The sequence below is a fragment of the Squalius cephalus genome, assembly GCF_949319135.1.
Source record: "Squalius cephalus genome assembly, chromosome: 17".
Classification (NCBI taxonomy): domain Eukaryota; kingdom Metazoa; phylum Chordata; class Actinopteri; order Cypriniformes; family Leuciscidae; genus Squalius; species Squalius cephalus.
In genome coordinates this window covers 36815944-36936770 of record NC_137138.1, presented here as the reverse complement: position 1 = coordinate 36936770, position 120827 = coordinate 36815944, and the positions used below count along the sequence as shown (strand labels likewise).

General features: G+C 43.2%; 2 protein-coding genes across 4 annotated transcripts; one reads left to right on the top strand and one right to left on the bottom strand.

Annotated features, from left to right (window-relative positions):
- Positions 1 to 29857: 29857 nt before the first annotated feature.
- Positions 29858 to 93842, bottom strand: acsl6 (acyl-CoA synthetase long chain family member 6). 2 transcript variants are annotated; one of them, XM_079846767.1, is made up of 22 exons: positions 93639 to 93800; positions 85286 to 85378; positions 84124 to 84344; positions 76330 to 76444; positions 59970 to 60034; positions 59784 to 59885; positions 57702 to 57801; positions 57066 to 57244; positions 55293 to 55325; positions 53846 to 53897; positions 52304 to 52377; positions 52134 to 52211; positions 51348 to 51482; positions 48680 to 48814; positions 48508 to 48603; positions 47124 to 47196; positions 45001 to 45089; positions 33836 to 33952; positions 32452 to 32595; positions 32270 to 32371; positions 32084 to 32155; positions 29858 to 31270 (listed from the first exon to the last, which is right to left on the bottom strand). In XM_079846767.1, the coding sequence occupies exons 3-22, from the start codon at positions 84325 to 84327 to the stop codon at positions 31130 to 31132; spliced, it is 2106 nt and encodes a 701-aa protein (XP_079702893.1). In that variant the 5' UTR covers positions 84328 to 84344; positions 85286 to 85378; positions 93639 to 93800; the 3' UTR covers positions 29858 to 31129. The 2 variants fall into 2 exon arrangements, with proteins under 2 accessions (XP_079702893.1, XP_079702892.1); XM_079846766.1 differs by lacking the exon at positions 85286 to 85378 and having other exon boundaries at positions 93639 to 93842.
- Positions 93843 to 114795: 20953 nt separating this feature from the next.
- On the top strand, positions 114796 to 118138 carry irf1b (interferon regulatory factor 1b). Of its 2 annotated transcripts, none has more exons than XM_079847532.1 (9): positions 114796 to 114955; positions 115472 to 115563; positions 115672 to 115771; positions 116091 to 116302; positions 116391 to 116469; positions 117267 to 117431; positions 117546 to 117574; positions 117703 to 117832; positions 117918 to 118138. In XM_079847532.1, exons 2-9 carry the CDS (start codon positions 115477 to 115479, stop codon positions 118031 to 118033), a joined length of 918 nt encoding a protein of 305 aa, XP_079703658.1. In that variant the 5' UTR covers positions 114796 to 114955; positions 115472 to 115476; the 3' UTR covers positions 118034 to 118138. The 2 variants fall into 2 exon arrangements, with proteins under 2 accessions (XP_079703658.1, XP_079703657.1); XM_079847531.1 differs by having other exon boundaries at positions 114798 to 114955; positions 117270 to 117431.
- The last annotated feature ends 2689 nt before the right edge of the window (positions 118139 to 120827 follow it).

Below are 120827 nucleotides of genomic sequence, written 5' to 3'. Positions count from 1 at the left end.
CATAAATGGACACTTAGCGGCCTATCCTACCCTATTCTACCCCATAAGTCACTGCGCGCCGTTGACGACAGCATTTATTTATTTATTTTTAAAGGCGGCCATGACTAGAGTTCGGTGGTGGACAGCAAATTCACATTTAAATGTAAGTATTATGTTTTCATTTACTCTAATAGCTAGCGAAACCAGAGTTAAAGTTTCTTATAAACTTCATCTTAACTCCTTCATTTATCAGGTAGTTTTAGGCAAAACGTGGTAATAACGTTATTAGCTTAACGACCTATATGTAATATTTGCACTAGTCTACCTCACTTGTGTATTATAAGAAATATCACCCAATAAAGCCCAAAACAATAAGAAAAGCAGTAGATAAGGCAATGGGGTTTCACTTGTATGTGTTTTTGTAGTGCTGTCATGCAAGCTATGTGGTTTTAACCAAATTTGAGTATACAGAAATATTAAGTATTTTGTTTGCATGTCTTGATGTGTCATATTTTGCAGTGTTAACAATGCACTTAAGATTGCCCCCCTGTGATAAGTACCCTTTTCTGCTTTTTTTAGAACAATTCAGGAAAAAATGGGTCTGGGGAAGGTAACTCCCATACAGGCATATATATATATATTTAAGAAAATTAATACACACATCTTTGCTGAAATGTATTGTGCTGTTTTATTTTTTTCAAGAGGAAAAAAAAAAGAAAAAGAAAAAGAGCAGCGTGGACAAATACAGAATTACAATATCCTCATGTGAGCGTTTAAGGATACATGATAGACTTATATTCAATGCCAAGAAAGTTCAAAGGAATTTTCCATAACTTCTGAAATGATTTAGATTTACCTTTTAACATACATCCAATCTTTTCCACAAGTATAGATTCTTTAATCAGAATTATCCAGTCCTTAATAAGGGGTGGGTCAAATCCAACCCATTTATTCATAATTGTTTTCCGCCCCAACATCAGTAAAGTTCTAAAGACATCCGAATGTTCCAGAAAGGAGGGGGGCAATACACCCAGCAAACACATGAGTGGGGAGGCTGTAACCTTCTGTTTACATATTATAGATAGTTTATCACAAATACCATTCCAGAAATTAACAGCCAATGAACATTCCCAGAGACAATGAAAGAATGTTCCAATATTGTTGTTGCATTTAGGACATTGGGGAGATACAGTTTTATTTATTTTGCTATATTTATTTTGAGATATATAAACTCTATGTACTATATTAAATTGCATCTCTTTAAATCTGTGGCAGACAGAGACATTCAATGGTAGTTTGACAATATCTTCCCAGACATTTTCATCAATGTCAAATTTCAAGTTCTTACTCCATGCCCTCTGCAACAAAATCAGGTCGTCTGCTTTGTGATGGCTTATCATAGAGTAAAATTTGGATATGAAGTGTTTAACTTCAGTATCCTTAAGAAAAAATCTATCTAAAAAGAAATCAGAGCTATTCAGGGTAAGACTAGTATGCCTGGTCCGGATGAAATGTCTTATCTGCAAGTATTTAAAGAAGTCCTTTTTGGGGATATTATGCTTTAAATGTAACTCATCAAATGACATAAAAACACCCTTATGGAATAGATCATATATCCTGTATATTCCCAAATGAATCCAGTTACCAAATTGAGAGCCCATATCAGTATGGTGAAAATTTGTGTTACCAGTCATTGTGGATAGGATAGGCAAGCTCTGATTATACTTGAGAGACCTTCTAATCTGTGACCATGTTTTGACAACTCTGATAATGAGAGGGTTTTCTTTTACCTTGTCAGGGATTTGGGTTTTCTGGTCTAATAAATTAATCAGAGAAACTGGAGGAGGATTATCATTTTTATAAGGTTTATCCTTCCTGAGAAGGAGACTGGTAGTTTTGACCATCTTGCGAAGTCTTCCTTAATACGGAGTATTGATGTTTTGATATTAGCGTCATACAGTTGTGAAAGTTTGCGTGTAATACGGATACCTAAATATGTAATACCTTTAGGAGACCATTTAAATGGCTTAACGAAATTGGGCTCGGATATATTTTGTGGTCCTAATGGCATAATCTCTGACTTGTGAAAATTACCTTTATATCCAGAAATGACTCCGAAATTGCTTAATACAGTCAGTTAATTCAGGTAATGATGTTTGGGGGTTGGTTATAGTTAACAAAATATCATCTGCATAGAGCAGTATCTTTTGTTCTCTGTTACCAATACTAACACAGTGAATGTTTTGATTATTTCTAATATAAATTGCCAAGGGTTCTATCGCCATAGCGAATAATAAAGGGGACAAGGGGCAACCCTGACGTGTTCCCCTATGAAGTACGAATGAGTCAGAGAGGATGCCATTAGTTAATACGGCAGCTTTTGGTGACGTATAGAGTAATCTGACCCATTTTATAAAGTTTTCACCAATTCCAAATCTGGTCATAACATCGAACATATACCTCCACTCCACCCTATCGAATGCCTTTTCGGCGTCCATCGCTAGTAAGATTCCAGGTATGGAGTTTTGGTCAAGGTGGCATATTATATTAAATAATCTTCTAGTGTTACAATAGGAGTGGCGGCCTTTTATAAACCCTGTTTGATTTGGGTCTATAATGTCCAAATTACATGCTCAAGACGTTTAGCCAAGATTTTAGCCAGAACTTTTAAATCTACATTTAACAAACTTATAGGCCTGTAAGAGCTGCATTCCTCTGGATCCTTTCCCTTTTTGTGTATTACAGTAATATTAGCTACATTCATATAATTAGGAAGTTTAGATGCATGAAACGAGGTATTGATAGCCTTCAGGAGGTAGGGACTTAATTTATCATTTATAACCTTAAAAAATTCCACTGGGTACCCGTCAGGTCCTGGAGATTTCCCTGATTGTAAAGAGTTTATTGCACTTTTAATTTCTAAAAGGGAAATGGGGGCTTCTAAGAGTTCTTGTTGTTTATTGTTTATTTTAGGAATGCAAAGATCTTTGAAAAAAGAATTTTCCGATGTAGTTTGTGTATCTATATCTGAGCTATATAGTTTTTCGTAATATAGTCTAAACATCCCATTTATTTTTTTGTTTTCTGTTATTCTGCATCCCGAGGGATCTTTAATTGCTGGGATATATCCTTTGATGGACAACTTTTTAACTATCCTAGTGAGTAGGCGGTTAGGTTTATTACCCATTTAAAAAAATCTTTGTCTCGCAAATAATATATCTCTATCTGCCTTCCTAGTCAGGAATTGGTTTAATTGAGCTCTCAGAGATTTTAAGTTCAACAAGAAGTTGCGCTGATTTAGAGAAGTGAAACTGTTTTTCTATTGTGATAATTCTCTTTTCCAGTTTCATTTGCTCAGATAATGCGATAATGCATAATCCCTTTTCTTTTTACTGGTGTAGGCAATTATCATTCCTCTAAGAAAAGCCTTGTAAGCTTCCCATATTGTTCTAGGATCCGCTCCATCTGTATCATTACATTGAAAATATACATCTGTCTGTTCTTTTAAATAATCAACTAATTTCTCATCAAGGAGATGGAAGGGATTGAGTTTCCATATCCAGGATTGATAATTGGGTCGAGGTGGTAACATAGTAACAGTTACAGGTGCATGGTCTGATAGCGTCATCGGGCCTGTGTTTGATTTATATATAATCTTATAATCTGATTTGAGAAGAATATGTGATCAATGCGTGAAGCAGTTTTATGTGGGTAGGAATAAAATGTATAAGCCTTAACAGTAGGGTTTAAAAATCTCCATATCAATCAGTCCAAGCTCCTGACATGAGGTTTTAACAATATTAGCGATTTTAGGGGCTGTCAACTGCTGGTGATTTATCCATATCTGGGTTAAGATAACAGTTAAAGTCACCCCCAAGGATTACATTGTTACAGTCTAGATTCGCTATTTTATTATAAACCCGAGCAAAGTACTCTTCATCATATATATTTGGGGCATATATATTTACTATCACAACCTCCTCTCCATACAATAGGCCCTTTATTATGACCATTCTACCTTCTTTATCAGAGTAGCTTGTTTGTAGTTGAAATGGTAAATTTTTGTGGATCAGAATTATTACACCACGCTTTTTGGAGGAGAAAGATGAATAATAAAGTTGTCCAACCCAGTCTCTGCCAAATTTTTGGTGTTCCAGATCATTTAAATGGGTTTCTTGTAGTAGAGCAATATTAATTTTGTCTCTTTTCAAAATATTTAGGATCTTTTTCCGTTTGACAACATTATTGACACCCTTTACATTCCAAGTACGTATCCTTATGCTTGAATTATAGGTACTACTCATTTACACTGCAAAGAGGAAATAAAAAGCATAGCAATAACTGAGTAAGAGGGTAAACCACAGCTGCTTGAAACAAACATAAAACAAAAATAAAAATAAAAAAACACTAAAAACATTTAGTGCATTAAAACAGAACTATATAGCGTGTTTTTAGCCCCAAACTCGAACGGGGGATGTAACACTGTGAGAAAACAAAAAATATAGCATTTTGGAACCTCTCACATTCGTTGGCTGATCCTGTTAAGGGTAACGTTAGCCAGGAAAACACAAGGCAGAGAGGTAACAGCGTGGGAGTCTTATTATACTCATAATTTTGTGACACTAAGATGTTTTCTCTGCGTATCATAGATTAAAGTTATTCGTGTCAACTTTGCTCCAAGCCAAACAAGCTAATGTTTGTCACAGTTGTCCTATGCAGACAAAATGCAATAGTACTTTTCATATACATATAATAGTACGTTATGTACGTCATAAGCAGTGCTTGAAGTGGGGGAAAAAAGGTGCCGGTACTCTCTTGCATTGGCAAATCATGACATTTGAGATTTCTACAGTGAAAAACAAAACTTGGAGATATTGCTGGTACAACAACAATTTATTGTTATTTATTAACAACATAAATGTATTTAAACAAGTCGTGTGTGTGCGTGCCTGTGTGTGAAAATGGAACTACTCCAAGTCTGCAAGTCCAAAAATACATTTATGGTGATTTTATTTAATTAAATGCATTTATAGTGAGATTATTATATTTTCATGTCATATTCTGTGTTAATTTTGACCACGCATGCAGCACAGCGAAAATAGACTCGGTGCAGAAACGATCTCTGCGCACCGCTCCTGGACCGCATCCGCATGCAGTGTGAAAGCTCTAACCTGTTAATATGGGTTCGAAAAAAAAAACCGCACAGCATTCGCACGGCAAACGGAGTATATGTGAAATGGGCGTAACACTGACGCTTTTTCTGTCAGTGGTAGAGTACCGGCTACATGCAGGAAGTAGCCGTACGCAAGAAAAAGTGCAGGTACGCTTTGGAGTAAAATGCAGAAGTGCCGGTACTGTGTACCGGTGAGTACCGCCCCACTTCGAGCACTGGTCATAAGTACCTGAGGGGGATATTATATTTGCAGAGTCGATTCCAAGAAGGTGTTCACCTCCGCGGTCGTAGACAGGTATGTGTCTTTACCAGCTGCGTTGAACACTCTTATAGTGGCAGGGTAGATGAAGGCATATTTGAATCCTGCTTCCCGCAGTCGCCTCCGAGCATCTGCCGACTCCACTCTCTTCTTTTGCACGCCAGCCGAGAAATCTTGAAAAAACAACACTTTCTTCCCCTCAATATTTAGGTCGCCCAAACGTCTCGCTGCTTCTAGAATCATTCTTTTGTCTTTGTAATTGTGTAGTCGCACGATCACAGGTCTCGCTCTCGGATGTTCGCCCTCGTTTCTCAATGGTCCAGTGCGATGCGCTCTTTCCAATTTGATCCGTCCGTCTTTGGCACTCATTTTTAGTGTAGTCGGGATCCATGATTCAAAGAAAGCTATCGGGTCGCTCCCCTCAGTGCCTTCCTTGAGACCAACGATTCTAATATTCTGCCGCCGGCTTCTGTTTTCAAGGTCCTCTACACGTTCGAGTGTTTTTTGCAAGGATGACTCTATAGATGCAAAGCGCGTTGAGCTATTAGCTTGGTTATCCTCGAGGTCAGAAATTCTCTGCTCGGCCTCCACGACTCTCTTGATCATGTTGTCCAATTTGCCTGATATTTCAGAAATTGGATCACATATCGCCTGCAGCTTGTTTTCAAGAACCATCGACACTTTTTCGACAATACAATTCACTGCATCTCCCGATATCGTGGTCTCACTAGAGGCAACTTGAACTGGGCCTGAGTTTTCGCCATTTTGCTCAGCGACCGTGCTCTTATTTTGGCATGTGTTTCTTCTAGCTTGTTTGTTTGTCGAATCTGATTGCGACCAAAAAGTGTCAAGGGACATCCTGATCATTTAATCATCAATTCTATAAACTTTTGAAACGAGTGGGACAACTATTTAAAACAAAAATTCAGCTACACGGCGAGGAGCTCGGTCGAACACGTCTTGCTGCTCTCAAAGCATCACGTGACCCCCCATGTATTGTGCTGTTGTTCTTAATAAGCCATGGTTAATTTGCTCTGCCTTTAGGATTGCAAGTGTCCTGGGACAGGAGAGGGTGTGAGTGGGAAACCCACTGCTGAAACTTGGCCCTGGTTTGTCCTCATGGATGAGGTGTTGGGACAGAGGCATTGCACCAACTAGGGCTGCACGATTCTTGCTAAAATGTGAATCACGATTTTTCTCCATGGGAATTGAGATCACGATTCTCTTACACGATTCTCATTTTTTCAACCAAAATTTATTGCACTCAAGTACAAAAAAAAAAAAAAAAAAAAAAAAAAAAGGACATTCAGTATAATAAAGTGCAGGAGTAACAAAAATTGTCTCTTTTCTTTATTTTAGCCCCCTTAAAGTGAATAATTTTAAAGCTTTATGTTGTTGAACATAAGAGAACATTAACATATACAATAATAGCCTGAATAAAAATAACTAAATAGAACCTGTGCTTTTTGCTCCAATTGGCACAGAATGTACACAGTACTTACATCTACTGTGTTTACGGGAATACTCGACTTGGCATTTTGAAATATTTCTGTGTTTATTTGGCCGTTTAGACGCGCAACCGGAGACAAAGACTGCTTGTCCGTGTTGCGCTCGGAGCGCGCACAGCTTCCTGTCTGTATAATTCAGTTCTCTTTCGCGACTTATCGCGCTTTTTATATTTATTTTCGATATAAAGCACATTCTGCTCTTTTCTTTCTCTTTCATTCATGATTTGTTATTAATAACTTTAAACAGAATCATCAACTGAAATCTGCGCGGATTATCCAAAATACGACACATTTATAGGACATAAAATTGTCCCTGCGCAAAAGTGTAAGTAAAAGGACAGCAAAGCACCCGTTTCAGTAAAAGGATATATTAAAGTTTATATAGCAACCCGTTCTCATACCCAAGGCGTCACTTTCAACCATGCTTCAATATCTGACGCTCAAAGCACCCTTTAGCGTCCATATGAGACGCATAACCCTACCACAGACCTAAACCTACCCAACCGAAGCGTCACATATTGACGCTAAAGGGTGCTTTGAGCGTCAGATATTGAAGCATGGTTGAAAGTGACAAAAAGTGACGCCTTAGGTATGAGAATGTGTTGTATATAGCCTACTTTTACATTTTCGCTGCTGTTCTAAAAGGGTTTTCGCCATTACCTTAAACAAGCTGCAGCTGCTTGAATCCAGTGCAGGAGCTGTAACTATTAGATTACCACAGAAATGTAAGCGGTTAGTTGATTGCTGTGGTGACTCGTGACCAGGGCTTGACATTAACTTTTTTGCTCACTAGCCAATATGGCTAGTGGTTTTCCAAAGTTACTAGCCACACAGTATTTTTACTAGCCACATTTTTGTTGTTGTGAAATTACCTGATAAAAGTTGACTATGTGCTAAAATTTACTTGAACTAGATTTACAACCCTTTTAAATGTAAAACCACTGTACACACCCAAATCAAGACTACATAAATAAATAACAATACAAGTCATTATCATTAGCAAGGTTGTGTGTAAAGCTACGTTTTTTAAATAAAACATTGTATTATGTATTATATGTCGCCACATAGCTCCACCGGCATACAACATAACTCCAGCAGGGCAGCTAGCTGTCTCTTATTCGCTTCTGTGTTGTCAGTCAATAGCGCGTAAGCGCAAGGCAACACTGTGTGCATGTAATACTCATTAGGGCTGTCAAAATTGCTCAAAAATGACGTTCGAATATTCCCTCTAAAAAAAACACATAGCCTATATTCAAACTATTCGAACATCTGGTTGCGCATTTCCGTCAATAACAGGACAAATTAATACAAAGAGACATAACTACTTGTATAGGTAGTTTATTTAAGTTTAAACATATTTGACAACGTATTACCTACACAAAAACAAGTAAATCAACTAACGCTCAAGACCGCAGACCTCTCGCTCGCTCGCACTCGCAGCACTCTTTCTCTCTCTCGCCCTCACCCTCAATGCTGCGTTCACACCAAACGCGAATAGAGCGTCTGGCGCGAGTGATTTCAATAGCCGCTTTCCGACCGGAGGAACCTTTTCACAGTTCCTAGAACTATTGGCTAAAGTACCCGGATGTCGGCGTGTTCGCACCGCAGGAACTAGGAACGATTTTAGTTCTAGGAACTCCATTTGGAGGAACTAATTTAGGTCCTACTTCAGAGTAGGGTCTAAACCAGCTCTATAGGAACTACCCGTGACGTTACCCAGATAGCACACGTCTATTTGATGTGATGTTTACATCTGGAAGACGTATTTTTAAGAGTGTTTGCTCATCTGCAATACGTCTATAGGACGTTTCCTGTCAGATGTCAAATAGACGTTTAGAAGATGTCAGTTTAACATACATTCTAAATCATTACATCTTAAAGACATCTTCTAAACGTCTATTTGACATCTGACAGGAAACGTCCTATAGACGTATTGCAGATGAGCAAACACTCTTAAAAATACGTCTTCCAGATGTAAACATCACATCAAATAGATGTGTGCTATCTGGGTAGTGTACGCTGATTGACCGAACGCACGCGGAACACCAGCACCCGTCATTTTTAAAACAGCTAGAATGTAAACACACAGATTATAGCCTATATATTTACTCCATAAACTAACTATACAAACATGGAAAACAGTGATAGATGGGCCTCTAAACCTTTATGCTGAAGAGAAAATCCAACGCAACTTTGAGGGGACCAAGCCAAACATGATTATGTTTATCTGCCCTGAGCTAGCAACACTGGACATCAACCACGCGGCATAGGCTAATAACCTTTTTTTCATATACTGTCTACTTTCTATAACAGTTCTATCTAATAACATATTAAACAGTACTGCTAGACAGATCGCTAACTAATAAACACAGAGAATGCGAGCATTGTTTGCTCTGGCGTTCTCAGCGCCGCCAAAATAAAGGTCCGTCGCTTCGTCAAAATAAAAGTCAGCGTGCTTGCGTCACTCCCTTACCCCTCCTACCAGTTCCTATGGCCACTTGGCCAGTGCGAACGCAAACAGCAAAACTGAGTTTGGGGGAGAGAAGTTCTTAGAACTGTTTAGAAGTGGACAGTTCCTAGAACTAAGTTCCTGTAACTACTTGGTCGGAAAGCGGCTATTGTTAAGTCAATGTAAAGAGAAAGACGCGTTTACGCGCGTCTGGAGGTCTTGCGGCGCGAATGAGGCGTCACGCTCTCTGCGCATAACGGTTTAAATGAACAACATCAATAAGCAAATGTTGAGTGCTGATCAAGAGTTTTGTGCAAGCAATTTAAGGTCGCGACTCTTATAGCCTATAGCAGGCTTCATTCAGTGATTGAAACAAATATTATTAACATTAATTGAAGTTTTATAGTATACCGACATTGAATGCTCCGAGTGAGCTGTGCTGTGGTAAACATGGAACTTTTCCTTGACATGAAACGGTAAATAATCAAACCAGTGGAAGTCTGCAGTGCATAAAACTGCTGTATTTAACCTACCTTACTCATGCAATATCTATTCAGTCAGTACAGTAGCCTACACTTTAGTAATGTTTCTGTTTAACGTTAACGCTTCTTCCTGTTACCTGTCCCTGATCCCTCAGGCAGCGCGCCCACTAGCAAAGCAGACAGCCGCGCCTCTGCTACCGCGGGCGTTTTTCCACATTCGAATATTCATTTTCACCTTCGAAATTCTGTTTTTTAAAACTATTCGAATATATATTCGAATTTAGAATATTCTTTGACAGCCCTATTACTCATGGGAGTTGTAATGTTGTAGTGTCACACTTATTTCAGATGCCTTTTGAAAAGACTACAATTATTCAACCCGCCAAAGTGGCTAGTTGGAGTGACTATGTTACCCGCCACGAGCAAAATCCACCCGCATTTGGCGGGTTGGCGGGTGTTAATGTCAAGCCCTGCTCGTGACACTCGCGAACAGCAGTGAACACGCACTTTTTCAAGGGAATTGTAATTGGCTGCTTTTTCTGCAGAGATCTGAATGCAGGGAAATACACGGAAGTGAATCGCCATCATTAAGAAATGAGATCGCATTTATGTTGGAATCGAGATCGTGATTTTTTTTCGATTAATCGTGCAGCCCTAGCACCAACCCCCCTGTCCTCATCGCCTCAATCCCTGAGGACACACCAGGGCCAAGTTAAGTAATGGGTGCCCACGGTGAGGAGGAGGAGCCAGGGGCGGCAGCACCAGCACCAGCACTAGCACCCGCACCAGCAGCAGCACCAGCACTAGCACCACCAGTAGCAGCACCAGCACTTGCACCTGCACCAGCAGCAGGAGCACCAGCAGCACCAGTAGCAGCACCAGCACTAGCACCACCAGTAGCAGCACCAGCACTAGCACCACCAGTAGCAGCACCAGCACTTGCACCTGCACCAGCAGCAGGAGCACCAGCAGCACCAGTAGCAGCACCACCACTAGCACCACCAGTAGCAGCACCAGCACTTGCACCTGCACCAGCAGCAGGAGCACCAGCAGCAGGAGCACCAGCAGCACCAGTAGCAGCACCAGCAAGAGCACCAGCACCACCAGTAGCAGCACCAGCACTTGCACCTGCACCAGCAGCAGGAGCACCAGCAGCAGGAGCACCAGCAGCACCAGTAGCAGCACCAGCACTAGCACCACCAGTAGCAGCACCAGCACTAGCACCCGCACCAGCACAACCAGCAGCAGCAGCACTAGCACCCGCACCAGCAGCACCAGCACTAGCACCACCAGTAGCAGCACCAGCACTAGCACCCGCACCAGCAGGAGCACCAGCACCACCACCAGCAGCAGCACTACTACCCGCACCAGTAGCAGCAGCAGCACTAGCACCCACACCAGCACCAGCAAGAGCACCAGCACCACCAGTAGCAGCACCAGCACCACCAGTAGCAGCACCAGCACTAGCACCCACACCAGCACCACCAGTAGCAGCACCAGCACCAGCACTAGCACCCGCACCAGCAGGAGCACCCACACCAGCACCAGCAGGAGCACCAGCACCACCAGTAGCAGCACCAGCAGGAGCACCCACACCACCAGTAGCAGCACCAGCACTAGCACCCACACCAGTAGCAGCACCAGAACCACCAGTAGCAGCAGGAGCACCACCACCAGCACGAAGGCGGCGAGACAGAACGAGTTTTTGGACTTGATCAGAGAAGACATGCAACTAGAGAGGGAGGCAGAGGCGGGGAGAGCACAGGAAAGAAGGGAGAGGATGGACAGGCTGTTTTCTCTTCTTGAGAGAATGATTGAAAAATATATATACACTATACAGTATATTCTACATATTCTTGTTTAACTTTTTTTCACTTTTATTTTTTAAAAGAAAAATTATGTACATTATTTTTATGCAACTTTAAATGTGTAAATAAAAGAGAATGAACCGTTCTGGACATTGTTTATTTTTGTAATGATAGACATAATTTGTACATGAAACAAATTCTTCTATACCTTTTTTTTTTTCAAATAAAATTGGTAAATGAAAATCATTTGTTCTATAGGCTACATTAAAGCACTTTTTCCAACTATTTACAACATACGTTAAACATATCAAAATCAACATAAACATTTAAATTTACAGTAAATAAAATAAGAAAAAAAAAAAGATGTAGACTTGTATTGAGCTGAGCAGGGAGACCCTGGTGAGCCGCTGGACTGGGATGGGCTGCCCCTGGTAAGGCCTCCTGCTGGTGGGACATCATCTGGGATGGTCTCCAGAGTGTTTAAGTGCATATTTCCACTATCCACTAAGTTGTCTACCAACAGGTTTGCAGGGCTGACTCAATCGATGGCTTTATGAAAAAAAGTACTTTTAATAACTACTGCATTGGGGAAAAACTACTGAAACCTTAGTTAAGCAAAATTATCTTGCAAACTCTAATGTACTTAAAGTATCAAGAGTAAAACTAAAGGTATGTATTAGGCAGGGGGAAAAACTCTTTGTCAGGGTTTTTATGATGGTTTTGCATTTATATTAGGCTAGTACAAATGTGAAGTCACCTACTGAAGTAGTTATGCAGTAGTACTGCGTAGGCTATGTTGCATTTTACTTCTGTATATTTTCAAGGTTGTTACATTATATACTTTTGTGTAGTTTAATGTAAAATCATATTGTGATGTGAGGGAAAAAAATACTTCAGTAGGTTACTTCACATTTGTACGTGAATACTTAACGAAGTATGTAGTTCTGAAAATTAAAGTAACAAAATGTAGGCTTATTGTCACAATATTGACAAATTGTTGCTAACTACAGCGTCCCATATCAAAGGGCGCATCTGACGCGCTCAGACCGGTGTAGCCTACGGAGGATTGTTCTTGTCGCCTGGCAACCGTGACAGCTGCCGATGAGAGCGGGAGAAATACCTGACTTTTTTAATATTCAATTGGGTGGGGGAGGGGCCAAGATGGCGTCGTGACAAGACGGTTTTGCAGTAGCTCTTAAAAACTTTTGCTCAAATCCCGGTTTTACTTTTAAAATGGTCATGTTCAGAAATAATTTTGAATAGCCGCACTTTAACAGTCTTTTTTTCTTTGTAAATGTTTTTATAAATCTTTGCAGACGCACTTTTTTCTCCAAGCTATAGCTAGTTATCGACGTGCTCGCACGTGCTTTTGCTACAGCTACTGCACTGACTTGAGAATATGGAAGAGAAAGAAGAAACTCGTCTCGCTATGCACAGTTATGTAAGGAGCAGAGCCGGACAGTAACGGAGTACATTTACTTGAGTACAGTACTTAAGTACAATTTTGAGGGATCTGTACTTTACTCGAGTATCATTTTTGGGGAGTACTCATGACTTTACTCAAGTACATTTGAGAGGCAAATATTGTACTCTTTACTCCGCTACATTTCTATCCATAACCGTGAGTACCCGTTACTTCTTCTAAAAAAATAATAAATAAAAAAAAACAGGAAAAAAGAAAAAGCGAGCGACAGTGCGCGAGAGAGACCGAGTGTGTCTGCGCGCGCGACCGGCTCTCTCTCTCTCTGCTCGTTCTTTCAGTTAAACATGCACCCTGTCACAACACAAGCGCAGCAGTTCATACTTTACTCACCGATCAAATAAGACTTTGGCGGGACAAAAATTCACTTTGGCGGGCGCTAAAACAAGTTCAATGCAGGAAAATTCATGCGTGAATTTAACCGAGTAGTACATGACCATGCACTCGCACAAATGCGACCACATACAATTTGAACTCGCACATTCTCAATAAAATGGTCGCATATTTGGTCGCAGTCTGGAACCCTGTGATTTGATTGATGAAAAAAAGAGAAACTCACATGTACACACAATTGTTAGCTGAATTTTCTTTTCTGATATTACACATTAATGTAAGCTGAGCATTTGCGTTGATGTTCTTGAGTATGCGGTGTGTGTTTAACACAGTCGGGTTCAAAAGGGGTGCAAAAAATCCATTAAAACTCTAGCAGAGGTTTGTCAGAGCTTTGCCATTGTGCTATTGCCTTGTGGGCAAGTGAAAATGTTAAATAAAGCAGCATGGTAAAAAGATGAAAATGACTTGATTTTACTTTCAATTTCTTTACATTCTCCAAGGTATACTATTAACATTAACATTTTTCATAACTCCATGTAGGGCGTTTCTGTACATAAATGTAAGCACTATGGCAGTAGTAATGCAATATTTAGAAAATTTACTCTTGTACTCTTGGTACTCAAGTACTTTTAAAAACAAGTACTTCAGTACTTTTACTTAAGTAGACATCTGACTGTAGTACTTTTACTTGTACTTGAGTAAAATTTAGCAAGGGGTATCTGTACTTTTACTCAAGTAATGAAGCTGTGTACTCTGTCCGCCTCTGGTAAGGAGAACTCTAAGCACTGATATGGAGACAGTTGCTGGACAGTCTGACGGTTTCGTGCCTTTACCCGATACACCTGAACCCAATCCTGCCAAAAAAAGCAAACCGAGTTCTGATAGTCCAGTGGTGAGTGATACTATGCTAATGAGATTCATGCAGAGAATGGAGGCCATGCACGAAGAAACTTTGCGCCGAATTCAAGGAGTTGAAAAGACGGTGATTGAGAACTCGAACTCTATTAAACAGATAATCAGCTCTCTCGAATTCCACGGTGAACAGGTGAAGTGTTTAAATGAAAAATCTGACGAGATGCAAAGGAAAATCGGAAAACTGGAGAAAGAAAACGTCGAACTTCGTGATAGGTGTAACGATTTGGATGCTTACAAGAGAAGGTGGAATCTGCGTGTCGCTGGTATTCCGGAGAAATCAGGAGAGAACGTGAAGCAGATGATCATCGACCTCTTTAGCCAGGTTTCCCCAAGCATCGCGGCTGATTTGCACCTCGGAATTGACATCGCTCATCGACTGGGCCCTCGTTCTGCTGCGGAAAAGTCCTCCCGTCGCATAATTGTCCTTTTCTCATCGCGTTCCCAGCGGGACACAGTTTGGAAAGACGCCAAAACCTCCGACTTGCTCAGGGAGAAGAAGATTAAGGTCTTCGAGGATCTCTCGCAGAAAGATAAGGATGCAAGGACTCTTCTGTGGCCGACAGTAGAGAAGGCGAGGGGGGAAGGGAAGAGGGCTGGCTTTCACGGTCCCTTCGCTTTCATCGAGGGTAAAAGACTGTCTGATTTAGCCAACAAACCTACTTAGTAGTAACGTTTATTCATATGCAACCGTTTCTTTCAATGATTAACGTGCGATCTGGTTAGGATCAGTTGTTGTTTGTTTTTTTTGTTTTTTTTTTTGAAGGGGAATGGATGCTTTTTTCTTATGGTTTTAAGCAATAGATTACTTTATATCAATAGCTACAATCTCCCTTATACACAGATAAATATTATTTTATTGAAGGCTTTTTATTTTTTTTATTTTTTATTTTTTTTATTTTTTTATTTTTTATGCTTTGAAATGGTTACTACTTGAAAACAGAAATTTATATTTAATCTTTTTTTTTTTTTTTTTTTCTGAACTTAAATATGAATACTTAAGTACCGGGTGTGCAATTTTTTTTCTTGTGGTTGTTTGCACTTTTTGAGGAAAGTTAGTTGAACAAGTGGTTCATTCAGTTACTTAGCTTGATTTATTTTCTCTTTCATATTGTTCGTTTGTTATGTCATTGTCACTAGTATCTTTTAACGCCAGAGGGCTCAGGGATAGTGTCAAAAGGAAAGCTCTTTTTTTGTTTGCTAAAAAACACAAGTCAGATTTTTGTTTTCTTCAGGAGTGTCATTCTACTAAAGATGATTACAAATGGTGGAAATCTCAGTGGGGTAGTGATATTTGGAGTTCACATGGCACTGAACGCTCTGCTGGAGTAAGCATTTTGAGAAATACGTTTAATGGGGATATATTAGGTTCGGATTCAGATAGTTTGGGCCACTTTCATTTATTAGTGATTTCACTTAACCAACAAACAATAATTCTGGGAAATATATATGGGTACAATACTTCTCAGGATAATAAATGTTTCTATGATAAGTTAGATAAGAAACTCACACATTGGTCGAATAAATTCCCTAATTCTTTTTTCATACTAGGAGGGGACTTTAATGTATCTTTAAATAATTATTTGGATAGATATCCGCCAAAGGGAACTGCGTGTCTTAGCCCTGCATTGTTAGGATAATAAATAAGTTTGAATTGGTGGACATTTGGAGAGAAAGATACCCTAACAATGTGGAGTTTACCTGGGCTAACAAAAGTGGATCTAGTCAATCTCGAATTGATTATTGGCTCATATCAAAATGTATGTCCAATTTTGATTTAAATGTTGGCATTCAATATACCCCTTTGACCGACCATAAAACTATCTTTATTAATACCCCTTTAACGGCAGATTATGCACCAGGCCATAGCAAAGCCTCTTTGTGGAAACTGAACAGTTCACTCTTAGAATTACCAGATGTAAATGATAAAATTAAAGAATTAATTGCTCAATATTGGAAAGCAGCCACAATTCAAAATTCTTTTTGTACCAACTGGGAGCTTCTAAAATTTGAAATTGGAGTTTACTTAAGAAACATTGGAGCAGTCTTAGCTAAAAAGAGAAGAGTTCTTGAGGACAGCCTGATCATGAAATTATCTCAAACCCGTAACTTTAGTTGTCTGTCTTTGGAGGAGAAATCTGAACTTGCAGCTCTGCAAACTAAATTAGATGATTTATATTTATCGAAGGCTAGGGGTGCTTATATAAGATCCAGGAAAAGATGGCTTGAAGAAGGTGAACTCAATTCGGCATATTTCTTTAAGCTTGAAAAACGAAATTTTACCCTTTCAACAATTGAGAAATTATGTGTTGATGGCAAAATTATAAAAGATCCAAGGGATATAGCCAATTTCAGTGCCAATTTTTATAAAAATCTGTATAGTTCAAAATGTACAGAGCAGATGTCGAATTTGTTTCTGGACTCAGTTAATAATGTTAAAGCTATTTCCAAAATGATAGAATGTGTTGTGATGGAATTTTAACTCATGAGGAAGTACAAAGTGCAATCAAGAGCTTGAAAAACAATAAATCCCCAGGATGTGATGGACTCACAGCTGAGCTGTACAAATTATTTGCTAATGAACTTTCTCCTTTTTTAACAAATGTTTTTAAAGAGAGTATTGATAAAGAAGCTCTACCTCCTACGTTAACGCAGGGTATCATCACACTAATTCCTAAACCAAAGAAAGATCTTACCAATTTGGACAATTGGCGGCCCATCACACTCCTTAACAACGATTATAAAAATGTTGCCATAATATTTGCTAAAAGAATTAAAGATTGTTTGGATAGCGTTATAGATGAGACTCAGTCTGGATTTATGAGAGACCGACACATAATGAATAACATTAGATTAGTTTTAGACTTATTTGATTATAAAAACTTGGTGGAACATAATAGTTTTATTCTTTTCCTGGATTTTTATAAAGCTTTCGACTCAGTAGAGCATCATTTTATTTTTAAGTCGGTACAAAAGTTCGGATTTGGTGAGTATTTTTGTAAGGCTGTAAGAACCCTTTATTATAATTGTAATAGTTCAATCAAATTAAAATACGGTACTTCTCCTAGATTTTACTTGTCACGTGGTATTAGACAAGGATGTCCAATATCCCCTTATCTGTTTTTACTAGTTTCCCAGATATTTGCATCTTATGTTTCTAATAGTGGTCTTCGTGGTATCTCCATTGCTGACAAACAGATACTCATCAGTCAGTTGGCTGATGATACCACTCTTTTTTTGCATGATGCTAGTCAAGTTCCGTTAGCACTAGAATATATCCAGCAATTCTCCAAAGCTTCAGGCTTAGTCTTGAACCTTTCGAAATGTGAACTCATGTCCATCAAAGAGTGTAATTTGTCATAAATTTGTAATATTCAAATTAGAGATCAGGTATCATATTTAGGTGTTATTATAACAAAAAATGAACTAGAAAGATGCTCTGTAAATTTTAATCCACTAATTGAGAGTACACAGAAAAAACTTTATATATGGCTCCAGCGAGATCTGTCGTTAAAGGGAAGAATTTTACTAGCCAAAGCTGAGGGCTTGTCACGCTTAACATATGCTGCTCTTTCTTTGAGTGTTGACACCGCCATTCTTAAAAAAATTGATACCATGCTCCTCAACTTTGTTTGGAAGAATAAATCTCATTTTGTCAGAAAATCTGTACTTATGAACACTATTGAGAAGGGGGGGTTAAACTTTCTAGACTTTACTACTTTAAACCAGACCTTTAAAATAAACTGGATAAAAAACTTTATCAATAAGCCTGCATCTATCTGGAATTTGATCCCTAATGTTATTTTTTCCAAACTAGGGGGTTTAAAATTCTTATTAACCTGTAATTATAGCATAATGAAAATCCCTGTCAAATTATCCCTTTTTCATAGGCAAATGTTATTAGCTTGGTCCCTCATCTTTAAACACAATTTTACTCCTCACTCTTATATAATTTGGAATAATAAGGACCTACTGTATAAACATAAATCTCTTTTCTTTGATAATTGGGTTAGTAATGGAATTATTTTTGTATCTCAACTTTTCAATCAATATGGTTCAATTTGCAATTATTCTGAGTTCTTGGTAAAGCATGGAATTCCTGTTACTCCAAAAGAGTTTGCAATCGTGGCTGATGCAGTGCCACAAGGAGTTATCATGCTTTATAAAGGATTTTCTTTTTCATCTCTTTGTCGCTCAGTGGATCTGTGTAAGACATTTGTTGGTAAACAATGCCTTTCTTCTAAATCCAAAAACAATAAGAAAATTCGAGTCTTGTTTCAGGAGGAGTTGGTTTCTGTGCCATATGTAATTTCTTATTGGAATGGTTTTGTAAGTGATATTCCATGGAAAAAAGTTTGGACATTACCTCACAAATACCTGATAACTAACAAAATGAGAGAAATTACCTTTAAATTGATTCATAGGTTTTACCCAGATAAGTGCTCTCTCAAAAGACTTAAGAATGACATTGATACCCTCTGTTCTTTCTGTTCAGAGAAACCTGAGACTACTTTACATTTATTTTGGAACTGCTCTTTCACAGTGACATTTTGGTGTGACATTTGTGATTTTATCAAATGTTATGTGAATCCTAACTTTGAATTAACATATAGAAATGTAATTTTTGGTTTTCATGAATGTGAAAAGAAAAGTGATAATTATTTTATAAACCTTATTTTTCTGTTAGCTAAATATCACATTCACAAATGTAAATTTTCTAAATGTAATCCTCTTTTTTTGAGATTTAAACATGAAATGAAAATTTACTTAGAGTCTATTGAGTTCTCTAAAAACTTAAAAGCTATAAGAACAGTGGCTGTGTTTAAGGACTTGGCACTTAATCTGGACTGAAAGACTGAAGGAACTTAATCTGGACTGAGGGTCTCTGGAGTATGGTTGTAATGTAATGACAATGGCTGTTGTTAATGTTTTTGTGGTTTTTTTTTGGGGGGGGGGGGGGTTTCCTCTTTTTCCTGTTATCTTCTACAAGCATTTAATAAAAAAAAAAAAAAAATATATATATATATATATATATATATATATATATATATATATATATATATATTCAATTGGGTTTTATATTCAAACAGGGCTAAACCGAAAATACATGACCTGGCAGCTCCGGGGCTGAAACATCTTCATGTCCTCCAGTAAAATATAAAACATAAAAATTACAATAGCCAATTCTGGCTCCATAGCGGTTTACTCAGTTATATCAAATGAATTATCAGGATGGCAGCAGTCCTCTTGCACCGGTGCTTGGCGCCAGGAGAAACTTCATTCAGCATTGCTCACTAGTGACACCTAGCTACTGTGCAAAGAATTAGCAGACAAATTAATTAATCTTGAACCAATGACCTGCGCAGATATTTGTCCATTACCTGGGTATAAAATAAAATATGTATCTTTCTCTGTCTGACTGTACTTGTGCAGAGACAACTGTCACACACACACACACACAGTTAATTAATTATTCATAAATTGTTTGAATAGTGACAGTATGAATAACAAAAGTGAGACTGTGCAGTGCTTATGGTGGAGGGAGTGTAATAAAGCAAACTGCAACAGATTAGTCTGGGGTGGGAAAAGTTAAGAACTGTTTCTGGGTTTGTTTGTGCAGTGAACTGTTACTAGTTTTAGTGCAGTGTGGTGCTTATGGGACTGGGGATATAGATGAGAAAACTGCAACACTGCAGTTTGGGGTGGGTGACGGAAGGATTACAATTGATTTTTACTGAGAAACAGAATTTTTTGAAGTGTGTTGGAGGTTAGACGATTCCTCTTCTTGGACAAAACCTCTCCAGCCTTGGAAAAGAAGGAACAGAGGATGCAGGGGAACATAAAAATGCCAGTGCCAGCTGGTATAAATGAGGATACTGATGCTTCTGTTGAGCCCAATATACTAGTGAATCCTCAGATCTTGTGAGATTCACTTCTGATAAATACTGTTCCACTTCTACAGTAGCATCTGCTGTTGCACTTGAGCTCTGTCCATCCACTCAGTTTGTGCCATCTAATGCTAGCGTCCCAAATTGGCCTATCCCAGTAATAATAAGTGATAGGAGAAATCGATTACATCCAGCCTACGGGGTAAATTTGGCAAATCTTCAGAGTAACTAAACAAACTCAGATTTCTAAAGCAGATCATATCACCATAGTGAAATTTGCTCTTTTAAATATCAGATCTTTACTTAATAAGTCCTTTTTAATCAATCTCATTTGTGCATATAACCTTGATTTCTTAATTCTAAGTGAAACTTGGTTAGACCTAGCAAATAATGTGTCTACCCTTATTGAATCAGCCCCTCCTAATTATAATTTTCTAAGTGCCATTCGTTCTAACAAAAAAGGAGGTGGAATAGCCACAATTTTTAATTCATCTTTTGAATGCAAACAGTTATCTTTTGGCGAGTTTGTTTCTTTTGAGTATTTAAGTGGAATTATTAAGGGTTCTCCTCAAATTCTATTACTGATCATCTACAGACCACCAAAGCATTCCCCTAGAGTTTTTCTTGATGAACTAGGTGAACTATTTTCTTTTATTTGTTTAGAGTTTGACTGTGTTTTAATATCTGGGGATTTCAATTTGCACGTTGACAATCCAGATAACAACTATGTCAGTGAACTACTTTCACTGCTTAACACATTTAACCTAACTCAACATGTACAGGGAAAAACACATTCCCTTGGTCACACACTTGACCTGGTGATTACAAGGGGGATTGATATTTCTGTGACTGTAAAGGATTTAGCATTATCTGATCATTCCTGCATTTTCTTTGATGTTTCCATGTCTCCTCATAAGTCTAACACCTCTGTGATGATAGAAAAAAGAATTATTAATGATCACACCAATGCTCTCTTTGAACAAGTTTTTCATTCTAAATTTTTGAGCCACACATCAAAATCAGTAGATGATTTGATGGATCATTTTAATTCACAAATGATAGATATTATGGATGATATAGCACCATTAAAACTCAAGAAAGTTAATAAAAAACAGAAAGCCCCATGGAAGCTTAATTTAACAGTTAAGCTCTTGAAGAGAGAATGTAGGAAGACAGAAAGACAGTGGCGTAAAACCAAACTCCCAGTACACTATGATATTTACAAGGAAAAGCTTAAAAACTTCAACACTGAAACTGGTAAAGCAAGACAGTTGTTCTTTTCTAACATTATCAACCAAAATCGAAATAACGCTCGTGTTCTTTTCTCGACAGTGGAAAAACTGACAACCCCCCCTCAAAAACTACCACTTGAATTCATCTCGACCATAAAGTGTAATGAGTTTGCGTTCTTTTTCAAATCCAAAATTGATCAAATTAGATTGAATATAATACATCAAAAGCATACTACTATGCAATCAGAACAAACAACTACAGGAACATTAAACAGGATGGCTAATTTCAGTTTGATCGATACTGAAACACTTAATAAAACAGTACAAAGCCTCACCTCTTCCACTACCCACCACCTTTTCAAAATCTGTTTTTCATATTCTAGCACCAGAATTGCTTAACATTATAAATTCATCTTTACAAATGGGTACATTTCCTAAATCCCTAAAGACTGCGGTTATAAAACCACTTCTCAAAAAGAATAACTTAGATACATCCATATTAAGCAACTATAGGCCCATTTCAAACCTACCGTTCATTGGCAAAATTATTGAAAAAAATGTTTTTAATCAACTTACATCTTTTTTAAAACTCAACAACTGCCTAGACGATTTTCAGTCAGGTTTCCAGACTCACCATAGTACAGAAACAGCTCTTGCTAAAGTCACAAGTGACATCCGACTAAATACAGATGCAGGCAAGGCATCCATCTTAGTATTATTGGATCTCAGTGCGGCTTTCGATACGGTTGACCTTTACATATTGCTTCATCGACTGGAACATTGGGTTGGCTTCACCGGTGTTGTGATCAGCTGGCTAAAATCGTATCTTAGTGACAGGAGTTTTATTGTTAAAATTGGAAATTGTTCCTCAACACTAACATCTTTGACCTGTGGAGTTCCCCAGGGCTCAATTTTGGGTCCACTGTTATTCAATCTTTATATGCTACCACTTGGTAAAATCATAAAGAAAAATTCAATCTCTTACCATAGTTATGCTGATAATACACAAATTTATTTACCTCTAATGCCTAATGACTATACCCCCATTGAAACTCTCTGTCAGTGCATTGAAGAAATAGATACTTGGATGTCACAGAACTTTCTCCAACTTAATAAAAATAAAACTGAGGTTATCGTTTTTGGAAGAAATGAGGAAAGATGTAAAATCTCTACCCTGCTAGAAACAAAGGGTTTAGTATCAAAGGAAGTGGTAAGAAGCCTTGGTGTCCTAATAGATAATAATCTAAATTTTAATAATCACATAAAAACAATCACAAAAGTGTATTTTCATCTTAAAAATATTAATAAGCTTAAAAGATTCATGTCTAAGGAGGATCTTGAAAAGATCATACATGCTTTTATTTCTAGTAGGATTGATTATTGTAATGAGCTTTTAACAGGACTCCCTAAAAATAATTTAAAACCGCTTCAAATGGTACAGAACAGTGCAGCCAGAATCCTTACTAAAACCAAAAGAATAGATCATATTACTCCAATCTTAAAGTCCTTACACACTGTAAACCCAGATTTTGTTTCTAATTAAACTTACGAGTAATCATTACTTATTCTTTTATGTTTAGTAAAAACCTGCTATCATTACTAAACAACATTAGTTGTTTGTACTATTTAGCTGAAAGATTCATTGCACTAATCATGTTAAGCTAAGATAACTCGCTATGTTAAGCTTCTGTAAGGGAGGGGCGTGGCCTATTTAAACAGGTGACAGTGTGCAGAGTGCGCCATTTAAAGTTTGAACCGAAGAGTCGGACATTACCAGCTTAACTTATTACTAAACAGACTGACTTTATTTCTGTCAGACGTCTACAAAAGATTTTGTTGAGAATCAACAGAGGTTTAGATGTTGATTATTTATTGTTTCATTTGTAGTCACCATGATGGTGAAAGGTGTTGGCTTTAGTTGGGCTCTTGCCTTTGACATTTAAACAATATATTTCTCTGGCTGCTTTAACTGTGATTTTGAAAGGCACAATAGTTATAGCAAAAAGCCAAGAGTAAACTGATCAATTGATTATAACTGCCTATTGATGCTGTTATCAATAGAGATTATAAGTCACTAAAGTCAGTAGCACTTGACTTTTCCTGTTATTATCCAGCAGAAAATCCAACGGAATTGTATATGAATCTCAACAATGGTGACACTTGCAATGCATGCTGGGTACCCAATAGTAAACCTATTATCCTAAACCATGTAAATACAACATAACATGTTTAGTTTCAGCTTGTGTAAAAGGTTAGGGTTATATGTTAATACAACTCAACATGTTTAGTTTCTGCTTGTGTAAAAACTAAAGTGGTATAAGGCAACGGGTTTCCTCGCGAATTGCGAGTAAAGTCAACTAATTCGGGTTAAGAGTGCACTAGCTACCAATTAGATATAGGATTAATTTTAAGGCACTCTTATTAGTTTTTAAAAGGGGTTGGGACCTAAATATCTTTGTGATATGTTTCAACAGTATACTCAACCAAGACCCCTTAGATCACAACATAAAAAGCTTCTACTAAAACCTATTGTCAAAACAAAACAAGAGGAATCTGCTTTTAACTATTTTGGCGTTCATCTCTGGAACCAGCTTCCAGAAAACATTAAAAACGCTCCAACTATCACAATTTTTAAAACTAGATTAAATACCAAACTTTTTTCAGATGCTTTTTACAGTTAATGTGTGAATAAATAAATAAATTTATTTATTTTGTTGGTGTCTTATATATTGTAAAATTGTATGTAGTTTCATAGTTATTTTTATTTTTACATTTTTGTGTGAAGCGCATTGCTGCTGTGTATGAAATGCGCTATACAAATAAATGTGCCTTGCCTTGAGCTCTTCTACTGTGATCAACCATTCTATCCAGCAGATCCCAAATGTCACCTAATAATAGAGGTACAAAGAAAGAAAAACTCAGTTAAAGGGGCACCAGGCAACTCTTGAGTGTTTTTTCTCTACGAGCTCCCCCTAGTGTCTGGTAGTAAATGCTTTCATACACTCTGTCGTAAAAACGAACTGTTGTCACCCCACCCCCCTCGCCACGAGCAACCCAGCTGATCAGCTGTCAACCCAGCTGAGCAGAGGAACCGGCTATTTCAAAGCCAGTTATGTCTACCGAGGCAAGTAAAGCAATATTTTCTTTCCAACTGATGGCGATTTTTTTTTTTTTTATTGTGTTGTCATGCATAGTAGTATTTTTACCGGGAACGAACGATATGAACGAGGCGAACTACTGATTTCGTGTTTGTTTGTTTGTTTTTGGGAGAGTGGGCATGAGCATAAAATATATATATATCGGAGGCTAATATTTGTCTAAAGTTATATTAGCAAGGTCTATAAGTTCATCTGGTAGAATGATGGTTTACCTTTGCTTGTCTAAGAAAACATCCGAACGTTTTTTCTAGCTCGATCATGATATGTGCAACATGTTTATTGCCTATTATCAGACGCGTTGACTTAGTGACATAAAATAAAAGTGTAAGTTACACAAATAAAACCGACAGAGGAACGGCCACACAACTACAGAAATCAAACGTGTTTGCTAATGACAATGCCTAACATCAAAGTTATAGTATCTAGCGTAACGTTACTAGTAAGCCCGTAACAGACAGCGATCATAATAAAAAAACTTTATGGACAATAGCAAACATCCTGAGGTCGCAATTACTTGAAATTTAAATATTAAACAGTTTATTCCAAAGATACTTACAAGTGCAACAGCAATAAGGCCAGGTCAGCATCCGTTTTGCAGGCTTCTGTTTCTCTCAGTTCTCACCATTCTGAAAAAGCCGGTCCAATATTTACTCGAGTCTGACTTCTTGCTCGGTCAGTCTCCCGTTTCCTCTTTCGTTGGTCCTCCGACAAAGATTTCCTAGCTTTCTGCTTCTTTTTACAGGCTCAGCCATAACTAAATCTATCGTTGCCCTTTGCTTAGCTAGCTGGTGCTTGAATGGGGGCGTGTAATTACGTGTGCAGTGCCGTCAAGCAATTCGTTACATCGCGAGACCTGATATCACGCGATACTTCCTGACACCGACCCGCGTCCCAAAGTTGCAAGTGAGTTTTTTCCGCTCTCGGGCACCAGGGGGGTGCGAAACCACCACCATTCAACCCGAAATAAGTAATATAACCATTCCACTGACTCCGAAGCTGTTCAGTTAAGGTTAAAAAGTTACCTAGAGCCCCTTTAACAAAGGTTCTCAGTACTAATCACTAATGTGAAAATTCACACAACAAAGAAATATACTACTTACTGTTGTTTGTAGATTGACCTGCTTCTGAAGAGGCTGGCAGCTGAGCTGGGGGTGTATTGGTGGAAGCAGAATGGAGACCAGAATTTCTGATTACAGTAGCACATTCAGATTTTAATCTTGATACCGCTTCTTGCAGTTTCCCTTGATTTAAGAATCCCAGTTTTTTTTTTTTTAATCTGGGATCCAATAATGTGAGTACACTTATTGATTCTAAATGTACTGCGTGTTCCCTGACCCTCCGGACCAGGGTGTCACCAAGCTGCCTTGTTAAATTGGACTTGATGCCTTCTAACTTACTCGTAACAGCATGATTAAGCATCTTCATCAAAGGTATCACTTTGGAGGCAGACATTTTTCTCCAGAAAGCTCTACTGAAGCCTGGCAGAAAGGGGCAAAAACATGTAAAGCATTTTGGACTGCCTCATACTCCAGGGCTGAAGGAGGGGTGAAGTCGGTCTTTAGAGAGGTCAGGGCTGTAGGAGGGGGGAAGTCGGTCTTTAGAGAGGTCAGGGCTGTAGGAGGGGTGAAGTCGGTCTTTAGACAGGTCAGGGCTGTAGGAGGGGTGAAGTCGGTCTTTAGAGAGGTCAGGGCTCTAGGAGGGGTGAAGTCGGTCTTTAGCGAGGTCAGGGCTGTAGGAGGGGTGAAGTTGGTCTTTAGCGAGGTCAGGGCTGTAGGAGGGGTGAAGTTGGTCTTTAGAGGGGTCAGGGCTCTAGGAGGGGGGGGAAGTCGGTCTTTAGAGAGGTCAGGGCTCTAGGAGGGGTGAAGTCGGTCTTTAGCGAGGTCAGGGCTGTAGGAGGGGTGAAGTTGGTCTTTAGAGGGGTCAGGGCTCTAGGAGGGGGGGGAAGTCGGTCTTTAGAGAGGTCAGGGCTCTAGGAGGGGTGAAGTCGGTCTTTAGCGAGGTCAGGGCTGTAGGAGGGGTGAAGTTGGTCTTTAGAGGGGTCAGGGCTCTAGGAGGGGTGAAGTCGGTCTTTAGAGCGGTCAGGGCTGAAGGAGGGGTGAAGTCAGTCTTTAGAGAGGTCAGGGCAGTAGGAGGGGTGAAGTCGGTCTTTAGAGAGGTCAGGGCTGAAGGAGGGGTGAATTTGGTCTTTAGAGATTTCAGAGCTGTAGTAGGGGTGAAGTCAGTCTTTAGAGAGGTCAGGACAGTAGGAGGGGTGAAGTTGGTCTTTAGAGAGGTCAGGGCAGTAGGAGGGGTGAAGTCGGTCTTTAGAGGGGTCAGGGCTGTAGGAGGGGTGAAGTCTGTCTTTAGAGAGGTCAGGGCAGTAGGAGGGGTGAATTTGGTCTTTAGAGATTTCAGAGCTGTAGTAGGGGTGAAGTCAGTCTTTAGAGAGGTCAGGACAGTAGGAGGGGTGAAGTTGGTCTTTAGAGAGGTCAGGGCAGTAGGAGGGGTGAAGTCGGTCTTTAGAGGGGTCAGGGCTGTAGGAGGGGTGAAGTCTGTCTTTAGAGAGGTCAGGGCAGTAGGAGGGGTGAAGTCTGTCTTTAGAGAGGTCAGGGCAGTAGGAGGGGTGAAGTCGGTCTTTAGAGAGGTCAGGGCTGAAGGAGGGGTGAAGTCTGTCTTTAGAGAGGTCAGGGCAGTAGGAGTGGTGAAGTCGATCTTTAGAGAGGTCAGGGCTGAAGGAGGGGTGAAGTCTGTCTTTAGAGAGGTCAGGGCAGTAGGAGGGGTGAAGTTGATCTTTAGAGAGGTCAGGGCTGAAGGAGGGGTGAAGTCGGTCTTTAGAGAGGTCAGGGCTGAAGGAGGGGTGAAGTCGGTCTTTAGAGAGGTCAGGGCTCTAGGAGGGGTGAAGTCGGTCTTTAGAGAGGTCAGGGCTCTAGGAGGGGTGAAGTCGGTCTTTAGCGAGGTCAGGGCTGTAGGAGGGGTGAAGTCGGTCTTTAGAGAGGTCAGGGCTCTAGGCGGGGGGAAGTCGGTCTTTAGAGAGGTCAGGGCTGTAGGAGGGGTGAAGTCGGTCTTTAGAGGGGTCAGGGCTCTAGGAGGGGGGAAGTCGGTCTTTAGAGAGGTCAGGGCAGTAGGAGGGGTAAAGTCAGTCTTTAGAGAGGTCAGGGCTGTAGGAGGGGTGAAGTCGGTCTTTAGAGGGGTCAGGGCTCTAGGAGGGGGGAAGTCGGTCTTTAGAGCGGACAGGACTCTAGGAGGGGTGAAGTCGATCTTTAGAGAGGTCAGGGCAGTAGGAGGGGTGAAGTCGATCTTTAGAGAGGTCAGGGCTCTAGGAGGGGTGAAGTCGGTCTTTAGAGCGGACAGGACTCTAGGAGGGGTGAAGTCGGTCTTTATAGAGGTCATGGCAGTAGGAGGGGTGAAGTCGGTCTTTAGAGAGGTCAGGGCTGAAGGAGGGGTGAAGTCGGTCTTTAGAGAGGTCAGGACAGTAGGAGGGGTGAAGTCAGTCTTTATAGAGGTCATGGCAGTAGGAGGGGTGAAGTCGGTCTTTAGAGAGGTCAGGGCTGAAGGAGGGGTGAAGTCGGTCTTTAGAGAGGTCAGGACAGTAGGAGGGGTGAAGTCAGTCTTTATAGAGGTCATGGCAGTAGGAGGGGTGAAGTCGGTCTTTAGAGAGGTCAGGGCTGTAGGAGGGGTGAAGTCGGTCTTTAGAGAGGTCAGGGCTGAAGGAGGGGTGAATTTGGTCTTTAGAGATTTCAGAGCTGTAGTAGGGGTGAAGTCAGTCTTTAGAGAGGTCAGGACAGTAGGAGGGGTGAAGTTGGTCTTTAGAGAGGTCAGGGCAGTAGGAGGGGTGAAGTCGGTCTTTAGAGAGGTCAGGGCAGTAGGAGGGGTGAAGTCTGTCTTTAGAGAGGTCAGGGCAGTAGGAGGGGTGAAGTCTGTCTTTAGAGAGGTCAGGGCAGTAGGAGGGGTGAAGTTGGCCAAAGCGGTTACGTGTTCTCTTCCCTTTTGGATTGCTTTCTTTATTTTATTTAGTTGAAGTATTAAGCTGCATAGATCTCTCTTTCATTGCCATAACAAAATACCGAATGTAAAAAAGAGAAGAAAGTGGATTATAGAGCTAAAGCCCGTCACAGATCCTCGGATCCTCCCTCATTAGGGAAGGATGCTCCAGATCTAGGACCCGAGCCCGAGGGGATGTGACATAAATTAGGGGCTCAACCCGTTTCAATCCACAAAAATAGATTACATTCATTTCTTACCAGTGGTGTCCAGTGGTACAAGTGTGTCTCTATTATCAGTGTTGAAAACAGTTGTGATGCAACCTAATTTTGTGGAAACTATTAATTTTTTAACAACAACAAATCTTACTGACACCAAACAATTGAAAAGATCTATAGATGTCTGTAACTATCAAGTATTCCTGAAGATCTTAATCTTATTTGGTGTTGGGACCAAAACACAAATCAGCCCAAAAGCGATCTAAGAAATCTGCTCATGATATAACACAGACTCACAATAGTGCTGTTGTTCTGAGTATCAGCACAACTGTGAAATATTGATTAAAATCATGCTTTATACAGCCGTTCTCCTTCACACAAACAATCGCCAAATAATGCTTAATGTTATGATTCCAACCTGTGTTCCCGTCTTGTGTGTTCCTGGACGTTTATGTTATTTCCTGTCTTGCTCTACGTTTTGCAGTTCTTTAGGTTTAATGTTGATTAGTCTCCCCAGCTGTTTCTTATTAGCCATACCCCCTTGTTATCTTGTTAAGCTTGTCTGCCTGTGTATATACAGGCCTTTGTTTCACTTGTTCTCTGTCAGTCGTTGAATGGACATTCCCTGGTTTAGTGTGTTCCCTCCTGTTCTGTGTTTTCATCAGTTACGTTAATGACTTTAATAAATCTAATCCTACACGTGGATCCTCTGCCCAGTCTGCTTCTTTGCCTGTCTAAAATGTTACACTTAACACATACAGTAAGACTGTACTATTATGCCATTAACCTTAAAAGGATCCTTCTGTCACCAGCTAACCCTTACAGTGGTAAAACATGGCCAAATATCAGGGAAAACAAACCTCAAAGCTGTTGTGGCCTCCACAAACAACCCAAGAAATTCTGTCGGACTAAATCAATCCATCATCGAAATCTACCATAAGTATACCAATACTTTAAGTCAAATTGCTCTGATTTAAATGAGGAGGGTTCACAAACTTTAAAGACCACCACAACCAATAGAATTACAAAGAATTCTTCTTTATTTTTACATTTTTTGCACACACTCATCATCACTATGTTTGTGTATATGCAGAGATGTACATGCGCATAAAAGACTTTATTATCGGGAAAAATGCAGGTGAACTGTTTAAAAAGAAAAAAAAGGAAGTCTTCCATTCTCCAAATTTGAACATAATATAAAACGTGTAAGGCTCACATGTTCAGATTGTTAAATGTCTAATAGCTGTTTGACTGAAAGACTTTGAATGCTTTAGAAAGACAGTGGTCGTCGTTCTTCAGTCTGACCACTGAAATCAGCAGGAATGTGGACTTATCAGCTTGATTTTTGTCAGAAATACAGAGCTTAGTGGCGTCCAAATGGAGCAACCTTTAGAATAACCTCTGATAGTAATAAATAAATGAATAACCGAATAACCCTGATCATTAAATTAGCTAATAACATTCTAACAAACAGACAAAAAACACAATATAGGCCAGACTGAAAGGTGGAATGTGAAATGCATTACCAACCAACCTAACCCAAAGCTAAAGTAACCTGAATAAATTAATATCTCTGCAGATTCATATTTTTCACCCCATCCCCATTCCAGTCCCCTTGTGAAATACAAAGATAAAGTTCTGATATCATTCAAGAGCAGATTCAAATCTTATTGGTTTCTCTACACTTCAAACCATTGCTTAAATAGTTTCACATCTAGTTTTCTTCAAAATGTACGCTACTATTGAAATACTTTGGGATGGAAAAGAACTGAAAAGCGAGTCGATCCATCAGGTCAGCGCGGTATTGCATGGCATGCTCACTTTGATCAAGCGAGCCTCTCTTGTAGGCCTTTCCTACATAGACAAGCATCATACGGTGAGTGCATGTAAAATGTCTTCTGATGCCGTAAAGGACCTGGGAATGTCAGTCATGGAACGCCAGAACACAGCATGCATGGCTTTTAGCTGGGAATGTGCCACTGGAGTTCCCTTTGGACCCACAAACGAAACATGAATGGAGGTGAACTTTGGGTTAGTTGCTCTCCTCGGAGTCAAGCATGCATGCTAGCTGGATCTGCTTCTGCTTTCTGAGGAGGACTCCATCTGGACGCAGCTCGCCACCAACGGCCCAAGGGGAATTACTCGTTTAATGCGAGTAAGCTCATGCGTGGTCTTGACGCCCATGGCTCATTCGGAGCATTTAGTGCCTGCTAGTTTTGAGCGAGGAAGAACAAATAGTGAAGGAATGCCAATGTCGATAAAACGTCCTCATCTTCTGGTGACGGAACAATTACATGGAGATGTTGCTGTACAGTTGTTCGATTTCCATCTTGAAATACTCCTTTAACTCGGGTCTCTTGGCTTTTAAAGTGGGGGTCAGCAATCCGTTTTGTATGGAGAACATTTCTTTGTGAATGTGGATGTCTTTAACCTAAGAGGAGTCAAACAGAGGATCGTGAACTATTAAGGTTGTGTGTTTCACTTGCACGGTCACTCTATATGCAGGTATGTCATGGTTGTGACCATTTTAAATGTGAAGCATGAAGCACAAATGTTCTGTGCAACTTCTGGCCTGTAATAACTACTGCACTGGCTCAGCGAGGGACTGCCGGTTTGTCCCGTTCTTCATATGTGGATTACTGAGCACTCCAGATCCTGTATGGATCCGCTCTTGGGAGCAGGTTTAGTTCACCTAAACTATTCGATTTTTACCAGCTGAAAGAAACTGAAAGTCTGTCACACCAGTTATTGAAAATGAAAATAAAAAGACTTTTAATATAATAATAATAATAATAATAATAATGATTTTAACTCGTTTACACTTTTAAACAAGGTCATTAAATTGATGTTATTCTGCCAGCCAATCACAGCATTGCTGGTCATAGTCTAGAGTCTTTATAGATTTGCTCTTTCAAATGAACACAGTAATCTCAGACAACTGTGTTTGAAGAAGCACGATGAGCTAGTGATCAGGATGAGAAGATCTGGCACACGTCACGCAATCTCAAGTGTGTTAAACGAGCAATGAAGAACGGGCCCTTGATTAAAAACTCCCATTAGTCCATCTGGTGCAGAAATGACACGCTTCACCTTTAAATGAGACTAAATATAAAATGCTTTCTAGTTAATTGAACCTAGTCCTAAAACACATGTGACCACTTGAGCAACTAATGTTCATACTAAAGAGTGTTTAAGAAACTACTACTGTAGTTGTTAGCTACAGCATGCCAGTTTGCAGACGTACCTGTTCGAATGAATGGAGGCCACTAGCTTTTCCCAAACGCACCATGTCATCCAGAATGGCTTTCTTCAGGTCCTTTAGATAGACAAAACAGACAATGGTCAGCAACTTGGTGAATCCCAGACAGCCGACACTATGTTGCTAACCCTAACCCAATGCATAAGAGATCAGGGTTCAGGTGAGCCTTACTTTATTTTCACACAGCTCGTCAAAGCATCCTTCAAATCCTTTCTTCTGAGCCCATGAGGGAAAGACCTCGGGATCCGGGACGATGATTCCTACCAGACACGACTGCACACACAATCAGTCAGCGTTAGCATCCGCAGCACAGCTAACTCTCGAGACATTCAGGGTAATGCTGAGCGACTGACCTGCAGGCTGTCTCCGTGCACGTAGAGCTGAGACACGGGTTCACTGCGGATGTAGATGTTTTCTATTTTCTCTGGGGAAATATATTCTCCTTGCGCTAACTTAAAGATGTGCTTCTTCCTGTCGATGATCTTCAGGGTGCCGTTCTGAAGGACAGACAAATGGAAGGAGCTGTTGTTATTATCTGTCTGTCAGAGCAGCTCAACGGCCCAACGGACACTAGATTTGACCCACATTTAACAGCAGTAAAGAAGAGCAGGGTTGGCTATGCAGAGTTAATGCCTTGATTCAGCACTCTGTATCATTAAAATAAGCCTATTCAATGCTGGCGTTCAAGAGACTATAGACTAAACACGTAATACGCATGTGCACGCTGTCAGCATTTTCACAGATTTGCGTTTTTCAAACTTTTTCAAGGCTTGCACCTTGGAACCTATTTCAAGGTTTGCGTTCTCGAGCACCAAACACTGTTGTCATGCAAATGAGCGGCTGGAGCGCATTAAGGGTTTTCTGTTAGAACGGTGGCCGCTAAGTTAATAACTAATGATCTTTGCAACGGAAGTGAATCAATCAAACTAACTTTAGCTGGACAATAACTTTATTCTAGAGCTGCTGTAAAGCCTAAACAATCTCTGTTACTTTAATCTCCTATTATCACTGTAAAGCTGCTTTGAAACAATCTATATTGTTAAAAGTGCCATATAAATGAAGGTGACTTGACTTGACAAGAGAAATGCTGAGGAAATGAATGAGTCTCAAGTCAAGCAGTATCTAGACTGATAAACAACAAAATGCAAACATCTAAATGAACTGGTTCACATCACTGAGCCAACCTGTATACATTCATTTAAAGGGTTAAATCAGGTAGAAGTAGCTCTTTAACTCTTTCCCTGCCATTGACAGAATCTGTGTTTTCAGTGTTATACTGTAGGGGGCGCTGTTACACATACTGAATCTCCTGATCAAAACATTGCTGACACTCGTGTTGTAGTCTTTGAAAAAAAAAAAGTAATTTACTCAGCTTTTTGTTCAAAATGTTGCTTATTTATAAAACCCACATTCAAGTGCTGATAAAAAAGAATGCATGAAGCTAGAATAAAATGTTTGTTTGCTTGTTCAAAAGCAGAGGCTCTGTTCTTTCTTTTGATATATTGCATGTTCAGATATTCATACAACAACATATTCGGGGGGCCATGAAAGCTTTAAGGTCAAGGTCAAGGTAAACTTTATTATCCACAAGTAGGAAATTCATGTGGTCATTTATAAAAATGATTAAAAAAACGCTGGCGGGGAAAGAGTTAAAGTCACGATGGGACAGCAGGACAGTCTTGTTCATCATGGTCTCTTGTATTCAAAGAAGAACAAAACGCGTTCAGGCCGACATACCGGCAGCCATTTCCCGATGTCTCCAGTGTGAAGCCATCCGTCTGAGTCCAGCGTCTCCGCAGTCCTCACAGGATCCTTCAGATAACCCTTGAAGACATTTGGGCCTTTCACACAAACCTGGAGCAAAAACAAAGAGAAGAATGATGGATGATGCTTAAATAATGGCATAATCTGTATTTGGTGAGAGAGAGCTTTGTGCTCTTAAAGGAGAACTCCGGTCAATTTTAACATTGAGCTAATTCTTTTGTAAATTTGGAGTGCTGTCAGTACAGAGAACAATGACAAAAATCAGTGTTGCCTACACCGAGTTATCCTCTTTTTAAAATGTGCACCCTGTTGACTTCAATGGGGCAGGTTTTAAACCTGCTTTTAGCCTCTTAACATCTTTGATGTGTCATTACAAGTGCCCAGCCAATGTGAGTGATTCCTTCAGAGATAACACGGTGAATCTGACTGCAGTAGATGTGAAAGATATGAATAAAAATGATAATAATTCAGCCATCTCACATACCTGTATTTACATCCTGTTTTCGGTCGAAGTCCACAGTAGTCGATTGTCGAGTTCGCGCAGTTAGTTAGTTACCTATGATCACGCGCGTGAACTCGACAATCGACTACTGTGGACTTCAACTGAAAACAGGAAATAAATACAGGTATGTGCGCTGGCTGAATAAACATCATTTTTATTCATATCTTTCACATCTACTGCAGTCAGACTCACCCGTGTTCACTCTGAAGGAATCACTCACAATGGCTGGGCCCACCCAAAACTTTAAAAAAAAAAAAAAAAAATTTTTTTTACTATATTCTAATATTGTCAATAATTATAAAAAGATCGCCAATAAGCTCATAATTTGTGCTAAAATAGTGTTTAGTTTTAAAAACCATTTTAAAAAGCTGGTTATATTTTGATGTTTCTGCGCAAGTTCAGCAGACAGTGAGGTTCGGGTTTGTTCCGATCAGAGCTCGTGAGTGGAGAGCGCATTTCTGAATATTCCGCTCCGCTCGATCGTTCATTCCGCAGGGTCACTCGCTCAACACAGATGTCCTGTTGCCTGGTTCGAAAATATGTGGAATAAGGGCTGCTTCCGACTAAAAGTTTTTTTTCTAGTCGACTAGGCTAGTTGTTCATTTAAGTCATTCGTGGACAAACCGCCCCTTTATATTAATTTAATTACTTATATAGCCTACAGGATAATGAGCGTTTACGTAATATAGCCGCACTCAAGCGCACGACCGCACGCATAAAGCTTGCCACAAAGAACCGGTAAACGTAATGATTATGAATGCGTCTAAATACGCTGTGAATGTGAATGTGCATTATACGCTGAGTTTCGGTTCATTTATGAGACGAACTCGCCGGCGCCTCCATGTCGTGATTATCTATTGTCTGATATTTACTTCTTATTTATTAAATCCAGGCAATTGGTTCATGAAACATTGATTAAAATGACGATATAATTAATACAAAACGAAATTCAATTTAAAGAAAGGCAGCTGTTCTGTTTGAGGTCTCTGTGAAAGTTTTAAAGCAGTCTTTTAGTGCCGCTTTCAGAGCGCTCACGTCCGTAACCGAGAACTGACACGTTATTTTTTCCCTCATAAATGCGAACACGAAAAATAAAATAAAATGAATATTATAATGTTTTTTTGTTGGGTCAGACAATGATTACCAAATTTCTCTCTCATATTGCTCCTGTCACGATCCACACACAGGAAACAAGGGAGAAGATAAAATTGCAGCAAGTATTTATTAGGGAAATCCGTATCAGTGGTCAAGTCCAGACATGGGTCAAAATCCGATAAGGCAATCCAAAACAAGACACAAACAGGAACAGGCAGGAAACAGAACACAGAAGTGGCGTGATAAATACAAGGACTCCGTGACACATACTAAAACAGACAGGGTTATATACACAGGGAAATGACAATGCTAATGGGGAATTGGCTTAGTGCAATGATTAGTGACAAGGGACAGCTGAGTGCAATGAAGAAACAAGGATCGTGGGGAATGTAGTTCAGAATGTGACAGACACCGTGGGGAAGGAGGACATCTAGTGGTGACCCAGGGAACTCAAACCAGACACTGTGACATAACCCCCCCTCTACGGAGCGGCTACCAGACGCTCCAAGACATGACAGACCAAACAAGAGTCCAGGCGGGAGGTGGACTGGTGGAGGATCAGGGGGGGCCAGGTCCATGGAGGGAAACGGGGACAGGGAGTGACAGTTCATCTGGCGGCCAGGGCGGAGACGACAGTCCATCGGACGGCCAGGGCGGAGACTCTCCCTCGGGCGACCAGGGCGGAGACTCTCCCTCGGGCGACCAGGGCGGAGACTTTCCCTTGGGCGGCCAGGGCGGAGACCCTCCCTCGGGCGGCCAGGGCGGAGACGACCCCTCGGGCGGCCACGGCGAAGACGACCCCTCGGGCGGCCACGGCGGAGACCACCCCTCGGGCGGCCAGGGAGGAGACGACCCTTCAGGCGACCATGGCACAGGAACAGACGCCGGCTCAGGAACAGACACCGGCTCAGGAACTGGAACAGACACCACCGGCTCAGGAACAGACACCACCGGCTCAGGAACTGGCACCACCGCCAGGAACAGACACCCCCGGCTCAGCGGCGGCCATCTTGTCTGAAGACACAGGTTCGGCGGCGGTCATCTTCTCCGAAGACACAGGCTCGGCAGACATGACTTGAACAGGCTCGGCGGTGGCCATCTTGTCCGAAGACACAGGCTCGGCGGCGGCCATCTTGTCTGAAGACACAGGCTCAGGAACAGTCTCTGGCTGGGCGGAACACAAGTGCTTCCTCCAAGCGTGCAGAACCGCCAATGCGTAAAACCCAACGACAGCTCTCCTGGCTGTGGCAGGACTAATGGTAGGCTGCTCCAGGACGACCTCCGGGACGACAGCGGATTGCTCGGGCACTGCCTCCGGGACAACAGCGTGCGGCACGGGCACGGCCTCTGGGATGATAGTGGGCTGCACAGGCACGACCTCTGGGGTAAGATCAGTCTCCGGACTGGCAGACTTGCGTCTCCTACCCCCTCTCCGTCTATGACGGCGAGACGGTGGCTCCGACCCGTCCCTCACCAGCCCAGAGTCGAAGGGAGGCCATGGTGGAGAGTGGTGTTGGATTCCCTCTCGACCAACCACTCCTCTGCGACCTCCCCGGGTCCCACGAAAAATGACCAGACGGGTTCCCTCAAAACACTCTCTCCTCTCCCGCTCGGTGGCTGGGGCAGAGAAGTTGGCGAACATACCGCTGGATCTTTGTGTGTGACGGAGTCCTTCTGTCACGATCCACACACAGGAAACAAGGGAGAAGATCCAATTGCAGCAAGTATTTATTAGGGAAATCCGTATCAGTGGTCAAGTCCAGTCATGGGTCAAAATCCGATAAGGCAATCCAAAACAAGACACAAACAGGAACAGGCAGGAAACAGAACACAGAAGTGGCGTGATAAATACAAGGACTCCGTGACACATACTAAAACAGACAGGGTTATATACACAGGGAAATGACAATGCTAATGGGGAATTGGCTGAGTGCAATGATTAGTGACAAGGGACAGCTGAGTGCAATGAAGAAACAAGGATCGTGGGGAATGTAGTTCAGAATGTGACAGACACCGTGGGGAAGGAGGACATCTAGTGGTGACCCAGGGAACTCAAACCAGACACTGTGACAGTAAACGTAGTAAAGACAGTAAAATATTACGTAAACGCTCATTATCCTGTAGGCTATATAAGTAATTAAATTAATATAAAGGGGCGGTTTGTCCACGAATGACTTAAATGAACAACTAGCCTAGTCGACTAGAAAAAAAACTTTTAGTCGGAAGCAGCCCTTATTCCACATATTTTCGAACCAGGCAACAGGACATCTGGGTTGAGCGAGTGACCCTGCGGAATGAACGATCGAGCGGAGTGGAATATTCAGAAATGTGACAGACACCGTGGGGAAGGAGGACATCTAGTGGTGACCCAGGGAACTCAAACCAGACACTGTGACATAACCCCCCCTCTACGGAGCGGCTACCAGACGCTCCAAGACATGACAGACCAAACAAGAGTCCAGGCGGGAGGTGGACTGGTGGAGGATCAGGGGGAGGGATGGGGGGCCAGGTCCATGGAGGGAAACGGGGACAGGGAGTGACAGTTCATCTGGCGGCCAGGGCGGAGACGACAGTCCATCGGACGGCCAGGGCGGAGACTCTCCCTCGGGCGACAAGGGCGGAGACTTTCCCTCGGGCGGCCAGGGCGGAGACCCTCCCTCGGGCGGCCAGGGCGGAGACGACCCCTCGGGCGGCCAGGGCGGAGACGACCCCTCGGGCGGCCACGGCGGAGACCACCCCTCGGGCGGCCAGGGTGGAGACGACCCCTCGGGCGGCCACGGCGGAGACGACCCCTCGGGCGGCCACAGCGGAGACGACCCCTCGGGCGGCCACGGCGGAGACCACCCCTCGGGCGGCCAGGGAGGAGACGACCCTTCAGGCGACCATGGCACAGGAACAGACGCCGGCTCAGGAAGAGACACCGGCTCAGGAACTGGAACAGACACCGGCTCAGGAACTGGAACAGACACCGGCTCAGGAACTGGAACCACCGGCTCAGGAACTGGAACAGACACCACCGGCTCAGGAACAGACACCACCGGCTCAGGAACTGGCACCACCGGCTCAGGAACTGGCACCACCGGCTCAGGAACTGGAACAGACACCACCGGCTCAGGAACAGACACCACCGGCTCAGGAACAGACACCACCGGCTCAGCGGCGGCCATCTTGTCTGAAGACACAGATTCGGCGGCGGTCATCTTCTCCGAAGACACAGGCTCGGCAGACATGACTTGAACAGGCTCGGCGGTGGCCATCTTGTCCGAAGACACAGGCTCGGCAGACGTGACGTGAACAGTCTCGGCGGCGGCCATCTTGTCTGAAGACACAGGCTCAGGAACAGTCTCTGGCTGGGCGGAACTCAAGTGCTTCCTCCAAGCGTGCAGAACCGCCAATGCGTAAAACCCAAAGACAGCTCTCCTGGCCGTGGCAGGACTAATGGTAGGCTGCTCCAGGACGACCTCCGGGACGACAGCGGACTGCTCGGGCACTGCCTCCGGGACAACAGCGTGCTGCACGGGCACGGCCTCTGGGATGATAGTGGGCTGCACAGGCACGACCTCTGGGGTGAGATCAGTCTCCGGACTGGCAGACTTGCGTCTCCTACCCCCTCTCCGTCTATGACGGCGAGACGGTGGCTCCGACCCGTCCCTCACCAGCCCAGAGTCGAAGGGAGGCCATGGTGGAGAGTGGTGTTGGATTCCCTCTCGACCAACCACTCCTCTGCGACCTCCCCGGGTCCCACGAAAAATGACCAGACGGGTTCCCTCAAAACACTCTCTCCTCTCCCGCTCGGTGGCTGGGGCAGAGAAGTTGGCGAACATACCGCTGGATCTTTGTGTGTGACGGAGTCCTTCTGTCACGATCCACACACAGGAAACAAGGGAGAAGATCCAATTGCAGCAAGTATTTATTAGGGAAATCCGTATCAGTGGTCAAGTCCAGGCATGGGTCAAAATCCGATAAGGCAATCCAAAACAAGACACAAACAGGAACAGGCAGGAAACAGAACACAGAAGTGGCGTGATAAATACAAGGACTCCGTGACACATACTAAAACAGACAGGGTTATATACACAGGGAAATGACAATGCTAATGGGGAATTGGCTGAGTGCAATGATTAGTGACAAGGGACAGCTGAGTGCAATGAAGAAACAAGGATCGTGGGGAATGTAGTTCAGAATGTGACAGACACCGTGGGGAAGGAGAACATCTAGTGGTGACCCAGGGAACTCAAACCAGACACTGTGACAGCTCCTCATAACCACTGAAAACGGTCAAAAAAATCGAACCAAAAGTCAAATTAATATGGACGGAAGTTAAAAGTGGTGGGTACAAAATGACGAAATCTGGTGGGTACGCGTACCCACCGTCCCCACCGAAATCGACGCCTATGCTAGTACAATATCTTTGATTTACAGATTTATTACAGAAACTTGTCAGAAGCAATCACAAAACATGTTGACCTGTTGGCGAATAAAATTTTAAATTGTCAATTTAAAAAAAGCAGAAACGTGTATAAAACCCGCTTCAATAGTTAACAATATCTGAACTGTGCTCTTTTGCATACTTCTAATTTTCTCATGCAATTTGTCTTGTATTTCTGCAATAGATTAATTGATCTGGCCATATATGTGACCAGACTAACGTAATTTCTCTGTCATTTCTGTCTTTTTATCTCTTTAAAATATTGCTACTTTTAGAAAAAATGACATAAATATGAATCAAATTATTATGAACAAACAATGAAACTGTGTCAAAATTCGACAACACAAATATCAAAAGGCGATATAACGCACATCTGTCAATCAGATACCTCTTATCTGGTCATTTTTATTTTATTTTAGAAGTCATAACTGTTGATCACCCTTTATATGGATTTTGTGAATATGAATATTTAAAAGATTGACAAACTGACCTCAAGCCAACCCCGGACATTCTGAGACTAACGTGGAAAAATCTTTATGCTTAATATTTATTAATAATGTAATGGCAATCAGATGCGCCCAAAATATAAATGCAACGCGTTGTGCTGCAACATTACCTCACAAGAAATATCTGCACAAGAACAATCACACAAGAAATATCTGCACGAATTAAGAATCTGGGTAAGTCGCATTATTTAAGCCTTTCATTATGTTAAGATGATTTTGTGTATAAAATAAAATAAAAATACTGCTGGGTTTTTACAGGCAGAGTCACGTGTATTATGCTCACACTAAATTCTCTGTTGCGCTTAGTATAAATGCACATTGCCACGCACAATCATTTTAATAGTTGTACAAAAAAGTTATGCGCTGGCAAGAACGTCACTTTGCTGTTTTAATAAAAGCAATGTTAAATATTCCGCATGCACTCATATCCTGGAAACCACAGCAATGACAAAGCATATAAAATAAATTCGTAAACGTTGTCCAATACCCCTTCTTGTCTTAAGACAACTTTGATGAACCTTTTAGATTTACAAAGATTTTCAAATGTCTGTATTATACAGTAGGCCTACTGTAAATATTTGTGTCTATTACTATTTATAATTTATATTTTATTGTGGATGTTTTCTCACAATCATGACGTAATGTGAAGTAAAATAAAAAATCTAATGTAAAGTAATAATCTATAAACATATTATACAATCTTAAAAAACTTTGAGTGTTTTAAGAGAAATCTTGTAAGGCGTGTGTTGTTTTTTATGCACCACCTGGTGGATATTCTGTGAAGCGAAACACATTGAGGGAATTTGTAAGTAGCGCCTTTATAAGCACTTGCAGAATTCTGCAAGACTCTGCGAGACGAATTGCCGAATGCCGCGGGAGAAAACGTGCGTTTTTAAAGGCCACATCTGTAACTTCCTTTTACAGTATAACATATGACTTCCTGTTACGGCATAATGTATGACTTCCTGTTACGGTATAACTTATGACTTCCTGTTACGGTATAACTTATGACTTCCTGTTACGGTATAACTTATGATTTCCTGTTACGGTATAACTTATGACTTCCTGTTACGGTATAACTTATGACTTCCTGTTACAGCATACCGTATGAGTTCCTGTTACGGTATAACATATGACTTCCTGTTACGGTATAACATATGACTTCCTGTTACGGCATAATGTATGACTTCGTGTTACGGTATAACATATAACTTCCTGTTACAGTATAACTTATGACTTCCTGTTACGGCATAACGTATGACTTCCTGTTACGGTAAAACGTATGACTTCCTGTTACGGTATAACGTATGACTTCCTGTTACACACATTGAGGGAATTTGTGAGTAGCGCCCCCCGAAAGCACTTGCAGAATTCTGCGAGACTCTGCGAGACAAATATGACTTCCTTTTACAGTATAACGTATGACTTCCTGTTACGGCATAATGTATGACTTCGTGTTACGGTATAACATATAACTTCCTGTTACAGTATAACTTATGACTTCCTGTTACGGCATAACGTATGACTTCCTGTTACGGTATAACGTATGACTTCCTGTTACGGTATAACGTATGACTTCCTGTTACACACATTGAGGGAATTTGTAAGTAGCGCCCCCCGAAAGCACTTGCAGAATTCTGCGAGACTCTGCGAGACAAATATGACTTCCTTTTACAGTATAACGTATGACTTCCTGTTACGGCATAATGTATGACTTCCTGTTACGGTATAACATATGACTTCCTGTTACGGTATAACATATGACTTCCTGTTACGGTATAACGTATGACTTCCTGTTACACACATTGAGGGAATTTGTAAGTAGCGCCCCCCGAAAGCACTTGCAGAATTCTGCGAGACTCTGCGAGACAAATATGACTTCCTTTTACAGTATAACGTATGACTTCCTGTTACGGCATAATGTATGACTTCCTGTTACGGTATAACATATGACTTCCTGTTACGGTATAACATATGACTTCCTGTTACGGTATAACATATGACTTCCTGTTACGGTATAACATATGACTTCCTGTTACGGTATAACTTATGACTTCCTGTTACGGTATAACATATGACTTCCTGTTACGGTATAACATATGACTTCCTGTTACGGTATAACATATGACTTCCTGTTACGGTATAACATATGACTTCCTGTTACGGCATAACGTATGACTTCCTGTTACGGTATAACATATGACTTCCTGTTACGGTATAACATATGACTTCCTGTTACGGTATAACGTATGACTTCCTGTTACACACATTGAGGGAATTTGTAAGTAGCGCCCCCCGAAAGCACTTGCAGAATTCTGTGAGACTCTGCGAGACGAATATGACTTCCTTTTACAGTATAACGTATGACTTCCTGTTACGGTATAACGTATGACTTCCTGTTACGGCATAACGTATGACTTCCTGTTACGGTATAACATATGACTTCCTGTTACGGTATAACGTATGACTTCCTGTTACACACATTGAGGGAATTTGTAAGTAGCGCCCCCCGAAAGCACTTGCAGAATTCTGTGAGACTCTGCGAGACGAATATGACTTCCTTTTACAGTATAACGTATGACTTCCTGTTACGGTATAACGTATGACTTCCTGTTACGGTATAACATATGACTTCCTGTTACAGTATAACGTATGACTTCCTGTTACGGCATAACGTATGACTTCCTGTTACGGTATAACATATGACTTCCTGTTACGGTATAACATATGACTTCCTGTTACGGTATAACGTATGACTTCCTGTTACGGCATAACATATGACTTCCTGTTACGGTATAACATATGACTTCCTGTTACGGTATAACGTATGACTTCCTGTTACGGTATAACGTATGACTTCCTGTTACGGTATAACGTATGACTTCCTGTTACGGTATAACGTATGACTTCCTGTTACGGCATAACGTATGACTTCCTGTTACGGTATAACATATGACTTCCTGTTACGGTATAACGTATGACTTCCTGTTACGGTATAACGTATGACTTCCTGTTACGGTATAACGTATGACTTCCTGTTACGGTATAACGTATGACTTCCTGTTACGGTATAACGTATGACTTCCTGTTACGGTATAACGTATGACTTCCTGTTACGGTATAACGTATGACTTCCTGTTACGGCATAACGTATGACTTCCTGTTACGGTATAACATATGACTTCCTGTTACGGTATAACATATGACTTCCTGTTATGGCATAATGTATGACTTCGTGTTACGGTATAACATATAACTTCCTGTTACGGTATAACTTATGACTTCCTGTTACGGCATAACGTATGACTTCCTTTTACAGTATAACTTATGACTTCCTGTTACGGTATAACTTATGACTTCCTGTTACAGCATACCATATGAGTTCCTGTTACAGTATAACGTATGACTTCCTGTTACGGCATACCGTATGACTTCCTGTTACGGCATAACGTATGACTTCCTGTTACGGTATAACGTATGACTTCCTGTTACGGTATAACATATGACTTCCTGTTACGGTATAACGTATGACTTCCTGTTACGGTATAACATATGACTTCCTGTTACGGCATAACATATGACTTCCTGTTACGGTATAATGTATGACTTCCTGTTACGGTATAACATATGACTTCCTGTTACGGTATAACATATGACTTCCTGTTACAGTATAACGTATGACTTCCTGTTACGGTATAACATATGACTTCCTGTTACGGTATAACGTATGACTTCCTGTTACGGTATAACATATGACTTCCTGTTACAGTATAACTTATGACTTCCTGTTACGGCATAATGTATGACTTCCTTTTACAGTATAACTTATGACTTCCTGTTACGGTATAACTTATGACTTCCTGTTACAGCATACCATATGAGTTCCTGTTACAGTATAACGTATGACTTCCTGTTACGGCATACCGTATGACTTCCTGTTACGGCATAACGTATGACTTCCTGTTACGGTATAACGTATGACTTCCTGTTACGGTATAACATATGACTTCCTGTTACGGTATAACGTATGACTTCCTGTTACGGTATAACATATGACTTCCTGTTACGGCATAACATATGACTTCCTGTTACGGTATAACATATGACTTCCTGTTACGGTATAATGTATGACTTCCTGTTACGGTATAACATATGACTTCCTGTTACGGTATAACGTATGACTTCCTGTTACAGTCTCTCCAGCCATGTGCTTCGTCAACAGCACTATTCCAGAACACCATGGAATACAAATCTTTTATTTATTAAAAAAGAATGTGAAGTAGCATTGCTTTTGCAAGATATTTACATGCATTCGAATTTTTTTGTGACATTTATACTTGGATATTTTGACAGTTAGTTAAAAGTAATAACCCCAGGAAAACAATATTTACAGTTCAGAAATGCATACTATTTGAAAGACATGATTGCACAGAGGTCTACTCAAGGCGTCAGGAACATTTGAACACCACATGATAGATCTGAACACTAAGAGTCCTACATTTGTCCAGACCAGGTAGATTTCTGTGTGAAGCAGCTTTTTAAAGACTTGTCTTTGCCAGTGTGTGTTAAACTAAGCGTAGGCCACACAGACAGTGTTATAACAAACCTCGCCCTCTCCTTTAGCAGCGAAGTAGTTCTTCTCAGCCACATCCACCAGTTTAATGAGGTTACAGGGCAGCGGAGCTCCTACATGACCTGCAGAAAGACAAGACTAATGAATAACTTCATCATGTCATCACATACAGGTCTGTGTGGATGATTCAACAGATAATGACTGATTAGAGGAGATAATGACTGAGAAACACAGAAGACTCAAAGTGTAATGCAAAAACAAGCCACTGGAGGGAGAGCTTGCCACGCAGTTTCACAGTGGATGTAGAAACATGATATATTTCTCACTGCTACACAGTATTCACCCTGACTGAATCATCTTGATCATTAAATGGCTAGTCTTCAGTAACTGGGGAGTAACTGGTGGCTCAGTCCAGTGTAAAGGAACGGTTTTCATTCATACACAGAAACACAGGATTTCACTGCGTTCCAAAGGTCAAGTTCTGTGAGCTCTTCCCTGCGGATCCGTGTCACGTGAAGATGTGTGACCAATGGAAGATCAATTTTATCATGCCGTGACCTCGGTAAAGCCTAGTAGATTTTATATTTTTACATTTTGTATGTATTATATGTTACATATAAAAAATATGCCGCAGAGTGTGATGTCACACTATGACCATCTGTAGAAAGAGACATTACATCTAGTGAAGGACAACAGCTGTCAGTAATGCTGAATCACAAGCATGCGTGTCCTTATGGTTTTAATCATGGTCTAAAGAGCTATTCCAAGTGAACCGTTGCACTAGAATCAGTCAGCAACCGACTCTGTCAACATCTCCGGGAGACAACAGCAAATATAATGTCTGTATTACCGGTTGCTTCAATAGCAAAAGAGAAAAGTCCATGATAGCATTTCCATGACTTTCCAAAAGAGGTGGAAAATATTGAGAGATTGATGATGTTGGTCAGAAGAGAGAAAGATGTGTTAGATTGTGTTAGAAACACAACTTGTTTTATAATTTACTGCCAAGGTAATATAAGACAAAGTATAGCGTTACAAATGAAAGTATGATAAACTTTACTAGAGCTACGATGTTGACAACTGTGAAATGAGTCCCAGTCTGTGAGAAGGTCCATTAATCATCATGTGTCAAAAGAATGTTTTTCTGTTTTGTGTCTTTCTAATAATCACACCACACTGAAGAAATGACTTAAATACTCAAATTCATCACATCCAAATGTATTAGTTTTCTCAAATTATATTTATGGTTTGATTCAAGCCTTACATTTTGATTTACTGTTAATAATAAATAAGTTTATATGTACAGTACTGTGCAAAAGTCTTAGGCATGTTAATATCAAAACATGTGGTTTTAAGTCAGTTATTTATATCTTTTGCTGTAGTGTGTCAGTAGGAAATATCAGTTTACATTTCCAAACATTCTTTTTGCCATTAATTGTAATAATCCAGTGAGATTTGTGTATGCATAAGGAGTCTGATCTGCCGGTCTGATCTGATCTCACCATCATCGAGTCCGTCTGTGATTACATGAAGAAACTGAGACAGACTAAATCCAGAAGAACTGCGGGAACGTCTCCGAGACGCTTGAAGAACCCTTCCTGCAAAGCTTCCTGAGAATCTATGCGCACGTGTACCTGGACAACAGCCGTTTTAAACGCAAAGGGTCGTTACACCAAATATTGATTTGAATTAGTTAATAGAAGTTAAATCATAAATAAATTCAATTTGTGATTTTATTTTTGAAAGCATTTTCACTTTACAGCATTTTAACACGAGTGGCAGTGCTTTCCACTGTAGCTTTGCAGGAAGGTTTCTTCAAGCGTCTCGGAGACGTTCCCGCAGTTCTTCTGGATTATTACAATTAATGGCAAAAAGAATGTTGGAAATGTAAACTGATATTTCCTACTGACACACTACAGCAAAAGATATAAATAACTGACTTAAAACCATTTGGGGGGGGGGGGTGATATTTACATGCCTAAGACACAGTACTGTATTTTGTTAGTAAATGTTTAGTTTAGACTGTAATGGTTATTGAGATGTCTTTTTAAACAAACTTGTTTGCTTTAAGACAAACTGAACTGTTTACAGGGTGATTCTGGATGAGGCCAGTATAAAGGCATGTGCTGGAGGTCATAAGCGAGCGAGAGTCTCACCGGATGTCCAGTCTCCAGGCGTGGTGAAGGTGCATCCAGCGGTGCACTCCGTCTGTCCGTACGCCTCGTACACCTGCAGACACACAGCTGAGATGAGCTCAGACACACAGGAGATCTACAGACACACAGCTGAGATGAGCTCAGACACACAGGAGATCTACAGACACACAGCTGAGATGAGCTCAGACACACAGGAGATCTACAGACACACAGGAGATCTACAGACACACAGCTGAGATGAGCTCAGACACACAGATCTACAGACACACAGCTGAGATGAGCTCAGACACACAGGAGATCTACAGACACACAGCTGAGATGAGCTCAGACACACAGGAGATCTACAGACACACAGGAGATCTACAGACACACAGCTGAGATGAGCTCAGACACACAGGAGATCTACACACACACAGCTGAGATGAGCTCAGACACAGGAGATCTACAGACACACAGGAGATCTACAGACACACAGCTGAGATGAGCTCAGACACACAGGAGATCTACACACACACAGCTGAGATGAGCTCAGACACACAGGAGATCTACAGACACACAGCTGAGATGAGCTCAGACACACAGGAGATCTACAGACACACAGGAGATCTACAGACACACAGCTGAGATGAGCTCAGACACACAGGAGATCTACACACACACAGCTGAGATGAGCTCAGACACACAGGAGATCTACAGACACACAGCTGAGATGAGCTCAGACACACAGGAGATCTACAGACACACAGCTGAGATGAGCTCAGACACACAGGAGATCTACAGACACACAGGAGATCTACAGACACACAGCTGAGATGAGCTCAGACACACAGGAGATCTACACACACACAGCTGAGATGAGCTCAGACACACAGGAGATCTACAGACACACAGCTGAGATGAGCTCAGACACACAGGAGATCTACAGACACACAGCTGAGATGAGCTCAGACACACAGGAGATCTACAGACACACAGGAGATCTACACACACACAGCTGAGATGAGCTCAGACACACAGGAGATCTACAGACACACAGGAGATCTACACACACACAGCTGAGATGAGCTCAGACACACAGGAGATCTACACACACACAGCTGAGATGAGCTCAGAAACACAGAAGATCTACAGACACACAGCTGAGATGAGCTCAGACACACAGGAGATCTACAGACACACAGCTGAGATGAGCTCAGACACACAGGAGATCTACAGACACACAGCTGAGATGAGCTCAGACACACAGGAGATCTACAGACACACAGGAGATCTACACACACACAGCTGAGATGAGCTCAGACACACAGGAGATCTACAGACACACAGCTGAGATGAGCTCAGACACACAGGAGCGCTACGCTACAGACGCCCGCTTTCGCCTCACCTGACAGCCCAGCACCGCTCTCAGGAAGCTCAGGACGGACGGGGAAGCCGGAGCCGCTCCAGTGATGATCATCCTCAGCCTGCCGCCCAGACTGGCCTGTAAGGAGACACAGCACGCAGTCAAACAGCAGCGCGGCTTCGGCCTCGCGTCTCACCGGCTCTGCGTCACGCACCTGGATCTTGTGGAAGAAGATCTTGTCCCAGACGCTGTCGCAGCGGATGACGCCGCGGCTGACCTCTGAACCTTTTCTCTTGGCCGCGAAGTTCAGCAGCCAGCGCTTGACGGAGTTGTTGGCCTGACTGAAGATCTGAACGACAGCAGACACGCTTCGACAGTTACATGGGGAATACATGTGGCTGAAGAATGTTTTTATATTTCATTAAATGATTACAGCAGAATTGAATTCTGTTCATCACTGTGAAGCTGTTTTGAAACAATCTGCATTGTGTAAAGCACTGTATAAATAAAGCTGAGTTGACTTGATTACTGCATAAAATATCATAGTCCTCACATGTAAACTCATGTTCGAACATGAGTTATGCTTCCCGTGATCTTAAAAAGACCTCTACTTTAGTCTAACTTGTATTTTAAAAACGAATAGTGTTTCAGGAGTTCACACGTACATGAAATCAGATGTAGTATTTTAAGCGTATTTGGCATGCTGTCCGGGGGAGGGCTCCGAGCTCGGAATTTGGCCCGAACCCAGAGTACTCCCCCTTTTTACTGGGATAGAAACCAGCCGAGAGTGAGGGGATGGGGTGGTGGAGGGACGCTGTGAAACTTGACATGAGAAAAGGCTTTATTTATACCGGCTTCCTTGTGCTGATTGGTTGATTATCTGAACATGCTCCTCCAGAACTTTGTAACATAAAACTTCATTTAGATAAAGAGAGTCTGTCATCAGAATGATTTTGTTTAATTCGGGGGGGATGGCTCCGGTGCAAAATCGACCTGAAGTGGTGGGTTTTCTTTTAAAAACAGTTTTCAGTCGGAGGACATTTTACAAATCTCACAAAATGAGGAGGAGGAAGAGGCTGCAAGTACTAAATATAGCTGCAAACAGCAAATAACGGGGTTCAAGCATTTAAGACCTTCATGCCAACTATGCTGTTGGGCTCTAGGCCGAACCGAAATGTAGGCCTGAAACCATAAAATATCCATGATGGAGAATACGCAAATGATATAAATCTATAGTACGAGTGCACCCTAATTCTTTGGGGAAAAAATGGTTTTAAACATTTGTTTATCAGCCAATGCTGGATGATGATAAAGATTAGATTAAAAAGATGTATTGTCCCTCTTGTGGACAACAGTAGTATATAAGGCTTCATCTTCAGTTGAAATGTTTGATAGAATGTACTGTGAGCCCTTTGAGCATCAGAAATCCTTGAAACCTGGCACATTTCTTCAAAATCAGTTGTTCTCCATATCTACACAGTTTTGTGAAGTTTCTACTTTGTGCACACAATATGTAGACATGTTATTCACAATGGGCCATACCAGAAATATATTAAAAATTGTACCTGCTAAACGGTTTCATCGATCGAAGTCCTTTTGACAACTTTTTGCCATGAGGGTCCCTAGATGATGCATGTGAAGTTTCGAGCAAATCGGACAAACGGCCTATGAGGAGTTCGAAAAAGTAGAGTTTTCAAATAATCTAAAATATTTAACAAATTATTTGATTGACAGCAGTGATTCTTGAGGCAAAGTTGTCCAGAATGAGGAGATCTAACTAGATCTAAAAAACTTTTTTACAGACCACTTTTTTACAGACCACTTTTTTACAGACCACTTTTCTACAGACCACTAGGGCCATGAGTTGAACATGCCCACCGAGTTTTGTTCCGATCAACCTTCGGTAACCTTGTCTAATAGGTGCTCAACCTTCACTGGATAAAGGCGGCCATGTTTTTCGAGATTCGCCAATGTCCTCATAGAAAGGGTTAGTATATTTGCGATGTACTTCGCACTCGACTGTATCGCACAACCACACTCAGTTCTGGAGAAGAGGGGGAATAATGACAGTGGGGGGGGTTTGTGTGACGTCCACCTGTGAATGCAGACACGATGGCTGGATTGCGTTAACATTACAGTGAGATCCGATCACAATGCGTCCTTGACTCCCTCCGAACCTGGACACACTGATCGGATAACATCCCCATCAGAAGCGCGTTTACACTGGTCTTGTCAACGTGTATGTGGACAACATCGGGCACAGGTCGCATGTTAATGCCAAGTGTAAACACAGCCTAAGAAAACACGGCTCTGACTGAAAACAAGAGTCCATGTGGTGTGAGAGTCTGACACTCACACGAGTGTGTTCCCAAACACCAGCATCCAAACGCAAGAGAACATGATAGCGTAACTGTGTTTCGTCTGACGCTCGAGACAAACTCAATTATGATGGAGCGAAAGAAAGCCAGATTGCAGAAACTAGTTTATTACTGATATTTTGTGCCAGGAAGTGATGATTTTGTTCTCTTGAACACATGGGATGGAAATGCTGCTTTATTCAAAAAAGTTTCATGCCATATTTCAATTTTGCAAGTTAAATTCCCAACTTTGAATGGAAGCGTCACTACTGTGTCTTCAGCAAGAGCTGGACTGACCCTGAGGGACGGAGAGGCTTCATGACCTGCGCTGTTTGCTGTTAATTAAAAAAGAATCTAATCGAAATCAACTGGTTTTAATCAAGTCAAAAATATTATTTAACATCACTTAAATCAGGTAGAAACAGTTCTTTCCACAATGCAGATGATTATAGTGTGCTATATGCATTATAGTGAAGAACGGATAGGCCATCTCTGTGAATGTGTCTGATCGGTGCGACGGCTCACCTTGTCATACATGCGGTTCAGGAGACGCGGCACCACGGGAAATATCGTGGGTCTGAGAGCCTTCATGTCGTCAGGAAGAAGACGGATATCGCCTTGGAAAAAGCCAATCCTCCCGCCATGGCAGATCACCACGGACTGGAATGAAGGGAACATGAGACAATACACTTAGAACAAAACCTGAACTGAACTGAGCTGAATAAAGACTCTTACAGATGAAATTAAACTGGTCTCATAATTAATGAATTTTGCAACATTAACACTGTTAAAGTTCCTGTTAATGAAGCTGTAGGAATGAAGCCTTCATGCACTGGTTGTGTTGGTCTGGTGTTGTGTTGATTTCATCTAACTGTAGCGTTCACCAGAACAGAAACACGACTCAATACTTCTGTGTGAAACACGACAACCTCCACACACTTCAGACCTATCTTTAGCTCCCTACACGGCTGTCACACTCCACAGAAGAGCAGAGAGAAAACAGCAGTGGTTTTAGATCATTCCAGCTGTGTTAAAGCAGTGAGGAAATCAACTCTGCGGCTCTTTTAAGAGATTGAGATCAGTGGGTCACTTTAGGCCATGGCCATGAAGCGCCTGGGAAAGAGGAAGTGCACACTCGTCCAGTGTGTGTGTGTGTAGGTGTGGTTGCATGTCCTTGTCAGTGCTCACGGTCGGCCCACTGCCAGACTGTAACCTGATCCAGCAGAAGAGCTGAGGACGTGTGTGTGTCTCATTGGATGAGCAGTGTTGAGCTCCTGCAGAGTAAAGAGCATCTTCTCACGCGGGTCTCACCTCAATCAACCTCTCGAACATGTGAGCAAGAGGCAGGAAGGAAATGAGAACGTCGTCTTGATTCGGAAAGATGACTTTCTGCAGACAGACACACAGAGAGGCTGCGGTTAGTCAGATCGCTGTCTGCCGACACACTCCAGCAGTCGCTCGTGTGTACAGAAATCACTCACATCTGTCACTTTCAGAAAGCCAGCAAAGTCTGCGACGACGTTGCCGTGGGTCAGCATCACTCCCTTCGGATCTCCTGCAACACACACACACACACACTTTATAAACAGGAGAATAACCGTAATGTTGTGAAGTTAAGATAATAGTGTCAGTACTGAGCTCAGTGTTGTCTTTTCGACAGTGATGATCGCCTGCTGATTTTCATTTTTGTAGTTTTATTATAGCAGTAAGGCTGTAATGCTTTATAGTATCATTCAGATATTATAATAGCCTTTTGTTTTTATTTTAATTTCAGTTAAAGTGTTTGGTCACACTGCAGGTGTCTTTATGAGCTTATGGGTTAGATCAACACCATCTCAGCCATTCAGAACCAGCTTACGTTTTGTTTATTGGTGGCTAATTCGTTCGATCTGTTCGATGGGTTTAAAGGGAGGTCCTTCATCATGAGTTTCTTTTAAAAATCATATTTTTTGTTCAATTCAAATCGTAGGAATTGATTGGAATTCCCCAGCTGGTACAATAGTAGCGTTCCCGTGAGGTCGGGTTGGGTGGATATGGGTAAGTCAGGACAGTTTTAGTTTTAGTCATTTTAAACTAAATGAAAATTAGAAATGTTTCCTTGCCAACTAGCTGAAAGACTAAGTTTAAGGTTTTTTATAGTTTAGTTTAGTTTAGTTTAGTTTAGTTTAGGTCAGTTTTGGTCATGTTAGGTTTGTTTAGTTTAGTTTAGTTTAGTTTAGTTTAGTTTAGTTTAGTTTAGTTTAGTTTAGTTTAGTTTAGGTCAGTTTTGGTCATGTTAGGTTTGTTTTGTTTAGTTTAGTTTAGTTTAGTTTAGTTTAGTTTAGTTTAGTTTAGTTTAGTTTAGTTTAGTTTAGGTCAGTTTTGGTCATGTTAGGTTTGTTTAGTTTAGTTTAGTTTAGTTTAGTTTAGTTTAGTTTAGTTTAGTTTAGTTTAGTTTAGTTTAGTTTAGGTCAGTTTTGGTCATGTTAGGTTTGTTTAGTTTAGTTTAGTTTAGTTTAGTTTAGTTTAGGTCAGTTTTGGTCATGTTAGGTTTGTTTAGTTTAGTTTAGTTTAGTTTAGTTTAGTTTAGTTTAGTTTAGTTTAGTTTAGGTCAGTTTAGGTTAGGGTTAGGTTATGTTAGGTCAGGTCAGGTTAGGTTAGGGTTTAGGGTTAGGGTTAGGTCAGGTTAGGGTTAACCTGTGGCAGAAGAGAATGTGGATCTGCGTTGACTCACCTGTGGTTCCACTGGGTTAGGGTTTAGGTTTAGGGTTAGGGTTTGGTTTGGTTTGGTTAGGTCAGGTTAGGGTTAGGGTTAGCGTCAGGTTAGGTTAGGTTAGGTTAGGGTTAACCTGTGGCAGAAGAGAATGTGGATCTGCGTTGACTCACCTGTGGTTCCACTGGGTTAGGGTTTAGGTTTAGGTTTAGGGTTAGGGTTTGGTTTGGTTTGGTTTGGTTAGGTCAGGTTAGGGTTAGGGTTAGCGTCAGGTTAGGTTAGGTTAGGGTTAACCTGTGGCAGAAGAGAATGTGGATCTGCGCTGACTCACCTGTGGTTCCACTGGTGAAGCAGACGATGGACAGGTCATCTGGTGCCGGCGGCTACGAGAACACAGTAAACTGTTACTGGACACATCTAGCTAGTGCTCAACAAGATCAATGTCAATGAAGTGCACAGATCAAAATACTGAAGCGCTAATGAGAGTCAGACACACAAGCAACTTTACACTGGCATTCATGCATTATGCATTTAACATTTTTAAGTGTAGTACCACTCCTGACCTCAAGGGGCAGACTATCTCAGACTATCCCAGAGACTACAGAGACTTTAGGAGAGTTAGCACTCATCTACCACATGACCTCAGAGGCCTTCCTGTCTGATCAATCTAGCAATAAATCAAATGAAAGGAAAACGAAATGAGGAAAAATATGTGAACAGTGGACAGATGATGTTGGGCGGCAGGTGTCACCTGACTCATGTATATTACATGACAATAAAAACATCAATAGAAGTGACATCAAAAAGAAATCTTTTCATATATTACATTTGTAGGATGTTTGTAAAACAAATCTTATAACAAATCTATTGGTTAAAGTTGTCATAATCTGTTCCAGTTTGGACTATTAGGCTGTTTTCAGACTGCAGCAAATCAGATTTCTTCTCAAATCAGATCTTTTCTGGCAGACTGTCCGCAAATAAGATTTGTGTGTCCAGACATAACTAACTTATGTGCATGGGTAGCTTTGGTAAGAACGCAGGAGTACACACGTATGTGACGAGACTTTCAGAATGGACGCAGGACAAACAGAGCTGCACCAACCCGCTCTTCAGACAGGCGCCCTGTCGAGTCCAGTTTTGCCATTATCGTTGTGTGTCGCATTAAGAGTGAGACAAGAGACAATTTGAAATCCAATTTGATCAGCCAGAGCGCCCGGACTGAGATGCATCTGTAAAAATCTGATTGGAATCGCATTTCAAATCACCTCCTAATGTGATTTGTATCGAATTTCATGTGTTTTTTTTTTTGTTTTTTTTGTCCTCCAGACTTTCAAAAACCCAACTGGATTTTTCTGGCTGTCTGAACGTGCCTTAATGTATACTCCTTATTTTCATGTGATTCCTTTCCGTTTCAGCAGTTGGTTGTCATGGAGACTAATTATGTTGCGCACCTGTTTCTTGTTGAGTTGTGTATTTAAGTCTCTGATCAGTGTTGTCTGTAAAGATTTTGTGGTTCTTCCTCTCTGGATTATCCTGCTTTTTTTATTATGTTTAATAAAGTGTTAAAGCTACAGTAATTTTTTCATCAACCTACACTGTAAAAAGTGCTAACCTGCAATTGTTACCATTAAGAGCTATGTCTACCTGATTTAATTGATGGTATAAAGTAATGTATTCAGGTTGATTCTGTTTTTGACTTTAGTTGTACCATGTTTCAGTGAAGAGTGATCAGTTTATTCATCCAAACACTGGTGGAGAAGTGATAGTTCCTCACTCACCACTGGTTTCCTGTAGTGATCTCGACCCATAGCCTGGAAACAACAAGAAGATTTTAACCAACATCATTCTGTGCTCTTCTTCAAGCAACAGCATCAATACAGTTTGCCCACATTGTTCATGTTATTCATCTCCACACACTGACAGGAAACAGGCGTTTAGTGAACATAGGTCGGTCACGGCTGGTTTGAATGCGGTTGTTTGTAGCAAATGTAAAGAGTCTGTACTGCAAGTTGAAGCCTGTCTCGATGAAACCGCATTCTGGAATGCTTTCTTCCTCTGACAGATTGTCCTGATATACTACCAAGGAAGTCTGCAGTGCTGAAAACAACCCTCAAATATGAATCATGGCCACGTCCCTCTGTTGAACTCAATGATTCCTTATGGGACAACCAACAGACAATGTTGGAGGAAGTTACTGTTAAAAGTAATGCATTACAATATTGCGTTACTCCCTAAAAAGGAACTAATAATGTTCCTTACTTAATAATGTTAATAATTACTTAATTATGTTACTTACTTTCTAGGAAAAGTAATTGAGTTACTTTTTCTCACCTGGGATGGGCTTGCTTTTTAAAATAACAACAAATAATTTTTTTGTCAAATGTAAAGGCCCTTTCACAGCAGAAGTGGAGTGTATAAGCTTCAGGCTGAATGAAGCGCAGATTCACTCCTGTACAGTAGAGGGCGCCGCTCAAACAAACCTTTCAGCTGCTGCAGTTCTGGACCACAGAAGAAGAACGTTCAACACTCTTACTTCAGCAATAAAAACAGATGGAAATGAAGCACAAATGGGACATTTATCTCAAGTGATTTTTGCTTAAACATGTGGTTGAATTGGATCATTGGATGTCAGCAGCAAAGACATTAAATACATAAAGTATATTTGTGTTACTTAACATATTTAATAATTGCAGGTTTGCGGTCTGAGTTTTGATATTTGGTTTGATATTCTGAGTTTGCATTTCACTGTTTTCATTCATTTTGAGGAATACAGAACGCACACAACATCTGCACTTACTACCCCCAACACTGCCAGGAGATATATTTCTTACCAGTAACTAAAGGAAATATGATGAAGCTGAATGAGGACTCAACCTTCAAAATGACTGCCATAAAACAATCACAACAGTGGTCAGTGAGAGTTGCAGCCATTTCTTGACATGCGTCTGGCTTCTCTATGGCGCGTTCATGAAGGACCGTTCAGTCGTTCATGTACGACTGCATCAGTCCTCATTTACTCCCATCATATGGGAAAAAGCAGACAGGATATTCTTCATATATTCAGAAACTAACAATCCCTTTGCCAATAAATCAGTCTAAACCAGTGGTTCTCAATCCTTTTGACTACGATTGTGAAAAACAATATTTTGAAGAAATGTTTGTTACTTCTGCTATTATGACAAAGCTGCTAAATTATTTTTATTATTATTTATAGAAACTAGGAGTGGCAATATATTACAATAATTAAATTAAATAATGATAATGGTCTTCATGTTTTACATTACCATTGAATTTACATGACTTTTCTAGTTGTAATTATTTTAACTCATAAATAGCCATTCTACACAAAAATATTATATATGTTTGTAAATGTTATTTACACTTTTAAAATGCCCTCGTCCAGCATATCCGGTTTGTCCAAGAGAAGCTGGTTCTGAAATATTAATGGTAGTTAAATGCTAATTAAATCAGAAATATGATTGTGATGGTGACTGTGGTTGAGAAGCTCTGGTTTAAACTGAATGGTAAAAGCGTGATGAAGTCCTTCTCACCTCCACATCTTTCAGGGCCTGGATGTGAACGCCACACTTCTGTCCTTCTTCCACCAGCTGAGCTTCAAACGCATCCATGAGGATGATCATCTTCAGACCGGGCGTCTCTCTTCTCTGGACATTTCCCAGAAGCACTGTGGCTTTCTCTGGTTTATCACAGATTACTGTGGCGATTTCAGCTGGAAAACAAAAACTTCACAGTTAAAGACGGAAAGAGCCCTTTTAAAAATAAAGGTTCTTCATTGGCATTGAACCTTTTGTCACGGGCGGTTGCTGGCAGACAGATGAGGAAGACGTAATATCCAATACGAAGGTTTATTAACAACAGATCCAACAGAAAGGCAAACGGATAGCAACACACACTAAACATAGACAACACCGGACACTGAACTCAAACAGAACTGAACATATATACAGGTGTTAATGATGGCGACTGATGAGTGCGCAGCTGAATGTAATGTCTGTGACAACAAATGAGTGACGAACATAACGAGTCCAAACTAACGTGAATGTGACACCTTTAACCTCTTTCCATCGCACAAAAGGTTCTTTATGCTGGAAAATGGTTCTTTAGGTTATTACAATGAGTGACAGTGATGGTTCTTCGCTGAGAAGAGTGTGTGTGAATGCGCTGACCTGTGTTGATGATGTAGCGGATTGCGTCGGGTCCGAGTGTGTCGTAAAGCGGCACCACCACCATAGAGTACGAGTAGCACGCCAGCTCAGAGATGATCCACTGAAAGACAAGAAGAAGCGCTTCATGAGTCTCCTGCTATTAAAGAAGTAGTTCACTTTAAAATGAAAATTAGCCCATGATTTACTCACCCTCAAGTCATCCTAGGTGTATATGACATTCTTCTTTCAGACAAATACATTCAGAGTTATATTAATAAATGTCCTGGCTCCTCCAAGCTTTATAATGGCAGTGGATTGCAACCAACAGAATGAAGCTCAGAAAAGTGAATCTATCCATGATAAAAGTGCATCTGTCCATGATAAAAGTGCATCTGTCCATGATAAAAGTGCATCTATTCATCATAAAAGTGCATCTATCATCATAAAAGTGCATCTGTCCATGATAAAAGTGCATCTGTCCATGATAAAAGTGCATCTGTCCATGCATAAAAGTGCATCTATTCATCATAAAAGTGCATCTATTCATCATAAAAGTGCATCTATCATCATAAAAGTGCATCTGTCCATCATAAAAGTGCATCTGTCCATGATAAAAGTGCATCTATCCATCATAAAAGTGCATCTATCCATGATAAAAGTGCATCTATTCATCATAAAAGTGCATCTATTCATCATAAAAGTGCATCTATCCATCATAAAAGTGCATCTATTCATCATAAAAGTGCATCTATCCATGATCAAAGTGCATCTATTCATCATAAAAGTGCATCTATCCATCATAAAAGTGCATCTATCCATCATAAAAGTGCATCTGTCCATCATAAAAGTGCATCTGTCCATCATAAAAGTGCATCTGTCCATCATAAAAGTGCATCTATCAATCATAAAAGTGCATCTGTCCATCATAAAAGTGCATCTATCCATGATCAAAGTGCATCTATTCATCATAAAAGTGCATCTGTCCATCATAAAAGTGCATCTGTCCATCATAAAAGTGCATCTGTCCATCATAAAAGTGCATCTGTCCATCATAAAAGTGCATCTGTCCATCATAAAAGTGCATCTATCAATCATAAAAGTGCATCTATCCATCATAAAAGTGCCTCTGTCCATCATAAAAGTGCCTCTGTCCATCATAAAAGTGCATCTGTCCATCATAAAAGTGCATCTATCAATCATAAAAGTGCCTCTGTCCATCATAAAAGTGCCTCTGTCCATCATAAAAGTGCATCTATCCATCATAAAAGTGCATCTGTCCATCATAAAAGTGCATCTGTCCATCATAAAAGTGCATCTGTCCATCATAAAAGTGCATCTATCAATCATAAAAGTGCATCTGTCCATCATAAAAGTGCATCTATCAATCATAAAAGTGCATCTCCAAATGGCTCCGGGGGGTTAATAAAGGCCTTCTGAAGCAAAACGAGTTTGTGTAAGAAAAATATTCATATTTAAAACTTTATAACGTAAAATGCTAGCTTCCGGCCTAACGGCCATTCACAGTCTACTGACGGCTAAAGTGCACCTTACGACATCAGAAGTAGCGCAGTGCATCATGGCGTAGCGTAAATATCAGCAGCGCGTCGCATTACTCGTATAAGTTGTGCTTTACACTTAAATCAGATCCGTATGTTTCTTTGGCCAGAAGCTAGTTATTGTACTTTATGAAGTTTTAAATATGAATATTTTTCTTACACATGGATGGATGGATGCACTTTTATTATGGATAGATCCACATTATCATGGATACATGCACTTTTATGATGGATAGATGCACTTTTATGATGGATAGATGCACTTTTATGATGGATAGATGCACTTTTATCATGGATAGATGCACTTTTATCATGGATAGATGCACTTTTATCATGGATAGATGCACTTTTCTGAGCTTCATTCTGTTGGTTGCAATCCACTGCCATTATAAAGCTTGGAAGAGCCAGGTCATTTATTAATATAACTCTGATTGTATTCGTCTGAAAGAAGAATGTCATATACACCTAGGATGACTTGAGGGAGAGTAAATCATGGGCTAATTTTCATTTTAAAGTGAACTGCTCTTTTAGGAGGATGGTGTTTTACCTCAGGCCTGTTCTGTGCGAACACCCCGATGAACTGAGCCGTATTGGGCTGACATCCCTGAGACAACAGACCCGAGCCCAAGTCTTCTGCCCTGCGGAACACCTGCGGGACACACACACACACACACACAGCTCAGACCGCGTCGGACCAGCGCTTACACACACCACACAACACTCCTTCACTCACCTCTTTATAGGACAGCCATTTGTAGGGTTGATTGGGGAGTCTGGAGCCTAGAAACGGTCCGTCACCTGCTCAGAACATCAGAAGTGAGAGAGACGTCAGATCCGATCATCTCAAACACAACATCAGCTAACCATGATCCATACCTCTAAAGCATTATTCATCTTAGTTCATGTTAATCTCAACATTTACTAATACTTGATCAAAAGTTGCATCTGTTTATATTGTTTAATGGACCTGAGCAAACATGAAGTAACAATAAACAGGTGTATTTTTATTAACTAACGCTAACAAAGCTTAAGAAATACTGTAAAAAATGCTTGTTGTTAATTAATGCATTAACTATAATAAAGTGTTTCCCATACGACCCTTTATTCTCTGTTCAACAGTGGTTTCTATGTAAATATACAGTGTTTAATTCAGTGCTGTTGGTCTGGTGCAGTAATGTGTGTGTGTGTGGTTACAGGAAGCAGTAATTCATCACGCGGTGAAGTCGAGCTCAGGGTTAAAATTAAACAGTGGCCTTCAGAATATCATGCACTTGAACTCTTATATATATATATTGTGGCGGGAGGAGCAAACGACAGACACAGAGGGAGTGGTGTCAGCTCCACACTATCTTCCTGGACCCAGGAGGACACCAGTGTGCAAGCACAGGGAGGAGAGCGGTGTCTCGAGGAGAGGCGCTCAGCGTTTAACAGCGGCGGTGATGAGGCTTCATTCTCGTCAGGTGTGCCTCATCACACACCGCCAATCCCTCCTCTCCAATCACACACACACACTCATCACGTGCCTCATCACACACCGCCAGTCCCTCCTCTCCAATCACACACACACACTCATCACGTGCCTCATCACACACCGCCAATCCCTCCTCTCCAATCACACACACACTCATCACGTGCCTCATCACACACCGCCAATCCCTCCTCTCCAATCACACACACACTCATCACGTGCCTCATCACACACCGCCAATCCCTCCTCTCCAATCACACACACACTCATCACGTGCCTCATCACACACCGCCAATCCCTCCTCTCCAATCACACACACACTCATCACGTGCCTCATCACACACCGCCAATCCCTCCTCTTCAATCACACACACACTCATCACGTGCCTCATCACACACCGCCAATCCCTCCTCTCCAATCACACACACTCATCACGTGCCTCATCACACACCGCCAATCCCTCCTCTCCAATCACACACACACTCATCACGTGCCTCATCACACACCGCCAATCCCTCCTCTCCAATCACACACACACACTCATCACGTGCCTCATCACACACCGCCAGTCCCTCCTCTCCAATCACACACACACTCATCACGTGCCTCATCACACACCGCCAATCCCTCCTCTCCAATCACACACACACTCATCACGTGCCTCATCACACACCGCCAATCCCTCCTCTTCAATCACACACACACTCATCACGTGCCTCATCACACACCGCCAATCCCTCCTCTCCAATCACACACACTCATCACGTGCCTCATCACACACCGCCAATCCCTCCTCTCCAATCACACACACACTCATCACGTGCCTCATCACACACCGCCAATCCCTCCTCTTCAATCACACACACACTCATCACGTGCCTCATCACACACCGCCAATCCCTCCTCTCCAATCACACACACACACTCATCACGTGCCTCATCACACACCGCCAATCCCTCCTCTCCAATCACACACACACTCATCACGTGCCTCATCACACACCGCCAATCCCTCCTCTTCAATCACACACACACTCATCACGTGCCTCATCACACACCGCCAATCCCTCCTCTCCAATCACACACACACTCATCACGTGCCTCATCACACACCGCCAATCCCTCCTCTCCAATCACACACACACACTCATCACGTGCCTCATCACACACCGCCAATCCCTCCTCTCCAATCACACACACACTCATCACGTGCCTCATCACACACCGCCAATCCCTCCTCTTCAATCACACACACACTCATCACGTGCCTCATCACACACCGCCAATCCCTCCTCTCCAATCACACACACACTCATCACGTGCCTCATCACACACCGCCAATCCCTTCTCTCCAATCACACACACACTCATCACGTGCCTCATCACACACCGCCAATCCCTTCTCTCCAATCACACACACACTCATCACGTGCCTCATCACACACCGCCAATCCCTCCTCTCCAATCACACACACACACTCATCACGTGCCTCATCACACACCGCCAATCCCTCCTCTCCAATCACACACACACTCATCACGTGCCTCATCACACACCGCCAATCCCTCCTCTCCAATCACACACACACTCATCACGTGCCTCATCACACACCGCCAATCCCTCCTCTCCAATCACACACACACTCATCACGTGCCTCATCACACACCGCCAATCCCTCCTCTCCAATCACACACACACTCATCACGTGCCTCATCACACACCGCCAATCCCTCCTCTCCAATCACACACACACTCATCACGTGCCTCATCACACACCGCCAATCCCTCCTCTCCAATCACACACACACTCATCACGTGCCTCATCACACACCGCCAATCCCTCCTCTCCAATCACACACACACTCATCACGTGCCTCATCACACACCGCCAATCCCTCCTCTCCAATCAAACACACACACTCATCACGTGCCTCATCACACACCGCCAATCCCTTCTCTCCAATCACACACACACTCATCACGTGCCTCATCACACACCGCCAATCCCTCCTCTCCAATCACACACACACTCATCACGTGCCTCATCACACACCGCCAATCCCTTCTCTCCAATCACACACACACTCATCACGTGCCTCATCACACACCGCCAATCCCTCCTCTCCAATCACACACACACTCATCACGTGCCTCATCACACACCGCCAGTCCCTCCTCTCCAATCACACACACACTCATCACGTGCCTCATCACACACCGCCAATCCCTCCTCTCCAATCACACACACACTCATCACGTGCCTCATCACACACCGCCAATCCCTTCTCTCCAATCACACACACACTCATCACGTGCCTCATCACACACCGCCAATCCCTCCTCTCCAATCACACACACACTCATCACGTGCCTCATCACACACCGCCAATCCCTCCTCTTCAATCACACACACACTCATCACGTGCCTCATCACACACCGCCAATCCCTCCTCTCCAATCACACACACACTCATCACGTGCCTCATCACACACCGCCAATCCCTCCTCTCCAATCACACACACACTCATCACGTGCCTCATCACACACCGCCAATCCCTCCTCTCCAATCACACACACACTCATCACGTGCCTCATCACACACCGCCAATCCCTCCTCTCCAATCACACACACACTCATCACGTGCCTCATCACACACCGCCAGTCCCTCCTCTTCAATCACACACACACACTCATCACGTGCCTCATCACACACCGCCAATCCCTTCTCTCCAATCACACACACACTCATCACGTGCCTCATCACACACCGCCAGTCCCTCCTCTTCAATCACACACACACACTCATCACGTGCCTCATCACACACCGCCAATCCCTCCTCTTCAATCACACACACACACTCATCACGTGCCTCATCACACACCGCCAATCCCTTCTCTCCAATCACACACACTCATCACGTGCCTCATCACACACCGCCAATCCCTCCTCTCCAATCACACACACACACTCATCACGTGCCTCATCACACACCGCCAATCCCTCCTCTCCAATCACACACACTCATCACGTGCCTCATCACACACCGCCAATCCCTCCTCTCCAATCACACACACACTCATCACGTGCCTCATCACACACCGCCAATCCCTCCTCTCCAATCACACACACACACTCATCACGTGCCTCATCACACACCGCCAGTCCCTCCTCTTCAATCACACACACACACTCATCACGTGCCTCATCACACACCGCCAATCCCTCCTCTCCAATCACACACACACTCATCACGTGCCTCATCACACACCGCCAATCCCTCCTCTCCAATCACACACACTCATCACGTGCCTCATCACACACCGCCAATCCCTCCTCTCCAATCACACACACACACTCATCACGTGCCTCATCACACACCGCCAGTCCCTCCTCTCCAATCACACACACACTCATCACGTGCCTCATCACACACCGCCAATCCCTTCTCTCCAATCACACACACACTCATTACGTGCCTCATCACACACCGCCAATCCCTCCTCTCCAATCACACACACACTCATCACGTGCCTCATCACACACCGCCAATCCCTTCTCTCCAATCACACACACACTCATCACGTGCCTCATCACACACCGCCAATCCCTCCTCTCCAATCACACACACACTCATCACGTGCCTCATCACACACCGCCAATCCCTCCTCTCCAATCACACACACACTCATCACGTGCCTCATCACACACCGCCAATCCCTCCTCTCCAATCACACACACACTCATCACATGCCTCATCACACACCGCCAATCCCTTCTCTCCAATCACACACACACTCATCACGTGCCTCATCACACACCGCCAATCCCTCCTCTCCAATCACACACACACACTCATCACGTGCCTCATCACACACCGCCAATCCCTCCTCTCCAATCACACACACACTCATCACGTGCCTCATCACACACCGCCAATCCCTCCTCTCCAATCACACACACACTCATCACGTGCCTCATCACACACCGCCAATCCCTCCTCTCCAATCACACACACTCATCACGTGCCTCATCACACACCGCCAATCCCTCCTCTCCAATCACACACACACTCATCACGTGCCTCATCACACACCGCCAATCCCTCCTCTCCAATCACACACACACTCATCACGTGCCTCATCACACACCGCCAATCCCTCCTCTCCAATCACACACACATTCATCACGTGCCTCATCACACACCGCCAATCCCTCCTCTCCAATCACACACACACTCATCACGTGCCTCATCACACACCGCCAATCCCTCCTCTCCAATCACACACACACTCATCACGTGCCTCATCACACACCGCCAATCCCTCCTCTCCAATCACACACACACTCATCACGTGCCTCATCACACACCGCCAATCCCTCCTCTCCAATCACACACACACTCATCACGTGCCTCATCACACACCGCCAATCCCTCCTCTCCAATCACACACACACTCATCACATGCCTCATCACACACCGCCAATCCCTTCTCTCCAATCACACACACACTCATCACGTGCCTCATCACACACCGCCAATCCCTCCTCTCCAATCACACACACACACTCATCACGTGCCTCATCACACACCGCCAATCCCTCCTCTCCAATCACACACACACTCATCACGTGCCTCATCACACACCGCCAATCCCTCCTCTCCAATCACACACACACTCATCACGTGCCTCATCACACACCGCCAATCCCTCCTCTCCAATCACACACACACTCATCACGTGCCTCATCACACACCGCCAATCCCTCCTCTCCAATCACACACACACTCATCACGTGCCTCATCACACACCGCCAATCCCTCCTCTCCAATCACACACACACTCATCACGTGCCTCATCACACACCGCCAATCCCTCCTCTCCAATCACACACACTCATCACGTGCCTCATCACACACCGCCAATCCCTCCTCTCCAATCACACACACACTCATCACGTGCCTCATCACACACCGCCAATCCCTCCTCTCCAATCACACACACACTCATCACGTGCCTCATCACACACCGCCAATCCCTCCTCTCCAATCACACACACTCCAGTCGGGACCCTGGCGAAGGGCGGCGAGTTAAGGGACGGGGTGGCGCTGATTACTAGGGAGAGGCAGTCGATCCGTCACTATATATTTACTGTATAAGCCTTCAACAAGACGAGTGTTTTAGTGTGTGATGTTACTGGTGTGACCCGTTCAGATGTGACCACAGATGAGGCACTGTGTGACTGAACATGATTTGCCTGAATCAGATTCAGGGTGTGCGGTGGTGAGCCTCTCTGGGCTGAGTGTTTCTGAATCCAGTGAACATGATGTGTGTGTTGAACTGAACTGACTCTCACCTGTGATGTTCAGGTGTGTGTTGAACTGAACTGACTCTCACCTGTGATGTTCAGGTGTGTGTTGAACTGAACTGATTCTCACCTGTGATGTTCAGGTGTGTGTTGAACTGAACTGATTCTCACCTGTGATGTTCAGGTGTGTGTTGAACTGAACTGATTCTCACCTGTGATGTGCAGGTGTGTGTTGAACTGAACTGATTCTCACCCGTGATGTGCAGGTGTGTGTTGAACTGAACTGATTCTCACCCGTGATGTTCAGGTGTGTGTTGAACTGAACTGATTCTCACCTGTGATGTGCAGGTGTGTGTTGAACTGAACTGATTCTCACCTGTGATGTTCAGGTGTGTGTTGAACTGAACTGATTCTCACCTGTGATGTTCAGGTGTGTGTTGAACTGAACTGATTCTCACCTGTGATGTGCAGGTGTGTGTTGAACTGAACTGATTCTCACCCGTGATGTGCAGGTGTGTGTTGAACTGAACTGATTCTCACCTGTGATGTTCAGGTGTGTGTTGAACACATGAACTGAACTGATTCTCACCCGTGATGTGCAGGTGTGTGTTGAACTGAACTGATTCTCACTCGTGATGTTCAGGTGTGTGTTGAACTGAACTGATTCTCACCTGTGATGTTCAGGTGTGTGTTGAACTGAACTGATTCTCACCCGTGATGTGCAGGTGTGTGTTGAACTGAACTGATTCTCACTCGTGATGTTCAGGTGTGTGTTGAACTGAACTGATTCTCACCTGTGATGTTCAGGTGTGTGTTGAACTGAACTGATTCTCACTCGTGATGTTCAGGTGTGTGTTGAACTGAACTGATTCTCACTCGTGATGTTCAGGTGTGTGTTGAACTGAACTGATTCTCACCTGTGATGTGCAGGTGTGTGTTGAACTGAACTGATTCTCACCTGTGATGTTCAGGTGTGTGTTGAACTGAACTGATTCTCACTCGTGATGTTCAGGTGTGTGTTGAACTGAACTGATTCTCACCTGTGATGTTCAGGTGTGTGTTGAACTGAACTGATTCTCACTCGTGATGTTCAGGTGTGTGTTGAACTGAACTGATTCTCACCTGTGATGTTCAGGTGTGTGTTGAACTGAACTGATTCTCACCCGTGATGTTCAGGTGTGTGTTGAACTGAACTGATTCTCACCTGTGATGTTCAGGTGTGTGTTGAACTGAACTGATTCTCACTCGTGATGTTCAGGTGTGTGTTGAACTGAACTGATTCTCACTCGTGATGTTCAGGTGTGTGTTGAACTGAACTGATTCTCACCTGTGATGTTCAGGTGTGTGTTGAACTGAACTGATTCTCACCCGTGATGTGCAGGTGTGTGTTGAACTGAACTGACTCTCACCTGTGATGTTCAGGTGTGTGTTGAACTGAACTGACTCTCACCTGTGATGTTCAGGTGTGTGTTGAACTGAACTGATTCTCACTCGTGATGTTCAGGTGTGTGTTGAACTGAACTGATTCTCACTCGTGATGTTCAGGTGTGTGTTGAACTGAACTGATTCTCACCTGTGATGTTCAGGTGTGTGTTGAACTGAACTGATTCTCACCCGTGATGTGCAGGTGTGTGTTGAACTGAACTGATTCTCACTCGTGATGTTCAGGTGTGTGTTGAACTGAACTGATTCTCACTCGTGATGTGCAGGTGTGTGTTGAACTGAACTGATTCTCACCTGTGATGTTCAGGTGTGTGTTGAACTGAACTGATTCTCACCTGTGATGTTCAGGTGTGTGTTGAACTGAACTGATTCTCACCTGTGATGTTCAGGTGTGTGTTGAACTGAACTGATTCTCACCTGTGATGTTCAGGTGTGTGTTGAACTGAACTGATTCTCACCTGTGATGTTCAGGTGTGTGTTGAACTGAACTGATTCTCACCTGTGATGTGCAGGTGTGTGTTGAACTGAACTGACTCTCACCTGTGATGTGCAGGTGTGTGTTGAACTGAACTGATTCTCACCTGTGATGTTCAGGTGTGTGTTGAACTGAACTGATTCTCACCCGTGATGTTCAGGTGTGTGTTGAACTGAACTGATTCTCACCTGTGATGTGCAGGTGTGTGTTGAACTGAACTGATTCTCACCTGTGATGTTCAGGTGTGTGTTGAACTGAACTGATTCTCACTCGTGATGTTCAGGTGTGTGTTGAACTGAACTGATTCTCACCTGTGATGTTCAGGTGTGTGTTGAACTGAACTGATTCTCACCTGTGATGTTCAGGTGTGTGTTGAACTGAACTGATTCTCACCTGTGATGTTCAGGTGTGTGTTGAACTGAACTGATTCTCACTCGTGATGTTCAGGTGTGTGTTGAACTGAACTGATTCTCACCCGTGATGTTCAGGTGTGTGTTGAACTGAACTGATTCTCACCTGTGATGTTCAGGTGTGTGTTGAACTGAACTGATTCTCACCCGTGATGTGCAGGTGTGTGTTGAACACATGAACTGAACTGATTCTCACTCGTGATGTTCAGGTGTGTGTTGAACTGAACTGATTCTCACCTGTGATGTTCAGGTGTGTGTTGAACTGAACTGATTCTCACCTGTGATGTTCAGGTGTGTGTTGAACTGAACTGATTCTCACCCGTGATGTGCAGGTGTGTGTTGAACTGAACTGATTCTCACCTGTGATGTTCAGGTGTGTGTTGAACTGAACTGATTCTCACCCGTGATGTGCAGGTGTGTGTTGAACTGAACTGATTCTCACCTGTGATGTTCAGGTGTGTGTTGAACTGAACTGATTCTCACCTGTGATGTGCAGGTGTGTGTTGAACTGAACTGATTCTCACCTGTGATGTTCAGGTGTGTGTTGAACTGAACTGATTCTCACTCGTGATGTTCAGGTGTGTGTTGAACTGAACTGATTCTCACCTGTGATGTTCAGGTGTGTGTTGAACTGAACTGATTCTCACCTGTGATGTTCAGGTGTGTGTTGAACTGAACTGATTCTCACCTGTGATGTGCAGGTGTGTGTTGAACTGAACTGATTCTCACCCGTGATGTTCAGGTGTGTGTTGAACTGAACTGATTCTCACCTGTGATGTTCAGGTGTGTGTTGAACTGAACTGATTCTCACCTGTGATGTTCAGGTGTGTGTTGAACTGAACTGATTCTCACCTGTGATGTGCAGGTGTGTGTTGAACTGAACTGATTCTCACTCGTGATGTTCAGGTGTGTGTTGAACTGAACTGATTCTCACCTGTGATGTTCAGGTGTGTGTTGAACTGAACTGATTCTCACCTGTGATGTTCAGGTGTGTGTTGAACTGAACTGATTCTCACCTGTGATGTTCAGGTGTGTGTTGAACTGAACTGATTCTCACCTGTGATGTGCAGGTGTGTGTTGAACTGAACTGATTCTCACCTGTGATGTGCAGGTGTGTGTTGAACTGAACTGATTCTCACCTGTGATGTTCAGGTGTGTGTTGAACTGAACTGATTCTCACCTGTGATGTGCAGGTGTGTGTTGAACTGAACTGATTCTCACCTGTGATGTGCAGGTGTGTGTTGAACTGAACTGATTCTCACCTGTGATGTGCAGGTGTGTGTTGAACTGAACTGATTCTCACTCGTGATGTTCAGGTGTGTGTTGAACTGAACTGATTCTCACCTGTGATGTGCAGGTGTGTGTTGAACTGAACTGATTCTCACCCGTGATGTGCAGGTGTGTGTTGAACTGAACTGATTCTCACTCGTGATGTTCAGGTGTGTGTTGAACTGAACTGATTCTCACCTGTGATGTGCAGGTGTGTGTTGAACTGAACTGATTCTCACCTGTGATGTTCAGGTGTGTGTTGAACACATGAACTGAACTGATTCTCACCTGTGATGTTCAGGTGTGTGTTGAACTGAACTGATTCTCACCTGTGATGTGCAGGTGTGTGTTGAACTGAACTGATTCTCACCTGTGATGTTCAGGTGTGTGTTGAACTGAACTGATTCTCACCTGTGATGTGCAGGTGTGTGTTGAACTGAACTGATTCTCACCTGTGATGTGCAGGTGTGTGTTGAACTGAACTGATTCTCACCTGTGATGTGCAGGTGTGTGTTGAACTGAACTGATTCTCACCTGTGATGTTCAGGTGTGTGTTGAACTGAACTGATTCTCACCTGTGATGTGCAGGTGTGTGTTGAACTGAACTGATTCTCACCTGTGATGTGCAGGTGTGTGTTGAACTGAACTGATTCTCACTCGTGATGTTCAGGTGTGTGTTGAACTGAACTGATTCTCACCTGTGATGTGCAGGTGTGTGTTGAACTGAACTGATTCTCACCCGTGATGTGCAGGTGTGTGTTGAACTGAACTGATTCTCACCTGTGATGTGCAGGTGTGTGTTGAACTGAACTGATTCTCACCTGTGATGTTCAGGTGTGTGTTGAACACATGAACTGAACTGATTCTCACCTGTGATGTTCAGGTGTGTGTTGAACTGAACTGATTCTCACCTGTGATGTGCAGGTGTGTGTTGAACTGAACTGATTCTCACCTGTGATGTTCAGGTGTGTGTTGAACTGAACTGATTCTCACCTGTGATGTGCAGGTGTGTGTTGAACTGAACTGATTCTCACCTGTGATGTGCAGGTGTGTGTTGAACTGAACTGATTCTCACCTGTGATGTTCAGGTGTGTGTTGAACACATGAACTGAACTGATTCTCACCTGTGATGTTCAGGTGTGTGTTGAACTGAACTGATTCTCACCTGTGATGTTCAGGTGTGTGTTGAACTGAACTGATTCTCACCTGTGATGTGCAGGTGTGTGTTGAACTGAACTGATTCTCACCTGTGATGTTCAGGTGTGTGTTGAACTGAACTGATTCTCACCTGTGATGTGCAGGTGTGTGTTGAACTGAACTGATTCTCACCCGTGATGTTCAGGTGTGTGTTGAACTGAACTGATTCTCACTCGTGATGTTCAGGTGTGTGTTGAACTGAACTGATTCTCACCCGTGATGTGCAGGTGTGTGTTGAACTGAACTGATTCTCACCTGTGATGTTCAGGTGTGTGTTGAACTGAACTGATTCTCACCTGTGATGTGCAGGTGTGTGTTGAACTGAACTGATTCTCACCCGTGATGTTCAGGTGTGTGTTGAACTGAACTGATTCTCACCTGTGATGTTCAGGTGTGTGTTGAACTGAACTGATTCTCACCTGTGATGTGCAGGTGTGTGTTGAACTGAACTGATTCTCACCTGTGATGTTCAGGTGTGTGTTGAACTGAACTGATTCTCACCTGTGATGTGCAGGTGTGTGTTGAACTGAACTGATTCTCACCCGTGATGTTCAGGTGTGTGTTGAACTGAACTGATTCTCACCTGTGATGTTCAGGTGTGTGTTGAACTGAACTGATTCTCACCCGTGATGTTCAGGCGTGTGTTGAACTGAACTGATTCTCACCCGTGATGTGCAGGTGTGTGTTGAACTGAACTGATTCTCACCTGTGATGTTCAGGTGTGTGTTGAACTGAACTGATTCTCACCTGTGATGTGCAGGTGTGTGTTGAACTGAACTGATTCTCACCCGTGATGTTCAGGTGTGTGTTGAACTGAACTGATTCTCACCTGTGATGTTCAGGTGTGTGTTGAACTGAACTGATTCTCACCTGTGATGTGCAGGTGTGTGTTGAACTGAACTGATTCTCACCTGTGATGTTCAGGTGTGTGTTGAACTGAACTGATTCTCACCTGTGATGTGCAGGTGTGTGTTGAACTGAACTGATTCTCACCCGTGATGTTCAGGTGTGTGTTGAACTGAACTGATTCTCACCTGTGATGTTCAGGTGTGTGTTGAACTGAACTGATTCTCACCCGTGATGTTCAGGTGTGTGTTGAACTGAACTGATTCTCACCTGTGATGTGCAGGTGTGTGTTGAACTGAACTGATTCTCACCTGTGATGTTCAGGTGTGTGTTGAGCTGAACTGATTCTCACTCGTGATGTGCAGGTGTGTGTTGAACTGAACTGATTCTCACCCGTGATGTTCAGGTGTGTGTTGAACTGAACTGATTCTCACTCGTGATGTGCAGGTGTGTGTTGAACTGAACTGATTCTCACCCGTGATGTTCAGGTGTGTGTTGAACTGAACTGATTCTCACTCGTGATGTTCAGGTGTGTGTTGAACTGAACTGATTCTCACCTGTGATGTGCAGGTGTGTGTTGAACTGAACTGATTCTCACTCGTGATGTTCAGGTGTGTGTTGAACTGAACTGATTCTCACTCGTGATGTGCAGGTGTGTGTTGAACTGAACTGATTCTCACCTGTGATGTGCAGGTGTGTGTTGAACTGAACTGATTCTCACCTGTGATGTTCAGGTGTGTGTTGAACTGAACTGATTCTCACCCGTGATGTTCAGGTGTGTGTTGAACTGAACTGATTCTCACTCGTGATGTTCAGGTGTGTGTTGAACTGAACTGATTCTCACTCGTGATGTGCAGGTGTGTGTTGAACTGAACTGACTCTCACCTGTGATGTTCAGGTGTGTGTTGAACTGAACTGATTCTCACCCGTGATGTTCAGGTGTGTGTTGAACTGAACTGATTCTCACCTGTGATGTGCAGGTGTGTGTTGAACTGAACTGATTCTCACCTGTGATGTGCAGGTGTGTGTTGAACTGAACTGATTCTCACCCGTGATGTGCAGGTGTGTGTTGAACTGAACTGATTCTCACCTGTGATGTTCAGGTGTGTGTTGAACTGAACTGATTCTCACTCGTGATGTTCAGGTGTGTGTTGAACTGAACTGATTCTCACCTGTGATGTGCAGGTGTGTGTTGAACTGAACTGATTCTCACCTGTGATGTGCAGGTGTGTGTTGAACTGAACTGATTCTCACCTGTGATGTTCAGGTGTGTGTTGAACTGAACTGATTCTCACTCGTGATGTTCAGGTGTGTGTTGAACTGAACTGATTCTCACTCGTGATGTTCAGGTGTGTGTTGAACTGAACTGATTCTCACCCGTGATGTGCAGGTGTGTGTTGAACTGAACTGATTCTCACCTGTGATGTTCAGGTGTGTGTTGAACTGAACTGATTCTCACCCGTGATGTGCAGGTGTGTGTTGAACTGAACTGATTCTCACCTGTGATGTGCAGGTGTGTGTTGAACTGAACTGATTCTCACCTGTGATGTTCAGGTGTGTGTTGAACTGAACTGATTCTCACCTGTGATGTGCAGGTGTGTGTTGAACTGAACTGATTCTCACCTGTGATGTGCAGGTGTGTGTTGAACTGAACTGATTCTCACTCGTGATGTTCAGGTGTGTGTTGAACTGAACTGATTCTCACCTGTGATGTGCAGGTGTGTGTTGAACTGAACTGATTCTCACCCGTGATGTGCAGGTGTGTGTTGAACTGAACTGATTCTCACCTGTGATGTGCAGGTGTGTGTTGAACTGAACTGATTCTCACCTGTGATGTTCAGGTGTGTGTTGAACACATGAACTGAACTGATTCTCACCTGTGATGTTCAGGTGTGTGTTGAACTGAACTGATTCTCACCTGTGATGTGCAGGTGTGTGTTGAACTGAACTGATTCTCACCTGTGATGTTCAGGTGTGTGTTGAACTGAACTGATTCTCACCTGTGATGTGCAGGTGTGTGTTGAACTGAACTGATTCTCACCTGTGATGTGCAGGTGTGTGTTGAACTGAACTGATTCTCACCTGTGATGTTCAGGTGTGTGTTGAACACATGAACTGAACTGATTCTCACCTGTGATGTTCAGGTGTGTGTTGAACTGAACTGATTCTCACCTGTGATGTTCAGGTGTGTGTTGAACTGAACTGATTCTCACCTGTGATGTGCAGGTGTGTGTTGAACTGAACTGATTCTCACCTGTGATGTTCAGGTGTGTGTTGAACTGAACTGATTCTCACCTGTGATGTGCAGGTGTGTGTTGAACTGAACTGATTCTCACCCGTGATGTTCAGGTGTGTGTTGAACTGAACTGATTCTCACTCGTGATGTTCAGGTGTGTGTTGAACTGAACTGATTCTCACCCGTGATGTGCAGGTGTGTGTTGAACTGAACTGATTCTCACCTGTGATGTTCAGGTGTGTGTTGAACTGAACTGATTCTCACCTGTGATGTGCAGGTGTGTGTTGAACTGAACTGATTCTCACCCGTGATGTTCAGGTGTGTGTTGAACTGAACTGATTCTCACCTGTGATGTTCAGGTGTGTGTTGAACTGAACTGATTCTCACCTGTGATGTGCAGGTGTGTGTTGAACTGAACTGATTCTCACCTGTGATGTTCAGGTGTGTGTTGAACTGAACTGATTCTCACCTGTGATGTGCAGGTGTGTGTTGAACTGAACTGATTCTCACCCGTGATGTTCAGGTGTGTGTTGAACTGAACTGATTCTCACCTGTGATGTTCAGGTGTGTGTTGAACTGAACTGATTCTCACCTGTGATGTTCAGGTGTGTGTTGAACTGAACTGATTCTCACCTGTGATGTTCAGGCGTGTGTTGAACTGAACTGATTCTCACCCGTGATGTGCAGGTGTGTGTTGAACTGAACTGATTCTCACCTGTGATGTTCAGGTGTGTGTTGAACTGAACTGATTCTCACCTGTGATGTGCAGGTGTGTGTTGAACTGAACTGATTCTCACCCGTGATGTTCAGGTGTGTGTTGAACTGAACTGATTCTCACCTGTGATGTTCAGGTGTGTGTTGAACTGAACTGATTCTCACCTGTGATGTGCAGGTGTGTGTTGAACTGAACTGATTCTCACCTGTGATGTTCAGGTGTGTGTTGAACTGAACTGATTCTCACCTGTGATGTGCAGGTGTGTGTTGAACTGAACTGATTCTCACCCGTGATGTTCAGGTGTGTGTTGAACTGAACTGATTCTCACCTGTGATGTTCAGGTGTGTGTTGAACTGAACTGATTCTCACCCGTGATGTTCAGGCGTGTGTTGAACTGAACTGATTCTCACCTGTGATGTGCAGGTGTGTGTTGAACTGAACTGATTCTCACCTGTGATGTTCAGGTGTGTGTTGAGCTGAACTGATTCTCACTCGTGATGTGCAGGTGTGTGTTGAACTGAACTGATTCTCACCCGTGATGTTCAGGTGTGTGTTGAACTGAACTGATTCTCACTCGTGATGTGCAGGTGTGTGTTGAACTGAACTGATTCTCACCCGTGATGTTCAGGTGTGTGTTGAACTGAACTGATTCTCACTCGTGATGTTCAGGTGTGTGTTGAACTGAACTGATTCTCACCTGTGATGTGCAGGTGTGTGTTGAACTGAACTGATTCTCACTCGTGATGTTCAGGTGTGTGTTGAACTGAACTGATTCTCACTCGTGATGTGCAGGTGTGTGTTGAACTGAACTGATTCTCACCTGTGATGTGCAGGTGTGTGTTGAACTGAACTGATTCTCACCTGTGATGTTCAGGTGTGTGTTGAACTGAACTGATTCTCACCCGTGATGTTCAGGTGTGTGTTGAACTGAACTGATTCTCACTCGTGATGTTCAGGTGTGTGTTGAACTGAACTGATTCTCACTCGTGATGTGCAGGTGTGTGTTGAACTGAACTGACTCTCACCTGTGATGTTCAGGTGTGTGTTGAACTGAACTGATTCTCACCCGTGATGTTCAGGTGTGTGTTGAACTGAACTGATTCTCACCTGTGATGTGCAGGTGTGTGTTGAACTGAACTGATTCTCACCTGTGATGTGCAGGTGTGTGTTGAACTGAACTGATTCTCACCCGTGATGTGCAGGTGTGTGTTGAACTGAACTGATTCTCACCTGTGATGTTCAGGTGTGTGTTGAACTGAACTGATTCTCACTCGTGATGTTCAGGTGTGTGTTGAACTGAACTGATTCTCACCTGTGATGTGCAGGTGTGTGTTGAACTGAACTGATTCTCACCTGTGATGTGCAGGTGTGTGTTGAACTGAACTGATTCTCACCTGTGATGTTCAGGTGTGTGTTGAACTGAACTGATTCTCACTCGTGATGTTCAGGTGTGTGTTGAACTGAACTGATTCTCACTCGTGATGTTCAGGTGTGTGTTGAACTGAACTGATTCTCACCCGTGATGTGCAGGTGTGTGTTGAACTGAACTGATTCTCACCTGTGATGTTCAGGTGTGTGTTGAACTGAACTGATTCTCACCCGTGATGTTCAGGTGTGTGTTGAACTGAACTGATTCTCACCTGTTATGTGCAGGTGTGTGTTGAACTGAACTGATTCTCACCCGTGATGTGCAGGTGTGTGTTGAACTGAACTGATTCTCACCTGTGATGTGCAGGCCTCGCTGGAACACCTCGTACAGGGTCTTGGCGTCCTCATGGTAGTAGGAGAGAAGCTCGGAGCCGCTGCCCATCATGGACCGTCGAGCGCCGTCTCCCATCTGGAACACACAAACGGGACAGAGAGACTGAGAAAGGAGGACATCTGTGCTAAAGCTCATTTCAATAACTGCATGAAAGACGTATTGTTGAATTGTTCGTTTGGTACTTGTTTGCATCTGTGTTTGCATTTGTATTTGCATTGGCCTGGTCTCTGTGGGATGAAGATGTCCTGTTCGATTCTTTAGTCTGCAGTGTCAAGGGCTTTCAAGAGCTTTATAGGATACTGAAATATTCTTAATATAATAATCATCTCCTGAGCTGAGTATGAACACATATATATGTATATACTAGTTGTCCTGATGTTTCAGGGCGATTCAAGCGGCCACCTGTCTCACATCTTTTGCTTTTATGCAAAACAGTGAGTAAAATGCAGGTCTGAGGCAGATTTGACCACACAGGATTCAGCAGAAAACTGATCCTCACAGGACAACAACGAACAAGTACTTTTGGTTTGATCATTTATCATCCAGGTGAAAAAAGAATAATGACGGTGCTTAATAAACCCCAATGCAAACTCTTCTCCTCCAGTCATGAGGTGCATTATGGGATGCTTTATAACACTAGTGAGGGAGGAACCCGTGAGGAGCACATCATGATGCTCACTAACTAGTGATAGTCATGTAGTGCTCAAGTGTCAAAGACCACATCTGAAGGCCCGTCTTGATTTAAACAATAACTAATAAAGATGACAAAAACACACAGCAAAATAATTAAAACAAAAACAAAACCTAATTTAAAAAAATCTATATATATATTATTATTTTTTGTATATATATATATATATATAAACTAGAATAGCAATAATTGGAGAAAAAATAAGAAAGAAAGAAAGAAAGAAAGAAAAGTCATGTAAATTCATTAGTAATAAGAAATGTAAACCATGAAGAGCTTTCAGTTAATGGGATTTTATAACTTAATCATTTCAATTATTTATCATTATTTTACTGATTTATTTGTTTATATGTTAATATTTATATTGAATAGTACATGTAAGTACTGAGTAATATTAATTAACTTCATGTACTATAGGTTTAGGGTTAGTTGCATGTAATTATGCATAATTTACAGTTACTACTGTAGTTCATGTAACGTGTAACAAGGACACTGTAAAATAAAGTGTTACCATAAATTATATTCATAATAAAATACATAAACTTGATATTTTCAAGAACTTGATTATTTTCTAGGTCTATAAATCACACTTTCCAGAATATCCAGTTTGTCCAAGATCAAGAAAACCAGGATCTTCAAAAATAATGGCAGTGGCTGAGGGAAATAAAATAAAATACAGATTTTATTTGTTTATGTATTATGTAGGAGATCAGGAGGTGTGTTTGGGTCCTGTATAGGGGATCAGGGTGTGTGTTTGGGTCCTGTATAGGGGATCTGGAGGTGTGTTTGGGTCCTGTATAGGAGATCAGGAGGTGTGTTTGGGTCCTGTATAGGGGATCAGGGGGTGTGTTTGGGTCCTGTATAGGGGATCTGGAGGTGTGTTTGGGTCCTGTATAGGAGATCAGGAGGTGTGTTTGGGTCCTGTATAGGGGATCAGGGGGTGTGTTTGGGTCCTGTATAGGGGATCTGGAGGTGTGTTTGGGTCCTGTATAGGAGAACAGGAGGTGTGTTGGGGTCCTGTATAGGAGATAAGGAGGTGTGTTGGGGTCCTGTATAGGAGATCAGGAGGTGTGTTTGGGTCCAGTATAGGAGATCAGGAGGTGTGTTTGGGTCCTGTATAGGAGATCAGGAGGTGTGTTTGGGTCCAGTATAGGAGATCAGGAGGTGTGTTTGGGTCCTGTATAGGAGATCAGGAGGTGTGTTTGGGTCCAGTATAGGGGATCAGGAGGTGTGTTTGGGTCCAGTATAGGGGATCAGGAGGTGTGTTTGGGTCCTGTATAGGAGATCAGGAAGTGTGTTGGGGTCCTGTATAGGAGATCAGGAGGTGTGTTGGGTCCTGTATAGGAGATCAGGAGGTGTGTTTGGGTCCTGTATAGGGGATCAGGAGGTGTGTTGGGGTCCTGTATAGGAGATCAGGAGGTGTGTTTGGGTCCTGTATAGTAGAACAGGAGGTGTGTTGGGTCCTGTATAGGAGATCAGGAAGTGTGTTGGGGTCCTGTATAGGAGATCAGGAGGTGTGTTGGGTCCTGTATAGGAGATCAGGAGGTGTGTTTGGGTCCTGTATAGGGGATCAGGAGGTGTGTTGGGGTCCTGTATAGGAGATCAGGAGGTGTGTTTGGGTCCAGTATAGGAGATCAGGAGGTGTGTTTGGGTCCTGTATAGGAGATCAGGAGGTGTGTTTGGGTCCAGTATAGGAGATCAGGAGGTGTGTTTGGGTCCTGTATAGGAGATCAGGAGGTGTGTTTGGGTCCAGTATAGGGGATCAGGAGGTGTGTTTGGGTCCAGTATAGGGGATCAGGAGGTGTGTTTGGGTCCTGTATAGGAGATCAGGAGGTGTGTTTGGGTCCTGTATAGGAGATCAGGAGGTGTGTTTGGGTCCAGTATAGGAGATCAGGAGGTGTGTTTGGGTCCTGTATAGGAGATCAGGAGGTGTGTTTGGGTCCAGTATAGGAGATCAGGAGGTGTGTTTGGGTCCTGTATAGGAGATCAGGAGGTGTGTTGGGTCCTGTATAGGAGATCAGGAGGTGTGTTTGGGTCCTGTATAGGAGATCAGGGGGTGTGTTTGGGTCATGTATAGGAGATCAGGAGGTGTGTTGGGGTCCTGTATAGGAGATCAGGAAGTGTGTTGGGGTCCTGTATAGGAGATCAGGAGGTGTGTTGGGTCCTGTATAGGAGATCAGGAGGTGTGTTTGGGTCCTGTATAGGGGATCAGGAGGTGTGTTGGGGTCCTGTATAGGAGATCAGGAGGTGTGTTTGGGTCCTGTATAGTAGAACAGGAGGTGTGTTGGGTCCTGTATAGGAGATCAGGAGGTGTGTTGGGTCCTGTATATGAGAACAGGAGGTGTGTTTGAGGTGTGTTTGGGTCCTGTATAGGAGAACAGGAGGTGTGTTTGGGTCCTGTATAGGGGATCAGGAGGTGTGTTTGGGTCCTGTATGGGTGATCAGGAGGTGTGTTTGGGTCCAATATAGGAGAACAGGAGGTGGGTTGGGGTCCAGTATAGGAGAACAGGAGGTGTGTTGGGTCCTGTATAGGAGATCAGGAGGTGTGTTTGGGTCCTGTATAGGAGACCAGGAGGTGTGTTTGGGTCCTGTATAGGAGATCAGGAGGTGTGTTTGGGTCCTGTATAGGAGACCAGGAGGTGTGTTTGGGTCCTGTATAGGAGATCAGGAGGTGTGTTTGGGTCCTGTATAGGAGATCAGGAGGTGTGTTTGGGTCCAATATAGGAGATCAGGAGGTGTGTTGGGGTCCTTTATAGGAGATCAGGAGGTGTGTTTGAGTCCTGTATAGGGGATCAGGAGGTGTGTTGGGTCCTGTATAGGGGATCAGGAGGTGTGTTGGGGTCCTGTATAGGAGAACAGGAGGTGTGTTGGGGTCCTGTATAGGAGATCAGGAGGTGTGTTTGGGTCCTGTATAGTAGAACAGGAGGTGTGTTGGGTCCTGTATAGGAAAAAAAGGGTGATTGTTTGGGTCCTATATAGGGGATCAGGAGGTGTGTTTGGTTCCTGTATAAGGGATCAGGAGGTATGTTGGGTCCTGTATGGGCGGTCAGGAGGTGTGTTTGGGTCCTGTATAGGGGATCAGGAGGTGTGTTGGGTCCTGTATAGGAGAACAGGAGGTGTGTTTGGGTCCTGTATAGGAGATCAGGAGGTGTGTTTGGGTCCTGTATAGGAGATCAGGAGGTTTGTTTGGGTCCTGTATAGGAGATCAGGAGGTGTGTTTGGGTCCTGTATAGGGGATCAGGAGGTGTGTTTGGGTCCTGTATATGAGAACAGGAGGTGTGTTTGAGGTGTGTTTGGGTCCTGTATAGGGGATCAGGAGTAGGGCTGAGCGATTAATCGCACTTTCCATATAATCGCACTTAAATCGAGATGGCTTATCGCGATTTTGAAATCGCAAAGGCTGCGATTATGTTTTATGCGCAGTTTGTCATTGATGTACGGCTCTGTAAACGCGGCTCACTCTGAAAGCACTGTGAGTTTGAGTCACTTATAAAGTGCATTTGAAAAAGCAACACGTATCAAACATCTTTCCAAACACGAGAAGCGTTTATGAACCTCTTGTCCAACAAAAGACAACATTTAATAACATTAATTTACTCCAAACTCATTTCATAACGACAGCTGAGCTCCTCCTCCTGTGAGATGATGAGCTTCTTACACAGAATAAGGCAGCCGTGTGTTTATAAGTCATGTTTAATCCAAGCGTTTCAATCTTTTGTTTATTCAGCTACAGCAATAGGGATTTCCTGGAATGATGCGCATTATTGTACTTCTGCGGTGGCGCATATTTAGCGTGTTTTGCATGAGAGCGCCCTCTGGTGTTCAGATGGAGCAGTATTTACTACCAGTCAGCCGCACTCCACTGACAAGCTGCGCATAAAATAATCGCAAATCGCGTGCGGTTTTCTTGCGATTAATCGTTCAGCCCTAATCAGGAGGTGTGTTGGGTCCTGTATAGGAGAACAGGAGGTGTGTTTGGGTCCTGTATAGGAGATCAGGAGGTGTGTTGGGTCCTGTATAGGGGATCAGGAGGTGTGTTTGGGTCCTGTATTGGGGATCAGGAGGTGTGTTGGGTCCTTTATGGGCGGTCAGGAGGTGTGTTTGGGTCCTGTATAGGAGAACAGGAGGTGTGTTTGGGTCCTGTATAGGAGATCAGGAGGTGTGTTTGGGTCCTGTATAGGGGATCAGGAGGTGTGTTTGGGTCCAGTATAGGGGATCAGGAGGTGTGTTTGGGTCCTGTATAGGAGATCAGGAGGTGTGTTTGGGTCCTGTATAGGGGATCAGGAGGTGTGTTTGGGTCCTGTATAGGGGATCAGGAGGTGTGTTTGGGTCCTGTATTGGGGATCAGGAGGTGTGTTGGGTCCTTTATGGGCGGTCAGGAGGTGTGTTTGGGTCCTGTATAGGAGAACAGGAGGTGTGTTTGGGTCCTGTATAGGAGATCAGGAGGTGTGTTTGGGTCCTGTATAGGGGATCAGGAGGTGTGTTTGGGTCCAGTATAGGGGATCAGGAGGTGTGTTGGGTCCTGTATAGGAGAACAGGAGGTGTGTTTGGGTCCTGTATAGGAGATCAGGAGGTGTGTTTGGGTCCTGTATAGGGGATCAGGAGGTGTGTTTGGGTCCTATATTGGGGATCAGGAGGTGTGTTGGGTCCTTTATGGGCGGTCAGGAGGTGTGTTTGGGTCCTGTATAGGAGAACAGGAGGTGTGTTTGGGTCCTGTATAGGAGATCAGGAGGTGTGTTTGGGTCCTGTATAGGGGATCAGGAGGTGTGTTTGGGTCCTGTATTGGGGATCAGGAGGTGTGTTGGGTCCTTTATGGGCGGTCAGGAGGTCTGTTTGGGTCCTGTATAGGGGATCAGGAGGTGTGTTGGGTCCTGTATAGTAGTAGTAGCCTTTATTGTCACTTAGTCACAAGTACCAGCGAAATTAGCCATCAACCTGTCCATACAAACATACATACAATATGACAAGGGGGTAGACAGGACAGGAAGACAGAGCATTGAGGAAAAAAATACAACATAACATGAGGAGAGGTGAGGAGAAAAAAAAGGCAACCCCCAGACTATGCTCCTGTAAGGAGTACAGTTTGGGAACAGTAAAAAACACCTCAGCAACATTAGCACATAATCAGTACACAACATGAATACACAAGACTTGCAACAGGGGAGGGGGAGTGAGGGATGGAGGTAACCCAGCACAGGCAAGCAGCCATCCGGTCCTGCAGCCATTTCGGCGCTGGTCACAGACCCGCCTGTCAGACTGGTGGTACAAAGCGTCGAAGGCGAGGGATGGGGGGTGGGGGGGGGGTGATTGCATATCTGTATATATGTAAGAGTTCGTGTCTGTGTAGGCCTGGAGAGTCGCTACGCCTGGCATCCTAATCTAGGTGCCTCAGTCCACAGGATGTCATAGCGATACACAGCAATTGCCATGGAGACAACCTTGATCAGGTCCCAGACAGAGTCAACAATCAGCAGGTGTCTGTGGGGAATGGGGAAAGGAACGCAAGAGCGTCTCACTGCAGTGCTCTTCCGGGGGGAGTTGTTGTTCCAGCAGCAGCCTCGGCCAAGGCCAGTGCTGGTTGAGGGGGACCAGCTGCGAACGTTCCGGCAGGGCAGTCAGGTTCCCCCGAACCCAAGCTTCTCGTCGAGAAGATGGTGTCAATTGACCAGTTGATCAAATCCATAATTTCTTAGTTTGGAGAGCAGTGCGGAGAGAGTCTCTCAAAGTACAAGACATTAGACTAGACGAGACGAGAGCAGCAAAGCAGGGGAGATAAGGGAGAGGAGGGTAAGAAAATGCGACCGCCTTCGTTGAGAGCCAAAGAGAAGTTTTGTATAGGAGAACAGGAGGTGTGTTTGGGTCCTGTATAGGAGAACAGGAGGTGTGTTTGGGTCCTGTGTAGGAGATCAGGAGGTGTGTTTGGGTCCTGTACATGAGAAGAGGAGGTGTGTTTGAGGTGTGTTTGGGTCCTGTATAGGAGAACAGGAGGTGTGTTTGGGTCCTGTATAGGAAAAAAAAGGGTGTGTGTTTGGGTCCTGTATAGGGGATCAGGAGGTGTGTTTGGGTCCTGTGTAGGAGATCAGGAGGTGTGTTTGGGTCCTGTATATGAGAACAGGAGGTGTGTTTGAGGTGTGTTTGGGTCCTGTATAGGAGAACAGGAGGTGTGTTTGGGTCCTGTATAGGAGATCAGGAGGTGTGTTTGGGTCCTGTATATGAGAACAGGAGGTGTGTTTGGGTCCTGTATAGGAGAACAGGAGGTGTGTTTGGGTCCTGTATAGGAAAAAAAAGGGTGTGTGTTTGGGTCCTGTATAGGAGATCAGGAGGTGTGTTTGGGTCCTGTGTAGGAGATCAGGAGGTGTGTTTGGGTCCTGTATATGAGAACAGGAGGTGTGTTTGAGGTGTGTTTGGGTCCTGTATATGAGAACAGGAGGTGTGTTTGAGGTGTGTTTGGGTCCTGTATAGGAGAACAGGAGGTGTGTTTGGGTCCTGTATAGGGGATCAGGAGGTGTGTTTGGGTCCTGTATGGGTGATCAGGAGGTGTGTTTGAGTCCTGTATAGGAGAACAGGAGGTGTGTTTGGGTCCTGTATAGGAGATCAGGAGGTGTGTTGGGGTACTGTATAGGAGATCAGGAGGTGTGTTTGGGTCCTGTATAGGAGATCAGGAGGTGTGTTTGGGTCCTGTATAGGAGAACAGGAGGTGTGTTGGGTCCTGTATAGGAGATCAGGAGGTGTGTTTGGGTCCAGTATAGGGGATCAGGAGGTGTGTTTGGGTCCTGTATAGGAGATCAGGAGGTGTGTTTGGGTCCTGTATAGGAGATCAGGAGGTGTGTTGGGGTCCTGTATAGGAGATCGGGAGGTGTGTTGGGTCCAGTATAGGGGATCAGGAGGTTTGTTTGGGTCCTGTATAGGAGATCAGGAGGTGTGTTTGGGTCCAGTATAGGGGATCAGGAGGTGTGTTTGGGTCCTGTATAGTGGATCAGGAGGTGTGTTTGGGTCCTGTATAGGGGATCAGGAGGTGTGTTTGGGTCCTGTATAGTGGATCAGGAGGTGTGTTTGGGTCCTGTACCTGCTCTTCTCTGGACTGGTGCTGGAGGTCACAGGGTGGGACGATGGCTCGCGGGCGATGGGAGATCCAGTAGGCCAGAACCGCAGTGAGCGCACCCAGACCCAGCAGAGTCGATGTGGGCAGAGAGCGGATGAACTCACCCAGATCCTCCAGCTCGGGCAGATGAAGACCCAGCAGAAGATCCCGAGACTGCATCTTCTCCATCAGAGTGGAGCTGAGCTCTGATACACACACACACAAACACAAACACAAACACACACACACACACACACACACACACACACACACACACACACACACACACACACACTATATGAACACAAGCTGATGTAAAGATAACACAAAGTCACAGTGACAAATCAGTTTGTCTAGACCTCAACAGAGTTCGGCCTTCTTCTGATGGCTTACATATTAACATGCTATCTGACTATAATGAAAAAACACAACTGAACAACTCTGGAAATCAACAGAGCCTGTGCTCACTAAGGTCCTCTTTATTGAGAGTCTTTCCAACGGTTCATCTTAACTCTGTGATCCTCAAAAGCCAACAAAACCTCGAGACCTTTCGCTTTGATTCTTCTGCAATTCTGTGAACATTAATTAATCCTGTAAATTACTCTAGTCTGATTATGAGTATTTTAAAAGGTAATAAAGTGTAATTACAATAATTTAATTTTTGGAATCTGACTGCATGATCCAGCTGTAATCAGTCACTGTCTTCAATCAGTTCAATCGGATCAATATTAACTGTCCCACTGACAGAAGATCTGTGTCTGTCTCTGCCAACACTTTATTTTGATGCTCCACAAGTAACTTTGATTCGTATTAACTTATTCTACTAACCCAAACCCTGATCTACCAGTCTACTGATCCTCTAATGAGAGTTAGTGGTCATGAACAGTCTGACAGTCGTGTAAGTGACAAGTTACGGTAATGAACTCATGAGCACACATGTGTGGCTGATCCTGCAGTTCGGCTTTATTTGTTGATCTCATTCATGAACTCTTCCAAAAATGGAAGTTGATCAACAGGAATTAGATTTCTTTAGCTGTTTGCCCTGTGGCAATCTCTCGTGCAAAATGAATATACCACATAAACATCATATGAAATCAGAGAGGCATCAGCGCAGTATCGAGAGCGAAACTAATAACTAATAACTCACCGGTGCGAGGAGCAGAAGTGTCTGAACCGTGGAGCAGCGAATGTGGGATATTGACGCATCTGATGTTTAAAGTTCAAGGTCTCAGCTCTCGTCCTGGTCAATTTAAAAAGACAGCTAACTGAGAGATGTTGTAAAACACAATGAAAGGATCTGAATGTGCTGTTAATGTCACAGAACTCAATGAGTGCAGATCTGGAGCGGATGCTTATCATACTTTACTGAAGAATACTCACTCTGCTAGTAACATATTGGAAGTTGTGCTGGGCTTTACACGACAACACTGTTGTCGTATAAATGAACGGCCAGAACGCATTAAAAGTTTTCTGTTTTCAGTTGTCGTAAACGGCCCCTAAATTACTAAATAATGATTTAAGATTCACTAAATTTGTGTCGGCAGTGTGTGTACACAACCCTCCTATAATGATAAAAATCCACCCACTCCTATTTTTTAATCCCCATAAATCATAAGCAGTGTCTCAGAATAAGCCGTTTGCAGATTATGGGCCCTATCTTGCACACAGCGCAATTGACTTTGTACATCTGAGGACACTTTGATGTGTCATTCCTATTTTGCACCCGACGCACAGCGGACTTTTCCCTCCACAGACGCATGTCAGTAAATTAGGGAATGAACTTGCGCTCCCAGGGGCGGTTCAGCGAAAAGAGGAGGCGTGTTCCGGCGCAAACTTTCCCTGGTGCTATTTTGCAGTTTCAGAAAACAATTCCGCCACAGACCAGGAGAAACCTCGTCTAAAGTCAGTGGCGCGTTATTCAGATGCTATTTTAAGGCCGCATGCTTGACCATAATGTAGCGTGTGCACAACGCACACACACTTTGCTTCTCTCATCTATCACAGACGCAGCAGTTGCCATTTTTGCAAACCATACATAATTACAAGGAAAAATATTCCACACGAGGGAAATCATTGTGGTGTCCATGAAGATGTGAAATAAAAGGCATAAATCTAGCTTACACATTTACCCAAATTATCATACGCCTGTTTAACCGAAGCTCATCTGGGTGTGTTTCTCCATCCTCAATGTCACTTCTCTGTGTTTTACGGCCCTGCCGAGAGCGTCGGTCTCCTCGGCTGTGAACCGCTCCTGGCAAATCCGCCGTTATAATAGCAATCCGCCATGGAACAAGCGCGCCTGCTCTTAAAGGGAATGTGAGATGTCGCTCTGATTGCACGTTACGCCCAAACCACACCTATGAGTAATGAAGCTACTTCAGACCAACACATTTTAGATTTGCGTCGGAGAGTCATTTATCCCGCCGGTATAATAGCAACAGCGCCCGAGATCCGCCCACAAAGTTACTTGTGTTTCGCGTTTGATACTTATGACGTCACATATGCTTAGACCCCGCCCATAACTGCTGATGGACATCATCATATTTTTCAATGATTCTCAAACGAATCGATGGATGAATAATTCTCTTTAAATCCCTCCTTTCTGAGAGATACTCTGCTCTGATTGGCCAGACAGCTCAGTCTGTTGTGATTGGTCTAAGTCAGAAGCTATATGAACTTCAGCTTCCAGAGGCGAGTCCGATAATGAAACATTGGAAGAACTAGCTATTCAACCTGAACCTCCATCATAAGGACGACTCGAGCAGGACTCAGTGATATGCTACTCAGTTTGAGGAACATTATAAGATGTTGCAACTGTAATTCCGCACCATCAGCATTAACAAGAGTATGTCCATCAACAAACCCATGTGGATATTTCTAATTTATTGGGGTGAACATGCAGGAACTGTATCAATAACGGTGCATCTGCTAGCTGAGCACTAGCGTGAATGACTGATGTAACAAACGTTGTAAAAACATCCTTTATCTTTACTCAAAGTAGTGAGAAGGACAGACGATCTGCACTTATAGACACAGTTTTAGGTGATAGTGATCGACCACAGCTGATTAGCAGAAGTATTTCAGTAAGACAGTAATAACGTGAGTTAGCCGGAGACCTACACAATATAAAACACAAAACTATTTGAACTCCCAGTAGAAAATACACACATCAATAATCATTTATACTTACAGGTTGTAATTCTGAGGAGCAAGTTGGTCCAAATAAACTGAGTACTGACCCGTCTTTCTAGAGCAAAAAATGTGAAGATTGCGCGTTTTGCGAATCTTGCATAGAACTCGGAGACTTGAAAAACAGTCATCAGTAAAATGACGTTTCAGGGCTGATAATGTACAATATAGGCGGTATTATGCAAATGTGTCTTCTAGTGATGTAGAACCATAACGCATCGGGAGGCAAGAGTCGATTCTTTCTTTTGGGAGACAATAACTTTATTTATCGTGCACTTTCGACTTTACAACTTTGCAGAATGTTTACGTTCACAAACAGCAATATTACACACTGCATATGAAAGGGAATATTCGAAAAACCATGATAGGGGAACTTTAAAACACATGCAGATAAACTTTCATGATGAAGAAGAAATGCAATGTCACATGATCTGGGCACGAGCTGTACAGGCTCCGCCCTCCTTCCAGAAGCAGCAGCTCATTTGCATTTAAAGATACATGCACAAAAACAGCATGTTTTTCCTTCCACTCAAAAATGGCCATTTACAACATTATATAATAACTGATCTGTGGGGTATTTTGAGCTGAAACTTCACACACACATTCTGGGGACACCTGAGACTTATATTACATCTTGTAAAAAGGGGCATAATAGGTGCCCTTTAAGTGGCCTTTTATTTCATTAATTCTATATTATCTGAATACTATAGAATTTGAAGTACACAACAAGTGCACATTCAAAACACATAAGGGCACTTCTTTTCCTCAAGGCAGCAACAACAAGATAATTGTACCGTTTGCATTAATATTTGGTAAAATACTGGATTATATATATATATATATATATATATTACAGTTGTACTAAGACTGAACTATTTTACTTTTCAGTAATGTTTGAAGTATCAGTTTATTTATCATTTTTATCGCTTCATTCAACATTAATTTCTCATTTGTTCAGGAATCTTAGCAGACATTGAGCATGATTGAGAAACTGGAACAGACTTCATCTGAAAACGCCATAACAAACATCTGAACGTGAAGAGAAAGGATGAAACTATCTGGACTGTTATTTGGAGACTGGGACTAATGCATATGCTTGGTCAATAATACATATTGATCTTATGGTTGTTTATGGCAACACAACTGCTGAATTGTCTTTTGTAAGTATTGATTGTTTGTGAAGTCTATTTACTTGAAGTGTTCTTCCTGTCCAGACTGCATGTTTAACAGTTTTTCTGTGCACTCATAATTAACTCTGTATTAGAAACAAACCACTGTAATGCTGTAATTATTACTTATAATAACCTGCAAAAGTGGAGAGTTTGATGTCTAGAAGCACAGATCTCTTAATCGTCACACATCTTTAGACGTGGCTCTCTGACTAAAGTCTCTTGGGAAACGACAGATAATCTGATGCAACTCTGCATCATTTTCCAGGCGTCCCCGATGCACGAGCTTTCATTTATACGCCGTAGATTATCAAGGGATTATCGCCACTAAATACAGGCCGTGTGCAGGATATGAAATATAATATATTCTCATTCTGAACACTGCTAAAAGATCAGTAGTTCATAAACAAACTTTTGAAAACATATGGTTTTGTGACATTTCCAATCCGATGATCGTTCCTCATTATATAATGTAACATTTGTTTTAAAGTCTGTGTGTGACATCAGTCCACGTCACTCCAACAGAACGCATGAACCCCGGAAACGGCCTAGTGTCGTCTGACAGATTAAACAGAGCTGTGTGTAAAGCTGTCCTTCGTCATCATCATCATCATCATCGTCATGGACGAGACACTACACACTGTCCAACCCAGCGACAGCATCTCTAATATCTGGATAATAACTGTCAGAAGCTCAGACGAAGCACTTCCACTCGTCTTATATCAAACACTTTCAAAAAGTTCACTTTATAATTCTGTCAAATTGGAATGTTTGGTCCCACTTTATATTAGATGTCTTTAACGGCTGGGTTTGTCCATATTTGACACAAATTTGGGTTGAAACAACTCAGCATTTTTTAGAGTGCACAGGTCATTATGAAATTCCATATAAAGATGTGCTGAAGTATTTAAATGGGTCACAAAAGCAACATTAATGCATTTTAATTTACTTGCAACTAACATGGAATAAAGTGTCCAAAAACATTCCATTAATTTCACACTGAAGTATCTTCTTTTAAAGTATGTTCTCTCTTTAAAGTAAGCTAAAGTGAGGTTATGAATCCTACAGCAGAGAGGCTACAAGAAAGATTACTATCATCCATTTTACACTGGAGCTGAAACATCCACGTTGTGTTGAATAATAATATCTAGTCCTCCACAACATCCCCTGAACTACTGCTCCAGGACATGTTTCTGTCCTCTGATTTCTAGACCACCGTCTCCATATGTGTCCATTCACAGCCTTTATAGCCTGTGGAGAGCGATGATTGGCTGCTGTCCAGCCTGAGGGCGGGGTCTGAAGAGTAAGCTCCGCCCCATCCCTATCACAGGAGATTATGGGCTATTAGTGCACTAACAGATGGACACGAGTGACCCTTGCTTTACACGGCTATTTAGAGTCTGTCCACTTTTCCCTGGCCTGGAGTTCCTGATGTCACTTCCTGTCATGTGTGTGAGTCTCTGCACTGATGAAGTGCTCACCGGCATCTGTTACCCTAGAGAGCTGTTCATACCTGAGGCATCCCATTATAATGAGTGTGTGTGCGTGTGTGTGTGTGTGTGTGTGTGTGTGTGTGTGTGTGTGTGTGTGTGTGTGTGTGTGCGTGTGTGTGTGTGCGTGTGTGTGTGTGTGTGAGTGCGTGTAGGCTGGTATTAGTCTACCTGTGATCAGCTCCCGCGCCCACACACACACACACACACACACACACACACACACAGGCAGGGAAAGCTAAACGCATCAGTCTGCTGTGAGCCTCTGTGGCCACCGTATCACACCACCCTCAGCAGATGCATGTCTCTTGCCCCTCCCTCTCCCTCTCTCTCTCTCTCCTCCTCCATCTACCCTTGACTACATGATACGCAGGCTTAGCTTACAGCTCACACACACTCTGACTGACGTATAAATAACACATTCACATTCACAGATACATGTTTAGAGCAAACGCAGGGAATCACAGCTATATCATCTATATCATCTATATCATCTATATCATCATATCATCATATCATCTATATCATCTATATCATCATATCATCTATATCATCTATATCTAAGTACACTGTCAGAACATGTTAAAGCACAGCTGTTCCTGCACTGTGGAGAGATGAGTCTTGCTGTAACCTCAGGTTGATTCTACTTGAACAAAGATGAAACACATTGTGAAGTCACAGCGCAGTTTAAAACACAAATAATATTCAGAAATACTGCATTATTGATTTGACTGCAAGGAAACTCTCAGCCGAGAACTAAACCTGAATATGCTGAATCTGAAGCTGAAGCAACACTGTGAAAGAGTTTGGAGATCAAAAGTAATGAAAACATGTTCATCTGAACTGATTGTCTTTAAACATCGGCAGTTTAGTTCAGTGAAGCAAGTCAACAAATCATTTATATTCCTGACTCCAGTGAACAGAGCTGTGTATACTCTACAGACGAGAGACACACACCGATCATAGCCAACACAAGACCAGTGGCTCCAGCATCACACATGACCTGACCAGTCTCACCAGTGTCACCAGTGTCACCAGTCTCACCAGTGTCACCAGTCTCACGTCTCACCAGTCTCACCAGTGTCACCAGTGTCACCAGTGTCACCAGTCTCACCAGTGTCACACATGACCTGACCAGTCTCACCAGTCTCACCAGTCTCACCAGTGTCACACATGACCTGACCAGTCTCACCAGTCTCACCAGTCTCACCAGTGTCACCAGTGTCACCAGTCTCACCAGTGTCACCAGTCTCACGTCTCACCAGTCTCACCAGTGTCACCAGTGTCACCAGTCTCACGTCTCACCAGTGTCACCAGTGTCACCAGTCTCACCAGTGTCACCAGTGTCACCAGTCTCACCAGTGTCACCAGTCTCACCAGTGTCACCAGTGTCACCAGTCTCACGTCTCACCAGTCTCACCAGTGTCACCAGTCTCACCAGTGTCACCAGTCTCACCAGTCTCACGTCTCACCAGTCTCACCAGTGTCACCAGTGTCATCAGTCTCACCAGTGTCACCAGTGTCATCAGTCTCACCAGTGTCACGTCTCACCAGTGTCACCAGTCTCACCAGTGTCACGTCTCATCAGTCTCACCAGTGTCACCAGTGTCACCAGTGTCACGTCTCATCAGTGTCACCAGTGTCACGTCTCACCAGTCTCACCAGTGTCACGTCTCATCAGTCTCACCAGTCTCACCAGTGTCACGTCTCATCAGTCTCACCAGTGTCACGTCTCACCAGTCTCACCAGTGTCACCAGTGTCACGTCTCATCAGTGTCACCAGTGTCACGTCTCACCAGTCTCACCAGTCTCACCAGTGTCACGTCTCATCAGTCTCACCAGTGTCACGTCTCACCAGTCTCACCAGTGTCACCAGTGTCACGTCTCATCAGTGTCACCAGTGTCACGTCTCACCAGTCTCACCAGTGTCACCAGTGTCACGTCTCATCAGTGTCACCAGTGTCACGTCTCACCAGTCTCACCAGTGTCACCAGTCTCGTGCTCACTCAGCACTCTATTCTGCTCACTCAGCATCATTTGACCCTCCACACACTCATGAATATCAGTTTTCCCCATTCAGCGCACTGCGAAACCTCTGGTGGTGAAGTGTGTGTGGACACACACACACGGCTGCTGGCGAAAGAGGATGTCAGTGTTTCTGCTGTTCCTGTAAACGGGCAGCGATCTGAAAGCAGAAGCGCTCACCAACACACTGTGGGATTCCCAAGATAGTTCCCCCAAAACAAGAGCCTTCTGTCATCATCCACTCAGTCTTGTGTTCTCCAGACCTGTGTGAGTTTCTCCTGAAGAGTGTGTGTGAGCAGACAGCTGATGACCCACTGACTCCCACTTTCCCCTAAATGAGGACCATCCACTGTTTAGTCACCAACACTCTTCAGGATATCTGCTTTGTGTTCAGTGGATGGAAGAAAGAAACTCATGCAGGTTTGGAACAAAGTTTGGAACAGAGTAAATGATATAATTTAAATTTTTGAGTGAACTATCCCTTTAAGTCAGCTCTCTTTTTTAATACTGAATATCTCAGGTTCATTTCTTTGAATATGTCTTGTCACATAATAATGATATTGTTAAAGTTTGCTTGTCCTGCACAGTCAATGCCAAGCTGGCTCGTGGACCAGTCTCTGAGGGCCAGCTTTGATGATACGCACGTTTCAATCGAGAAGAAGAAGATAGAAGTGTTCGCAAGCCTAAATCTTTAAATTATGGAGGACGAGGTAAAAGATTAGGTTCACCTCAGTCTCTCGTCACACTGGACCGCTGCATAATTCATAAGCAGCACATGGCAGCTGGAGGCTCGGGTTAGACGTGTCCAGGCACTGTTCGCTAACACATGGCCATGAAAGATGCATGATGTGAAGGCCACACTGTAAAGAACGGGATCCCTTTAAAGTCCAAAGCTTGCTATCCGAAGCGTGTGAGTAAAATACCCTACAGTGGTAACTTCATCATGCACGTACTTTCAAGTGAAACTCAGAATATCCAGAACTGATTGTGAAGGTGCAGCAGCTCGAGTCGTGATGGATTCTGCTTACACTGATACTTGATGTTAACACACACTGAAGAAAGACTTTGCCCTGCCCGCAGAAGTCGTAGTAGAGCAGTGCAGTGAGCAGTGGGCGGGGTCAGCACCTCTGCGCTGGACAGCTCCGCCAATCAGGAGGCGCGCTCGCCCGTGACGTCAGCTGTCCCTGCGTAACAATGAAGCACGACACCGGCAAACTAGCCGCTTTAAAGACGTGCTATAAAATGCGGCCCTTACACGAACATAACAGAAATGTGACCCATATCTGTCTCCTGTCACTTCATGTCACACACATAAAGTCATTCTCACATATTAACGCGTCGCATGAGATCTGTGCCGTATAACAGAAAACATCACGATCAGCAACTCGCGCGCTGCAGCGAATACGCGCTCGTTCCCGGTGCTCGGTTCAATAAATCAGGCGACTGTTAATAGAATAGCGTTTCGAATAGCGATCTGAGCTATAGAGACCAGTGAGGCTTCGAGACACGACAGGATTTGAGATCCTGAGCCTTTATAATGTCCAGCTCTGGCACTGCGGCACTGGCGCGTCTCGCGATCGGATGGTGTGTTCACCTGCGGAATAAAGCAGTATAACGGAACACTCACCTAGAACAACCCACACAGATCCAGCGACTAAAGCGAAGGCGAGCATGTCTCAGTCATGGAGAGTGTAGTTCAGTCCGACACACTGCTGCATGGAGAGAGAGAGAGAGAGAGAGGGAGAGAGAGAGAGAGAGAGAGATGCTGGTCCACAGGCCCGAGAGCGACAGACAGGTCTGAGTCTCACCTCCTGTCTCCTCCCTCACGCGCGAGGAGGAGGAGGAGGAGGATGATGATGATGATGATGCGCCTATAGGAAGAGATGCTGCTGCTGCTGCTGGATGATTCCTGGAACGTCATGAGTGAATTTACACAGCATTAATAAAATCAGGCTTCTTCTATTTTTATCATCAGGAACTGTTCAGCTCATCTAACTGTTACTAAATTACTCCCATTCCCGTGCGATGTGTTTTTTTTTTTTTTTTTTGCATTTTCAGAGATTATTTTCTGTCTGTGAGAAAAGCAATACGGTGTGTTTTTTTTTTTTTTTTTTTTTTTTTTTTTTTTTTTGATGAAGTGATATCGTACTCTTATCAGTCTATCTCTTGCTCCGTCAGCCATTCACCGGTCCCCGCAGGAATCACGTGACCCTCGGCCCCGCCCCCTCCTGTTTAACCTTGAGCGGCTCCCCTTCTCATCCAGAGACGGCAGGTCACGTGATCGAACGCTTATCACACGCGTTCAAGAATCAAAGTTTCCAGACACACGTATCAAATGCACGTGCATGTGTAAATACAGATGGCGAGTGCTTTATCACACAATAATGACATCTTTGTGTTGAGACACTTTTCCTTATTTGCTGGTGAACGAGTAAAACAGAGCAGAGAAAGAGAGATTTGCAGAGAAGGACAGGCTGACAGTGACGCAGTGCTGTGGATTTGCCACTCAATCCAATGTCACCGAGCTGTTAAAGCAGATGGCGAGTGGAGATTTACTCAAGCTCCTCTCTCCGAATACACCACTGACAGTGTGAACGGGTGTGTGTGTCTGAATCAATGCTTTCCTGTCATGTGATTGGCAGACCTTATCCATCCTTTGCAACTAATAATGCTCCATAAACCAGCAATTCCAGTTCAGGCCTTGTTTTCTGAGGCAAAGTGCTGGGATTTTTTTTTTTTTTTTTTTTTTGTGTGCATAAAATGTACAGCAAGTCATACAGAACAGTGCGATGTAAATATCTGTCAGTCATGTGTAAAGCCTGAAGAGTTAGGGTTATGGTCAGTGTGTGTTCTCGTGCAGGATTAGCTGAACAGAGTCTTTCTTCAGGAACATTATAGGTCGTGTCGCCGGTAACAGCCGAGAGTCTGGGAACACAGGGAGAAACGTGCAATGATAAAGCCATGATCAGGTAAAGCATCTTTAAGAAAATTAAATTCTTCAAACAAAAAACAAATTGCTTCACCTTCACTACATTACAATATTCTCCTTACTCCCGGATTGCTACAATTCTGTCATGTTAGTCTAGCAGTGTTTGTGTATTTAGGCCAGAGTGTGTGTCATGAATCAGCATATGTGTAAAGGACACTGGCTCACTACACACTGGCTCACTACACACACTGGCTCACTACACACTGGCTCTACACACACTGGCTCTACACACACTGGCTCACTACACACACTGGCTCACTACACACTGGCTCACTACACACACTGGCTCACTACACACACTGGCTCTACACACTGGCTCACTACACACTGGCTCTACACACTGGCTCACTACACACACTGGCTCACTACACACTGGCTCTACACACTGGCTCTATACACTCTGGCTCACTACACACTGGCTCACTACACACACTGGCTCACTACACACTGGCTCTACACACTGGCTCACTACACACACTGGCTCACTACACACTGGCTCTACACACTGGCTCACTACACACACTGGCTCACTACACACTGGCTCACTACACACACTGGCTCACTACACACACTGGCTCACTACACACACTGGCTCTACACACTGGCTCACTACACACTGGCTCACTACACACTGGCTCACTACACACACTGGCTCACTACACACACTGGCTCACTACACACTGGCTCACTACACACACTGGCTCACTACACACTGGCTCACTACACACACTGGCTCACTACACACACTGGCTCACTACACACTGGCTCACTACACACACTGGCTCACTACACACTGGCTCTACACACTGGCTCACTACACACTGGCTCACTACACACTGGCTCACTACACACACTGGCTCACTACACACTGGCTCTACACACTGGCTCACTACACACTGGCTCACTACACACTGGCTCTACACACTGGCTCTACACACACTGGCTCACTACACACTGGCTCACTACACACACTGGCTCACTACACACTGGCTCACTACACACTGGCTCTACACACTGGCTCTACACACTGGCTCACTACACACTGGCTCTACACACTGGCTCACTACACACACTGGCTCACTACACACACTGGCTCACTACACACACTGGCTCACTACACACTGGCTCTACACACTGGCTCTACACACTGGCTCACTACACACTGGCTCACTACACACTGGCTCACTACACACTGGCTCACTACACACACTGGCTCTACACACTGGCTCACTACACACTGGCTCACTACACACACTGGCTCACTACACACACTGGCTCTACACACACTGGCTCACTACACACACTGGCTCTACACACACTGGCTCACTACACACACTGGCTCACTACACACTGGCTCTACACACACTGGCTCACTACACACACTGGCTCACTACACACACTGGCTCTACACACTGGCTCACTACACACTGGCTCACTACACACTGGCTCACTACACACACTGGCTCACTACACACTGGCTCTACACACACTGGCTCACTACACACACTGGCTCTACACACACTGGCTCACTACACACTGGCTCACTACACACTGGCTCTACACACACTGGCTCTACACACACTGGCTCACTACACACTGGCTCTACACACACTGGCTCACTACACACTGGCTCTACACACACTGGCTCTACACACACTGGCTCACTACACTCTGGCTCACTACACACTGGCTCTACACACACTGGCTCTACACACACTGGCTCACTACACACTGGCTCTACACACACTGGCTCACTACACACTGGCTCTACACACACTGGCTCTACACACACTGGCTCACTACACACTGGCTCTACACACACTGGCTCTACACACACTGGCTCACTACACACTGGCTCTACACACACTGGCTCACTACACACACTGGCTCACTACACACACTGGCTCTACACACTGGCTCACTACACACTGGCTCACTACACACTGGCTCACTACACACACTGGCTCACTACACACTGGCTCTACACACACTGGCTCACTACACACACTGGCTCACTACACACACTGGCTCACTACACACTGGCTCTACACACACTGGCTCACTACACACTCTGGCTCACTACACACACTGGCTCACTACACACTGGCTCACTACACACACTGGCTCACTACACACTAGGTCTACACACACTTGCTCACTACACACTGGCTCTACACACACTGGCTCTACACACACTGGCTCACTACACACACTGGCTCACTACACACACTGGCTCACTACACACTGGCTCTACACACACTGGCTCTACACACACTGGCTCACTACACACACTGGCTCACTACACACACTGGCTCACTACACACTGGCTCTACACACACTGGCTCACTACACACACTGGCTCACTACACACTGGCTCTACACACACTGGCTCTACACACACTGGCTCACTACACACTGGCTCACTACACACACTGGCTCACTACACACACTGGCTCACTACACACTGGCTCACTACACACTGGCTCTACACACACTGGCTCACTACACACTGGCTCATTACACACACTGGCTCACTACACACTGGCTCACTACACACACTGGCTCGCTACACACACTGGCTCACTACACACTGGCTCACTACACACACTGGCTCACTACACACTGGCTCTACACACACTGGCTCACTACACACTGGCTCTACACACACTGGCTAACTACACACACTTGTTCACTACACACTGGCTCTACACACACTTGCTCACTACACACTGGCTCTACACACACTGGCTCACAACACACTCTGGCTCGCTACACACACTGGCTCTACACACACTGGCTCACTACACACTGGCTCTACACACACTGGCTCACTACACACTGGCTCTACACACACTGGCTCACTACACACACTGGCTCACTACACACTTGCTCACTACACACTGGCTCACTACACACACTGGCTCACTACACACTGGCTCACTACACACTGGGTCACTACACACTTGCTCACTACACACTGGCTCACTACACACACTGGCTCACTACACACACTGGCTCACTACACACTGGCTCACTACACACTGGCTCTACACACACTGGCTCTATACACACTGGCTCTATACACACTGGCTCACTACACACTGGCTCTACACACACTGGCTCACTACACACTGGCTCTGTACACACTGGCTCACTACACACTGGCTCTACACACACTGGCTCACTACACACTGGCTCTACACACACTGGCTCACTACACTCTGGCTCACTATACACTGGCTCACTACACACACTGGCTCACTACACACACTGGCTCACTACACACTGGCTCACTACACACTGGCTCTATACACTCTGGCTCACTACACTCTGGCTCACTACACACTGGCTCACTACACACACTGGCTCACTACACACACTGTACACACTGGCTCACTACACACACTGGCTCACTACACACTGGCTCTATACACTCTGGCTCACTACACTCTGGCTCACTACACACTGGCTCACTACACACACTGGCTAACTACACACACTGGCTCACTACACTCTGGCTCACTACACACTGGCTCTATACACACTGGCTCACTACACACACTGGCTCACTACACACACTGGCTCACTACACACACTGGCTCTACACACACTGGCTCACTACACACACTGGCTCACTACACACTAGCTCTACACACACTTGCTCACTACACACTGGCTCTACACACACTTGCTCACTACACACACTGGCTCACTACACACTGGCTCACTACACACACTGGCTCACTACGCTCACTACACACACTGGCTCACTACACACACTGGCTCACTACACACTGGCTCACTACACACTGGCTCACTACACACTGGCTCTACACACACTGGCTCACTACACACTGGCTCACTACACACTAGCTCTACACACACTGGCTCACTACACACTGGCTCACTACACACTGGCTCACTACACACTAGCTCACTACACACTGGCTCACTACACACTGGCTCTGTACACATTGGCTCACTACACACTGGCTCTATACACACTGGCTCACTACACACTGGCTCTACACACACTGGCTCAATACACACTGGCTCTACACACACTGGCTCACTACACTCTGGCTCACTACACACACTGGCTCACTATACACTGGCTCACTACACACACTGGCTCACTACACACACTGGCTCACTACACACTGGCTCACTACACACTGGCTCTATACACTCTGGCTCACTACACTCTGGCTCACTACACACTGGCTCACTACACACACTGGCTCACTACACACACTGGCTCACTACACACACTGGCTCACTACACACTGGCTCTATACACTCTGGCTCACTACACTCTGGCTCACTACACACTGGCTCACTACACACACTGGCTCACTACACACTGGCTCTATACACTCTGGCTCACTACACTCTGGCTCACTACACACTGGCTCACTACACACACTGGCTCACTACACACACTGGCTCACTACACTCTGGCTCACTACACACTGGCTCTACACACACTGGCTCTATACACACTGGCTCACTACACACACTGGCTCACTACACACACTGGCTCACTACACACTGGCTCACTACACACTGGCTCACTACACACACTGGCTCACTACACACTGGCTCACTACACACTGGCTCACTACACACTGGCTCTACACACACTGGCTCTATACACACTGGCTCACTACACACTGGCCTACTACACACACTGGCTCACTACACTCTGGCTCACTACACTCCGGCTCACTACACACTGGCTCACTACACACTGGCTCACTACACACACTGGCTCACTACACACTGGCTCACTACACACTGGCTCTACACACACTGGCTCGCTACACACACTGGCTCTACACACTGGCTCGCTACACACACTGGCTCACTACACTCTGGCTCACTACACACACACTGGCTCACTACACACTAGCTCTACACACACTGGCTCACTACACACTGGCTCATTACACACACTGGCTCACTACACACTGGCTCACTACACACACTGGCTCGCTACACACACTGGCTCGCTACACACTGGCTCACTACACACACTGGCTCACTACACACTGGCTCACTACACACACTGGCTCACTACACACTGGCTCACTACACACTGGCTCACTACACACACTGGCTCGCTACACACACTGGCTCGCTACACACTGGCTCGCTACACACACTGGCTCACTACACACTGGCTCACTACACACACTGGCTCGCTACACACACTGGCTCGCTACACACTGGCTCACTACATACACTGGCTCACTACACACTGGCTCACTACACACACTGGCTCACTACACACTGGCTCACTACACACTGGCTCACTACACACACTGGCTCGCTACACACACTGGCTCGCTACACACTGGCTCGCTACACACACTGGCTCGCTACACACTGGCTCACTACACACACTGGCTCACTACACACTGGCTCTACACACACTGGCTCACTACACACTGGCTCACTACACACACTGGCTCACTACACACTGGCTCTACACACACTGGCTCTACACACACTGGCTCACTACACACTGGCTCACTACACACACTGGCTCACTACACACACTGGCTCTACACACACTGGCTCACTACACACTGGCTCTACACACACTGGCTCACTACACACTGGCTCTACACACACTGGCTCACTACACACACTGGCTCACTACACACTTGCTCACTACACACTGGCTCACTACACACACTGGCTCACTACACACTGGCTCACTACACACTGGGTCACTACACACTTGCTCACTACACACTGGCTCACTACACACACTGGCTCACTACACACACTGGCTCACTACACACTGGCTCACTACACACTGGGTCACTACACACTTGCTCACTACACACTGGGTCACTACACACTTGCTCACTACACACTTGCTCACTACACACTGGCTCACTACACACACTGGCTCACTACACACTGGCTCACTACACACTGGGTCACTACACACTTGCTCACTACACACTTGCTCACTACACACACTGGCTCACTACACACACTGGCTCACTACACACACTGGCTCACTACACACACTGGCTCACTACACACTGGCTCACTACACACTGGCTCACTACAGGTAGGATACACTTTATGTAGTTTTTGTCTCACTTTATGTAGGATAAAGTCCTAATTGTTGGTGATTTTAATATACATGTAGATAATGAAAAAGATGCATTGGGATTGACATTTAAAGACATTCTGAACTCTATTGGAGTTAGACAATACGTGTCAGGACCTACTCATTCTCGTAATCATACTCTAGATCTAATATTATCACACAGAATAGATGTTGATGCCGTTGAAATTCTGCAGCAGAGCGATGACATCTCTGGGGTCTCATTTATAAAACTGTGCGTAGGAACCTTACTAAAAGTGTACGTGCGCCCAAAAGCCAAAAATGGCGTACGCAAAAAAATATTCAGACTTATAAAACCGTTCGTACGCCAGAACCTGCGCAGAATTCACTTTATAAGTCCCAGTCAGCGGAAAATTGTGCGCACATGCGTCTCCACCCCGAAATAACCATATATGGAGCTTACAATGCCTAGTTTTACTATGCAGATCCTCATCTACATATCATTTGCATATGATTATTATTCATCCACGTGATAATGTTTAACGGTACAAGACACATTACTAAAAATCAAGTAGTTGCCTATCCTTGCCTTGTTTTTGAATACATAAATCAAATAGTGTAAAATACATATCAGAGAAAGTTTTTCTCAATCTTTTCCACTGGCCGAATTGTATTTTTAATTGGTTTATATTTTTAATGGAAACAGATAGGCCTTGGGCATTATTTGCACGAAACTATTTTCTCAGACAATCTGGTATTATCATGATAAGCAATTATCTCTGTGGTTAAAACATTAAAACACAGCATGCCAGAGGAAAAGTGTTCAAAAACACCGCATCCACAACAAATATTTCTATTGGTTGAATATAAAAAATGTTGTAACTTCTCAGTAATGATTTAATGTTTAAGTGTTTAACTCCATTAATTTGAATGGCATATTTAATCTAAATGTTTATATCAGAAGTAAAACATAGTTTAAATCATTATTTTATTTATTTAAACTGTTATTTGCGTCAGTTTCACTAAACGGCCCAACGCGCTCGCTGGTGCGGACATTTAAGATGGGATGGATATTTGCTTCAAGTGACAGGCTTGGTGAGTGAAATTATATTTGTATTATCTTTCTGTATATGTTTAATTTTCTTTAGATTTTCTGTCTAAAAGTGACCAAAAAGACACTTAACTCCAGCTCACCATCGGTGTCGCCAAACTGCTCTGTCTCCAAAACGTTCGTACGCATGGGTCAGAGTTTGCGTGCAGGTGCGCAAATTTTCCCGTCAAGTTTGTTTTTATAAATCACAATTTATGCGTTGGAAGTGGCGTACGCCTCTCTCAGGGCCTGTTTTGTGCGTACGCAACGGTTATAAATGAGGCCCCAGATCATTATCTAGTCTCGTGTAAATTACATTTAGCCAAGGCTGCAAAGCCGACTCCGTGTTTCAAATATGTTAGACCTATCACTTCTGCCACTAAAGATTGCTTTATTAATAATCTTCCTGATCAGTTTCATCATCTCAGCATCCCGGATAGCTTAGAAGAACTTGATATTGCAACAGAAACTTTTAACTCTCTCTTTTCCAGCACTTTAGACACAGTTGCTCCGTTGCGCTTAAAGAAGATTAAAGAAAATAATCCAATGCCGTGGTATAACGAGCACACTCGGGCCCTTAAGAGAGCAGCCAGAGAGATGGAGCGCAACTGGAAGAAAACAAAACTAGAGGTATTTCGCATTTCATGGAAAGAGAGCTCGATTGCATACAGAGAGGCTTTAAAAGCTGCTAGATCTGCTTATTTTTCAACCCTATTAGAAGAAAATAAACATAATCCTAGGTATTTATTTGAAACTGTGGCTAAACTAACGAAAAATAAAGCTTCAAACACAGAAGTTTCCAAGCAGCACAGCAGTAATGACTTTATGAACTTCTTCACTTATAAGATTGATAATATCAGGGAGAAAATTATAACTATGCAACCGTCTACTACAGTATCACATCAGGCAGTGCATTGTAGTCTCCCTGAGGAAAAATTTTATTCATTCGTTGCTATAGGAGAGGAAGAATTTACTAAACTCGTTAAATCATCTAAATCTACAACATGTATGTTAGACCCTATACCGACTAAGCTACTGAAAGAGATGCTTCCAGAGATCATACTGTAGATCCTCTTCTTAATATCATTAATTCATCTTTGTCTCTAGGATACGTACCAAAAACTTTAAGCTGGCTATGATTAAACCGCTTGTTAAAAAAACGCAACTTGATCCAACAGAATTAGTCAATTACAGGCCGATCTCGAATCTACCTTTTCTGTCAAAGATATTAGAAAAGGCAGTATCCTCACAACTGTGTTCCTTTCTAGAAAGAAATGATATCTGCGAGGATTTCCAGTCAGGATTTAGACCGTACCATAGTACCGAGACAGCTCTCGTTAGAGTCACAAATGATTTGCTCTTATCATCCGATCGTGGTTGTATCTCGCTATTAGTGTTACTCGATCTTAGTGCTGCATTTGACACCATCGACCACAACATTCTTTTAAATAGATTAGAACATTATGTTGGCATTAGTGGAATTGCACTAGCATGGTTTAAATCATACTTATCTGACCGTTATCAGTTTGTAGCAGTAAATGAAGAAATGTCTCATCGATCACAAGTTCAGTATGGCGTACCACAAGGCTCAGTACTAGGACCGCTGCTGTTCACTCTGTACATGCTACCCTCACACACACACACACACACACACACACACACACACACACACACACACACACACACACACACACACACAAGCTGTACATGCTACCATTAGGAGATATCATTAGGAAGCATGGCATTAGCTTTCACTGTTATGCTGACGATACTCAGCTCTATATTTCTTCACGCCCTGATGAAACTTACCAATTCACTAAATTAACGGAATGCAAAGCTGACATAAAAAACTGGATGACTCGTAATTTCCTACTTCTAAATTCTGGAAAAACAGAGATTCTAACTATTGGACAAAAAACTTCCTCACGTAATAATCTAGAATACTGTCTAACACTTGATGGCTGCTCTGTTAAGTCTTCGTCGTCGGTTAGGAACCTGGGTGTGTGTGTGTGTGTGTGTGTGTGTGTGCTCTTTGATACCAATCTTTCATTTAAAAGTCACGTGTCTAGTATCTGTAAAACCGCATTCTTCCTAATTCATCTAAATTACGCCATATGCTCTCATTGACAAATGCGGAACAATTAGTTCATGCGTTCATGACATCGAGGCTAGATGTCACGATTTGGGTTTGTTCTTGTAATGTTTCTGTCTTGTCATGCTTCGTGTCTGTCATGTGATTCGCTGTTTGTCATGTGATCCTGCCATGTGTCTTGTCTTGTCTTGTCACAGGTGTCCCTTGTCTTGTCTTGTGTCTGTGTATTTAAGCCCTCATGTTTGTCATGTGTCTTTGTCTAGTATTAATTCTTGTAACCACTGTTGTGCTAGTTTATGTTCATAGCTTTTTGTCTTGTTTCATGCCACGCCATACTTTTGTTTCATGTTTTTGGATTATTTTGTCAATAAAGCTGCACTTGGGTTCTCAAGGGTTGCCTTCAGTGGATCCTTCTTAAAGAATACTAGACCATCAACCATGAACCCAGCAGCTTCCCTCTTTCGTTTACGCCAGGGGAATCGTCCTCTGGAGGACTATGTGGAGGAATTTTGTGAACTATGCTACCGGGTAGAATTTAACGATGTGGCTCTGAAGGACATTTTTCGTTTTGGCCTGAATGAACACACTCAGTCAGTTCAAAGCTAGACTAAAAACACATCTCTTTGACCTAGCATACACATAACACATTATAGACTTTTATAATTCAATGTTAGGCTGCATAGATTAGGTCAGCTGGAACTGGGAACACTTCCCATAACTCCTGATGTACTCGTTACATCATAAGAAGAATGCCGTTTACGCTATAGTCTCTCTGTTTATACCGAGGTTTACCGCAGTCCATCGGATCCAGGCCATATCCAGATCTGACGAAGGACCTTCGCCCTGGACACACTCACACACACACACACACACACACACACACACACACTCCAGATCTGACGAAGGACCTTCGCCCTGGACACACTCACACACACACACACACACTCCAGATCTGATGAAGGACCTGCGCCTGGACGCGACGACAGCGCAGTCCTGAAATGTCAACTAGTCTCTCCCTGTGAAGGCCTCCTTCCCTTTCCCTCTCCACAGATAAAGCGTTGTCGGGATAACTCCGGTTCGCGTCGCTATGTGGAAGCGATAAAAATTCTGTATTATAAATTTTAAGGCCAGACAAGTTGTATGTTGAAGGTTGATTTGTAGGGAAGGACTACACGCCTGCGCACATATATTCAAACGCACATCCCTATAGACTGAACTCGTGATACGCATGTGCGCCATCGGCATTCTCACAGGTTTGCGTTTTTGAAATTTGCGCAGAAAGAACTGAAGAGTTTCCTGTTAAAACGGTGTCGTGTTAGCGGCCCCTAAGTTAATCACTAATGATCGTTGCGACGGAAGTGAATCAATCAAACTAACTTTATCTGGACAATAACTTTATTCTAGATCTGCTGTAAAGCCTGAACACTCTCTGTTACTGTAATCTCCTGTTATCACTGTAAAGCTGCTTTGGAAGAATCTACATTGTTAAAAGCGCTGTATGAATGAAGATAACTTGACTTGACTTCCTCTTCTTACTCATACTCATATTCTTCATCCTCTTACACATACTCTTCCTCCTCTTACACATTCTCTTTCCTCCTCTTCCTCATCCTCCTCCTCCTCTTTCACATACTCTTCCTCCTCTTTCAAATACTCTTCCTCCTCTTACACATCCTCTTCCTCCTTTTACTCATACTTTTCCTCCTCTTACACATACTCTTATCCTCTTCCTCCTCTTCTTCATCCTCCTCCTCTTCTTACACATACTCTTCCTCCTCTTCCTCATCCTCCTCCTCCTCTTTCACATACTCTTCCTCCTCTTTCAAATACTCTTCCTCCTCTTCCTCCTCTTACACATCCTCTTCCTCCTTTTACTCATACTTTTCCTCCTCTTACACATACTCTTATCCTCTTCCTCCTCTTCTTCATCCTCCTTCTCTTCTTACACATACTCTTCCTCCTCTTGCTCATACTCCTCCTCCTCTAACAAATACTTTTCTTCCTCTTACAAATACTCTTTCTCCTCTTACTTATACTCTTCCTTTTCCCCCTCCTACTCATACTCTTCCTCTTACACATACTCTTCCTCCTCTTACTCATTCTCTTTCTCCTCTTAATCATATTCTTCCTCTTACACATAATCTTCCTCCTCTTACACATACTCTTCCTCCTCTTCCTCATCCTCCTCCTCCTCATCTTTCACATACTCTTCCTCCTCTTGCACTTACTCTTCCTCCTCTTACACATACTCTTCCTCCTCTTACACATCCTATTCCTCCTCTCACACATTCTCATCCTCAACTTACACATTATCTTCCTCCTCTTACACATACTCTTCCTCATCTTACTCATACTCTTCCTCCTCTTACACATACTCATCCTCCTCTTACACATACTCTTCCTCCTCTTACACATCCTCATCCTCCTCTTTCACATACTCTTCCTCCTCTTACACATACTCTTCCTCCTCTTACACATACTCTTCCTCCTCTTACACATACTCTTCCTCCTTTTTCACATCCTCTTCCTCCTCTTACACATCCTCTTCCTCCTCTTACACATACTCTTCCTCCTCTTACTCATACTCTTCCTCCTCTTCCTCATACTCTTCCTCCTCTAACTCATACTCATCCTCCTCTTACACATACTCTTCCTCCTCTTACACATCCTATTCCTCTTCTTACACATACTCTTCCTCCTCTTACACATACTCTTCCTCCTCTTACTCATACTCTTCCTCCTCTTACACATACTCTTCCTCCTCTTACTCATACTCTTCCTCCTCTTACTCATACTCTTCCTCCTCTTACACATACTCATCCTCCTCTTACACATACTCTTCCTCCTCTTACTCATACTCTTCCTCCTCTTACACATACTCTTCCTCCTCTTACTCATACTCTTCCTCCTCTTACACATACTCATCCTCCTCTTACACATACTCATCCTCCTCTAACTCACACTCTTCCTCCTCTTACTCATACTCTTCCTCCTCTTACACATACTCTTCCTCCTCTTACACATACTCTTCCTCCTCTTACTCATACTCTTCCTCCTCTTACTCATACTCTTCCTCCTCTTACACATACTCATCCTCCTCTTACACATACTCTTCCTCCTCTTACACATACTCATCCTCCTCTTACACATACTCATCCTCCTCTTACACATACTCTTCCTCCTCTTACACATACTCTTCCTCCTCTTACACATACTCTTCCTCCTCTTACTCATACTCTTCCTCCTCTTACACATACTCTTCCTCCTCTTACTCATACTCTTCCTCCTCTTACACATACTCTTCCTCCTCTTCCTCATCCTCCTCCTCCTCATCTTTCACATACTCTTCCTCCTCTTACTCATACTCTTCCTCCTCTTACACATACTCTTCCTCCTCTTACTCATACTCTTCCTCCTCTTACTCATACTCTTCCTCCTCTTACACATACTCTTCCTCCTCTTACTCATACTCCTCCTCCTCTTACTCATACTCTTCCTCCTCTTACACATACTCATCCTCCTCTTACACATACTCATCCTCCTCTTACACATACTCATCCTCCTCTTACACATACTCTTCCTCCTCTTACACATACTCTTCCTCATCTTACTCATACTCTTCCTCCTCTTACACATACTCATCCTCCTCTTACACATACTCATCCTCCTCTTACACATACTCTTCCTCATCTTACTCATACTCTTCCTCCTCTTACACATACTCATCCTCCTCTTACACATACTCATCCTCCTCTTACTCATACTCTTCCTCCTCTTACTCATACTCTTCCTCCTCTTACACATACTCATCCTCCTCTTACACATACTCATCCTCCTCTTACACATACTCTTCCTCCTCTTACACATACTCATCCTCCTCTTACACATACTCATCCTCCTCTTACACATACTCATCCTCCTCTTACACATACTCTTCCTCATCTTACTCATACTCTTCCTCCTCTTACACATACTCATCCTCCTCTTACACATACTCATCCTCCTCTTACTCATACTCTTCCTCCTCTTACACATACTCATCCTCCTCTTACACATACTCATCCTCCTCTTACACATACTCATCCTCCTCTTACACATACTCTTCCTCCTCTTACACATACTCATCCTCCTCTTACTCATACTTGTCCTCCTCTTACTCATACTCTTCCTCCTCTTACTCATACTTGTCCTCCTCTTACTCATACTCATCCTCCTCTTACTCATACTCATCCTCCTCTTACACATACTCTTCCTCCTCTTTCAAATACTCTTCCTCCTCTTACACATCCTCTTCCTCCTTTTACTCATACTTTTCCTCCTCTTACACATACTCTTATCCTCTTCCTCCTCTTCTTCATCCTCCTCCTCTTCTTACACATACTCTTCCTCCTCTTCCTCATCCTCCTCCTCCTCTTTCACATACTCTTCCTCCTCTTTCAAATACTCTTCCTCCTCTTCCTCCTCTTACACATCCTCTTCCTCCTTTTACTCATACTTTTCCTCCTCTTACACATACTCTTATCCTCTTCCTCCTCTTCTTCATCCTCCTTCTCTTCTTACACATACTCTTCCTCCTCTTGCTCATACTCCTCCTCCTCTAACAAATACTTTTCTTCCTCTTACAAATACTCTTTCTCCTCTTACTCATTCTCTTTCTCCTCTTAATCATATTCTTCCTCTTACACATAATCTTCCTCCTCTTACACATACTCTTCCTCCTCTTCCTCATCCTCCTCCTCCTCATCTTTCACATACTCTTCCTCCTCTTGCACTTACTCTTCCTCCTCTTACACATACTCTTCCTCCTCTTACACATCCTATTCCTCCTCTCACACATTCTCATCCTCAACTTACACATTATCTTCCTCCTCTTACACATACTCTTCCTCCTCTTACACATACTCTTCCTCCTTTTTCACATCCTCTTCCTCCTCTTACACATCCTCTTCCTCCTCTTACACATACTCTTCCTCCTCTTACTCATACTCTTCCTCCTCTTCCTCATACTCTTCCTCCTCTAACTCATACTCATCCTCCTCTTACACATACTCTTCCTCCTCTTACACATCCTATTCCTCTTTTTACACATACTCTTCCTCCTCTTACACATACTCTTCCTCCTCTTACTCATACTCTTCCTCCTCTTACACATACTCTTCCTCCTCTTACTCATACTCTTCCTCCTCTTACTCATACTCTTCCTCCTCTTACACATACTCATCCTCCTCTTACACATACTCATCCTCCTCTAACTCACACTCTTCCTCCTCTTACTCATACTCTTCCTCCTCTTACACATACTCATCCTCCTCTTACACATACTCATCCTCCTCTTACACATACTCTTCCTCCTCTTACACATACTCATCCTCCTCTTACACATACTCATCCTCCTCTTACACATACTCTTCCTCCTCTTACACATACTCTTCCTCCTCTTACACATACTCTTCCTCCTCTTCCTCATCCTCCTCCTCCTCATCTTTCACATACTCTTCCTCATCTTACTCATACTCTTCCTCCTCTTACACATACTCTTCCTCCTCTTACTCATACTCTTCCTCCTCTTACTCATACTCTTCCTCCTCTTACACATACTCTTCCTCCTCTTACTCATACTCTTCCTCCTCTTACATATACTCATCCTCCTCTTACACATACTCATCCTCCTCTTACACATACTCATCCTCCTCTTACACATACTCTTCCTCATCTTACTCATACTCTTCCTCCTCTTACACATACTCATCCTCCTCTTACACATACTCATCCTCCTCTTACTCATACTCTTCCTCCTCTTACTCATACTCTTCCTCCTCTTACACATACTCATCCTCCTCTTACACATACTCATCCTCCTCTTACACATACTCATCCTCCTCTTACACATACTCTTCCTCCTCTTACTCATACTCTTCCTCCTCTTACACATACTCATCCTCCTCTTACACATACTCATCCTCCTCTTACACATACTCTTTCTCCTCTTACTCATACTCTTCCTCCTCTTACACATACTCTTCCTCCTCTTACTCATACTCTTCCTCCTCTTACACATACTCATCCTCCTCTTACACATACTCATCCTCCTCTAACTCACACTCTTCCTCCTCTTACTCATACTCTTCCTCCTCTTACACATCCTCATCCTCCTCTTTCACATACTCTTCCTCCTCTTACACATACTCTTCCTCCTCTTACTCATACTCTTCCTCCTCTTACTCATACTCTTCCTCCTCTTACTCATACTCTTCCTCCTCTTACTCATACTCTTCCTCCTCTTACACATACTCATCCTCCTCTTACACATACTCATCCTCCTCATCCTCCTCTTACACATACTCATCCTCCTCTTACACATACTCATCCTCCTCTTACACATACTCTTCCTCCTCTTACTCATACTCTTCCTCCTCTTACTCATACTCTTCCTCCTCTTACTCATACTCTTCCTCCTCTTACTCATACTCTTCCTCCTCTTACACATACTCATCCTCCTCTTACACATACTCATCCTCCTCATCCTCCTCTTACACATACTCTTCCTCCTCTTACACATACTCATCCTCCTCTTACACATACTCTTCCTCCTCTTACACATACTCATCCTCCTCTTACACATACTCTTCCTCCTCTTACACATACTCATCCTCCTCTTACACATACTCATCCTCCTCTTACACATACTCTTCCTCCTCTTACACATACTCTTCCTCCTCTTCCTCATCCTCCTCCTCCTCATCTTTCACATACTCTTCCTCCTCTTACACATACTCTTCCTCCTCTTACTCATACTCTTCCTCCTCTTACACATACTCTTCCTCCTCTTACTCATACTCTTCCTCCTCTTACTCATACTCTTCCTCCTCTTACACATACTCATCCTCCTCTTACACATACTCATCCTCCTCATCCTCCTCTTACACATACTCATCCTCCTCTTACACATACTCATCCTCCTCTTACACATACTCATCCTCCTCTTACTCATACTCTTCCTCCTCTTACACATACTCATCCTCCTCTTACACATACTCTTCCTCCTCTTACACATACTCTTCCTCCTCTTACACATACTCTTCCTCCTCTTCCTCATCCTCCTCCTCCTCTTCCTCATCCTCCTCCTCTTACACATACTCATCCTCCTCTTACACATACTCTTCCTCCTCTTACTCATCCTCCTCATCCTCCTCTTACACATACTCATCCTCCTCTTACACATACTCATCCTCCTCTTACACATACTCATCCTCCTCTTACTCATACTCTTCCTCCTCTTACACATACTCATCCTCCTCTTACTCATACTCTTCCTCCTCTTACACATACTCATCCTCCTCTTACACATACTCTTCCTCCTCTTACACATACTCTTCCTCCTCTTACACATACTCTTCCTCCTCTTACACATACTCTTCTTCCTCTTCCACATGTAAGGGCGTAAGGGTCATTTGACCTTTTTTTAAAGATTTTTTTACAGTGAAGGTATTTGATCAGTATAATTCAGGAAATACCTGTAAAATAACAGTGTTTTTCAGTTTATTTAATTTAGAATGTTTTGCTTTAATGTTACAGTTTTTTGGGGGCTGCCAGTCATTAGCCCGTTTTATCATTTAACTGTTTTGATACTGTTTATTTACAGATTATATTTGTAATTTTACATACATTTTTATGTAATTTAAGAAAAATACTGTATGAAATATGTGAATTACTGGAATTTGTCATTAATGTCACAAATTCACAATACCTAAAATACCTGAATTTAATTTACAGACATTATTTGTAATTTTACAGAGTTTTGAGTACAATTTAAAATGAAAGAAAATGATTGTGAAAAAATCAGTTCTACCAGAAAGACTCGGGAGAATTATTTCAATAAACCGTACATTTATTGACAGCTCAGCAAGCTGATAATATACAAAGTCATTTGGCGTAGGCCCCGTCCGTAGTGCATAATCCGAGGGTATCGGATCTGCAATTCCTGCCTGAAGACGAAGGCAGGGGCGCAGCCGACCCCCCCGGGAGGAGTGGACGGGACCATCCTGGTGGTGGTGGGGAGGATGGGGGTAATCGTTGCTTCAGTATCTGCGAACTCAAACATGTGTAAGTACCGAGCTTTTATACAATGAGCATAAGAATATGATTGGATAGAAGTGAAGGCAATAGGTGACGTAGTAATTGAGTCTTCCTGGCAGAACTTATGCTAAAGCTTTCATTTCTGTAAAATTATTATTATTATTATTATTTTATTTTTTTTACAGTGTGATATGAGAGAGATTTTTTTTAAGGTTTAAAGCTACTTTATTTTAAAAAAAATTAAAACAATCCATACATAACATCTTAGCTAAAGACCACTCATTAACTTCTAGAACAAAAACTCCTAAAAACTTATTCTTGCTTTCACTAAACTCCTTAAAGTACCATACACCTTTCCTTCTATTTTTTTCCTTCTTGTCAAAAATGAAATGCTGTCTTTGCTTGGACAACAATGAAATTCAATTAAAAGCCCCTTTCTTCTATTTTCCCTCCAGTATTTAAAACCATAAATAAATCCAACATTAGAAAATACAACTTTGAAAGCTGCTAAAATTCCTTGAAGTCTTAAAAATAAACGCCCCAATCTGTTGCAAAATAAGAAACAGTGAAAAATCGTTTTCTCTCTCTCAGAGAGAGAGAGAGAGAGAGAGAGAGAGAGAGAGAGAGAGAGAGAGAGAGAGAGACTGAGAGAGCATGTTTCAGCATGTCACAGTGATCGGATCTAACAGAGGTTGATGCCAGACTCCAACGGGTTTCATATGTGACGATCTGAGGATCTGGTTTCGGGTTTCCAGGGGAATATCACTGGACGATCCTCGGGAAAACCCAGGAATCCACAGAGCAGAAACTCCGCAGGAAAACCCCGCCTCCTCCCGCGGATAGGACACGCCCCCTTACGTCACATGCTCATTATGTCACATGCTGAGCTTCAGCGGGAGCGCGCATATAACTCACACAGTAGTGTATTCAATATCTATATTTAACTGCCATTAAAACAATTTTTTATTTATTTTTCCATTGCATACATACTAAAATATTTTTGGATTGATGTGGGGCGTTAAATTAAGAAAACATTTAACACTGATTTGCAGCTGAGAGAATTTGACATAATGATACACTTCAGTGATCATGGGATTGAAAAAGATAATACTTGATACAATTGTTCATATTAATGGGTTTCACATTCATAAAATGAAATGGTCTGACTCCAAACCTAACTTTTCTTGCTTAAAAAGGTGATTTCAGGCTTTGTTGTCCTGTTTTGTATAATTGCACAAGTAAAAAGGCAATCAGAGCTTATAGCACTGTAAGCAGGAATGATGATGTGTAGAGTAGCACCCTTCTTCTGTTGTTTACTATAAAACATGTTCTTGTCCTCTGGCACGGTTTATTTTATTTTACTTTATATTTCATTTTTGTATTGCATTGTTCTGCTTCATGGCATTAATAAAATAAATAAAAATTTGAACTGCTATTATATTACCTTGTTATTGTGTGTCTATCTGTACACATTTCTCTTTGTTAGCAGTCTCGCGCTTCAACTGGTTTTAAAGTAGAGAAACTCTCGAGCCACTACAGTCTTCTGTTTGAACGCATCTTGCAGGAATTGAGCTGGAGACTGAACTGGACTGTATGTGGGTTAGATCAGCTGTCCGGCGACAAACAGATTCAACAAGCAAACAAACAACAACACACATACACACTTTCAGCGAACGCAACACTCGATCATTATGCTCATTATCTTTTGGCAGTCAATCTCATTCCCTGAGCATGAATAGAAATCTCGAAACCTAAAATACCAAAGCTCATGCCTCATGCATGGTATTCCAGGACTGTAGTATTTCATCACACCCAAACCTGCTCTATTTCTTTGAAACGCTGCTCTTACAGTAACGCGCTTGTGCACGCGCGCGCGCGCCCTCTGTCGGCCGTGTAAACACACTCAATCCGTTTCCCGGAAAACCACTGACTTCTCAGACTGAACTCTGGCACTCATGTTTAACTCACAACTACTCTCGTATAACTCACTGTCGGCAGAACACACACTCATTATCGGACTTTTTATATCACACTCACTTAATAATGTTAGGTTAAAAAAATAACCCAACGTTTTTTTATATTCGGGTAAATGCCTTCATGCACGAAACGTTGCTGCTGGTGACCGATTCATTGCATAAATTAGATACATTGATATAATGCATATAGTTATACATTTCTATGTACATTTTCTGTCAGCCCAGGGGGTGCACTGTGAATGGCCGTACATAAATTGCTGATTTCCGTGGCAATAATGTGTGTGTGTTGTGGTATGTCGAGGGCGTGTGTGTGTGTGTATGTTTATCCAAACTGAATTGTCTTCCGCACTCAGTTCGTCTATCTCATAACAGCATGATTTCTCGGAAATCAGCCTGTCTGCGCCGTGTAGCGGCTGGCCCCCTCTGCGCATGCGCGAGCTCAGTGTGTGTGTCAGCGCGAGGGACTTTTCCCCACACGGCAATATAAATAAAGCGGCGCGCGCCTTCCTTCTGTACAGTAAACGAGAGCTAATCTAGACTGAACTCGAGCTGCAGTTCACAGAGTGGATTGACGCCTTTACAGGACATACTTTTTTGCATTTCTCTGATTTGGATACAACATCGGAATAAACTGTAAGTGTCTATGATAATTTAAAACTTTTTATTGAATTTATTGCTGTTGCTTGGAAATGTTTATGAGACAAATTTCACTGCAATCTCGGATTCACTGGAAAATTAAATTAAGTTATATTCTGATTATTTAGATTTTAGATTTTATATTAATGCAAGTTAAAGGGAATGTTCTACACGCCGCAACAATATTGCAAAACAACAACAATAGCATTAAAAGTAACCTTCTCAATTTACTTAGATGTATGTGCATTTACAAAATAGATTGTAAAAAAAAAAAAAAAAAAAATATATATATATATATATATATAGGCTATATATTCCGAATTTTGCACTGTGAAATTTTTCAGAGTATAAACAAAGCGCTCGTTTCCTGGTCATGAACTCGTGCGAGTGCGAGCAGTGTGTGTGTGAGCGAGCAGTGTGTGTGTGTGTGTGTGTGTGTGTGTGTGTGTGAGCAGTGTGTTTGTGAGCAGTGTGTGTGAGCACTGAGTGAGATTCTCCTGTGTTCTGCTGCAGAAAACATGCCAGTGTCCAGAATGCGCATGCGTCCCTGGCTGGAAAACCGGATCGACTCCAACAGCATCGCTGGACTCGTGTGGGTCAACAAGGTAAAGCAGTGTGAGACAGCAGTGTGTGTGAGACAGCAGTGTGAGACAGCAGTGTGAGACATTACACATCTAGATATCAGCAGCATTCTCATGGATAAATGCTTTCAGGAGGAGAAGATGTTCTCCATCCCGTGGAAACACGCCGCTCGCCACGGCTGGGAGATGGACAAAGACGCGTGTCTGTTCAAGCAGTGGGCCATCCACACAGGTGAGCGCACACACACACACACACACACACACACACACACACACACACACACATACACTCACACACTCACACTCACACACACACACACACACACACACACTCACACACACACACACACACACACACACACACACTCACACACACACTCACACACATACACTCACACACTCACACTCACACACACACACACTCACACACACACACTCACACACTCACACACACACTCACACACACTCACACACACACTCACACACACTCACTCACACACACACACACGCTCAGATCCGTGTACTCACGCCGCTGTGGTTGTGTTCCTCAGGTAAATTCAGGGAGGGCCACACCTCTCCGGACCCCAAGACGTGGAAAGCGAACTTCCGGTGTGCGATGAACTCCCTGCCGGACATCGAGGAGGTGAAGAACCGGAGTGTGAACAAGGGCTGCGGCGCGGTGAGGGTGTACCGGATGCTGCCCGCCGTCTGCAAGAAGAAGGACAAGAGACCCAAGGGCCGAGACAGCCGGAGGCGGACGAAGGTGAGCCGAGTCTCGAGCGCTAGTGAACCTGTACTGTGCTGTCCGACTGTCCACTCAACGTGTGTATGTGTGTGTGTGTGTGTCTCAGGCTGCGTCGTCACATGTCAAGAAGGAAGAAGTAAGCGCAGATGAGATGCAGGAACCCACCATCGACAGCACAATCCTCAGTAAGAGATGTTACACTGAGTGTGAGACGAGTGTGTGAGCTGAGACAAGTGTGAGACGAGTGTGAGACGAGTGTGAGACGAGTGAGAGACGAGTGTGAGACAAGTGTGAGACAAGTGTGAGACGAGTGTGAGACGAGTGTGAGACGAGTGAGAGACGAGTGTGAGACGAGTGTGAGACGAGTGTGAGACAAGTGTGAGACGAGTGTGTGAGCTGAGACAAGTGTGAGACGAGTGTGAGACAAGTGTGAGACGAGTGTGAGACAAGTGTGAGACGAGTGTGAGACGAGTGTGAGACGAGTGAGAGACGAGTGTGAGACAAGTGTGAGACGAGTGTGTGAGCTGAGACAAGTGTGAGACGAGTGTGTGAGCTGAGACAAGTGTGAGACAAGTGTGAGACGAGTGTGTGAGCTGAGACAAGTGTGAGACGAGTGTGTGAGCTGAGACAAGTGTGAGACGAGTGTGAGACGAGTGTGTGAGCTGAGACAAGTGTGAGACAAGTGTGAGACGAGTGTGTGAGCTGAGACAAGTGTGAGACAAGTGTGAGACGAGTGTGTGAGCTGAGACAAGTGTGAGACGAGTGTGAGACGAGTGTGTGAGCTGAGACAAGTGTGAGACAAGTGTGAGACGAGTGTGTGAGCTGAGACAAGTGTGAGACGAGTGTGTGAGCTGAGACAAGTGTGAGACGAGTGTGAGACAAGTGTGAGACGAGTGTGAGACAAGTGTGAGATGAGTGTGAGACGAGTGTGTGTTGAGAGTGTGTGAGCTTCCGTACTCATCCCCGCTCCTCTGTTTTCCAGCAGACTCCCCGAGGCCCGTGATGAACTCTGAGATGGCCGTGTGTGAGACGAGTGTGTGCGAGACGAGTATGTGCGAGACGAGTGTGTGTGAGGAGGTGGTCGGGCCAGACAGCTCCAGTGGCCTCTACACCAGCAAGTTCCAGGTGTCGCCCATGCACTCGACAGGTAACAAGCTCTAACCCTAACCCTACCCCTGTTCCTCTAAACACACACGAGCTGGTACTGACTGTCCTCTCCTGTTCTCTCCATCTCTCCATCCCTCATCTCTCCATCCCTCAGACCTGGAGGAGTACGAAGCCATCATCGAGGTGAGTGTCGATCCCGCTGTGTTGATTGAGCTTGTTCATTGGCAGGAATACCCGCTCTAGCGCCTGTGATTGGCCAGATGTGTTGTAATGAGAAGCCCGTCACTCACCAGTGTGCTTTGCTCTTGCAGCTCTCACGGCAACTGGAGCGTGACAGTTCACAGTGGCTTCAAAGCGGCGTCTTTGGAAAGGGGTTCCTGGGCAATGAAGTAGGCACAACTGAGTCTTTGAGTCCAGAGAGCCAGTGGAGTGTAAGTTCAGGTAAATGAGAGACAGCAGGACAGTTAGAAGAGCTTCAGTTCTCGTGTTCTGCTCAAACTCACCAGTGTTCCTCATGTCTCTGCAGGAGAAGAGCTGGAGTTTCGTCTCTACACTGAACTGACCCCCGAGGAGCCGCTCTGCACATACACTGAGCTGGTGACCAGCAGCACTTCCGGGTCACAGGTCATGTGTCCTCTCTGAGAACACACACACACACTCATGGACAATGAACCTCGTACCTCATTCCTCAGGGATCCTCCCTGCCGTTCCTCCTCCTTCTGGACATCTGCTGTTTTCCTCTGAAAACCATCCGTCGCGCGGGACACACACACGGATCCTCCGGAGATGATTGTGGCTTCGCTTCGACTTGTACAGTTTTCTGATCTCATGTAATGTGAATTGGACAGGTTCCGTTATGTGCTCATGTCAAGGGGTTTCAGATATATGCTCATACACACACACACACACACACACACACACTCCATGTATCAAATGAAGCTGTTTGTTCGAGTATGGGATGGGGTTCTTCACTGTAAATATAATGTAAATATTTATTTGTAATAAAAAACAAAATGAATTTATTTGCTGTTGCTCGTGCTCATGGTTTCTTCAGAGACTTCTTTATGTTTTGCTATGATGAAAGTTATGAAGAGTTGAAGCGATCGGTCATGTGACTGAACATCATCACAAACAAGAATCAGATTTGTTGACATGTTTGTGTTTATGTATGCACACACACACACACACACACACACACACACACACACACACGCGCGCGCGGGGAATCGGTTTTGCTGACAGAAGAAGCTTCCAGTACACAGATCGTAAAATAAAAAATGAAGATATATGTGAATAAGACACACATACTGTATGTACATATAAATAAACAGATACATTTATAAAGTAAATAAGATTATTGGAAAACACAATTTTAGTCTACTTCAAAACCTCATGTTTAATTCACTGTGTTACTTGACATTTCTTTGTAATATATTGTGAAATGTACCAGTTTTTTAACAACATTTTTTCAGTGTAGTTGAACTATTTTTTCTACATCCTGTAAAGTATGAAATATTGTTTCTGCCACCAAACATCAACATCACAAGGTAATTGTAAAAGTGTGTATATTAATAGTTTACTAGTCCAATACTTGTTGCGCATGTTTATGAAAGTACACTTTGAAGTATATGTAAACTATCAGTTTAGTAGTTTTCTTTATAAATCAATATTTTCAAACAGTGTAGGTTTATGACAGTAAATATGTGAAAAAAGTATTAATATGCTTCTCAATCAAAAGAGTAAACACAAGTACAAGCCAAGAATACTTCATTATACTTTTAAGAATATCTGGATCAAAAGATTGAGTACAAGTAGAAGTCAAATATTCTTCTTCTGTCAAGTATAAGTCAAGAATTCTAAGTGCAATTTTAATATATTTCTGTACATAAGAAGTACATAAGTACATAAAAACTAGACCGAAAGTATAATGTCTTATTTTTCCCAGACAGCAACATAGAGGGATTCCACACGGCCCGGATGTGGGCCGGATCTGGGCCAACACTATGTTGCTGTCTAGGCTAGTTTAGAAGAAGTATATTAACAGCACACTTGAATAAACTTCTTATTTGTAGGGGGTGTAATATTCAACATTACATTTAAAGTTACTATATGTTAAATGTTCTAAACTGGAATCATTGAGAGGACTTGTCCTAATCAACCTGAATTCATATGTTTAAATATTTGACATACGAGTTTATTTAATTTTTGAAAAATGTGTGTTTTTTCCCACAAGGGTCAGCCTATATACCGGCAGGAAACATTTATATTTTTTAACGTTTCTGAAAGAGTCTCTTCTGCTCATCAAACCTGCTTTTATTTGATCAAAACTACAGTTATTACAATGTTATTAAAAAATAACAAAATTATTACAATTTAAAACAGCTGTTTTCTGTAACGTCGGTGGTAGTTGAAGAAGGCGAAGATCAAACGAGGATACAAAAATATAGCTTTATTTCCAAAAGGCAAAAATCCAACAAACAGAGAGCGTGTGCTCAGACAATAACCGGCAGTGACTGAGTGAAGACAAGGAAACTAAATACACAGTGATAATGAGAATACAACAGGTGATGAGAATAATGATGATGAGATAATAACTAAACACAGGTGAAGGCACTGAACTAATGATGACAATAATAATTAACTAAACAGGTGAAGACAGTGATGAAGGTGAAAACAAACTGAAAGTCCATGAAAACGTGACATTTTCTATGGGAATATAGAGTAACATTTTATTTTTCAGGATTCTTTGATGAATATAAAGTTAAATTAGGAATAAATGACACTTTACTATATGTTCACATAGAAACAACTGTTATACATTGGAATAATATTTCACTGTTGTTACTGTATTTTTGATCAGATGCACCCAGCCTCAGTGAGCAGAAGAGACTCTTCCAAACGCATTACACACAATCTTCTGACAGGAACAGTATATGAGTTGATCTGAGAGTAAACTCGGGTTAGAGCGCTGGAGATGTCTGGATCAGTTTTACATTCATGTCCGTTTTGGCACTTGAAACTTTTAGACCCCACTGACTATTCTCCAACAATCCTGCTTGTTCTACTGAAGAAAACAGGAGTTTTTAAGTGTCTGCAAGTTCTGCAAATTCTGCTTCATTAATTTCAACAAACCCTTCCTCAGTCTGGAGAACCTAATCGCTGTAATTCTGTTACGGTGAAATGAAGAGAATTCCAGTCATTATTCAGTGAAAACAAAAAGCTTTTTATTGTTTTTTTTTTGTTCAGGAAACAGACTAGAGAACATTAGACTCTCATTCATCAGGTCACTTTGGATAAAAGCATCAAGTAAATGCAATAAAAACAACACACACTAAACTAGACACATTATTCCAAGTGAAGAAAACCATCGGCAGAATGAAGCGAACGGATGGCTAGAGTTTTGGGCCGATGATTTGTTGATGATGGGCCGTTTCTT

What these genes read in the sequence shown, in the direction of transcription:
- acsl6 (XM_079846766.1), bottom strand. Translation starts at nt 93,684, where the DNA reads ATGCTCGCCTTCGCTTTAGTCGCTGGATCTGTGTGGGTTGTTCTAG. An exon ending in GCGAGGCCTGCACATCACAG is followed by an intron (nt 60,035 to 76,329) that starts GTGAGAATCAGT and finishes TGTTCTGAGCAG; the next exon opens with GTGACGGACCGTTTCTAGGC. An exon ending in TGCACGGAGACAGCCTGCAG is followed by an intron (nt 32,372 to 32,451) that starts GTCAGTCGCTCA and finishes TTGTGTGTGCAG; the next exon opens with TCGTGTCTGGTAGGAATCAT.
- irf1b (XM_079847532.1), top strand. Translation starts at nt 115,477, where the DNA reads ATGCCAGTGTCCAGAATGCGCATGCGTCCCTGGCTGGAAAACCGGATC. An exon ending in GCAGTGGGCCATCCACACAG is followed by an intron (nt 115,772 to 116,090) that starts GTGAGCGCACAC and finishes TGTGTTCCTCAG; the next exon opens with GTAAATTCAGGGAGGGCCAC. An exon ending in GTCGCCCATGCACTCGACAG is followed by an intron (nt 117,432 to 117,545) that starts GTAACAAGCTCT and finishes TCCATCCCTCAG; the next exon opens with ACCTGGAGGAGTACGAAGCC.